The 144,179-nt window shown below is 37.7% G+C and overlaps 3 protein-coding genes and 1 long non-coding RNA gene across 16 annotated transcripts; 2 read left to right on the plus strand and 2 right to left on the minus strand.

Moving 5' to 3' along the window:
* The first annotated feature begins 37,572 nt into the window (after positions 1–37,572).
* On the plus strand, positions 37,573–40,161 carry LOC131164808 (cytochrome P450 86A2). Its single transcript, XM_058122281.1, has one exon. It carries the CDS (start codon positions 38,198–38,200, stop codon positions 39,815–39,817), a length of 1,620 nt encoding a protein of 539 aa, XP_057978264.1. The 5' UTR covers positions 37,573–38,197; the 3' UTR covers positions 39,818–40,161.
* Positions 40,162–50,610: 10,449 nt separating this feature from the next.
* Positions 50,611–51,960, minus strand: LOC131164809 (uncharacterized). Its single transcript, XR_009139351.1, has 2 exons — positions 51,163–51,960; positions 50,611–51,078 (listed from the first exon to the last, which is right to left on the minus strand). It is a non-coding gene; the product is annotated as an uncharacterized LOC131164809 (long non-coding RNA).
* Positions 51,961–58,265: 6,305 nt separating this feature from the next.
* LOC131164810 (mitogen-activated protein kinase kinase kinase YODA) lies at positions 58,266–103,100 on the plus strand. 12 transcript variants are annotated; one of them, XM_058122286.1, is made up of 12 exons: positions 58,266–58,669; positions 60,197–60,987; positions 61,153–61,893; positions 62,107–62,194; positions 62,271–62,333; positions 62,483–62,643; positions 62,745–62,820; positions 63,171–63,230; positions 63,316–63,423; positions 63,527–63,766; positions 64,404–64,483; positions 65,035–65,389. In XM_058122286.1, the coding sequence occupies exons 2-12, from the start codon at positions 60,455–60,457 to the stop codon at positions 65,147–65,149; spliced, it is 2,265 nt and encodes a 754-aa protein (XP_057978269.1). In that variant the 5' UTR covers positions 58,266–58,669; positions 60,197–60,454; the 3' UTR covers positions 65,150–65,389. The 12 variants fall into 12 exon arrangements, with proteins under 12 accessions (XP_057978269.1, XP_057978266.1, XP_057978268.1 ...); XM_058122283.1 differs by having other exon boundaries at positions 58,269–58,669; positions 60,165–60,987; positions 64,392–64,483; XM_058122285.1 differs by having other exon boundaries at positions 58,269–58,669; positions 60,165–60,987.
* On the minus strand, positions 91,872–102,001 carry LOC131164812 (short-chain dehydrogenase TIC 32, chloroplastic-like). 2 transcript variants are annotated; one of them, XM_058122296.1, is made up of 8 exons: positions 101,827–102,001; positions 94,865–95,096; positions 94,661–94,740; positions 93,974–94,127; positions 93,743–93,821; positions 93,141–93,225; positions 92,312–92,358; positions 91,872–92,225 (listed from the first exon to the last, which is right to left on the minus strand). In XM_058122296.1, exons 1-8 carry the CDS (start codon positions 101,930–101,932, stop codon positions 92,061–92,063), a joined length of 948 nt encoding a protein of 315 aa, XP_057978279.1. In that variant the 5' UTR covers positions 101,933–102,001; the 3' UTR covers positions 91,872–92,060. The 2 variants fall into 2 exon arrangements, with proteins under 2 accessions (XP_057978279.1, XP_057978278.1); XM_058122295.1 differs by having other exon boundaries at positions 93,141–93,273.
* Positions 103,101–144,179: the final 41,079 nt, after the last annotated feature.

A 144,179-nucleotide genomic window follows, 5' to 3' on the forward strand; every position in this document is an offset into this window, starting at 1 on the left:
TTTGAAAAATATTTTTCGTGGAAGACAATGTGTGATGGAGTCGCCACTAACCTTTTGAAGTATGGTTAGAACACTTGATCGCTACCTTGTAAGGGGTAGAATCGATCTGCATCACCAGAGTCGGACTCGGGAGTACGGTTACGTGAGAGGAAGGTATTAGCACCCCCTACGCTCCCGTTCTTATGAACGGTACCAGATTAATAAAAAATTATCCCAAAAATAAACTTAATAAGCCTATCAAAACTACTCCCTTTCAAAAATCAAAAGAATGAAAATGCTATATAAGTATTCCCTCAGAACCGGGGCAATCCACCACTCTGAAGAGTCCATGCCCTTGGTTGCAATCATCGAGAAGGAAAATAAAAAATAGGACACAAAGTACGCTCCCAAGGGTTTTGAAATCTGTAGGTTTTTCTAAGTAAGAAAATACTATTCCGGGAGGTTTTTGAAGTTTGTACGAGATGAAGATGATTTTCTGGGCTTAAAAATATTTTGGTGATTTTTCAAGTGTGAAAACATTTTTTTGTGATTTTCTGTGATTTTTCCCGAACTTCAAAATATCACAAATAAAAACCATGGAAATCAAAGTATGAAAATATATTCTTTGGGATATTCTGAAAATTTTGTGATTTTTTTGTGAATTTTCAGGATAATAATATACAAGTAAAATGGAGAAAACTGGCATGAGCTGGTTCCAAAAATGATGAACCGGTCAAATGTTGACTGGTCCGGGGGAAAAACCAGTTTAAGGTCTTGGTCAAGACCATGAGTCAACACGCGTTACCTTATGCGTGGGTTGTGTGTTCAAGTGTATGTCAGAGCGCATGAATGATGCATGATGCACGTGTAAGCATGAATGCATGACCATGTGTAGACATGGATGAGCACGTGCATGAATGCGCGCACATGCATGAATGTGCGCACATGCATGAATGAGCATGTGCACGAATGTGCGTGCATGCATGAATGGGCACATGCATGAATGTGTGCATGCATGATTTGGTACATGCATGAATGTGTGTGCGTGCAGGGATGTGCATGTGTATGAATGAGTACGTTCATGAATGTGTGTGCATGCATGAATGAGCACGTGCACGAATGTGTGGGATGTGCATGACGCGCATATGTATGAATGTGTACATGCATGAATGATGTGCACGTGTATTAATGAGTATGCCTGCATAAATGAGCACGTGCACGAATGTGTGTGTGTGCTTGATGCGCATGTGTATGCATGTGTATATGCATGAATGATGTGCACATTTATGAATGAGTATGCCTGCATGAATGAGCACGTGCACGAATGTGTGTGTGTGCATGATGCGCACGTGTATGAATGTGTACATGCATGAATGACATGCACGTGTATGAATGAGTATGCCTGCATGAATGAGCACGTGCATGAATGTGTGTGCGTGAATGATGTGCATGTGTATGATTGTGTACATGCATAAATGATGTGCCCGTGCATGAATGAGTACGTGTAAGAATGAGCATGTGCACGTGCCTACATGCATGAATGAACAATGACACCGACGCATAAATATGTGTATGCATGTGAGGCACGAGTGAGCATACATGTGCGTGGTGTGTGAACAAATATGCACATGCGTGCATGCTTGCATGAGTAATGACCTAGATGATGACATGACGCATGAACATATGTATTCATGGATAAGAAGGAACGCACATGCATGGTGTGTGAATGAGCATGCGTATGCATGCATAAACGAACAACGACACATACGATGTGTGAATGAGCATACACATGCATACTGGCATGGATGGACAATAACCTAGATGATAGTGTCATGGGTGATTTTAAATTGGTGTGTAATGTGTGTGTAAGCGGGTGTGTCAGTGTGTGTGTGTGGGTAGGTGTGAGAGCGGTGGGTATTTTTTATTTTGTGTGTAATGTGTGTGTAAGTGGGTGTGTCAGTGTGTGCTACTACATGCTTCAGCAACAACAATTCTACTAGCTTCTCCAACAAGTTTATTTCCTTGGCCTATAAGGACTGCACGTCGATACCCTGCTGTTGCTTTGTTCAGAGTATTTAGATCACATAATGTGTATGGCCCGTCGGTTAATCTACCAGCCCTGATTATAGTAAATGGAACACTAGAATTGCGGACCAAATCCTCTCTCATTCTCTTGTACTTGAGAACACCAAACAAGTTCATTATGCTCCATGGGAGTTCATTGGACTGATGAAAAAAGAACAATTCTTCTCATTGATGGAGACACTGCAGAGACAAGGTTTTACAGCCTAAAGAACCAATGATTTTGCTTTGGAACTTTAAATGTTCTTGGAGAAGCCATCACACCCAGGAAGAGAACTTAGTGGCGGGAATCATTCTCATTATCAGTGTTGGGATTGTTGGTGTGGAACCGTCGACAGCCGCACCAGCCCAGCCGCCAACTTTGACGTTGAAGAATGGCGGCCACTTGCTCTGCAGACTTTGCTGAAATTGCAGCCACCGTCTTTGATTTTTACTCCCCCCCTTGTGTATATATATGTATGTAGTGAGGTGTGTTGCATAGAGAACTGAGTGCAGAGTGTGTTGTGCAGAGAGTTGAAGTGTGATAGAGAGAGAGAGTAGAGTTGAGCAGTGTGGCTCCTCCTCTTTATATTTATTCTCCAGTTTATAGTGCAGTGGTGTGTGCTCCCGTGGACGTAGGTCAGTTTGGACCGAACCACGTAAATCCAGTATTCCATTGTGGATGTGCTTGAATTTTTCTTCGTGTGTGATTATTGCTCCAGGTTTATTCCCCAACAATTGGTATTAGAGCCTTGGTTTGAGTAAAATTGCCAAATCAAGAAAAATTCTGGATTTTGACCCTCTGTCTAGTAGCTCGAAATTTGATTTTGAGGCTATCATCGAACTCCTCTCGACGAGACGAAGCTAACAGAGGTAACAGGAGCTCGAACGGAGCTCGGAACACACTACACGTGCCCACACGCGCCACCAGTGACAAGGGGACGTTTTCACGCCCCTGCATGCACCCACACGCGCCAGCAAACACACCGCCAGTCCTTGCACGCGCGTCCACTCTCCGGTGACTTAGCGGAAGGAAGAAGACGGTCCACGTCAGCGGACCGGGCCCAGTCAGCACGCCACGTCATCGCCAAATAAGCGGCTAGCCAGCTGCCGCGTCACCGCCACTTCAGCAGCTGAGAGAGCTGCCACGTCAGCCGGGCCCCACGCGCACGTCAGCGCCACATTATCAAGTGGGCCCACAGTTACTCGTAGGTGGGCCATAGTGCCACATCAGCAGACGGAGTAGATAACGGCATCACTAACGCCGTTAGGGAATATTCCGTCCAGGAAAGGAATATTTCGTTAAGTTGACCGAAAGTTTGACTTGATTTTTCGAAGCCATTTCGGGTCTGTTTTTCGAATGACTTAAGCCATTTCTAGGGTTTTTGGCCATTCCGGATCCAACCGTGCTGTCCAATTGACCTAAATCCATCTCTAGGTCAGAGAATCGAGATGTCAAACCAAAAGAGCTCTCATATCGAGATGTTTGACGGCATGAACTTCGGTTTATGAAAAATGCTGATCGAGGACTTCTTATTTGGTAAGGAGCTGCACTTACCATTGATGGAGAAGCCAGAATCCATGAAGGAGAGCGAGTGGGAGTTGCTTGACCGAAAAGCCCTTAGAGTCGTAAGGATGACGTTGGCAAAGTCTGTTGCCTTCAACATCAAACACTTGACAACCACCAAGTCCCTTATAGATGCGCTATCTAACATGTATGAGCAGTCATCAGCCGCGAACAAGGTACATCTTATGAAAAGACTGTTTACAATGAGCATGTCTGCAGGTGAGAGTTTCAGCAGGCATTTGAATAATTTCAACAAACTGTCGGATCAACTCGCCTTGGTCGGGATTAGCTTTGATAGTGAGATCCGTGCCCTATTAATTCTCAGTTAACTGCCTGAGAGTTGGAAAGGTATTGTCACTGCGATCAGTAGCTCTACAGGAAAATCGAAACTAAAATACGACGAGGTTATCAGCATGATTTTGACAGAGGAGATCAGAATGTAGTCAAACAATGACTCCACTTCAAGTTCAACTTTGAATGTGGAAAACCGAGGAAAGGGAAGCGGGCATAGACGATCTAATAATCGTGGCAGATCCAGGACTAGGTGGTCCAAATCTAGAGATCCCAGGGGTTCCCAGGGCACAAAGAATGTTGAGTGCTGGAACTGTGGAAAGACCGGACATTTTAGAAACCAATGTAAAGGTTCGAGAAAGGAATCTGAGGCGAAGACAGAAGCAAATATTGCTTCCGAGAATGATGAGATGTTGATATGCTCTTTGGAAAGCAAACAGAAGTCTTGGGTCTTAGACTCTGGAGCCTCATTTTATGCCACTTGCTGTAGAGATTGCCTAGAGGAGTACACACCGGGTGATTTCGATAAGGTGTACCTTGGCAACGATCAACCTTGCGACGTAACCGGCAAGGGAATTGTGAAGATCAATATAAACGAGTTAGTATGAAAGCTGAAGGATGTCAGACATATTCCAGACCTGAGAAAGAATTTGATCTCAGTTGGTCAGCTGGCAGATGAGGGATACACGACGAAATTCATTGGCGATGAATGGAAAGTCTCAAAAGGTGTACTAACGATTGCACGAGATAAGAAAAGCGAGACACTTTTTCTAACCTCCAATGCCTCTATGTCTATTTCAATTGCTGCAGGAAATGACGACAACAACATCTGGCACCAACGACTTGGTCACATGAGCGAGAAGGAACTCAGGGTGATGCACTCAAAGGGAAAATTGAGTGGTCTACAATCAGTGCAGATTGACATGTGTGAGGATTGTATAGTCAGGAAACAGAAGAGGGTCAGTTTCCAGATAAACACCTGTGCCCCAAAGAAGTGTGTCGGGACACAACAGTAGAATGCCGAGAATCTTCAGGCGAAGGAACCAGCGGAGCAGATCGTCGCACCACCATCTCCTACTCCAGCACCGGAGCTTAGGAGATCTACTCGGCCTCATATACCAGACGGAAGGTATATATATTACTTACTTACTGCAGATGGAGGAGAGCCCGAATGCTGTGATGAAGCATGTCAGGCAGGAGATGCGAGCAAGTGGGAGCTTGCAATGAAAGACGAGATGAAGTCCCTCACCTCCAACAGAACGTGGAAGTTGCCCAAAGGTAAGAAGATCTTTCACAACAAGTGGGTGTACATAATTGAAGAGGAGCATGACGGCTCCAGAAGGTACAAACCTCAGTTGGTAGTTAAAGGATTCAAACAAAAAGAAGGGATTGGCTACACTAGCATTTTTACACCAGTTGTGAAGATGACAGTCATCAGATTAGTCCGCAGAAATCTAGCAGACAGGAAGGTGGTGACTAGAGAGAAACTGAAGTTGTGCTTAACTTCAGTTGGTCTTCATGTTTGAAGACAGACATGAGCACATCATTCGCCTATCCACTGGTTGAGATGTTGTCTCCGTCTCTAAGTGGGAGATTGTTGGGATTGCTGGTGTGGAACCGTCGGCAGCCGCACCAACCCAGCCACCGACTTTGACGTTGAAGAATGGCGGCCACCTGCTTAGCATACTTTGCTGAAATTGCAGCCACCGTCTTTGATTTTTACTCCCCCCCTTGTGTATATATATGTATGTAGTGAGGTGTGTTGCAGAGAGAACTGAGTGCAGAGTGTGCTGTGCAGAGAGTTGAAGTGTGATAGAGAGAGAGAGTAGAGTTGAGCAGTGTGACTCCTCCTCGTTGTATTTATTCTCCAGTTTATAGTGCAGTGGTGTGTGCTCCCGTGGACGTAGGTCAGTTTGGACCGAACCACGTAAATCCAGTGTTCCATTGTGGATGTGCTTGAATTTTTCTTCGTGTGTAATTATTACTCCAGGTTTATTCCCCAACAATCAGTTCAGATTCTTGGTGAGGATTCAGACAAAGTTCTGCGGGTTTTGATGAATTTTTCAAAAGTACTAGGAGATAATCTGGTTGTGGGTTTGGACGATTCAAACTTAACAGTCATTCCTTTTCTTACAGTATGGCGGGAAAGACCAGCAAAGGAAGCTTCATGCTGCAGCTCTCTCTCTCTCTCTCCATATATATATATATATATATATATATATATATATATGTATGCATGTATTTACAAAAAGGAGAGCTGGTGGCATGGTCCCGTGAGAGCTGGTCGTGAACAGTGTTCATGGCTATGTGGAGGGTGGTGGTGCTGGAATGGAGAAGGTGGATATGGAGATGCTGCTAGGAGAGGGAGACGGAGGATGCTCAGGTTGTGGGACAACTCTGCGAACAGCCGGGAAGTGCGGGTTCTGCGTGTGTGCGTTGGAGTGGGTCGGAAACTCCCAGCAGGGGGTGATGCCGGTGTTCGCAGGTGGGTGAAGCTAAGGGTGCGTGGGTCGGGGAGATGCTGTGTCAACAGTGTATGTAAATGTGTGGTTCATTACGTGTAAATATGTGAGTGTTCTGAGAGGATAGAGGGCTCACAGTGGGGTTGCCGGGGCTGTTATGGGAGAACTGCAGGATGGCTGGTCTGGTACAACGACACCTGGGCTGGTGTAACGACGACGTGATGGCGTTGACGAAGACAACGTTGTGTTGTGTTGTGTTGTCCGGGTTGCATTTGCTTCTCGTGCCGGTGTTAGGTACAGAGAGGAGAGGCCGGGCGAAGTGGGGTTTGCCAATTGGGGACAAGGACGGAGTCGACGACGATGGGCTCAGCCGCGATGGAGGAGACGTGGCGGAGGCTTTGGCGGGAGGAGAAGTTCTCTTGGATGGCGTAGTTGAACTTCTGGGAGGGCTTATTGTTGTCGTTGTTGAGAATGAGAAACAGTGGAGAGTTGGCATGGAGCTGTTAATGACCGTGGGGATTCGCTGGTGTGGGCATGGTGGTTGTTTGAGAGGTTCTGAAACTGTAGAACTGTATTTTTTATTACTGAAACTTTAGAATAGAAACTGAGATATGAGAGTAACAGAGAAGGGGAGAATGGCGGCGAGCGAACGGGGAGACATGGGCAAGCGTGAGAGTTGAGAGTGAGGGAAGGCGGAGAGATGAGCAAGATGGGAGAGAAACAGGAAGAAAAACGAATAGTGAAAATACCCCCGTCCCCCCTGTAGGTCTGCGCAGGAGACACTTAATATAGGAGTCTGGAGGTGGAGAAATTTGGCGCCTTCCTTCCAGTTTGTTCCTTTATTCCCGCGAGGGAATATACAACCACCCACACATGCCAATTTTGTTGAGGCATGTGACTTAAGTTTTTGATATTTGTTTTCTGCTTCTTCTTTTTTTTCTTTTTTCTTTTTTATTTTTGTCTTTTATGTATTCCTCTTTTTCAAGTGTTTAAGAAAACTTGATATACGAACACTGAGGGACCTGAACCCGATGCAAAAATATCGGGACTCTGTTAAAATGCCAAGACTTGATTAAGATTCGCTAGGATACAATTATGATGTCGGGGCTCGATTAAAATTCAACGGGACACAATTAAAATTCATCGGGGTTCACTCGAAATACCGGGACTCCATTAAAAATATCAGGACTTGATTAAAATTCACCAGGGCTCAAAAATTCACCAAGATTCAAGATTTCACTGGGATTCTATCTAATCCTCCCATGCTCAGGATTCAAGTTAATTCTTATTGCACTGGGTCTGCTCCAGGGTAGTCTGGTTAAAATTGGGGTGTCTACAGCTGCTCATCTTTGTAGGTTTTGTTGCTATGACGTAATAGTGAGAACTCTCTTACGTTATTTGTAGCAACAAGATTGCAAAGATAAAAGACACATATTTTAACCAGGATGCAGTTTTGATCAATTGGGCATTGTTTCTGCCAATCTGGGGGTGGAAGAAGAGCAACCAAGGCAAAATGGGAATGTTGCACAATTCTCTGAGAAGTTGTTTGTTGGTTTGTGGTTAGCTAATTAGTGAGAGGAAATGGGAGTGTCGCACAGCTCTCTGGAAAGTATGAAGTTAGTAGTTTTTGGTTAGAAGTTAGCAGATGTGAGTAGTCAGTGGTTAATGTGGAATCAAAAGTAATTGGAGATAACTTGCCTTGGGGATGACTCATGCCAGGTAGGGGGATGATCAATCGGGAGCCAGATCCTGAGATCCTTTGGAAAATGCCCTCCGGTGCAGGGTTCTAAGTCCTTGAAAGTTGCTCTACTAGGGATGATCAATCAAGTGTAGGATCCTAAGATCCTTTGGAAGATGAGTATTAGGTGTACGATCCTGGAATTCTAGAAAAGGGTTGCATCACTAGTGATGATCAATCGAGTGTAAGATCCTGAGATCCTTTGGAAGATGAGTATTAGGTATACGATCCTGGAATTCTGGAAAAGGGTTGCTTCACTAGGGATGATCAATCGGATATAAGGTCCCGAGATCTTTTGGGAAAATGAGCGTTTAGGTGTAGAGTCTTGAGTTCCTAAAAAATGGTTGCTCCATTAGGGATGATCAACCAGGTGTAGGGTCCCGAGATCTTTTATGGAAATGAGCATTCAGGTGTAGAGTCCTAAATTCCTAAAAAGAGGTTGCTCCACTGGGGATGATCGATCGGGTGTAAGATCCCGAGATCTTTTGGAAGACAAGTGCTTAGGTGTAAGATCCTGAGAGTTTTTAGGAAGATAATTGTCTGTCTGAGGATGGGTGTAGGGTCCCACAAGTTAGGTAAGACACTATTTTAGATACAAATACTCAGGTGTAGGATTCCGAAGTGTAGGATCATGAGGGTTGAATGATGATTTTGGTGTATGATCACGAAGACTACTCACGTGAAGCATCATGAGAGTCGAATGAAGATTCAGATGTATGATCCCAAAGACTACTCAAGTGTAGAATGATGAGAGTCGAATGAAGATTTGGGTGTATGATCTCAAAGACTACTCAAGTGTAGAATGATGAGAGTCGGATGAAGATTCGGGTGTACGATCCTGAAGACTACTCGAGTGTAGAATCATGAGAGTCGGGTGAAGATTTGGGTGTATGATCCCAAAGACTACTCAAGTGTAGAATCATGAGAGTCGGGTGAAGATTCGGGTGTATGATCCCAAAGACTACTCAAGTGTAGAATCATGAGAGTCAGGTGAAGATTTGGGTGTATGATCTTAAAGACTACTCAAGTGTAGAATCATAAGAGTCGGATGAAGATTCGGGTGTATGATCCCAAAAACTACTTAAGTGTAGAATTATGAGAGTCAGGTGAAGATTTGAGTATATGATCCCGAAGACTACTCAAGTGTAGAATCATGAGAGCCAGGTGAAGATTCAGATGTATGATCCCAAAGACTACTCAAGTGTAGAATCATGAAAGTCAGATGAAAATTCAGGTGTATGATCCTGAAGACCACTCAAGCGTAGAATCTTGGGAGCTGGATGAAGATTCGGGAGTATGATCTCGAAGACTACTCAAGTGTAGAATCATGATAGTCAGATGAAAATTTGGGTGTATGATCCCGAAGACTACACAAGTGTAGAATCATGAGAGTCAAATGAAATTTGGGTGTATGATCCCGAAGACTACTCAAGTGTAAAATCATGAGTGTTGGATGAAAACTCAGGTGTATGATCTCGAAGACTACTCAAGTGTAGAATCTTGAGAGTTTACTGGCTGCTCGAGTATAGGATCTCGAGGATTCCTTTGATGTAGGATTTTTAGAGTTTGATGATTGCTTGAGTGTAAGGTCTCAAGTACTTCTCAAATGTAGGATTCTAAGAGTTTTCCGATTGCTCGAGTGTAAGATCTCGAGGGCTTCTCAGATATAGGATTCTAAGAGTCTGCTGATTGCTCGAGTGTAAGATCTCGAGAACTCTTCAGATGTAAGTTTCTGAGAGCCTGCTGATTGCTCGAGTGTAAGATCTCGAGAACTCTTCAGATGTAGGATTTTAAGAGTATGCTGATTGCTCGAGTGTAGGATCTCGAAGACTTTTTAGATGTAGGATTCTGAGGGTCTGCTGAACATTCGAGTGTGGGATCTCGAAAATATCAAGGATTGCACAGGTGTTAAAACAAAAGGGCTGATCTTCTCTTGGGTCAACTGCCCCAGTTTCAAAGCAGATGTCTCAATTTCTTCCTGGGTCCACCTGCCCCATTTTCAAAGTATATCACTCTGTGCTTGGGGTCAGCTGCCCTAGTTTCAAGAATTACTTAGTCAAGGATACAATAAGGATGTTCAAAGGCTTATAAGATAAGTGTGAATGAATTATGCTCTGTTGTTGTATGTACGCATGCAGCTACCTATGATTCTAGAATGTAAGGATATGTTGTTATATGTATACACATCGCTATCTATTACGCAAAATCATGCATGCATTTTTATTTTTTGTGTAATGAAATGCATGATGATATATGAAATTTCTTTTTCCAATGCGCTTGTAATCAGCAACCAAATTTCTGAGTTTGTCTGTGTGTTCGGACTCCAATCTGATGTGAATGCCTCTGAATCTGGCTCAAATGAGCCTCAATCCAAGATCTGCCACAGTTACATGTCACTAATCTTGGTCTTGTTTTCAAATTCTATTTTGATATGAAAAGCACAGGAACTAGCTTTACAACAACTCAACATGAAATCTGCCCTAGTTACATTTTGTTTGCAACTAATCTTGGCCACTGCTTTCAACAGGAATTCAATATGGAGTTGTTCCCTAGTTACATTCGTCTGTGGCTGATTTTTCCACTCGACATTCTTTCAATAGGGACTTTTTTGACGATTCCTTACAGGATACCTTCTTTGACTATCCATTCCACATTTTGGAGCTTTTGAAGAGTGAGAAAGGGAGTCTCTTTTTCGAAGGATGAAGGTTCATGCATTTAGGACATCAATTTTCTAAATCAAGAGATTAGATGCAGAAAATAGGTGTTTTATCATGTTCATGCTTCTTGAAAGGAAAAATTTTTATGCTAGTATTCAAGAGGTCTTGTGACACTAATGCTAGTCTATCAAGATGAATAACTGATTCTCTCCCTTTGTTGATTGCACATGTTTTATCGAGGGAAACTTCTCCTCTTCTTGCTTATTTTGCTGCTAACCCACTAGAAATCTCCTGTTTGATTGTTGCTCCTAGTTCAGCCAGTTCGACCAATGTTTTGATCTCGAGATGGTCTTTAAGACTCGGGACGAAACGTAGGCTTATGGATTTAGGCTCTTGGAAGAAAATGGAAACTAAGGCTCAAAAATCTTGTTCCCCAAATGATATCTCTTGTCCCAGTTTGTGGTGAGGCGTTTTTGCAAGAATTTGACCGAACTTGTCATTTTGAACAAGCTGCCTACGTACCTTTTCAAGATTAGGTCATTGTGTAATTCAGATTCAATCATTGAGTCTGACAAATCATTGTGAGACAATAACATGTGTACTAATCTGGTCAAGTCTTTCCTTTGGCCTGTAATATAGGCTTAAGGTATTGGTTAGAGAAGAAAAAAGGTATAGTACGATTCAAACTTTGCTGGATTTAAAAAGGGTAATCATTGGTCAAAGATCATATCTTGTCCCTTTTGATTTCCTTTCTTTTTCTGTTTTTTCTGCATTTTCTTCTTTTTTGCTTTCTTTTTTTCGGCGTATTTTTAGCATCATGTTCATTAGAAGCTCAATTGGGACTAATCTTTTTCAAACTGCCCCAATGTGGGGTGAGATCTTTTGATGGTTAATCAAGAATTGAATTCTTTTAGGCTCAAGAGGGCTTGCAAGGGTTTTTTCTTTTTTTTTTTTTCTTTTCTCGATAGCTGAAAAATGGCCTATCATCACTTTGGGTAACTCATTGCTATCTCATATGATCAGTCAGACGTTTGAAACCCCGAACCCAGTTAATTTTTTTGGAAAGTGACTTTTGAAGAAAATGGCTTAACATTTGAGCTCAAACGGGTTAGCAAATGATAAATCCACATTTGGTTTCATTTTAGGAGGACTGGTCGACCGAAGATGGCCATCTGTCATTTGATCAAAACGAGAGTAATGAACTCACATGAAATTGTTGGGAATGACGCAGTCATTTTGTCGAGTTCCTTTGAGAGTAAAATATTCCTTCATAACATTCAAATTCAATGGGGTAAGGACAATTATTCCATCCTCCTCTTCTTCTGCCTTTGGGTTAGATTTTCAAATTCAAATTCTCTTCCTAGCTCGTGAGTACTGGCAATGTTACTTTTCCTATTCCAACATAAAAAAACATGAGCAAACAAAATTTTGCAATTGAACTCATGATGCAAGTAATATACGAAAGTGCATAACTTCATTTCATTGATGAGGATGAAATTTTTTTGAGATTGAAATGTCACGGAATTACAAATGGAAATAAAGAAATATAGAAAACAAAAGCACCAAATAAAATGGATTGGATAATCAACAGTTTGTTAATTCTGTGTTTCTACTCTGATAGAAAAATGGTAAACCCCTCCATTTAGGCTATTTCTGGATCCATGGCTGATACTCTGGCTTCGGCTACTTCTGACAGGTTAATCATTTCCTTCCCTAACTATTTATCATTGAAAGTCAAAGAACTGGCGTCTCTCAGCGATTGTACCTTGTGCTTAAATGTCCAACATCGATCAATGGTGTGGCCTAATGAATTGGAATGATATGCGCAGCAAGCATCCGAGTCATACCACTGTGGTAGGGGATGTTGTACAGCTATTCCAGGGATGACCGAGATGAGCTTCCTTTCAAGCAATTGGGGAAACAGTTCCAAATAGGACATAGGAATTGGCTCAATCCTATTAGGACCGCTTCCCTGCATCTGAACATTTTGCTGAGTGAGCGTAGGTCTGGTGCCTGCATGCACTACCTGATTAATGGTGGGTTTGGCAGCAAAATTTCTCCTCAACCCCCTATTTCGGTTACCTTGGTAATAACGCCCCTGAATCATGTGGGCTTCTTCGTCTTTTTTCTTGTTAGTCCACTTCTTGCCCGAATTAGTTTCATTTTCACTGTCTTTGACTAGGCCTGCCCTGATATCAGCTTCAATCCTACTTCTCGCGGCCACGATGTCCATGAAGTCATGGGGAGTTGCTCCCCGGAGATGCCCGCGATAGGGTTCTCTCAATGTATTTATGAATAACATGATAGCTTCCCGGTCACCTACCGGGGGGTCCACTTGAATCATTGCACCCCTCCACCTATAGGCGTACTCCCTAAAGGTCTCTATGGGCTGCTTCTCCATTTCGAAGAGAGTCATTCTATCAGGAGCCATTTCCAGAAAATGGTGGTATTGTGCCTCAAAAGCATCTACCAAATTCCCCCACGTATGAATTCGAGCCCTATTTTGTTGGACATACCATCTAGCTGCTGCTCTCGTAAGACTGCTCCGAAAGCAATGCATCATCAATTTCTTATTGTCAGCATAAGCAGCCATTGACTAGAAAAACAGGCACATGTGGGTCCAGGGGCATGTAGTCCCATCAAACTTCTCAAAGTCGGGCATTTTAAATTTCGGATGGAGTACTACATTGGGCACTAAGCAATAATTCGAGGGTCTAGTGGTATTGGAGGTTTGGGCCCCTTCTATGGCTCTTAACCGCTCTTCAAGCTCGTCGCAACGGTACTCTGTCATAGTCTTTCTTGTTCCCACAACTATTGACGAAGGCATTCCTATTCCTGGAGTCATTGCTGTTGGAACAAAGGGGGGCACACTAGGCGGTGGTCTCTCCGAGGTGAATGGTGGTGGTCCTGATGATTGCCCATGAATTGGCGTGAAGCTTGGCAGATGGATAGGATCTGTTTCTTCTTCATGATCCTAATCCTAGATTGTCTTTCCTTTGTCTAACAGTAGGTCCAATATTCTTTTCATCTGATTGCTTAGTTCCTCTTGTCTTTGCTCTATGCCTAGGACCTAGTTTTCTATGTGTTCTGCCATGATTTTTGCTTTGCTTTTGGTGTTGTAAGGATAGGAAGAGGTGGACTCAATGCTGGAATTCTGAATTTTACTTCGGCCTGATAAGAAGTTGGAAAGTGAGTACCGGCTCATTGGAGGAGAAAATGCATGCATGTGAGCATGTAATGCAACCTAAATAATCATTTGGCCAAGATTTCGAGAAAAACCACACTTATTAGTGATCTCGGGAATAATCTGTTTTCCCCTTGGTAGGGTACTTTGGGAAATAAAATTTGACTTTCCACAAATGAATTGGGCTTTTTCCGGAAGATTGGCCAAGTGATACGAATGCCTAAAATGGATGTAGGATGTACACAACAAAGAGCATTTTTCAAAACATATGTACAATAGACATAGGTTATCATCTGTGGAGAAGGATGTGGCTCCTACCCTAACCCTGGGGTAAGTATGTACATAGGGTTCTCTAAGGCTCTACCCTAGGCAAGGGATTATGGACAATCATGTGTGGTTAAGTTCTAATCCCTATTGAAAAAGGTCCCCAGATTGAAACTTTATCCTCCCTCACAGAGGTCTGGACAAGGCTCGCACTGAGCGGAGCTGTTCGTGGGTCCTCATAGGTTATGCCACATGGGAAGTGGCACAATTACACTCCTTTGTAATCCTACCAAGGGAAAGTCTGGGTATAGAGCTGTGAAGGTGTGTGATTTTAGTAATTTTAGCCTACACCCTCTACCCCACATTTATCCATTATTTAGACTTAAACACATGCTCAACGAAACAACAAAGGAAATAAAGCATCATGTTTATTCAAGATACAACTAATCACATGCTTAGCTAAAATGATCAGAACTGATCACATGCTTATTCGAGTACCAAAGCAAGTAAGACATTCACAATTAATCTTATACACACAATTATTCACATATATGCAAGCAAGTTATCCATTTGTACAAAAATGAAAGGGAGTAATAAAAAAGACTTATTTAGGTTTGAGATCAGGATAATTCTTAATTAATCACTGGCTCGACTCTCTAGTGTCCCTAGTGGAGTCGCCAAGCTGTCACGAAGTGTTGGACCCTGCCCGGAAAACCAACTCTAGCAAAAAATGGGTACGACTGCGAACTGGGAAAAGATGGATGTGTGATTTTGAAAAAGTATTTTTCGTTAAAAACATTGTGTGATGGATTCACCACTAACCTTTTGAAGTATGGTTAGAACACTTGATCGCTACCCTGTTAGGGGTAGAATCGGTCTGCGTCACCAGATTCGGCTCAGGAGTATGGTTACGCGAGGAGAAGGTATTAGCACCCCCTATGCGCCCATTCTTACGAACTGTACCTGATTAATCAAAAATTATCCCAAAAATAAACTCAATAAGCCTATCAAAATTACCCACTTTCAAAATCAAAAGAATGAAAATACTATATAGGTATTCTCTCAGAACCGGGGCAATTTGACACTCCAAAGAGTCCATGCCCTTGGTTGCAATCATCAGGAAGGAAAATCAAAATAAGGATACAAAATACGCTCCCGAGAGTTTTGAAATCTGTAGGTTTTTCTAAGTAAGAAAATACTATTCCGAGAGGTTTTTGAAGTTTGTTCAGGATGAAAAAGATTTTCTGGGCTTAAAAATATTTTGGTGATTTTTCAAGTGTGAAAACATTTTTTGTGATTTTCTTTGATTTTTCCCGAACTTCAAAATATCACAAATAAAAACCATGGAAATCAAAGTATGAAAATATATTCTTTGGGATATTCTGAAAATTTTGTGATTTTTTTGTGAATTTTCTGGATAATAATATACAAGTAAAATGGAGAAAACCGACGTAAACCGGTTCCAGGAATGATGAACCGGTCAAACGTTGATCGGTCCGAGGTAAAACTAGTTTAAGGTCTTGGTCGAGACCATGAGTTAACGCACGTTACCTTACACGTGGGTTGTGTGTTCAAGTGTATGTCAGAGTGCATGAATGATGCATGATGCACGTGTGAGAATGAATGCATGACCATGTGTATACATGGATAAGCATGTGCATGAATGTGCGCGCATGCATGAATGAGCATGTGCACAAATGTGCGTGCATGCATGAATGGGCACGTGCATGAATGTGTGCATGCATGATTTGGTACGTGCATGAATGTGTGTGCGTGCAGGGATGTGCATGTGTATGAATGAGTACGTGCATGAATGTGCGTACATGCATGAATGAGCATGTGCATGAATGTGTGCATGCATGATTGGGTACGTGCATGAATGTGTGTGCGTGCAGGGATGTGCAGGTGTATGAATGAGTACGTGCATGAATATGTGTGCATGCATGAATGAGCACATGCACAAATGTGTATGTGTGCATGACACGCACGTGTATGAATGTGTACATGCATGAATGATGTGCACGTGTATGAATGAGTATGCCTGCATAAATGAGCATGTGCATGAATGTGTGTGTGTGCATGATGCGCACGTGTATGAATTTGTACATGTATGAATGATGTGCACGTTTATGAATGAGTATGCCTACATGAATGTGCACGTTGCCAAATGTGTGTGTGTGCATGATGCGCACGTGTATGAATGTGTGCATGCATGAATGATTTGCACGTGTATGAATGAGTATGCTTACATGAATGAGCACGTGCACCAATGTATGTGCGTGCATGATGCGCACATGTATGAGTGTGTATGTGCATGAATGATGTGCACGTGCGTGAATGAGTACGTGCAAGAATGAGCACGCATGCACACGTGCCTACATGCATAAATGAACAATGACACCGACGCATGAATATGCATCTACATGTGAGGGACGAGTGAGCATACATGTGCGTGGTGTGTGAACGGGTATGCACATGCGTGCATGAGTAATGACCTAGATGATGACATGACGCATGAACATATGTATTCATGGATAAGAAGGAATGCACATGCATGGCGTGTGAATGAGCATGTGTATGCATGCATGAACGAACAATGACACATACGATGTGTGAATGAGCATGCACATGCATACCGGCATAGATGGACAATAACCTAGATGATAGTGTAGTCATGGGTTATTTTAAATTGGTGGGTAATGTGTGTGTAAGCGAGTGTGTCAATGTGTGTGTGTGGGTAAGTGTGAGAGTGGTGGGTATTTTTTATTTTGTGTGTAATGTGTGTGTAAGTGGGTGTGTCAGTGTGTGCTACTACATGCTTCAGCAACAACAATTTTACTAGCTTCTCCAACAAGTTTATTTCCTTGGCCTATAAGGACTGCACGTTGATACCCTGCTGTTGCTTTGTTCAGAGTATTCAGATCACATGATGGGTATGGCCCGTTAGTTAATCTACCAGCTCTGATTATAGTAAATGGAACACCAGAATTGTAGACCAAATCGTCTCCCATTCTCTTGTACTTGAGAACACCAAACAGGTTCATTATGCTCCTTGGGAGTTCATTGGACTGACAAAAAAAGAACAATTCTTCTCACTGATGGAGACACTGTAGAGACAAGGTTTTACAGCCTAAAGAACCGATGATTTTGCTTTGGAACTTTAAATGTTCTTGGAGAAGCCATCACACCCAGGGAGAGAACTTAGTGGCGGGAATCGTTCTCATTATCAGTCCAGATTCTTGGTAAGGATTCGGAGAAAGTTTTGCTGGTTTTGATGAATTTTTCAAGAGTACTAGGAGATAATTTGGCTGTGGGTTTAGGCGATTCGAACTTAACAGTCATTCCTCTTCTTACAGTATGGCGGGAAAGACCAGCAAAGGAAGCTTCATGCTGCAACTGTCTCTCTCTCTCTCTCTCTCTCTCTCTCTCTCTCTCTCTCTCTCTCCATATATATATATATATATATATACATATATATCTCTACATGTATTTAAAGAGAGGAGAATTCAAATCCGGGTGGTGGCGTGGTCCCTTGAGAGTTGGTCGTGAACAGTGTTCACGACTGTGTGGAGTGTGGTGGCGCCGGAATGGAAAAGTTGGATATGGAGATGCAGCTAGGAGAGGGAGACAGAGGATGCTCTGGTCGTGGGACAGCTCTGTGAACAGCTGGGAAGTGTGGGTTCTATGTGTGTGCGTTGGAGTGGGTAGGAAACTCCCAGCAGGGGGTGATGCCTGTGTTCGCAAGTGGGTGCAGCTAAGAGTGCATGGGTCGGGGAGATGTTGTGTCAACAGTGTATGTAAATGTGTGGTTCATTGCGTGTAAATGTTTGAGTGTTCTGAGAGGACAAAGGACTCACAATGGGGTTGCCGGGGCTATTATGGGAGAACTGCAGGATGGCTGGTCTAGTACAACGACATCAGGGCTGGTGTAACGACGACGTAAGAGCGGTGATGAAGACAACGTTGTGCTGGGTTGTCCGAGTTGCTTCTGCTGCTCATGCCGATGTTAGGTACAGAGAGAAAGGCCGGGTGAAGTGGGATCTGCCAGTCGGGGACGAGGACGGAGTCGACGACGATGGACACAGCCGCGAAGGAGGAGACGTGGCGGAGGCTTCGGTGGAAGGAGAAGTCCTCTTGGATGGCGTAGCTGAACTTTTGGGAGGGCTTATTGTTGTTGTTGTTGTTGTTGAGAATGAGAAACAATGGAGAGTTGGCGCAGAGCTGCTAATGACCGTGGGGATTCGTTGGTGTGGGGATGGTGGTTGTGTGAGAGGTTCTGAAAGACAGAACTGTATTTTTTATTATTGAAACTTTAGAATAGAAACTAAGATACGAGAGTAACAGAGAAGGGGAGAATGCTGGTGAGCGAACGGAGAGATATGGGCGAGCACGAGTGTTGAGAGTGAGAGAAGGCGAAGAGATGAGTGAGCTGGGAGAGAAGCAGGAAGAAAAACGAATAGTGAAAGTACCACCCCCCCTTCCCCCCCCCCCCCCCCCCCCTCCCCCATGCAGGTCTGCACAGGAGACACTTTGTAGGAGTCTGTAGGTGGGTAAATTTTGTGCCTTCCTTCCAGTTTGTTCCTTTATTCTCACGAGGGAATATACAACCACCCGCACATGCCAATTTTGTTGAGGCATGTGACTCTAGTTTTTGATATTTGTTTTTATTTTTTTCTTTTTTTTTTTTTTTTTTTTGTCTTTTATGTATTCCTCTTTTTCAAGTATTTAAGAAAACTTGATTTCCAAACACCGGTGGACCCGAACCCGACGCAAAAATACCACGACTCTGTTAAAATGCCGAGCCTTGATTAAAATTCACCGGAATACAATTAAGATGTTGAGGCTCGATTAAAATTCAACGGGACACAATTAAAATTCACTGGGATTCACTCGAAATATTGGGACTCCATTAAAAATATCGGGACTCGATTAAAATTCAGTAGGACTCAAAAATTCACCAAGATTCAAAAATTCAACGGGATTCGATTAAATCCTCCCATTCTCAGGATTCAAGTTAATTCTTATTGCACCGGCTCTGCTCCAGGGTAGCCTAATTAAGATTAGTGTGTCTACAGTCAAAAGGGGAGAAGAATTTGACTAGAAAAAATGGGCAAAAGTGGTTAGCATAGTTAAATGTGTAAGAGAAGAATCAGGCTAGCAAAAATGGGCAAAAATAGCAAAACTAAATGTGTATAAGCATGAACATATTTCATTTGACATAAGCATATTTTACTTGCTGAATATTGGATGCATTATTTGAGGGGAAGCCTTGTTAGCATAGCCCATTTTATATTATTTTATATTTTTACTCGTGTATTTGTCATCATTAAATAGGAGGAGATTGTTGACTCTATGAGTCCAATCCTATTATGATAATGACAAATCACTTGGTATTTGATCTGTGCATTAAGATTATGAACAAGAACAATATTTAGCATGCACAAAAGGCTAGCAAGTCATGGAAGCCATGAAGACTAAGAATATACATCATGGCACAGTCCATGGAACTAAAAGAGTTGAAGAATGAAGATTCAAGCACCAAGTTCAAGATCGTCATAGGAATGTGTATTTAGAACTAATGTATTCACATATTTCATATGATTTAATTTGAGGCTCAAAATATACCCTACACTAACCTTAGGACTCATGCATCTCATGAACATCATTAGAGGATATTTATGGACTTAGAGATATTTTTAAAACCCTAAAAAATATTTTATAAAAGAACAAAAAAAAAAAAGCAAAGTAGATTTTTTAAACTAAAAAGAAAAAATCCAGAAAATGAACAGTTCAAAAGACCGAACTTCACATTCAGTTGTCTGAAGATTCAACTTCAAAAGACCGAAGTTAAGCTCAGACGTCTGAAGAATTTCTTTAGAAGACCGAAGATTAAGTTCAGTCGTATAAAGAATTAATGGTGAAATACAGAACTTGGCAAAAGCACATCAGAAGACTGAACTCAGACTTCAGTCATCTGAACTCGACACTTCAGAAGATTGAACCCCAACTTCAGTCATTTGACCTTGTGTCCAAGTTAATTTTTCGAAACTCTAAGGAACTTCTATCATCTGGGCTCTAACCCTCAATCATCTGAACCTGTGAGAAAGTTAAAAAATTTGATTCTTTAATGAAAGAACACGCGAGTTATTTTTTGATCCAATGGTTAAGATTCATTCTAATGGCAAGGCTACTTATATAATCAACATCTAAACCCTAGTGCCTGGTGTGAAAAATGAGAGAAAGAAGAGATTGAGCATGTTGTACAATTAGCACAACTTGGGAGAATACACTGATGAGTTCTTGATTGGGATTTCAATCAAATAATTCAAATCTAAGTTAAAGCTACGTTGATCTTCAAAAGAATTTCTTGTGATTGTTGTGCAATCAACTTGGTACTGAGGTTTGATAAATCAGTTTGTTTGTTAATATTCTTTTTCAAAGTGTTTTTCATCTCAAAGTATATTATTGCATATTATTGATCTTGAGTGTATTCATATACTTATAGATTGTTTTGACAAGATTACTATTTGAGAAAAGTTTTTTAGCCATTGGTTAAACGGTTTTAACTCAAGTGTGTATTCAGTTAAAGACTCAATATTTTTGATATTACAAAACCATTTGATTAAATATCCTTAGTGTTCAAAAATATATATATTATTGAGAGATATTTTCTGAAGAATATTATATTGGGTTTTGATCTTTGGAACACATATCATATATATATATATATATATATATATATATATATATATATATATATATATATTCATATTCATATTCATATATAAAGATCATATCATGTTTTGAATATTTGGAATAAAGCTTATTGATCTTGATCTTTATATTACTCAAGACAAATTTTTTTGATAAGATCACATTTGATATTCGTGCATCAAGTAAGCTGAACTAGAACCCTAATTTCTCTAAAGCTTCTACTTATATCATTATTTTGGGTGATTTGATAAAAAGGGAAATTGTGTGTTGAAGTATATCATTCATACAACGATTGTATCATTACATACATACTGAGCTTCAAGTTTCATCATATGGATATGTGTTAGGTTTCAATTGTACTCACTAGTTTTGTTAGAAGCGAATCTTGAGTTGTTTTTGCAGATTTGACATTATATATTGTAATCACGGTTCAGGTTGTGAACCGGGTGAGGAGGACGTTGTGCCTCTTGTAAGCAGCAGATGTAAGGGAAGCTCTGTCCCGGTTAAAGGAGTAGGGATATAGTAGAATCCTTGAGTGGGTTGTTCAAAGCGAGGATGTAGGTCGGGTTGGCTGAACCTCGTAAAAATTGTGTTTGTCTTCTCTCTTCCTTTACTCCTTTTATTTTCCGCAACGCATTTCAATATCTATCGTGCATGCATATGCTGAATAACCCCACACACACACAACAATTAATTGGGTAAAAAGGATTCATTGATATAATAATTTAAATCAATTTTAAATCTCTGCAGTTGATTTATTAAATTTAGAAATAGGGTTTAAGTGGTAAATAATCTAAAATATTTTAAAAATACCCAATTCACCCCCACTTGGGATTACACCTAAATTAACATTTGGTACTCACTAAAAGTGCTTGTATTAGTGACGGTTTGAAATTCGTCACTAAAAGTACTTTTTAGTGACGGTTCTAATCACCATCACTAATACGACACTTTTAGTGACGGATTTCAAATCGTCACTAATACTTTTGTCACTAATATGGCTTGAAACAAGCACCTAGGGCTTAGTATCAAGAATTAAGTACTTGTCTTCTTCAACTCGATTTTCAACAATCTAAATCTGATTCCTCTTTGTTTATCTATACCAGTGCTAATGTTACTCTCTATTTTTTGGTATATGTGGATGATCTCTTACTCACTAGGAGTAACTCTGATGCTATTTCTAAGGTTGTTCAATAGCTTGGTCATTGATTTTCATTAAAGGATCTTGGTCCCTTACATTATTTTCTTGGTGTTAAGGTTATTTTAGTTACCCGTGGGCTCTTCCTCTCCTAACAAAATTATTTTGGGAATCTTCCTTCTTGCACTGAGATGGATAATGCTAAGCCTGTGATGACTCCACTTGCCATAAGGGATCTTTTTTAGATTCAAGGTGGTTCTCCTCCTGCTGATCTGACTAAATATCGCCAAGTTAGAGGAGCTCTCCAATATCTCTCTCTAACTCGGCCCGACATTACCTTCCCGGTCAATAAGCTGGCTCAATTCATGCATAAACCATCTTAGTTCCATTGGACCGCTACCAAACGCGTTCTGCGATACTTGAAGTGTACTCTTCATCATGGTATCCTCCTCAAGCACACTGGGAATCACACTCTTTAAGGGTTTTCTGATGCTGATTGGTCTGGTGATAAGGATGCCAAATCCTCCACCTATACCTATCTTATTTTTATAGGTGATTGTCCCATTTCATGGAGCACTCACAAGCAGCGTGCTATGGCTCGTTCCTCCACTAAGGCGAAATATCGGGTCCTTGCTTCAGCCACCTCTGAGCTTATTTGGATTCGATCCTTATTTCAGGAACTCAGTATTCTGATTACTAAGCCCCCATATCTATTTTGTTGTAATGACCCGAAGAATAATGATATTTAAATGATAAAGAGGGAGGAAAATGGAAACAGAAACAGATGGAGCGTTCGTCGACGACTTTGCACTTTGGGAGTAATAACTGAGGAATTTAATCAAGGACTCGTCGACGAATACAGGGGATTCGTCGACGAGGATAACATAAGCTCTCGTCGACGAGGGTATGTTTCGTCTACGAGAAGATACCGAGAGAATATTTGGGGGGACTCTAAATTTCGTCGACAAAGAAGAGAGCTCGTCGTTGAATTTCCTATTGGTCTCGTCAACGAGGTGACGTGGCTCGTCGACGAGGTGACGTGGCTCGTCGACGAAGCTACTAGTATAAATTGTGTGAAATTCGAGTTTAAATGCAGAAATTGGAAAAAAAAAAATCACTCTCGCTCTCTCCTCTATGATTTCTCTCTCCTCTCTCTTCGATTTCGGCTCCGTCGTTCTCCAGATCGATGATCTGAGGCCACCACGATGCTCTTGGGGAAGTTCTCTCCAAATCTGCCGGAACAGATCGTTGGTGGAAGTAAGTTGAAATTCATCCCTGAGTTGAAGTAGGGCTTTTTATTCGAAATTTGGTCTTTCCACAGTTGAAGGAAATGATGTACTTGAATAAATACTGAAGTTTAGTTCTAGAAATTATCATTTTCAGGGTACTGCTCAGGATTTAATACAGGTGTAAGACCAGTATTATAGAGGGGCTTTTCAGTTGCCTAGTAAAGGGATAAATTAAAATAGTTATTTTTATTGAAATTACTATTATTTAATAGTAGAATAATTTTCAGAAAGCATGTGATTATATATGAGTGTAATTAAGAAAATGTAAGTTGGGAAAATACTGCAATTGTACAGGAAATGTGATTTCAGAATAGGATATATGGTTTCATTCAATTCATGTGGGGTGAATATTATTTCATATATATATATATATATATATATATATATATATATTATTCCATGTTAAGTTAGATTTATAAAATAAAGCATGTTTACAAATATTTTCAGGAATAACATGATAAACACAGTAAATTATGATTTCAGAATATATGATATGTTCGGCGCAAGGCTGTAATTGATGATCGGTGCAAGGCCGCAATTATTCATGTTATTCGGTGCAAGACCGCATTTATTCATGTTTTTCAGTGCGAGACCATAATTATTATGTTAATGTAAGATTCAAAAAATATTATTATTTGATTTATGATAAACAGTATATGTTTATGTACTATATGTTATCAGAACCTGGATGTTAGTTTAGTTTAGTTTCACGAGCACGATACCGTAACTTATAGATTAGATATCTATGTTCAAATTGGTTCTAACCACCCCACGAGGGGGTGGGAGATGAATAGTTGATGTGGCTTTCAGTGTAGAGTTGTTGACGTCCACTTGGCAGTCTGGACCAAGGTGTGGCGGACAGACATTTTTAACTCGACAATGGTCGACCAGCCTTTGTCGGGTCTTGCCTTTGGGCTGCACAACCCGTCATGGGAGGTAATACATGACATCAGCTAGCTATTCATCCTGGGTAGTTTTCAGTATTATAGATTATATCAGATCATACATGATTTGTATGATTACTTGGAAGTATGGAATTATATGCTTATCTAATCATATTATGATTTATGTTTTAGGGTATGTGAAATGTACGGTATATGTATTACAACATTAAATATTCATGTTACTACACAGCTGATTTTAATTTATCTACCCTTACTGAGAGGTGTCTCACCCTAACTTTAAACTATTTCAGGAAACCAGGAGAGACCGGCGGGTCAAGGCCGCCGCTGAGTGTGTTGAGCTTCCTTACTAGAAGGGTAAGTTTTGGTCTAAGATCAAGAGATTTTTGTTGTAAGATCCTAAGTTTATTTTGATGTTTTGGAGATTGTATATGGATACAGTGTCTTTGGGTATATAGTAGACTCTGGTATATACTATGTAATTTATGGTTGATGAATGTGATTTACATTTACCACTGCCTAGGTTTCCGCTGTGTATGACAGGTGTCCCCGCTACTCACGGGTTCGAGTTGACTATTTTATTTATTCTGCTTTTATTATATGAATATCTAAGCAGATCATTACATTTGTGATAATATTGGTGCTACCCAGTTAAGTCTTAATCCCGTTATGCATTCACGAATGAAGCATATTGCTATTGATCTTCATTGCGTTTGTGATCTGGTTGCCAAATGTTTGCTACAATTCTCTTATGTTAGCACCCACAATCAACTTGTTGACCTCTTAATTAAGGCTCTATCTCATCACAAATTTCACACTCTGTGCTCCAGGATTGGCATTGATGACACACCTATATTGAGGGGGCATATTAAGGAAATTGTGTAGTTTTCAAGCAAACCATTGACATTTTCAATATATCATTCGACAGTTGTTTCGATGGATTAAGATAGAATGTTTGTTGTGAGCAAACCGTCGACGGTTACTTCTGTTGCTAAATTGTCAAGAATCCTAACAATTAAATATTTGCTACTATACGATTGTATGCGGCAATCTGAGATTCTTCAGTCATATTACTTGAATAGTTGTTTGTATTTGATAGCGTACGATCTCTTTGATTTAATATTTAAATTCTTTCGAATGTGCAACAAATATATCTTGTGCAAGTCCTATATATAGGACATCTTTATATCAATGAAAGTGTTCTCCATTTTGTATAGTCTATTCCGATAAATTACCAGTGGTGCGTCAATGGACGGGCAATTTTCACCCCTCGAATTTGGTGTCGCACCATAGTGTTCAAAATGACATGATGGCAACTGGAGTCCCCGAATTATAAAAATAAAAAAAATAAAAAATAAATAAGAGATGATTTACCTCCCCATATGAATAACCGTCCAAACCTAATAAGCTTGCAGCCCTAATGCAAATTGAATAAACGACTTAATTATTTTTGTGGGGGACCGTTGCCTGTACATATGCATGTGAAGGAGGTTCAACATGTCCATGCATGGGCCCTGAAGAGCTCTGAAATGCGCGGTAGGCGTGTTAAGGAATGATATCCATCGAACGGTATATTGTACATCAATAGCTGTCATTGCAGGTTGGGCCATATATTCTCTCCGCCTCCTTTACTAGTCTTAACCAATTAAAAAACTCTTCCATACCCAATACTTCAATTCTGGATAATATTATTATGCTTTTTTAGGGTTTAGTTAATTGCATAAACCCTACTAACTGTTTTACTTATTTAATCCGTGCATTAATTTTGATTCTGGGTCAAAATATTAATTAATTTTTTGGAGAGATTTTTAGATTAAACTACTATCTTAATTACCGTAATCAAATTTGAATTAAACAACTTAACCTAATGTAGCTAATAATTTCTTTTTGACACATTTACTACATTTTAAACAAAAAATATACGAGCATAAGTGATCAAATTTGACCAAATCTGTAAAGTAGTGGATTCTAATTAATTATACATGCATTAAGATGGCATTTTGGATCATGAATTTCCAAGATTATGATACACATAACATTTTGTTCTCATTTTCATTTTTAAATTAAAAATATCATGCTTGTAATATCATATTATTTTAAGAATTTTATTGGGCAAACATGAGTGATATGCATCTCATGTTTACAAACAACTCAAGTCCTAAATATATGACTCTTTTTTTTTTTTTTTTTTAAATGGTAAATTTATTAAAGGAGCAACAAGCAAAAAGTTTAAATCCTGCCAGGATGAAGAAAAAGACAAAAGGGGGAGAGATGGACTTAATCACCATCCCAAATCAGAATAGATATACGAAAACTCTTCCCAGTCCAAATAAGACAAGAGGGAATTAGACCTAGTCCAAAGGTAAAAATTAGATAAACATTTATCATACACGTTCGCGGCTGTGGAGTAGTTTTCCTTGAAAATTCTTCCGTTCCTCTCTTTCAAAATTTCCCAACAAATGACTGCTGAAATAGTTGCTTTTATCCTTTTAAGAAACCTTTTGAGTTTTGATAAGTTCCATATTAGATTACCACTTTACCTAAAAGTTTCAGCTACTAGATTGTGGACCAAAAATATATATATCAAGCTTTAACATTCCATACTAAAAACATTGATTTCAAAGTAATCGACATGACCACGTTTCAGGATATCTTGCATTTTACAAACCAAATAATAACACCCAAAAGATAACTTCTTAGTTAAACATTCATGTACAATTTCATAAAAGCATATTAAAAATATCTAAAACTTATTAAATTTATTAGTAGTTAATTAAGCTAGCTAGGCTCGCAGTTATAACAAGCTCATAATTAATCTTATGGGGCGACTGGGATCATCAAGAGCCAATCCTCATATATAATCAGGAGTTATAAGAAACCTTTGAAGAAAATCTATTTTCAAACATTAATATATTTTAATTGTGTGAAAAAAACAGTTATATATATATATATATATATATATAGAGAGAGAGAGAGAGAGAGAGAGAGAGAGAGAGAGAGAGAGAGAGAGAGAGAGAGAGGGGGGGTTGGCTTTCCCATTAAAATGGTACAGTGGAAGTTACAAATACAGATGTGAAATTGCAGCAAAATTTAGGTGGGGATGCATATTATCACAGGGACGTACGTACCTAGCTAGGTAGGTACCTACCCCCATGAAAGATAAATTAGATATCAAGAGTTTGAGACGGAATTGCAGACCACTTCAATTCCTGCATGCATGTAATTATTCATTCCTTTCATTCTTGTGTATATTTATAGTTTTACGCAAATCTCTCTCTCTCTCTCTCTCTCTCTCTCTCACACACACACACACACACACACACACTTGCATGGCTTCCATCAGCAATCTGTTAATGTATACAGATGTTCTTAATTAGTTGTGATAAAATTAATTACATACGGAATTTTATTCCCTCCCCATCTAACTAGGTAGCTGGCTAGCTATAGGTTCAAAATGAAATGTCATGTGTTTGGTTTGAATACACAAATATTGGTATATTATCTTCTCACATATTACAGGAATTTATATTGCTATATAAAGAATGTAAATAGAGGAGTTTGTTACAAGAGATTGTGAGTAAATACACTAGATTACAACAAAATATTTAAATACAAAAGATTGTTGAGATATTTCATTATTTGAATTTAAGAGGTTGTTGAGATATTTTCATTATTTGAACTTAAGTTGTTGTTGTCATCAGTTCTGGGATCCTTGGAGATAGTTTCAACATAATCCTTAACACCTCCTTTCAAGTGCAATGGGGAGGCACGTACGTTGAGCTTGGAATAGAGTATTTGAAATTGCGAGGATACTATTGGTTTCGTTAGAACATCGGCTAGCTGGTCCTGGGTGGAGATGAACGAGACTGTCAATTTTTTAGCAACTCTGTCACAAACAAAGTGAAAATCTATCTCAACATGTTTGGTGCGGGCATGAAATACTGGATTGGTTGACATGTAAGTTGCGCGTATGTGGTCACACCAAAGAGTTGGAGCACGTGGAAGTGTAACTCGCAGATCATGAAGAAGGTACTAGATCCATTGTAATTTGGTAGCGATGTTGGCAAGAGCCTTGTATTCTGCCTCGATGCTTGAGCGAGACAATGTTGGATGTTTGTGAGAACTCCAGGAAATTGAGTTCTTGCCAAGAAAAATACAATACGCACTTGTAAAACGACGACCATCGGGGCAACCTGCCTAATCCGCATCGGAAAATGCTTCAAGGTATTGAGTGGATGACTTAGTGATAAGAAATCCATGAGATAATGTACGCTTGATATATCGGAGTATGCGCTTCACGGCCTGCCAATGTAGCTTAGTTGGACGATGCATAAATTGGCACACACGGTTAACAGCAAATGCCAAGTTGGGACGAGTGAGTAATAAATATTGTAGTGACCCAACAGTGCTTCGAAAAAGAGTTATATCAAGAAAGGGATCACTGTCATGTGCTGATAGGGAGTGAGTCGATGCCACAGGGGATGAGATCGACTTAGCTTTAAGCACTTTTGTGGCCTTTTGTAAATCAAGGATAAACCGTTGTTAAGATAAAAGAAGGCCCTCTGGTAGTCTTTGCACCTCAACACCGAGAAAGAAGTTGAGATCACTGAGATCTTTAACATCAAAACATTTCCTCAATGGTGCAAGAAGCTCATCAATGGTAGATGGAATTGAAGAGGTGATGATGATATCATTAACATAAATGAGAATAAAAATGGTTGTGGATCCTGCATGAAAAATAAATAAGAAGGAGTCGGCTTTGGATGCACGAAAACCAAGTTGAATTAAACAAGAGCTCAATCATGAAAACCAAGCCCTCGAGGCTTGTTTGAGGCCATAAATCACTTTGTTGAGGCGACAAACATGAGATGGATATAATGGATGTGAGAAACCAAGTGGTTGAGTCATATATACCTCCTCAGAGAGTGTCTCATGGAGAAATGCATTTTAAATATCAATTTGGTGCATGACTCAACTCGCAGAGTAAGCTAGTGAGAGAACAGTTCGTATAATGGTTGGCTTAACCACAAGATTGTATGTAGGGGTAAGCAAAAGGTCGGTTTGGCCAAATTCAGGTAATTAACCAAATTAACCAAAAATTTTGGATAAATGATGTTGTTAACTGAACCAACCGAACAGATGAATCACACTAAACCGAACTCGACCAAATTACCTTTTCAGGTAATTCGATTAACCGAATTTAACCAAATGTAATCGAAATTATTTGGAATTAATTGCTAAAAACATAATACAATTATAAATTTTTTTTTACCAAATCTAGCTTAATTAAACACCTTATCTATAAATTTTATTAATAAAAATGATATTTTACTAGTGAACTATAAAAATAAAATTTACACTGTTACAGTGTTACGTTACCCAACATCAGCTCAATTAAGAAACTCTTAATTCTGAAGAAAAAAAAAAATCTATGATGAAACCATCAAAGGCCCAAATTTGGCCAGTTATGTGTCTTATACTTGCTTAGATAAAATCTAATCAATGTAAAAATAGAACCCTGCTTAGATAAAATCTAATCAATGTAAAAATAAAATCGTCTGCATACCAAACATGAAATTCTAATCAATCTAATCCTGAAAATTCTTCCTAAAATAATCTAGAAAATCTTCCTAAAAAAATATAATCACAGACCAAACATGAATTTTAAAGGTCTGCAATGTCTACTTGACTTTGAGTTCAAGAGTTCAAAGTCTCTAATATTATATTACAGACGAATTTAAACAGTTTGTGCAAAATAAAAATAAAAAACGAACATGAAATATAAATTGTTTCTGAAAAAATTAAAACAAAGACTGGGACTTCAATGCTTCATACATCAGCTGACAGCTATAATTTCATGGCTTCTTATATTAGAAACTCCCACTCTTCAGCTTCTTATATTACAAACTACCACTGGAATGACCACACAAAATGGATCTTTCCCTGCACTTATTTCACCCGCAACAAACCAAAATAATGATAATTAATAGCATGTAATTTATATGACTTCCACCAAAACCCAACCCATTCATTTACTGCAAGCCCTTCTTACCATCACACAACAAGTTGTAACCTATAAATATATGAAAATGACAAACCATTAAAATTCTAAGTTTTCAACAATTTATCAAAGCAATAAATTATATATTGTCAATAATGATAATTGATAGCATGTAATTTATATGACAAAACACTTAAGCATAATCTCAATATGAAACTAATCCTTTGTCTTTCTTTGTTTGGCTTATTTACCAATTGTGGACTCCAATGCAACCTTTGACAGCTCTAAAAAGTTGTATAGAAGCACTTGTAAGTTGTAATAATTAATCATTCAATGAACAAATGAAAATTTTGACAATATATAAATATAATATTACCTTTTTTCTAGATTTTCAAAGTCATCTATGTCTTCTTCAACCTTAATTGGAGTATATGAACCCCGGATCCAATCTTGTTTATAGATAAAAGCTTGAACAATTTTAGGAATCAAAGAACTCCTAAAGGCATCGAGAACATGCCCCCTTGTGCTAAAAGCAAACTCTGAAACAACTGTAAAGATGGGTATTACTAAAACATCACGAACCATATGTGAAAGGACGGGAAACCTTTAAATATTTAACCTCCGCCACTCCAAAATATCAAAGCCCTCCACGTCCTTTTCCTAATCCTCCCCCAAATACCTATCCAACTCTGATTTATTATCTCCACCTCCAATTTGAGTCTTGTACTTTTGATACAAAACTTTGAACTTTTATTGTGCTGCTTCACCTTGACCAGTTGAGCTTGAAGTTTCAATTCTGTTTGATTCTTCATTTTTAGATTGTGACAACTTCTTATACTTAGCAAACAATTCAAATGTTGTATCCTGAACCTTTTTCCCCACCAATAAATCTTTGTCACCTTCATACATTGTAGAAAGAGCATATTGCACAAATCCCGACTTACGTCTAGGGTCAAGAACAGATGCAACAAAAATCAACATATTCATTTTGTCAATGTTTCCCCAGTACTTGTTGTATTTATCCTTCATTTTCATGCTCATTAAACTCAACTCCAGGTCATCATTATTTTCCCACTCTTTTAGAAGACAATCAATCCCACTAATTTCATCAAAAAATGTATTACTTGTAACATACGAAGAATCTGAAACTTGTATAGTGAGTTCATAGAAGTGTTCCAAAAACATCACAAATTTTCTGACTTTTTCCCAATCAAAACTACTTGGTATGCCATCCCTAGTCTCAAGTTCAATTCTAAATAAAAGATCTTCATCCCTAAACCTATCAAAAGTCATTTTATATCTTTGAGCTGTGTCTAGCATCAGATAAGTAGAATTCCATCAAGTGCTAACATCTAGGCATAACATTCTTTTGCATTCTACTTTTTCTACTTCTACACAACGCTTGAATTTTTTCAACCTAATAGGTGAATGCCTAACATATCTGATTGCGTCTCTAACACGAGCAACTAAATCCCCCATTTCTTTCAAACCATCTTGCACAACTAGCTTGATTATATGTGCAAAGCATCTCATGTGCAAGAATTTGCCCCCTAGAATGTCTTTTCTCCAATTTGAAACTTTTCTTTTTATGTAGGCAATTGTAACGTCATTTGAACTTGCATTATCTACAGTCATTGTAAACACATTATCAACTCTCCAGTCAACCAAACACCTCTCAATGGTCATACCTATCTCTGCACCTTTATGACTATAAATTGGACAAAAGTTAAGGATCTTTTTGTTCAATTTCCAATCATTATCTATAAAGTGTGCAGTCAAACACATATAATTGACCTTTTGCAAAGAAGTCCATGTATTAGTTGTGAAACTAACCTTTTGAGAAGAGGTTTTCAAAAACTTTTTCAACTTTAACCTCTCTTCCCTGTAAAGGTTATGACAATTCCTAAAAATTGTCCATCTTGATGGAATTCAATAATGAGGGCATGCAACTTTCATAAGATGTTTGAATATCATATTCTCTACAAATTAAAAAGGCAATTCATCAATAGTAAGCATGTAAGAGATAATGTCTTTCGAATTGCCTCTTGTTCAAATTTCCAATTTGTAAGAGTTGCCTCTGAGCCCTCTACATTTTTTTAGGCTGATTGATAATTTAGTTGTGTCTATTTTGTTTCTTCAACATGTGGATTTTGTGTACATCTAACCATATGATATCTAAGTGTGCCCGTACCATTCTTTTTAGGATCAACACAATAATCAATATGACAATAATGACACTTACCCTTAATTTCACCAAACTCCATCACAAATTTAGTGAAGTGATCCCACACTTCAGATGTTGGTCTCATTCTCTTCCTCATTTTTTGATTAGATTGAGTAGGAGGATTAGTAGTACTCTCACTTGTCATGCTGGGATTTGAAGGCCCATGTTGGGAATTAGCCTGCATCATTATTGCATCCTCCAAGTTTGGCACCTCCACCTCCATAGGCAAGTCATTGCTCATTTTCCCTTTAATATCTGAAAAAAGAAAAAAAAAAAAAAAAAAGGTAAAATCAATCATAGAAGAGCACCATTATGGGTCATAATGGGCCAAAATAAGAGCACCATGCCACCATCTAAAATACAAGATCTAAAATGATAACAATATTACAAATTTAAATTTATTTTCAAGATCTAAAATGCAGCACTTAATTATTTTGAAAAGGTTGAAGTTTAAGAGTTTTACAGAATTTTTTCGTATAAAAATATTAAAGTTTTCTAACTAGTTCAAACTTTAGATTTACACATGAGTCGTAACTTAAAAAGTGCAAAAGGTATTCTTTTTTGTAGAAATGTGTAAGCTTTAGTGTGTAATAGATCGGCTTTCTGAGATTTTTAGTTTAGACTAATTCTCAAGGCATTTTATACTTTTAAGCTAAGATCAAAATTAGAAGAAAAAATTTGACCCTTGCACATAATGAGATTATATTCTCACAAATTAAATGTTATGGTTAGGAATAGGAACAATTATTTTGCTTTACTCTTTTTTTTTTTTGGGAAGATTACTCTTATCTTAGAGAGACATCATAAGCAAGAAGGATGTGAGTTATCACAAAACATAAAATATTAGATAAATCATGTGTATGTACTAAACTTAATATGATTTCGCCATATATATATATTACAGTTTTTTTTACACATTATAAAATTTTTGCTTCCCTAAATTACCCATAAAAGTTTAATTTTTTTTTTCAAGGATGTGCCAAAACTTTGCCTACTAAAAAAATAAAATATACAATCTCATATTTAATTATAGAAAAAAGTAAACCATATGAGATAATATATATTAATAATCATGATTATACATTCACATTAATAAATTTGGATTGTAAAGCTAAAAACCATATGAGATACAGAGATAATATATACACCCAAAGAAAACATGAGCAAAGAAAAAAGTATAGAATGGACCTTCTTTGATCTTTCGATTGTCTACTCTCCCCTCCCCTAGCTCCCCAGTCTACCCCCATCTTTTCCCAATTTCCCATACATGTTTTGGGAAATTTTTGGTTCACCAAAAATAAGCAATTGTGGTCTGTGGGGTCATGGACAGAGAAGAGGGGAAGGTTGTCAAAGGTATCTGAGTGGCTGAGTCACTGAGTGAAGAGCTGTCGCCATGCCCACCCGAGGGAAGAGCCGAGGAGGGACTCACAAAACCAGGAGAGCCAAAGAGGGGATTCGTCATTCACGAAGAAATGAGGGTGAGAACTGAGGTCTGAGACTGAGAGTGAGAACTGAGAAGTGAGAAGTGGAGAATGGAGAAGGAGATGGTCCGATGGAGAGGCAGGAGAACTACGGCGTAGAGGAATGGTGAACAAGAACAAACGAAACCCTAGCCCTAAGCCCTCCACAGTCCAGTGAGTCTGAGTGACTATCGTGATATTCCCTCCACCCTTTTTCCCCCCAAGCCGAGCCCCATATCCGGATAAATATCCCACAATTATAAGTTTATAACATATCATAATTTATATTTAAAATTTAATTAACTAATAAATCTGTTAATCGGTTAACCGAATTATTCTTTTATGTTAACCAAACCGAAACTGATTCACCAATTTTTTTGTAGATCCCAATCGAACCAACCGAACCGGGTTTTTTACCCCGAATCGAATCGACCAATTTTGGCTGGTTAATTCGGTTAATTCGATATTTCCCGAATAAGCCCACCCCTAATTGTATGTTTCTCCATAATCCAAGCCGGCTAATTGATGAAATCCTTTAGCCACTAACCGCGCTTTGTAGTGCTCAAGAGATCCATCATTTTTAGTTTGAACACCTGTTTCCATCCTACTAAATTCTTAGTAGCATGAGATGGAACAAGGGACTAGGTATTGCTCCGAAGCAGAGCATTAAGTTCTTGCATTGTAGCTCGCCACTATGGTATTTTGACTGCATTAGTGAAGCAGGTTGGTTCAATTGTTGTAGCCGTTTAAGTAAGTAACACTCAGGGAATGGGATACCGAATTGTGCCATCTGTATGTTGCCGAGGTTTGAACACGTTGGCTTAAGACGGAGTGACCATTGAGTTCGTGTAGGCGCTGGTGCTGGAGATATCTCCGTGACAGGAGGAGCATGGGACAAAGTTGTAGGTGACTGAGGTGATGCCATTTTAGGTGATGAAGCAGCTTGTGAATTAATCACATTTGAGCCTGTCGGTGAAGCAAGTAATGGTAATGGCCAAATGGCATGAGTTGGTGATGAAGGTTGAGACGTGGACCTGCAAATGGGAGAAGAAAACGGAAAATAGGATTCATCGAAGATAACATCACAAGAGATGTAAATTCGATTGGTGTTAGGATTTAAATATTTGTAACCCTTATGATGCATCCTATATCCGATAAACACACATGGAGAGGAACGAGGCTGCAATTTATTGCTGCTATAAGGTCGAAGATGTGGATAGCATGCACACCCAAAAATTTTGAGAAGATTATAATCTGGATTGCACCTGTATAATTTTTCATAAGGTGATAAATTATTGAGCACAACAATAGGCATGCGATTGATAAGAAAACATGCGGTTTGACAAGCTTCATCCCAAAATTTCTGTGGTAAGGAGCTATCGGTGAGAAGAGCAATTGATGTTTCAATGACAAGTCTATGTTTTCGTTTAGCATGTCCATTTTGGGCATGAGTATGTGGGCATGACAAACGATGATGAATGACTTGAGTTTGGAGATGAGTATGAAGAGACTAATACTCACCACCCCAATCGAACTGGAAGCACTTTATTTTAGTATCAAATTGTCTTTCAACAAGTGCTTGGAAGGTTAGAAATGTGGGATAAATATCGGATTTGCATTGAATCGAATATAGCCAAGTAAATCGAGAAAATGCATCAATAAAAGAAACATAATATTTATTTCCAAAATGTGAAACAACTAGTGATGGACCTCGGACATCACTAAATATTAACTCTAAAGGAGATGAAAAGACGTGTGTAGAAGAAGAAAATGATAATTGATGGCTTTTAGCTTGCAAACATGCAAAGCATGGAGCAGCAGTTTTATTGGAAGAGACCAGATGCTGAAACTTGGAGATGACACGCTGGACAGTTTGAAAAGCAAGATACCCCAAGCAATGATGTCAGTTGACATTTTTTTTTGCATTCACCGACCAGATCTTGTTTTATTAGACTGGAAGAAAGCTGATAGAGACCATTCTTAAGACGCCCTTGAAATATTATTTTCTTTGTACTGAATCCTTAATTACAAAGTGAGACGCATGAAATTCAAAAAAGACGGAATTATCATGAGCAAATTTACCGACTAAAAGAAGATTTTTTGTGATATTGTGAGGAACATAAAGGAGATGTTTTAAAACAAAGGAACGATCGGAAGTGCAAAGAATAGAGGAGCCGATGTGATCAATAGACAAACTTGAGCCATCACCAACATGCATTTGATTAGGGCCATTGTAAGGTTTTGCAAACAGGTTAAGATTGGAGAGATCACTAGTTAGATGATGGGTTGTGCCGGTATCAGGGTACTAATTTTCATCATGTGCATTTGGTTGAGAAGTATAATATGCTTGATGGGACCGAGATGGGGCTTGTTGAACAACATGATCAAACTTGTAGTGACAATTAAGAGCAATGTGACCCATCTTGTTGCAAACCTAGCATGTAGAGCGATGGCCATTGGAAAAGGTACCCGTTGATGGAGAATGGTGACCCCTACTGTGACCACATCCACCATAGTTATGTCAGCCCCCAGAGTTGTTATGGATGGGCCGCTGATTCTTGCCTTGATTTTTATGATTGTGAGAGGCCATATTGGCATAGGACATGGCAAGATCGGTGGGAATCTGATGTTGCTCAATGTGTTGTTCATGCGCTAGAAGATGTCTATACAATTCATCAAAAGGAAGGGTATCCACACGAGTTGTCACAAACGTGGCAAAGGGATCATATTCGGTCCCTAAACCTACAAGCAAATAGGAGACAGTTTCATAATTATTTAAAAGTTGTCCGGCAACAGTAAGAGTATCAATGAGAACTTTCATTTTTTGAAAGTACTCCGATATGTAGAGGATCCTTTCTTCATGGTGGCAAGTTGATAATGAGTGCGATTGATACGAGCTTGAGATTGAGAGGCAAACATTCTTTCAAGTGAAAGCCAGAGATCACAGGAAGTGGTGCAGCCCATGACATGCGAGAGAATACTTACAGATAGGGAAGATATGAGGTACTGAGAATGATTTGGTCTTGCTGGCTCCATAGCTGGAATGCTGGATTTGGAATGGTGACAACCGAAGTTGAGGTAGATGTTGGATTGGGTGTGGTGGAAGGGGGAGGAGGATTGGTGTCATCAACAAAGTCATAGACATGTTGGCCTCGTAGATAGGGAGTGACCTGAGCATGCCGGAGGAGGAAATTTTCGTGGGTTAATTTGATGGTGAGCAGATGATGAATATTGGTGAGGCTAGCTATAGGAACAAAGGTAGAATTTGGAGATGGCTATAGGTGGGTTTCAGTAGAAGATGGTGGTGAGGATACAGGGCTATCCATTGGAGCAAAAGAGAGACGTAAGTCTTGCTGGCTCTGATACCATGTTTAAATACACAAATATTAGTATATTATCTCCTTACATATTGTAAGAGTTTACATTACTATATATAAAATGTAAACAGAGGAATTTGTTATAAGAGATTGTGAGTAAATATATTAGATTATAATAGAATATTTAAATACAAAACATTGTTGAAATATTTTTATTATTTAAATTTAAAAGATTGTTGGGACATTTTCATTATTTGAACTTAATATGCTATTGTTTCAACAAATCCTTAATAGGTTTAATATCTCTCAGCCGCTTAATTAATTTTCAGTGTAATTCCCATTCCTATGATAATATTTCCAATGATCACACTGCCTGCCTGTGACGGCATTTAATGCTGCCTTTTTCAGCTAATTTGTGCCTGCCCAATTTATCGCGCCCTCCCACAAACGTAACACATGCATGCATATCTCTCTCTCTCTCTCTCATAATCTACGTTCAAAATTTCAACACGGCCCTGCCGCCCCCCGCCTCAATTAAATGCTTCTCTCCGCTCATCATCATCATCATCTTCTTCTTCCTTCTTCTTCTTCTACTTCTTCTATAAAAATCGCTTTCCTTCACCCAATTTTTTCCTCCACCACCCACACAACTATACACACACACACACGCACACCTCTCTCTCTCTCTGAAAATATATTTCCCCTTCCATTTTCGCTCACTTTCTCGGCATTATATATTCCATCCATCCGCATATATATATATATATATATATATATATATATATATATATATATAGTAATCCAATCAACTGTCATCCTATATTTCCAGAATTGTAACAGCTGCGTGTAGTTGCAAATTGGCGCCTGCTTTTGCTTTTCCGACGGAAAATTAGTTATCCCCTGCAACTCTGATTTGTGTTCTTACGTTGGGGTGGGGTCCGCCGTTAACATGGATACACTAACGGCGTTAATGATCTTCGCCTCCATCGCCGCTTACTTCTTGTGGTTCAGATCCATCTCGCGGTCGCTCCGTGGTCCACGTGTCTGGCCCTTACTGGGCAGCCTCCCCGGCCTCATCCAAAACTCCTCCCGCCTCCACGACTGGATCGCCGACAACCTCCGCGCCTGCGGCGGCACCTACAAGACCTGCACATGCGCCGTCCCCTTCCTGGCCCGAAAGCACGGCCTCGTGACGGTCACGTGCGAGCCCAAAAACCTCGAGCACATCCTCAAGTCTCGGTTCGACAATTATCCCAAGGGCCCCACCTGGCAATCCGCCTTCCACGACCTCCTCGGCGACGGCATCTTCAACTCCGACGGCGACACATGGCTGTTCCAGCGCAAGACCGCCGCACTGGAATTCACCACCCGGACCCTTCGCCAGGCCATGGCTCGCTGGGTGAACCGGGCGATCCAGCTCCGGTTCTGTCCCATTTTGAGAACGGCTCAGCTCAATGCCGAACCGGTCGATCTCCAAGACCTCCTGCTCCGACTCACCTTCGACAACATCTGCGGTTTGGCTTTTGGGAAGGACCCGCAGACGCTCTCCCCGGGCCTCCCCGAGAACGGTTTTGCTTCTGCTTTCGACCGGGCGACGGAAGCTACCCTGAAGCGGTTCATACTGCCCGAAGTAGCGTGGAAGCTAAAGAAATGGCTCCGCCTCGGTTTGGAAAGCACCATGACCCAGAGCCTGAAACACATGGACGAGTACCTCTCCCACATCATCAACACACGCAAGCTTGAGCTGTTGAGTCAGCAGGAAAGTGGGACCCTCCACGACGACCTCGTTTCGCGGTTCATGAAGAAAAACGAGTCCTATTCCAACGCCTTCCTCCAACACGTGGCTCTCAACTTCATCCTCGCTGGCCGGGACACGTCATCGGTTGCCCTGTGCTGGTTCTTCTGGCTGGTTAGCTTAAATCCAAGAGTGGAGAACAAGATCATCGCCGAGCTGTGCGCCGTTCTAATGGAGACACGTGGCAAGGACTGCTCCAAGTGGCTCCAGGATCCGCTTGGGTTCGAGGAGGTGGACCGCCTGATCTACCTGAAAGCTGCGCTTTCGGAGACGCTCCGGCTGTACCCGTCGGTGCCCCAGGACTCGAAATACGTGGTCGCCGACGACATTTTGCCTGACGGGACTACAGTGCCGGCGGGGTCGAGGGTGACGTACTCGATATACGCGATAGGGAGGATGAAAGGGATATGGGGGGAGGACTGCCTGGAGTTCCGGCCAGAGAGGTGGCTGTCGCCGAACGGAAAACTGCTCGACGGGAAGGACTCGTACAGGTTCGTGGCATTCAACGCCGGCCCGAGAATTTGTTTGGGGAAGGACTTGGCGTATCTGCAGATGAAGTCGATAGCGGCGGCGGTGCTGCTGCGGCACCGTCTGGCCGTGGTGCCGGGGCACCGGGTGGAGCAGAAGATGTCGCTGACGCTCTTCATGAAGAACGGGCTGAAGGTTAACGTGCACGGGAGGGACTGGGCGCCCACATTGGCCAATTTGACGTCGAACGGTAATTGCAGGAATGGTGTAGGTTGCGTGGTTGACGGTGAAATGGTAATAAGCTGAGCTGCAAACCTAAAGAGGCTCGATTTGGTTGTGGGTTGGCCCATGCATGTTTTACTCATATATACTAGTGCATGCTTGGGAGATATTTAAGACGTGGTGAACTTACGACGACCACAAGTGTGGAGGTGTGGAGGGAATGGCTAAGATTTGTTGAAGTGGCACTGTCATGCGCGCCCCCGCCTATATATATATATAACTACATATATTGAAGAGGGAAGGGGTTTGGTATAACAACATTTTTAATTTTCTTGGCCTATATATGTAAGCGTTCTACTTTGTGTCAATCAAATTGAAACCTGATTAATTACAGCATAATTTTCAGAGCAAATTTGATTGGAAATTAATGATAAAATGTATAATGTGGGCTCTTTTCGTGTTTAGGTGATAAGTGATTTGAGTTTGTCTTTTCTTGAAGAAATTATACATTAGTCCTTGTATGTGTTCAAATGTCTGTTTTTAATATGTGAATCATATCACGACAATCTTCACATTTATTAACAATTTAATATTAGATGTATAAGCTGTATAATTCATTTATCATGTGCTCTATATTTAAAAAATTGATCCATAAATACCACAGAAAGGTAAGTTTCCTATAAAATTTCTTGTGTTAGATGGTTCAATTTAAGCATTATACAAACTTCACTTGTCTAAATCCTTTGTTAATTTTCTTTTATATCCAATAATATTCAATTTTTTTTGTAGCCTAATATATATATATATATATATATGTTTTTTTTAGCATGTTCTTTGCATGAATACAAAATATATGTAATGATATTGAGCAATAGAAATTATATTGCATATGAAAATTGTAAATTACATGGTGGGCAATTAAACCCCCTAGCTGGCTTTCAATTATTTTCCTTTTCCTCATGTTTGCATGCATAGCCGTGCTCGTGAGACCTTCATTTACACTTTCCAGTTGTTCGAAAATAAAACTAATTTCAATTAGATTTTAAATCTAATTTTAAGTTAATTACATAACTTTTTAACATGACATCAAAGCATCCTTGACTTAAAGGATTGAAGTTTTATAAATAAAGTAGCACTAATAAAACTACCTAATATTTCACACCAAGTATACATATATCAGTACAAAAAAAATTAATTTTTAGTGACGAAAGTATTAGTGACGGTTTGAATTTCGTCACTAAAAGTGTGTATTAGTGACAGTTGTTAAAACTGTCACTAATACGACATTTTCAGTGACAAATTTCAAACCGTCACTAATACTTTCGTCACTAAAAACCAGTTTTCCTGCTTAAACTATCGCGGGAAATTACTTTTCGCATTAAAATTATCTTGAAAAAATATTAGCGCCGTTTCTTGGGGTATTAGTGATGATTTATGACGTCACTAAAAGGCACTTATTAGTGACGACTAATTAATCGTCACTAATAGTCTTGTATTAGTAACGGTTCTCAAAACCGTTACTAATAATGCACGTTGACTGGGAAAAAGTCAACAATATTAGTGATGGGTCCTAGAAACCGTCACTAATAATGCATTAATAGTAACGGTTCTTCTAAAGCGACACTAATAGTCTTGAATTAGTAACGGTTTATAGAACCGTCATTAATAATACATTTTTTTATTAGGAAAAAAATCAACAATATTAGTGACGGTTTATGAGAATCGTCACTAATAGTCTATTATTAGTGATGGTTTATGAGAACCGTCACTAATAGTCTATTATTAGTGACGGCTTATGAAAAATGTCACTAATAGTCTTGTATTAGTAAGGGTTTATAGAATCGTCACTAATAATGTATTTGCTAACCAAAAAAATGTCAACAATATTAGTGACGGTTTATGAGAACCATTATCAATAGCCTATTATTAGTGACGATTTTTCTGAACCGTCACTAATAGTTTATCATTAGCGATGATTTTTTTAAACCATCACTTATAGTATTGTATTAGTCTTGTATCTGTGGTGAAGTTCTGTAATGATTGGACTAATTTTTTAAATGTAATAGAGTTTGAGAAATATTTTGAAGTTATTCATCACAGTAAAAAGGAATTTGATGGCCAAAAAAGATATAGCAGGCTTAAGCTTGGTTCTATGAGTGGGTTGCTCGTGAAGATGATTACAATTTTGAAGGGTTGGCCAGTCAGAGACTAGCTTCGTAGTAGTGGACAGATAAAAAAAAGTTGCTGATATTGTCCAGGAATAAAAATATAATAGAAATAATGTTGTGGCCACTAACGTAGCTAGTCTGACTGACATCACATAACCGTTGATCACTAAAAATTAATGCATTTGCATGTTAATTGACAGGCCGAGAAACTGACCTAGCTGATGAGTCGGACCAAACACATTGCCCTATTGAACCAGCACCCATATCTAAAACTCCAGAGCAGAATGATATATATGTCTGGCCATGGATTGGAATTGTTCTTAACATAGTGGACGAAAAAGATGGATTAGAGCTGTCATTGATAATGAATATTATTGATTGAAAAGATTCTCTAAATTTAAACCACTTGAAGTTTATACCTTTTCGAATGAACGTGTACAGACCAAGGGAGCTGCATGTGGTGAAGTTCAACAATGATTGGACTAGTATGCAGTAGAGTTTGAGAGATCTTCTGAAGCTGCTCATCATAGTAAAAAGGAATCGGATGCACCAAAGAAATAGCTTAGTTCCAATATCTATGCATGGGTGGGTTGCTCGTGAATTAAGATGATTACAATTTAGGAGGGCCAGTAGGTTAGGAGGCTATCTTCGTAGTAGTGGACATATAAAAACTATTGCTGACCTAGTTAGTGTGCTTGAGACCAAAACAAGAATCTGGATGATCGAGTTAAACATAAAATACAACGTGAAGAGCAATCACGTTGCCCTATTGAAAAGATTCTCTAAATTAAAACTTGTTGAAGTTCATATATACCTTTTCGAATGACTGTGTAACACCCCAACCCTTTATACGGCCCCAGAGTGCTACTATACATACATAACCTATACAATCAAATTGTGACAACCCGAATAAAATGGAATTTAGATAATAAAGAGGAAGGAAAATGAAACCAGTAATAGAAGGACGAAGTCAACTTCGTCGATGAGGGCTTAAGAGAATTCGTCGACGAAGACTGAATTTCGTCGATAAAGAAATACCGAGAGGCGTTTTGAGCCGACTGAATTTCGTTGACGATGACGGAATTTCGTCAACGAAATTATTGAAGGATTCATCGACGAATCCAGTTCTATAAATAGAAAAATATGGATTTTAACTTCATTGTTAAGCAAACTTTTCCCCCTCTCTCTCTCCCCTTTGGCCCTCTCTCTCTCTCTCTCTCTCATCAATTTTGGGCCAGATTTATGCCGAATCGACAATCCGAAGTCACCACGACGCTCCTGGGGAAGTTCACTCCAAATCTGCTGGAGCGGATCGTTGGTGAAAGCAAGTTGGAAATCATCCCTAAGTTGAGGTAAGGCTTTTTAAGCCAAATTTGACCTTACGGTAGTTATAGGAAATGATGTACACGTATAAATACTGAAGTTTAATACTGAGAGTTTTCAATTTTAGAGTATTGATTAGGAAATCCTACGGGTGTGAGACCAGAGTTTTTAGGGACTTTCTCAGTAGTCGGGTAAGGGAATAAACTAAAGCAGTTACTTTTTACGCAAATTAATATTACATATAAGTAAATTGTTTTCCTAAAAATATTTACGATATTTGAATATTATGGATTAAATGCATGTTTGGGAAAAAATACTGCTATTACGTTGAAACGTGTATATATGTGTGAGATGTTAGAAAATTATAATTTTAGAATTAGAAGTATGATTTTATACAGCACATGTGTGGCATGAATATTATTTTACATGAAATGTAATATGATATGAAATATTTTTCGAGCAAAGCATGTTTTCAGGTATTATGAAAAGATGTGTTATGTTATGATGATTCTGACGAATATATATGATAATTGATTTATTTTCAGAATGTATATACCTGAAATGATTTCGACGTGAGGCCGTATTTATGAAAATGATCGACATGAGGCCGCTATTATATCATGTATTATATGTTATCACAATCCGGATGTTAGTTTAGTTCAGTTTTAGGAACTCGGTACCGTAGCTATATGTAGATTAGATATCTACGTTCAGATTAGTGCTAACCATCCCACAAGAGGATAGGAGATGGATAGTCAATGTGGCTTTTAGTAGAGTGTAGACGTCCACCTAGCAGTTCGGACCAGGGTCTGACGGACTCATCGTACTTACATACATATTTGACTCGGTAGTGGTCAGCAAGCCATTGTCGGGTCCCGCCTTCGGGATGCACAACTCGTCATGAAGGCTAATACATGACACCAGCTAGCTATTCATCCTAGGTATATTTTCGGTATTACAGTTATAGCAGATGTTTTATGTATGTTATGATTTATTAACAAATATGAAAGTATATGATTATCTAGTATGATATGATGAATATTTATAGAGTTATGAAATGTACTGTATATGTATAAGTGCCTTAAATATTCATGTTGCCATACAGCTGTATTTAGTTTATTTTTCCTTACTAAGAAGTGTCTCACCCTTGAACATTAAATGATTTTTAGGAAATTCAGAGGGATCGGCGGGTCAAAGCCACCGTTGAGTGGGTTTAGCTTCCCTACTAGAAGGGTAAGCGTTGAACTAGGATCAGGAGATTTTTGTTGTATGATCCTAGTGTTATTTTAACTTTTTGAAAGAATGTAAATAAATACAGTATTTTGGGAATGTAGATAACTCTGGTATTATGCTTTATGGATGGATGTTTGAGATTTTATTTTTACTGTTGTTTAGATTTCCGCTGTGATTGACGGGTGTCCCCGTTACCCACGGGTTCGGGTTGACCATTTTATTTATTATGTTATATCTTATTTGGGGTCATTACATAGATAACATACATCAAATATCTGCCCTAAATAGGGACATACGGGTATATCATACTAATCTGTACTTCCATATATTGCGGAAAAACATAAACATTTATATGGATTCTAATAGACGTACCAAAGTATCTAACTGTTCCTTACATATATTCACTCGTACGTAAAACATAAACTGTATTACATTCCAAAAAAAAAAAAACACATCTTGGCTAAAAACATAGAACTCATACAAAACTTACGTCAACTAAGTAGACTCTACGCTCTAAAGTTTTTCAAGAAGATTAGGACCAGATGCTAAGTCCAGCCTTCGGGCGGCATAACCCTTCATGGGGGGAAGCATGTCGTTAGTCCAATAACCCAAGAGGTTGGTTCTTCTATGCATATATTTGTGAGTTTATGATAAATGGGCTATATTGAGCCGAATTATGTTATGAAGGAAAGGTATATGTATTTTTAATTATACAGGTAAATATAGTTTTCAAATGTCATTTTCTGTTCACTTAATAAATGGAAATATTATTTTCACACAAAAACTCGTGTTAGCCACACACTGATGATAATCTGATCCACCTTACTGAGAAGTGTCTTACCCCAATACCCATCTCATATTTTAGGTCCTACAAGGAACCGAGTCTAGCGTACTACGAGGCTGGGATTATTCTGCCAGTAGTGGTTGTTAGTGTCACGACCTGCTCATTTTTTCACATATTTTTTTTTATATAATATCAATATCACATATCCCATATTCCAAGTCAGCAGGTCACAATCCACCTGGGCCCGTGGGCACTAAGGATATATCAAAGCATAAAGCAGAAGCCCTAGCAGCAGAAAATATACAAACATGTACATCTCAATACCATATACCACAATATATCAGAGTTACTACAATCACTGTATTTTCATATATACATCCCAAAAATTAAACTTAGGGACATTTCCCACAAAATCTAACTGTCCCTACAAAACCTACCCTTCAAAAAGGGCAGATAGACTGTACTATATTAGCGGGGTTTTTCCTGCTCTCCTATCTAGGGCTCCTAAAAAGTTAATAAGATTTAGGGGTGAGACAACTCTCAGTAAGGGAAATAAACTAATACTAGTGTGTAACAACATGAGTATCTCGTGTTCTACATATACCATACATATCATATTCAATATTGTTTATCAAATCTAGGAAAACATATGCATATCAAAACATGGCAGAACATACTGCATTTTCATAAACATTTCTCATCTCATATCATAATAATAATAACATAAAAACAATCCTGGTAGGTTAGTTGGCTGTTGTCATGTATTACCCCCACATGACTGGGTTGTGTGGCCCGAAAGCGGGACCTGACAATGGTTGCCCCACCACTACCAAGTCAAACAGTAGTCTGTAGGTCCCATGGGTCTACCCAAACTGGTCCATACACCAGGGGTGATAACAGCACACTTCTTGAAAATAACCACATCAACCATCCAATCTCACACCACTCCGAACAGCAGCGTTAACACAGATATTATGATCACGAGGACCATGGACACATAGCAACAGTACCGTGCAAGTGCTAGCTTAGACCAAGCCAACCAGATTCTGATATCATATACATATACTAAAATCGTGATACATGGATATCTCATATCAATAATTATCAAATCAATCATATCATTTTTCAAATATACATATTTCATGAAAATCATCGGTCCGTACACCGGAATTACACATTTTATCATAGCTTGGTCCGTATGCCGGCAAATCACATAGCATAACCCATACACTGGCAAATCACATAGCAGCGCCTGTACGCTGGAAAATAACATAGCTCGGCCCGTACGCCGACAAATCATATAGCACAGCCCGTATGCTGGCAAATCTCATCCACATAGCACGGTCCATAAGCCGGCAAATCACATATACATATAAAAATATTTCAGCCCATACGCCGGTTTTCCCATCATAAAAACTCGTGCCATAATCACATTCCCAGAAAACAATTTTTCATACATTTTATACTCATACCACACTGAACAAATTTTCCACATATTCAACATATCATCATTTAAACAGTATTTTTCAAATATAAATCATATATATAAATATATTTATTTTTCCTGAAACCAGATGTTACATATATATACATGCATTTTCTCAAAACAAAATTAGCTTTGTTTATCCCCTTACCTAATTCCTGAAAAGCCCCTAAGAAAACCTTCCCCGTACCCACATGGTTCTCAACTCAATATTCTGAAAATGAAAACTCGCAGAATTAAAGTTCAGTATTTTCGTACGTACAACATTTTCTATAACTACCACAAAGTTAAATTTGGTTTAAAAAACCTTACCTCAACTTAGGGATGATTCCTAACGTTCCCAATCAATACCCTTGAAAACGAAAACTCTCAATATTAAACTTTAATATTTCAACGCGTATAACACTTTTCTCAACTGTCACAATTTCAAATTTGACTTAAAAAGTTTTACCTCAACTTAGGGATGATTTCCAAATTGCTTTCTCCAACGATCCACTCTAACAGATTTGTAGAGAACTTCGTCAGGAGCGTCGTGGTGACTTCGATTTGTCGATCCGACGTAAAATTGGCCCGGAATCGAAGAGAGAGAGTTGTAGGAGAGAGAGAGAGAGAGAGAGCACTTCCAAAATAATCTAAGCAAGCTTCTTAAAGAGGCTTGCACACTATTATGTATATATATATATATATATATATATATATATATATATATTCCTTACCATACTATTCATTTTACTTGTTAATTTAATTAATTTATTTTATTTTATTATTTTATTATTTTATTATTATTTTTTAATTTTATTTTTCCCGTTTACTACAGTTAGAGCTGGTGAGACACCAGTTGTCGTGTTTTGTTATTTTGGGTTGTAATATAATGACAGGGAGTTTTGTATGTGTGTTTGGGACAATTAGAACTCTAGTCATATGTTTTGAGGAGGTTTTTCTTCCATTGCATGTTTATGTTTTCAGTTATGGACAGGCACACCCGGGATCCCAGTTTGGGGGCAAGTTGTGTATTTATGGTATCAGAAACTATTACAAGGATTTATGTAGGTTTTCCTACGTGGCACTATGGGCCCCACGTGGCGGGTTCGGGAGGTTACAAACATCGGATTGTGTATTTATGGTATTAGAGACTATTATAGGGATTTATGCAGGTTTTCCTACGCAGCACTCCGGGCCCCACGTGGCGGGAACTTTCATGAGTTATTTGATAATTGTAAAGATAACTTTTTTGACAAAAAAAATTGGATGAACTTTCATGAAGTTTGGCCATACTATTAGACAATTTTTTTTTATTTACTTACAATTAGTGAAATATCTCTAGCTAATAGAAAACTCAACATCGATTTTAATAAGAAAATAAACAAATTTGTGGTGTTCAATACCATGTCTTGAAAATCCTTTATGTGTTTCAATTCAAGTGATCAATGATGCGAATAATCCAAAAAAAAATTTCACGTAAAAATGTAATTAGCTATGGTTAGATTTTGATACGCCAGAATAACTTAGATACCCTATTCCATAATATACCTATTTCATATCGATTAGATAAAATGCATTGAGCATTTTTTTTTTTTTATTGAGCCTTTGAACACTCTAAAAGTTGTATAAAAATAAATAAATTAGAATATGATTAATTTTCATTTAAAATTATTATTCATTAGGATAAAAAAATTTGATGATGAAATGGTGGGAGAGAGATTCAGAGATGCATGACAAAAGCGAATATAGCCATATGAGTAGGCTTGAGAAGTGGAAAGGGAAATATTTTGGAAGGAAAATTAAAGTTCATGGAAAGAATAAAGAAACATATGAGAAAGAAGCTGGAGAATTTGAGGAGAGTTTTATATTTATTTAAGAATTGTAAAAAGACTATCAAACTTCACTATTATACATTAATTAGGTGTCTTTTGAAAAAACTAATATTTTATAAATGAGAAATATTATGTAAAATTTTTTGACTTTTAAGAGTAGTTTAATATGTATTTGTGCATGTATTTTTGATAATTTGGAATTTTAATCAAGATGAATCCTTCAGATCCTCCCAAATTAGGGGAGGATATATTTGGTTAATTTTTAATTTTTTTTATTCATTCCATCTTTTCCACACTCAATCTTAACATTGCTAAGAATTTAATAAATTTGCACTCATTTAGTCAACTGAAATGTTTTACCTTATGATTAAGTCTCGGTAAGGTAACGACATATCAACATTCTTAGAAAATTAATAGTAAATTTGAGCAAAAAATCTACAAAATTAATGGCTAAGTGAAACTTAACTAAAATGAAAAACTGTCAAAAAACTAAGGGTTAAAATAATATTCCTTCACTTCTTCCTTGATTTTGTCTCTTCCTTACCAATCCTCACATTACTAAAAATTTAATGAATTTGTGCTCATTTATCCTATTAAAAAGCATTACCTTATGATTAAGTCTTGATAAGATAACAAAACATCAATATTCTTAAAAAAATAATAATGAATTTAGCAAAAAAATTTCCAAAATTAATGGTTAAGTAAAACTTAACTAAAATGAGAAATTATGAAAAGACTAAGATTTGAAATAACATTTCTTCATGTTTTCTTACTTGGATTTTGTAATAAAAATTTAATAAACTAGTCACTTATTTGACAAGTAAGATGTTCTATGTTACACAAGTATATACATGGAACTCAATAATAATTTTTAAATAACCATTGAACTTACTTTGTTTCAGCAATTCACATTTGGTTTTTATCAAAGAAGTTAAGGTTCAAAATCTAGCCAAAAAAAATATTGAAGAGGTTGGGATTTTTCAAAGAAGTTTCTAAACAACTTCATTTGAGAATATATATATATAAAATATACCCTAAATATATCACTTATCATAAATTCAGAGGAGACTAGAACCCAGTATTGACGAGGGCAGTTACCACCCAAGTCAACTGCTCGGCTAGAGCAATTGACTCCAGCACCATGATGACCAGAGCAATCTACGCCAGCGCTGTAACAATCAGAGCGATTCACACTCGCGCCATAATTCACCAATAAATGACATATCACCCTTGGGTCAAACTCTAAAAGAGGTTAAGATATCTCATTCTAACTCTACTTTACTATTACATAAAAAACCTCTCAAGTCAATCCCTAACTTAGGCATTGGAGAGATCCCCTAGAGTACACCCTAGGTCCTCCAAGTCTTGCTTATTTATCTCTTTTCAGGTGGTCGTGATCAGGGATCGTAAAGGTCGTTCAATTTTTTACTGCAACAGTTGGCGTCGTTTGTGGGAACTTCTTGAGAGGTTTTTTCTTTGAATCCTTGATCATGACTACATGAAATAATTCAAAATTGATGCATTGGCTCGATCGAGATCATCCTAAACGCCATCGTCTGACACCTAGACATACTTGACGCTGTCCGATCTATCGCCGATTGGGACCCTACCCAGCACAAGCTCCCCATTCGCAGCCTCAGATGGGAAAAATAAAGGGTATGGGTTTGTCACGTTCAAGCATGCCGATGGCCCCTTGCTCACGTTGAAGAAGCCAAGTAAGAAAATTGACAGATGAATAATCGAAGACCCAGCTTGCAGTATTGGAAATTTTTGGGTCTAATGTGAATCCGACCACAATTGATGTTTCAAAGTTCAAGATTTATGTAGCTAATGTGCCTAAATCTTAAGGTATGGTTTTTCTCCATTATACAATAATAGTTCCAAAAAAAAAAAACCAAATGGATGCCACAGTTTGAGTGCTTGAAAAGGTCCACCTTGATGGCTAATAATAATTAATAGGATGTTTTATAAGTCATTTAATTGATCGAACAAGGGTCAAGTTTAAGTACCAAGAAAGAAAACAACCACACCCAATCAAGGTTGCATCCAACCCAGTAATTGCACAAATCCAAAAAGGTGCACATCTGCACAAATCCAATCTGATTTTGGTTCTCAAGACCCATCATGGTTGACAACTTTAATAAATAAATAAAAAAGTTGTTGATAGGAGGTACAATGACCCATACACTCCAGCTAAGCAGCTCACACAATGGGAAGCTTCAAGACAAATTTGAAATCAAAATGGTTGGAAGAACTGTTGACACGAATGAACACTACCAAACAGACATTATTACGCTCCAAAACACTATTACGGAAAACGACATTACATGAACGTTAGACCATTGCCAACTCTCTGAACTGTGATGGAATCAATAGAAACACCAATCGAAATCAGAGGAATTCCGACCAAAATCTGAGAAACCATAAAATGGTGCATCAACCAATACCGAGAAAAAGGAACTGAACATCTACAAAATCCTTTGCCGCAAATGGTCGAACACTTGGTGTACACACATCCAAACCATTTAAGACAAATCCACCTGAACCAAATTCCAATCCCAACTAGATTCGAATAAACTCATACGCACAAATTTAATCCCAATGAAATAAAAAATTGTAAATACCTCTCGGATTGAACAACTGAGGACAACTCACACATCTTCATCTTCATCATAAATTGGAACTGGAACTCATCATAAAATCATCCACCCCCGTCGAACTATGAAACATCAGATTAAAAGTTGTTGCTCGTTCAATTCGAACTGGCCTCATAGTATGACATGGAGAGCTTCCAACACCATCGAACTCAGAATCTTCAATTTTGAAATCGATGGATCACTCGATTTGTGGTATGAGTGGGTGGAAAATCTTCTTCGTCACCAACAGCAACCTCAACCTTGATAGATCTGGTACAAGGGGATGATTCCGTTGGAGGAATTGAGAATTAAAAGGGGAAATTTGCTGTATTTGTTGTCGTTTTGGCTGGCATCACAGCGGAATTTAATTAAGGAAATTAAGGTGAGCGTGGACCGAACACGCAACCTTCAAATCTTTAGTATGACACTCTCTCAACTGCGAGAATGCCAACCTTCCTTTTAAGGTGTTCCTTATCGAATGAATGGAGTCGACAACAGCACTCAAGTCCTCACCGCCTCCACTGCCTCAAATATCGATAGTTAAGACTCTGTCTTCGCCGCCCATCAGTCCTAAGAACTCAACCAATTCGAGCAAGAGCGTCGTAATCGTAAGCAAAGCGAGATCGAGACAAAGAAAGGGAAGACCAATCTCGAGCGTTTGATCCATGACTAGAAGTGTTACGCCCCGAACCCGCCAAGTGGGGCTTGAGGGTTACGTGTTTCATTTGTCTGTTTCTGATATCATACACCACAATCATGCAGCGGAATTAAAATATATAACCTCAATTTAAATACCAGAGTCTATATATATATCCCATAAACAAGTAGCACCATTTGTTTATATTACATACCAGTATTTAAAAATATAAACTATACATAAGCTGTTTTTACAAACTCCCCAAAATTACCAAAACGCTACCTTGCCGGAGCCCTAAGCTCGATCTCCTGATGGACCTAAAAATAAAATCATCCACTAGGGTGAGACACATTTCAGTAAGGAAGAATAAATCATAACAATGGGTGGTAGAAAGTTTAAATAAATACAGAATATATATCCATTTATGTTTCACTATCCACAGTAGCTGAGAAAACGCATCATTAACAATAAAACTATCATCTGATATCATACACATTCATAAATATTTTTACCAATAATAATAATACCCGAGAATAGGGAAGATTACCCGCCCATACAAGTAGCTTCCCTCTACTCTAATACTAATATCAGGGCATTCACCTTACTCAGTAAGCCCTCGGGTTATGTATATAAGCAAAGTCTCCAAGAAATGGAAAGATTACCCGCCCATACAAGTAGCTTCCCTCTGCTCTGGTACCAAACTGAGAATTATCAAGGGACTCGCCTTTCTCAGCAAGCTCTTGGCAGAAAGCTTTACCTTGCCATAAATATACATATAATTAAATTAACATATCGCTTATTTTTTTTACTATCACATTTTATACAAACTATCCACATAGGAGAACACTGTTCACACAAGACTCTTATTCATACAAAACACACGGTCTACACATGTCTCACACTCTCACAGGATACACGGTCCACACAGGACTGGTCCACACATGACTAACATTACATAGATTACACGGTCCACACAGGGCCAACATCTTCACAGAATACACGGTTCGCACAAGACTAACATCACACAGATTACACAGTCCACACAGGACTGGTCCACACATAACTGATCCACATAGGACTAACATCTTCACATAAATATATCATGGCCCACACAGGAACTACCAACCATCAGTACCAATCCCCATGACCTACCCGTAGTATATTAGTAGAACAACCTCCCCGAGCTTGCCAATGCTCTACCCCAATATATAATGACAATATACGAACTCCTTAGGCCTGCCAACGTATATCGTGATTACATCTAGGCAATATAATGAATTCCTCAGGCTTTTCAATGTTATATTGTGATACACACGAATAACCACACAAAATGACTCATATACGCACATCGCATTATTTGTCACGCAGCAATCTCAAGCAACCAGTATTCACAAACAATCATTATTCACCAATAAACTGTACTCACAGCTAACCAATGTTCACAATCCAACAGTGTATTCCATCATTCGGTACTCACAACGATCAATTAAAATTATGAAAGTTGTATTCCTACCACACAATTTCTTTGTCCATATATATAGCAAAAGTCAATATTTTTTCCAATTGCCTAACTGTTTAGATAAATCATACCAAAATATATATATATATATATATATATATACATAGTATACTCAAATTAGCCAGTTTAAAATTAATAAAAACCTACTATAATTAATTCCCCTTACCTATTTTCTTAAATTACACCCGTGAAAACCCTGAAACAACACCTATGGCGCTCACCCGAATCCTAATTCAAAAAAACCCGAGTTTATTAACCCAAATCTCAATAAAATGCTATTTTATCATTTCCTATGTCTTATATACTCTGTATTTATAATAAAACTTAAAATACCCTACTTACCCTGATTTTGGGATGTGCCCCGGAATCCCTAAACTAGAAATTTGCTCCACCTAAGATGCAGAGAATCTTCCCAGGAATCCCGTGGTGGTTCCTGATCGTCAATTTGACCTTTATCAGAGTGAAAATTAAAGAAAAATGGAGGAAGGGTATAGGGTTTTTAGTGAGAGAGAGTGTGTGGTTATTTTTTTTATGTTTACAATTGAACTATCGGTTTCCTTTTATAACTTTCAGTATTGCCGAGAAAATCATGGCCAGTTTTCTCTATCTCTTAGAAAATCGTCACCGGTTTTCTATTTAACCGGCCAAGATTACCGTTTACTCGTTATTGACCCACGGTAAAACCCCAAAACCGTTGCTGATTTTTCTACCTCTCAAGAAAATCGTCACCCATTTTTCTATTAATTGGCTTCCTTTCCAAAACCGTTGCCGATTTTCTATTCCCTCCAGAAAACCGTCGCCAGTTTTCTCCCCTTCTAGCCAAAAACCTCTTTTCTAAATTATTATTATTATTATTATTTAATTTGTCCAGGTCTCTACAAAAAGGTTGCGAGCGAAATCAAGCGGATTCTAGAGGACGAGTGGAAAGATTGCGGGGATGACTACAAGAGGCCATTCAACGAGTGTTGTTTGGTGAATTCTGAGCCTTTCGGGTTATACTTCAAGCACTCAGTTAGTGAAGAGAGGGGCAAGAATTCCAAGGTGTGCTCACAGGATTAGCGTGGCCGTTTGGGATCCAAAAAGGTAATCCAATAATTGAGCTTGAGAAGCCGCTGGTGGGGAATGGGCTGAGCTGGTAATGCATGAAGCTAAAGGCATTGATTGAAGGGCTCAATGCGGTGCTTGCTCTTGATCTAAAACATGTCACTAAAGCAGCGTAAGATTTCAACTTTAGTCCATCAAGTCTCTCTTCTTCGAATAAAATTTAATTACTGCAGCTCATCTCTTATGACACGAAATGATATTAAGCATGCATTCAAACTAGCAAGAAATGCAATTGTTTCTCAAATCACCAAGCTTGCAGAATCTAGTAGTACTAGGAATTTGAGTGAGACTTGCGTAATTTATTTAGAAGATACCAATGTTGGTCAGATGTTTGCAGTTGATAGTTGCTTGCACATATATTGTCGTTTTTGTATGAAACAACATATGGAAGTGAAGTTGCTTCATGGCATGGTGCCTCTTGACCCACATAAGGACTGCAAGTCTAAACTGAATGTTGAGAGCCGCAGAAAATTACTGACTCCTAAATTAATTGATATTATGAAACAACGGATAAGGGAGGCCTCAATTCTGCGTCATAGTAGTTTCCGCTCAAACAAAGCCTTTGCATAGCCCATTCAGCTAGCGTGCAAGGTTGTATTGAAGTGCTGCAGTGTTGCGCTAGTCATCCTTGCCTGACTCTCAAGGTATGGACTTCAAGCTAGATTCTTTAAGCAAGAACTTAATTTTTTACCCTAGACTTGCATACAATTAAATTCATGATGAAATAAATATTATAATGAAAACGACACTATGGAACCCATAACTGGCTGTTTGGTGTCATAATTTATTTTGATTAAATAATGAAATAATGAGAGCAACTTGGCCTATCATTTGAAAATCATAGTAAGGTTCTCTAGTAGATAAATTACCAAAGAAGAACAAATCCAGCTGACGAGCAACACTCGTGAGGCTCAAAAATTGCCCAAAAGATGAGTACAACTTATTAGACAAAGAAGAACTGACCCAACTAACGAGCAACGCTCGTGAGACCCGAAAATTGCCCAAAAGATGAGCATAGATCATTAAGTAAAGAAGAACCAGTCCAATTGATGAGCAACACTTGTGAGGCCTGAAGATTGCCCAAAAAATGAGTAAAACTCATTAGGCAAAGAAGAAACAACCCAACTGACGAGCAACGCTCATGTGGCTCGAAGACTACCCAAAATATGAGCACAACTCATTAGGTAAAGAAGAATTGACCTAATTAACGAGCAACACTCGTGAGGCCTAAAGACTGCCCAAAAGATGAGCATAACTCATTAGGCAAATAAAAACTAACCTAACTAACGAGCAAAGCTAGTGAGGCCCAAAGACTGCCCAAAAAATGAGCACAACTCATTAGGCAAAGAAGAACCGACCCAACTGACGAGCAACGCTCGTGAGGCTTGAAGACTGTCTAAAAAATGAGCACAACTCATTAGACAATGAAGAACCGGCCCAACTGACGAGCGATGCTCGTGAGGCCTAAAAACTGCTTAAAAGATGAGCACAACTCATTAAGTAAAGAACAACCGGCCCAACTGACGAGCAATGCTCGTGAGGCCCGAAGACTGCCCAAAAGATGATCATAACTCATTAGGCAAAGAAGAACCGGCCCAACTGACGAGCAATGCTCGTAAGGCCCAAACACTGCCCAAAAGATGAGCACAACTCATTAGGCAAAGAAGAACCGGCCCAACTGATGAGAAATGCTTGTGAGGCCCAAACATTGTCCAAAAGATGAGCATAACTTATTAGGCAAAGAAGAGCTGACCCAATTGACGAGTAACGCTCGTGAGGCCTAAAAACGACCCAAAATATGAGCACAGCTTGTTAGGCCAAAAATGACATAAAAGATGAACACAACTCATTAAGTTAGAAATAGCCTAAAAAGCCTTTCAAATAGCTACTCGGCATAAAAGCCTTGCAAAACGCTGCTCGGTAAAAAATGCTCTCAAAGAGCTGCTTGGCACAAAAATGAGCATAACTCAAAAGATGAGCACAATTCATTAGGCAAAGAAAAACCAGCCCAAATGACGAGCAAAAATTCATGAAGGTGAGGTAAAATTGGTTCGAAAGCTGCTCGGCACAAAAAGCCTTGTAATGAGCCGCTCAGCACAAAAAGCATCGCAAATAGCTGCTTAGCACAAAATGCCCTTGAAGAGTTGCTCAGCATGAAATAACCCTTGAAAAACGGTTCGACACAAAATACCCAGGAACAATCGGCTTAGAAAAGCCAACTCTGCTCTAATCAACTTGGGAAGCCACATACACAGAAAAGTCAGCTCGAATAAGCCGACGTTGCCATGGTCTCAGCTTGGAAGCAGCATATTCATCAATAACCAGTTCGGATAAGTCGACATTGCAACGGTCTCAACTCAGAAGCAACATACTCGGCAATAACCGGCTCGGTAAAAGTCGACATTGCTTCAATCTTGGCTTGGATAAGCCGACTACGCACTAACATTGGCTCGGCAAGCCGCGTAACAAGCAATCGATTAGCTTGGTTGAGCCGAAATTACAACAAGACCAGCTTGGATAAGCCGACTACCCACCAACATCGGCTCGATAAGCCCTTTGGCTCGGGAAGCCAAATATAGGGAGACAACTTGCAAAAAAAAAAAAAAAAGGCAGGGCAACTTTCGAACTTTGGAAATAAATTTCAAAAATTTGAAATTGAGGGGGGGGGGGGAACTGATATACCTCAAATATATCACTTATTATAAGTTCATAGGAGACTAGAGCCTAGCATTGATAAGGACAATTACCACCCAAGTCAACTGCTCGGTCATAGCAATTGATGTCAGCGCCATGATGACCAGAGCAATTTACGCCAACATTGTAACAACCGGAGCGATTCACGCTCGCGCCATAATTCGCCAATAAATGACATATCACCCTTGAATCAAATTCTATCACTATAAATGAGGATTTAAAAAAGAGATTAAAACATCTCATTCTAAACTCTATTTTATTGTTGCATAAAAAACCTCTCAAGCCAATCCCTGATTTAGGCATAAGAGAGATCCCCCAAAGTACATCCCGGGTCCTCCAAGCTTTACTTATTTATCTCTTTTCAGATGGTTGTGATTAGGGATCGTGAAAGTCGTTCAATTTTTGGCTGCAACAATATATATACTATTTTCATCTAGTCCTACCCGATAATCATGATGTTGGTTCTTGCATAATGAAAAGAGTGAATATGTCATACTTTAAAAAAATTAAAGGTAAAAGATAGTAACTTCTCATGAGATTTGATAAAAAAACACTGACATTCAGTGAAATTTTAAAAATTTCAGAAATCTGTCGAACCTTACTTAAGGTTTGTTAAAAAGATAAAACGTTCCCTTATATTTTGCAAAAAAATAAGTTTTTAAGGGAGATTTGTGTTTTTTTTGTAAACCTCATAGGAGGTTTATTGCATTTTTGAAATCGTAGGTGAGGTTTGCGATATTTTTAAAATTTTAAGGAAGTTTCTATCTTTTTGTCAAATTTTAAGAGGGGTGAGTTTCTTTCGTCTGAAACTTAAATAAAAAGTAGAAGGGAAAAAAAAAAAAAACACAGAGAAAGGAAACCTCATCCGGATCAATGGAATTCTACGGCCGAATGATTCAAAAATTTATTTGGGGAAGGAAGGATATTTTTAAAGTCATGTGGAGTAAATGGTGGAAATATATGAACTTGCAAATGCAAAATTTTAAAAATCAAAATGCCTAAAAATAATGATCCCCCTGCTCCGCAGCACCAGCGCAGAGCACCCCCGTCCGTTGAATGACGGTACGGACAGTCACTCAGGTAGTACGTTATTTTCGATTCCGGTTATTTATTTATTTATTTATTATTATTGCAATTAACGCTCGGACAGCTTTTTCTCACTAACAACGTAATCTCTCTCTCTCCCTCTCTCTGTCGCTCGCTTTCGCTCTCTTTCTGCGCATTTTCTCTCTCCTTTTTCTACTCTCTCTGCATTTTCTCCCATCCCTTTCTCCTCTCTTTTCTGCTTCTCTTCGCGGAGACGAGCTGCTGGGAAATCTTGTTGGGAGCGGTGGGTTTTGGGCGCTGTGAAAAATTAGGGTTTTTCTTTGCTGTTTAGAGCTCTATTTGCGCTGCAGAAGTCGATCAATTTGAGCGATTTGGCAACTGTTTTGTTGGGTTTTGGGACTCGGGAAATGTTGGGGCTTTGTTCGAAGAACGTTCTCCCGCCGGTGGGTTCTTCAGTTCAGTGACGTTTGGGTGTTGCAAGTGCTGATTTACAGGTGAAGTTGGAATGGTAGCTTAATTCTGGGAAATACTTTCATTCTGGATATTTTTTGAGATTTAGTTTACTTCTATTATTAAAATAGCATTTTTCAGATCTGTGTTGAGGAGTGTTTTTTGGGTTCTTCAGCTTAGCAGTGTGATGGGAAAGTGGTTATCGGGGACTGGGTCTGATTCAGTTTAAGTGTTCGGGTGTTGCGGTCTGTTATGCGTTTAGATATTATGTTGCAAGTAGGGAATTATTATAGAAGATACGAAATTGGTGATCGCAGTAACGTGAGAATTTCACAAGGCTGTGCTGGGTTGTGTTTGCTTGGCATGGATTGCAGGGTAGTAGAACAGTGAACTTGGGAGAGTGGGTGGGTGGTGAAATTTCGCCTTTAAATTATAGCAGGCATGACATATTTTACATAAATTTAATGCCTGTGGGAATGATATTTATGTGAGGAGAAGGGGTATTGTTGGCATGTGGCAGAGAGCTTTATGACAAAAATGTGGGTTTGGTTGCCAAATACGGAGGGGAAGATTTTCTGCTCATGCTCTGGTGTTTAGTGTCTAAACATGTTGTACCTTTGTGCTCTGAATTCAATTGAATAATTGGTGCTTTGCAAATACTCTGCTTCTTATTGTGTCTAAACATTTTGTACCTTGTTGTTTTGAAATCAATTGATAATTTGTATATGCATGAAGCTACTTTGTCTTTTTTTGGCTCATTTGGCTCTGGAAATTTGCTTTCACGAGCACTGATTTTGGAGCATAATTAATTTTTATGAAAGAAAATCGTTTAGATGGGCATAGGTTGGGATGCAATCACAATTTTTATTTATTTGTTGGCTTTATAAAGGTTACTAGACATATTGTTTGGAAATGCCTAGATCTTCAAGGTGCTTGTCCGATAATGGAAGATTTGGTATATGAAACTTTCAGCTCTGTTGATTTCTTTATCTGTGTTGATCTCTGTTATTCTCCTCTAGAAAGGGGATTGTGCATTAGAATGTTATTTTTGTAAAGAAGTTGCTAGGATGCTGTTCGGATGCTGAGGAAAGTTGGTAGATTCTTCAACAGGGATTTTGATAGCTCAAATCTCTAAATATTCTGTGCTGCTTCCCAGCATGATATTGTTCCAGTCAAAACAATTTGTTTGAGTAGGCAATTCTAATTCCATGTTTCATGAATCATTCCAAATATTTGATTTGTATAAAACGCAAACTTTTGTTCTTCCAAATAGCTATTAAAATTTGGTTTTTTCTTTTATGAATGGAAAATAATTCCTTTCAAATTCATTCTGAATTTTTTTTTATTTTTTAACTTAGCTTCCTTGTAATGATCTTGTAAATGGAATTTGTTTGTTGCTAAAAATTTGCTGTCTCCCAAGTTATGTCATTTCCAAATTCTTTGTCATAGCCTCTTATCATCCTTTAATTTGTTTATGTTGTGTGTCATTAATTTTTTTTTAATGTGCCTGTCTGTACTGTGCCATAATTTCTTGTTCAGGGTAGAAGTTACTGGTGGAATGCTTAATGCAGGTTCGTCTCTTGCATATCCTTTTGAACCACTGACTAATCTGGCGGAGATTCCAAAATCGAGTTGTGGCCATCTGATTGAGCTTTTTTTTTCCTTTGAAGACTCTGGGAAAAGGCCATTGGACAAAATCTCTTTGTCCTGAGTGTACTGAGTGGCAAATATATTCAATGATTTTGCGTTCACACTATTTTAAATACCGTTAAACATTGATTGTGTCAAGTAGTGGGTTTTAGTTATTTTCATATATTTGTTACACTAGCATGCCTTCTTGGTGGGGGAAGTCTTCATCCAAAGAAGTAAATAAGAAAGCAAATAAGGAAAGTTTTATTGATACAATACATCGAAAATTTAAGATTGCATCTGAAGAAAAGTGCAACGGTAAATCTAGAGGGTCTTGGAGACATCGTAGTGATGCTGTTTCAGAAAAGGTATCTCATTCTCGAGTGCCATCAAGGTCAGCATCGCCCTCTGCGCATGTATCGCGTTGTCAAAGTTTTGTTGAGAGCCCTCATGCCCAGCCCCTTCCACTACCTGGGCGTACTGGTGCTGAAACGAAACCTGTAAAGCCAGGATTTGACAAAACTTCCCAACCATTACCTTTTTTACCACTTCCAAGACCTGGAAATGTTCCAAACAGAGCAGACCTGACTGATACTGTGGGAGATTTGGCCACTGCTTCAGTTTCTAGTGATAGCTCCATTGATAGTGATGATCCATCTGAGTCACGTCTTCTTAGCCCCCAAGCATTTGACTATGAAATTGGGAACAGATCTACAGTGAACAGCCCTTCCAGGTGAGTGTAAATGCAAGTCTTTAAAATTTAAATACCATGTTCTTTCCTCTAAGGCTATGATGATTGAAACATCATGGGTTCTTCATGATGACTTTTGTCTTGTATTTGTTTAATGTGTGTGCTATTGTCCATCCCTTACAAATTTTACTTCTACCTTTGCTATAGCATAATGCTCAAGGATCCATCCCCTGTTGTCACCCAAAAGATATCAAGAGAGTCATTGAAGCCAGCTAATCTTTTGTTCAATAACCAAATTCTCAACGCATCTCCAAGACGTGGTCGTTTAAAAGCTCCCATGCTGAATTTGCAGATTCCTCACCATGGCACTTTCTTTAGTGCTCCAGACAGCTCAATGTCAAGTCCTTCTAGAAGTCCATTGAGAGGATTTGGCCCAGACCAAGTTTCCAACGCTTGTTTCTGGGCAGGAAAACCTTATTCAGATGTAGCTTTGCTTGGATCTGGTCAATGCTCTAGTCCAGGCTCTGGTCACAATTCTGGGCATAACTCAGTTGGGGGAGATATGTCAGGGCAGCTATTTTGGCAGCACAGCAGGTGTAGCCCCGAGTGTTCTCCAATACCTAGCCCCAGAATGACAAGCGCTGGTCCCAGCTCTAGAACACAAAGTGGTGCTGTCACCCCACTGCACCCACGAGCTGGAGGGTCTGCCATAGAGTCACCTAGTAGCCGGCAAGATGATGGGAAACAGCAAAGCCACCGGTTGCCCCTTCCCCCAATAACAATTTCTAATTCTTGTCCTTTTTCTCCACCATATTCTACAGCAACAACTCCATCAGTCCCAAGAAGTCCGGGCAGGGCAGAAAATCCAATTAGCCCAGGTTCCCGCTGGAAGAAGGGACGTCTGCTAGGGACAGGCACATTTGGACATGTGTATCTTGGTTTCAATAGGTCAGCAACCAAGCTTACTTGTTTTTTGGTGTTATCATTATCATCTTATGTGCTTATTCTCATTATTGCATTTTTTTTACTTGCATCAATAGTTTGGAATTCAAGATGTATGGGTTCCTTTTAAAGAAGAAATTTTTTTGTGAAATTTCACTTTCCATCATATATATATATTTTGATTTTGTGCATGTGGGATTTCTCTTGCTTGCTTCTTAGTGAAAGCGGTGAAATGTGTGCAATGAAAGAGGTCACACTGTTTTCAGATGATGCGAAGTCAAAAGAAAGTGCGCAGCAGCTTGGGCAAGTAGGTTCGGTCTATTTTTTCTATGCAACAGTGTCACTTTCTGGAAAGAAGTGTTCTTAGCAGTGATGTTTGGCAGGAAATTGTTCTATTAAGTCGTTTGCGGCATCCGAATATAGTGCAGTATTATGGATCTGGGATGGTAAATACTGTTTACCCTGTGGCACAGTTCTCTACTTTGCTTTACTTATTTTTTCAGTTCTGAGATACTATCCGTCATGGTACTTTTGGTGCTCCAATTATTTTGTCTTTGCAAGATTATGTCAACCTTTTTGGTTGTTTATTTGACAGGTAGATGACAAACTGTATATATATTTGGAGTATGTATCTGGTGGTTCCATCTATAAACTCCTTCAAGAATATGGACAATTTGGCGAAATAGCTATTCGTAGCTACACACAACAAATTTTGTCAGGGCTTGCTTATTTGCATGCAAAAAAAACCGTCCACAGGTAATTCAACATATTCTTAATTGTCAATAGAATTGTGATACTTGTCTAATTTGTGTTTTAACATCGTCTGTGCTTATAGTTTACATTTATCTCCTGTTTAGGGATATCAAAGGAGCAAATATACTGGTAGACCCCAATGGCCGTGTGAAATTGGTTGATTTTGGGATGGCAAAGCATGTAAGAATATTCATCTGTCTCTATCTTATGCATAAGATAACCAAAATAGCATGAATTTGTGCATGCGATTCTAGGAATGTGGCATACTTTGTCAAGCATTAATTAATACTTTGCCTTTTTCTAATCCAGGTAGTTTTAACCAGACACTATTACTGGTGTTAAGTGTAATTGGTGAAAAGCTGTTAGATTTTAACTTGTTAAATTTTAGCAAGCGATAACATGAACAGTAAAAGTTTGTTGTAACTTTCCCTGTGGAGCAGTAGGCTTTTGTTTTAACTTTTAATTGAGTCTATTTGATAATTCTATGTGCACATTGAAATTGAAGTTTTGTGCTCTGAATGATTTTGCAGATTACTGGGCAGTCTTGTCCTTTATCTTTCAAGGGAAGTCCTTACTGGATGGCACCTGAGGTCAGCATTGTTTTGTTTTCGTTGCTTTAGCTTGCTCAAAAATATTTCCTGAAGTAATCTTTCACAATTGCACTGTTTTGCTTAGGTTATAAAAAATTCAAATGGTTGCAATCTTGCTGTTGATATATGGAGCCTTGGATGCACGCTTTTGGAAATGAGTACGGCAAAGCCTCCTTGGAGCCAGTATGAATGGGTTGGTAGAAATGAAACATTACTCTTGTCTAAATATGCAGTATCAATGACAGCTCTTTGCTTGATGTCTCAATCTTATGTTATTATTTGTTCTTTTTTGAAAGGTTGCTGCAATGTTTAAGATTGGAAACAGCAAGGATCTTCCCACAATCCCTGATCATCTCTCAGATATTGGCAAAGATTTTGTGCGGCAGTGCTTGCAACGCAACCCATTACATCGTCCTACAGCTGCTAAACTTTTGGAGCACCCTTTTGTGAAAAACGCTGCGCCACTGGAAAGACCCATTTTGAGTTCTGAGCCTTCAGATTTACTGCCTATGGGAACAAATGTTGTGAAATCCCAGGTATGAGCACATTTCTCTTCTGATAACAACTGTTATTCCCTTCTTAATAGATCTTCCTTGGTGATCATTTCAAGAGGAAGGCAGATTTTTGAAATTTTTATCTTTTAAGTTTTCAAGAAGGGGTTTAAGGGACAGAACAAAATGCATGCTACTTTTCTTGTCTGGTGAACATTTAATGGCAAAAAGATGATCCTTGAAATTCTGGTATTAGGCATCTTTTCTACTGGAAGGGACATACAGGAACTGATGAACATGGTAGACTATTTCTAAGGCTGTAACAAATTATATTTACTGTTCCTTTGCCATCCAGTTTTTCCTTATCAGGTTATCAAGATCCTAGAAAATTTTTTTATGGAATAACATCTATGTAAGACTTTTTAAAATCCTTTTAAACAATTGAGCATTGTATGAATCTTTTCTGGGCTTTGATAACCAGTGGTGCTGTTTAGGCTCATATTTTCGCATGTTTTCCCATTTTCCAATGTAAAATTTAAATTGTATTTTCCACATAGAGCTAGAAAAGGGGCCTCTGTAATGGGGCAAATCATTGCATGTATTTTTCCTGTCTGTGATGCTTCATGTGAATCTTATTAAATAGCCTTTCCATTATTGGATTTACTTTTAGAGCATTGGACAGGCAAAAAATATTTCCTGCTTGGAATCAGAAGGAGTGGCTGTGCATCAATCTAGGGGGTCAAAAATTGGTTCTGGGTCCAGGTCTGTCTCTCTCTCTCTCTGCAGACTCAAGTTTGTGTGCGCACATGCGAATTTATTACAAGGTTTTATTCTGATTGGACATGTGGATGTGTAACATTTTGTGGTCGATTTGTCCATCCAACTGATGATTCTTGAATAATGAATTTTAAAGTTTTGCATGCGGGGACTTTGAAATGCATATTTTATTCATTACAAAATTTTATCTTTTAGTTAGCATAATATTTGGGGATGAGCCTTGGATCAACCATAAGGTTGCTCTTTTGTGACCGGTTGGTTATGGGTTTTAAGTCCAAGGAAACAACCTCTTTATATAAAAGTAGTGGTAGGGCTACGTATACTATGATGACCGTCCCCCTACCCTCTCTTTGGGCAGCCTTGTGGCTTGAAGACGTCCTTTTGACTCAGCCAGTAATGTACTTAATGTTCTAATATTTTCACATACAGTTAGTGTTGGGTTATTTCCTTCCATGTGGATGAAAGCCCAAGTGGGCTTTATTAAAAGCCCAAAGCCCAACCCTTTAGTGTGATAACCTAAAGGAAGTTATAAAAAGACAGGGGAGGAGCCGTCACTTCTCAAAAGAAAGAGAGAAAAATGTGATTTTTCTCATGCTGCCCAGATTTCATCAAGACTCTGATCCTGCTTTGTCCGTGGTCCAATCGAGCTGAAATTTGGAGGAGAGGTTCACGACTCAAGGAGTTACAATCTGAACGGTGGAGATCGGATTTTGAGCTCAGGAGTTGGGATTTGTGCCGTGAACAGTAATCGCGATTTTGGTATATTCTCTCCAATTCTCTTTGTATTTGCCAAGATTGATAATATCTTGATTAGATATATTTGTGGTCTCTAATTGCGATTAGAGAAGACTTTGTGTACCCCATTATTTAGTTGATAGTAGAGATTTCAACTGGACTAAGTCCCGTGATTTTTCTTCCTCAAACTGGAGAAGTTTTTCACGTAAAAAATTGCTTGTGTTCTTGCGGCTTGGTGTGATTGATCATTTTTCCTATTATTTTCAGCACGTATAAAAGTAGAGATACATTATATTTGCTTGCATATAGGGGGAAGAATTATTCTGCTTTGGTTGTTTGTTGATATCTCTTCCAACAAAGTGGCATCAGAGCCAAGTTGACATATTGCTAGGTTAGCAGTTTGAGTTACGGAAGCAAATACGAGTAGAATGATTAATTTCAATGGCTCAAATTACCACATACGGAAAGGAAAAATGGAGGATCTTTTTTATGTGAAAGATTATTATCTATTGGTGTTTAGTGTTGAAAAGCCAGGAAAAAAAGTCTGATGTGGAATAGACTTTGTTATATCGACAGATGTGTGGGTATATTAGTCTGTGGGTAGATGATAATGTTTTGAACCATATTAGTGGAGAGACAAATGCACGTTCTCTATGGAGTAAGCTTGAACAACTATATGCTAGAAAGACTGGAAATAATAAGTTGTTTTTGATTAAACAAATAATGACTTTGAGGTACCAGGACATGACTCCTTTTATCTGATCACTTGAACACATTCCAAAGAATTATTAATCAGTTGACTGGAATGAGTATTAAGTTTCATGATGAGATACAAGGGTTATGGTTGTTTGGTTCATTATCGGACTCGTGGGAGACGCTAAGAACTTCATTGTCTAACTCTGCTCCAGAAGGTGTAATCACAATGGATATAGTTAAGAGTTGTTTGCTAAATGAAGAGATGAGAAGAAAAACACAGGGATCCTCTTCACAGTCAGAGATCTTGGTTACAGAAAAGAGGGGAAGAAGTAAGAGCAGAGGTTCGAAGAATAGAGATAACAGCAGAAACAAGTCCAACAAGTTTGCAAATGTTGAGTGTCATCACTACGGGAAAAAGGGACACATAAAAAAATATTGCAGGCAATTGAAGAAAGAAAACAAGAATAAGAAAGGGAAGGAAACGAAGAATGAAGATGACAAAGATGGCGATGATAGAGTTACTACCACCACTCCTGCAGACTTCCTCATTGTTTATGATGATGAGATGATATATGTTGCATACCATGAGACCAGTTGGGTGATTGACAGTGGTATCTCCATTCATCCTAAATCTCGGAAGGATCTCTTTACATCCTATAGATCTGGTGACTTTGGAAATGTAAAGATGAGCAATGATGGCTTGGTTAAAGTCATTGGAATTGGAGATGTGTATCTGAAGACAAATAATGGCACGAGTTTAGTTTTCAGAGATGTGAAGCATATTCCTGACATTTGTTTGAATTTGATTTGTGTAGGTAAACTTGATGATGAAGGGTACTGTAGCACTTTCAGTGATGGCTAGTGGAAGCTCACTAGGGGTGCTATAGTTGTGGCTCGAGGCATGAGGCACTTTGCATTGTACGTTTTGCAAGCAAAGATCTCCAACGACATTGTTAATGCGATGGAGGATAATGGTACAACAGTGTTGTGGCACAAGAGACTGGCTTACATGAGTGAGAAATGATTAGCTCTACTGGGGAAGAAAAATCTACTATGTGAACTAAAAAGTATACTTCTGAAAAGGTGTACTCATTGTTTGTCAAGGAAGCAGAGCAGAGTTTCCTTCAAGAATTTCCCTCATTCGAGAAAGTTAGAGATACTGGATTTGGTACATTTGGATGTGTGTGGCCCTATGAAGACGAGAACACTTGGTGACTCTAGATACTTTGTGAGCTTCATAGATGATCATTCAAGGAAGTTGTGGGTATATATCTTGAATTCAAAAGACCAAGTGTTGGCTGAGTTCAAGAAATTTCAAGCCCTAGTTGAGAGACATACTGGGAAGAAACTAAGGTGCATTCGGACTGATAATGGTGGAGAGTATTTTGGTCTATTTGATGAGTATTGCAGACAACAAGGTACTCGGCATAAAAAGACACCTCCGAAAACTCCTCAGTTGAATGGCGTAGCAGAAAGGAAGAACAGAACACTGGTTGAGAGAGTGAGATGTTTGCTTTCACAAGTCCAGTTGCCAAAATCCTTTTGGGGGGAGGCATTGAGCACTGTTGTTCATGTGTTGAATCTTACACCCTGTGTTTCTCTACAGTTTGATATGTCAAACCGAGTTTGGACAGGTAAGGATGTTTCCTATAATCACTTGCGTGTTTTTGGGTGCAAAGCATTTGTGCATGCTCCAAAAGATGAAAAGTCCAAGCTTGATGAGAAAATGCGACTACGGTCAAGATGAGTTTGGATACAAGTTTTATGATCCAGTTGAGAAGAAAATTGTAAGAAGCTGAGATGTCGTGTTTGTTGAAGATCATACAATTTAGGATATTGAGAAGGAAGAGAAATCTATGTCTCAACAGGGTGATAGTTTGACTGATGTGAATCCAATTCCTTTGAAGAATTTTTCATCTCAGGTTGAGAATGATGTTCATAATGACTATCAGTGTAGTGGTGATGTGGATGTTCCCTTAATGATTCAAAGAAATGTTGATACTGATGAATAGTTGACAATGCCAGAAATTCCACCAGAGATTCCATCCAGGAGGCAGCTAGAGATCGACATCCTTCCACTCGGTATTCAGCAGAACAGTATGTGTTATTGACTGACGGGGGAGAGCCCGTGTTTTGTAGAAGCCATGGAAGATGAACATAAGATAAAGTGGGTTGAGGCCATGCAAGATGAGATGCAGTCTTCGCATGATAACCACACCTTTGAGTTAGTGAAGCTACCTAAAGGAAAAAGAGCTTTGGAAAACAAGTGGATTTACAAGAAGAAGCCAAATGAGTTCTCTTCATGGCCACGGTACAAAGCTAGATTGATTGTAAAAGAGTTTGGTCAGAGAAAATATATTGACTTTGATGAAATCTTCTCTCCAATTGCAAAGATGTCATCGATCCGTACAGTACTCGGCTTAGTAGCTAGTCTTGACTTGGAAGTTGAGCAGATGGATGTGAAAACTGCATTCCTTCATGGTGATTTGGAGGAAGAGATTTATATGAAGTAGTCAGAGGGTTTTAGAGTAAAAGGGAAAGAGGATTAAGTGTGCAAGCTGAAGAAATACTTATATGGTTTGAAACAAGCACCAAGACAGTGGTACAATAAGTTTGAGTTTATTATGGGGGAGCAAGACTACAAGAAGACAACTTCAAATCACTGTGTATTTGTTCAAAAATTCTTTAATGATGATTTTATTTTCTTATTGCTTTATGTGGATGACATGCTGATTGTTGGCAGGAATGCTTCAAGGATTGACTAGTTGAAGAAGCAATTGAGTAAGTCATTTGCTATGAAGGATTTAGGGCCAGCAAAGAAAATTCTTGGCATAAGAATCAGTTGTGATAGGAGTGCCAAGAAGTTATATTTGTCACAGGAGGAGTACATTGAGAAATTGCTTCAGAGGTTCAATATGGACAAAAGTAAAGTGGTTAGCTCTCTTCTTGCTACCCACTTCATACTATGTACAAAGGAATGTCCTTCTACAGATAAGGAAAAGGAAGACATGGAAAGAGTTCCTTACGCCTCAGCAGTAGGAAGTTTGATGTATGCAATGGTTTGCACAAGACCAGATATAGCCTATGCAGTTGGTGTAGTTAGCCGATTCTTGACAAATTTGGGAAGAGAGCATTGGAATGCAATGAAGTGAATCATGAGGTATCTTCGAGGCACTTCCATTTTGAGATTTGGTTTGGGAAATGGACAACCATTGTTAGTTGGCTACATAGATGCAAATATGGCAAGGGATGTGGATACTTGTAAGTCTACTTCGAGCTATTTGATAAGTTTTGCAGGTGGGGCTATAGCTTGGCAATCGAGACTTCAGAAGTGTATTGCTCTTTCTACGACACAGGCAGAGTTCATTGCAGCAATGGAAGCGACTAAAAAGTTGCTATAGGCAAAGATGTTCTTAAGAGAACTTGGTTTCTAGCAGCTGAAGTATGTGTTGTTTTGTGATAGGCAGAGTGCTATTCATCTTACTAAGAATTCCAGTTTCCATGCAAGATCGAAGCACATTGATGTACGATACCATTGGATTAGAGATGCGTGACGATAAGTTATTGGAACTTAAGAAGGTTAACACTGATGAGAATAGTTTTGATATGTTGACAAAGATACTACCAAGGGAGAAACTTGAAGTTTGTTGTTTGATTGCTGGGATGACGATTCCCTCCACATAGTCAGAAAGGGAGAGATTTGTTGGGTTATTTCCTTTCATGTGGAGGAAAGCCCAAGTGGGCTTTATGAAAAGCTCAAAGCTCATTCCTTTAGTGTAATAGCCCAAAGGAAGGTATAAAAAGATAGGGGAGAGGGGAGGAGCCGTCACTTCTCAAAAGAAATAGAGAAAAATGTGATTTTTCTCATGCCGCCCAAATTATATCAAGACTCTAATCCCGCTTCGTCCATGGTCTGATCGAGCTGAAATTTGGAGGAGAGGTTTACGACTCAAGGAGCTGCAATCTGAACGGTGGAGATCAGATTTTGAGCTCGGGAGTTGGGATTTGTGCTTGTGAATAGTAACTGCAATTTTAGTATATTCTCTCCAATTCTCTTTGTATTATATTTGTAGCCTCTAATTGCGATTAGAGAAGACTTTGTGTACCTATTATTTGGTTGATAGTGGAGATTTCAACTAGACTAGGTCCCGTGGTTTTTCTTCCTCACACTGTGGAAATTTTTCACGTAAAAAATTGCTTGTGTTCTTGTGGCTTGGTGTGATTGATCATTTTTCTTATTATTTTCAGTACGTATAAAAGTAGAGATACACTATATTTGCTTGCATATAGGGAGAAAAATTATTCCGCTGTGGTTGTTTGTTGATATCTCTCCCAGCAGTCGGTCCCAAACCCAAATAAAGGAGGAGAGTTGTGTTAAGTAGCTGAAAGCCAGCGTAAAACTTGTTAGATCATGATGATATGAATCCTTACCGATTATTCGTTGGAGATGATATCGTCTTGGTTAAGGAAGAAGACACAAGAAGGATGACGAAATTACTTTAGTAAGTTATTTAATGAAAAGCAAGTAGAAGGCTTAAACTTCGAATTGACAAATGGCGGAAAATGCTAAAAATATGAAATTTATTCATAAAATTAGAGTTAACGAAGTTAAGTTTACACTAAAAAAGATGAAAAGTGAAAAAGTTATTGGGCTAGATAACATTCTAATTGAAGTTTGGAAATACTTGTGATAACAGAATTATATGGTTGACTAATTTATTTAACACAATTATGAAAGCTAAGAAAATGTTAGATGAATAGAGGGTAAACACTTTTATACCTATATACAAAAATAAAAGGGATCTTTAAAATTGCAACAACTATCGTGGGAATTAATCTTATGAGTCATACAATGAAACTATAGGAAAGTGTAATTAAACAAAAATTAAGACTAGAAACGAAGGTCTCAGAAAATCAATTTGGTTTAATGTTTGGGAGATCTACTACATGTCGCAACGTCTCGGAGAAAGGTTCAGAATGGCGAGGGATAATTCAAAACTAATTTATGGCTCGACTCTCTATATTCCCAGTGAAGTCGTCAAGCTGTCGCAACGTCCCAGAGAAAGAGTCCAGAATGACGAGGGATAAATGATATTGAAATTTGAATGGAGTCACCACTAACCTATTCTTTACCTTGGTGGTCACTTAGTTTGTCTGTTTTATCAGAATCAGGATCGGAAGTTAGGTTATGTGAGGGGAAAGTACTAACACCCCCTACACACCCGTTCTATGAACGGTACCTAATTAATTATGAATTATCCCTAAATTGAATTTGATGGTCTTTAATTAATTCCTTTAAAATAAACAAATAAATAAATAGACAAATAAACAAAATAAATAAATAAATAACATAATTTTAAAAAGGAAAATGAAAATTAAAGTGTAATTTAGAAATGTCTAATAAGACTTCCAAATGAGGGTATCTTGTTAGATAAACCTCCTTCAGATCTAATACAAGTAAGGTATGAAATACCTCTTTATCCTTTTTTAAATCATTGGGATGCTCCTACACAAAAATCAAGAAAATCATAAAAAATCATCTTTTGAAAACATTGCTAGATTTTTTAAAATCCTTGTAAATTTTTTTTGGAATTTCTCAACATTTTTCTTGGATTTGTAAAGATTTTTATTTTTATTTTTTGGTATTTTATTTTTTTGTAATTTTATGCTATTTTCTCTATTTTTTTTAAAATTTAAATGAATTAAAAATATTAAATAAAATAATATATAAAAAATAAATAAATAAAATAGTGAATTGGGTCATTTATTAATTTATTTTATTTTATATATTTTTTATTCATTTAAATTTTAAAAAAATGGAGAAAATTAGCAGAAAATTACAAAAAAAATAAAATGCCAAAAAATAAAGAAAAATCTTTACAAATCCCAAAAAATTTTAAAAAAATATTGAAAAATTTCAAAAAAATTTTACAAAGATTTTGAAAAAAATATAGGAATGTTTTTAAAGATGATTTTTTGATGATTTTACTTGATATTAATTTATCTTATATAATTAGTTTGAGTTTTAAATAAATGGAGAAAAATAGCAAAAAATTACAAAAAAAATAAAATGCCCAAAAATAAAGAAAAATCTTTACAAATCCTAGAAAATTTTAGAAAAATATTGAGAAATTTCAAAAAAATTTTACAAAGGTTTTAAAAAAAATGTGGGAATGTTTTTAAAATGCTTTTTGATGATTTTACTTGATTTTTAGGTGGGTGCGTCTCGATGGTTTCAAAAAAAGATAAAGAGGTATTTCAGACCTCACCTGTATCAGTTATAAGGGGGGGGGGGGGTTTATCTAATAAGATCCCCTTGTTTGGAGGTCTTATTAGATATTCCTAATCGCACTGTAATTTTTTATTTTTATTTTTAATTAATTAATTAATTTTTTTTTTACTTTTTAAGGAGTTAATTAAAGACCATAAAAATTCAATTTTAGGGATGATTTATAACTAATTAGGTACCGTTTGTAAAACGGGTGTGTAGGGGGTGTTAGTACCTTCTCCTCGCATAACCGAACGCCCGATCCCGATTCTGGTAAAGTAGATTAACACTACTGGTTCCTTAGCCTAGGAATAGTCTAGAGACCAATCAATGAGTAGTAAATAGGTGTTCTACCCGCACCAAGGTAAATAATAGGTTAGTGGCAACTCTATTTCAAAATTCAAAATCTATAATCTCTCGCAATTTCGGACCCTTCTCCGGGACATTGCGATAGTAGAAACAATAAAATTTCCATTCATATCTTTAAGGAGTACGCTTACCGTTGGAGAGAAATGATAGCATAGGTTCATCCTCCGGTTGGAGATAGAGATGCAGTTTCTTTATTTGTCAACACTCTCAAAGAGCCATATTTTGGCCATCTTATCATAAGTTCTTCTCAGAATTTTACCGATTTGGTAATTACTGGAGAGCGAATTGAAGGGGCGTTTAAGATGGGAAAAATGAGCAATTCCAGTATTGGGCAGGGAACTGTGAAGGAAGAAAAGGACTTCCTTATAAAGGAGGTAATGCCAGAAAGAAAAGGATGCTCCTCTAATAGACTTCCATGCTGGGTTGGAGGATTGACTGGTTATCAACTTCAAAGGTGAATCAACATGACACATAAGTGATGGTGGAAAACTGGACATGTGCTCGAGTACTTAGTGGTGATAGAATTAGCGAAACCTTCATTCTTGTCAATAAAAGGACAACACCCATGAACTTTTTTGTTGGATTATTTTGAATTTAAATGAAATAAAATGCATTTCAGTCTCATATCATCACATCCTCCTTTGACTATCACCTTTTGTCAAATTTTGTTTGTTTTTACTTGTGTTTCGTGCAGTGATATAGGAAATAGTTTTGCCGGTACAAAGGACTTGGAGCCAATAATTGGCTTTGGGAATCTATTCAATGGGATGAAAAAAAAAAATGGAAAGAAAATGAAAAAAAAAAAAGGATGAAAAGTAAAAAATGAAAAAATGAAAAAATGAAAAAAATGAAAAAAATAAAGAAAAGGCCTCAAGACTAAAAAAGGATGAAAAGTAAAAAATGAAAAAATGAAAAAAATGAAAAAATAAAGAAAAAGCCTCAAGACTGGTGCTTAGTAAGGACCTCACCTCAACAATGTGTCCTTAGTCGTTTTAAAGAGATTTAAGTAGTCTAGAAGAAGATGTTATCAATGCATAAGGAGTTTTGTGGGAAATGAATTTCAAATTATGAGGAGTTTTATCTGAAGAAGTAGATGGAGACAACTTATCAAACTCTATCGTACTTTGCTTGTGTACCCCGTGGCAATCAATGAACAAAGTTTCTCAACTTTTTATCTAGATTATGATTTGTGTCTAAGGGTATAATGATTGTGCTCTGATAAAATGAAGGGTGACCATCTTTGGTCGTCTAGTATTCTCAAAAGAACCAAATATTGATCCACCATTTGTTAACCTATTTGAGCATGCATTTTAAACCATTTTTTTTGTTAAAAGTTAGTTTATGTGAAATTTAACATGGGTTTGAGTCTCCTAACGTTTGACAAGTCATTTGAGGCAATAGTTACGACCAAAAGGATGACATATAATTTTTCTGCTACTCCAAAAAGGAAGGTCCAAGAAGAAATCCCTTGCTAGCCCTTTTGAGCCTGAAAAATTTATTTCTTGAATAACCCGTCAAAGGATCACATTTCATACTGGGGTAGTTTCAAAAAGATTAGTTCCAAGTGGATCCCAAATAAAAGGGGAACTAAGATTCCTTCACACAAAAAAAAAAAAAAAGAAAAAAAGAAAAAAAAAAAGAACAATAATGGACATACTTCATAGGTGATCCTTGACTAATGTTATCTTTGATAAAATTGATAATTTTAAGCCTCATCAAATCTTTTTCTCCTTTAGCCAATACCCTCAACCTACATTAGAGTCCAAAATGAAAGTCCTGACCGATTGATATGTACCAATACTTCAAATGAATTGTTAAACTCATTAAGAATTTGAACTACGTTATGACTTGATCCTAACAAGGTACGTAGGCCGCTTGTTCAAAGAGCAAGTTCGGTCAACTTTTGTCAACACTAGAGGCATGAATGTCATTTTGGGGAGGGGTTCTTAAGCCTTAAGTTTCCTTGTTCTTGTTGAAACCTAAAATCCTTAACCTATGTTTCGTCTCGTGTCTTAAAGTCCACCATGAGATTGGAATATTAATCAAAACACCTAATGAGATACTAATTATAATTCAAGATAGAATGTTCGAAATGAGTCATGGAATACAAATCAAGAAGGTATCCTTGAGTGGTGATGTAGTGGAGGAGTTATTTTTATTGCCAAGGAGATTGATTAGAAGTGAAAAAGAAGGAAAAAGCAGTGGCGCTTGCCTATTGATGTGATTTTCTAAATTAGCAACAAAGTTACACCAGAATCAAAGTACTGGTAGAGTTGTTTCCTGTTATACAATCATAGAAAATCAAGTTAAAGCAAACAAGTTTGAGCATTCCATTCATACCCTTAATTAGATTGTGTTATCCAATTGCATATTGATTCATTTAAATTTCAAGTTGATTTTAAAACATTAAGATTACAATTCCAAGAAAATATTTGTTGAGAAAGTCCTGGAAAATATTTTCAAATCTCAAGATAAACATGATCAGTCATAAGTAAACTGGGGAAGTTAGAGGTTGTGATTGATATCTTCTACTCAGGAATATTGCGGCATCATTGATAAAACATGAGATTAATGGAGGCACGCCTAGGCTAAATTTCAAAGTCTTGTTTGTTGATTGGATAAGGCATTGGCATATTTGAAGAGGGAGGTTCATGCATTTTCATGCATTACATGCATTGCATCCATGCATCTGCACTTTGTAAAAATCATGGCATGAGTAGAGTTAGGAAGGGTCCTTATATCATGCATCATAATGTTCATATCATACAAGTTTTTGTGTGTAAATTTTGTTCAATCCGATTCTTCTCATCCAATTCATTTGTCTTTCATAAATTAGAACGGTTTGTGTTTTACTAAGGGCATGAGACATCCCAAATCCAGATGGTCACTTCCAAATTGTTTAGTCCATTTCACGAATACTTGGGGCATTAGTCTCCAAATCCAAACAGTCATCTTCGAAGAAAAATTCTTTGGCTATCTTGGAGGTTAGGTATCCGAATAGTCTGGCTATTTCGGAGGTTAAGTATCCGAATAGTCATCTTCAAATGTTTTGGCTATCTTGGAGGTTAAGTATCCAAATTGTCTGGCTATATCGAAGGTTAAGTATCCGAATAGTCATCTTCAAATGCTATGCCTATCTTGGAAGTTAGGTATCCGAATAGTCTGGCTATTTCGGAGGTTAAGTATCCGAATAGTCATCTTCAAATGCTTTGACTATCTTGGAGGTTAAGTATCCAAATAGTCTGGCTATATTGGAGGTTAAGTGTCCGAATAGTCATCTTCAAATGCTTTGCCTATCTTGGAGGTTAAGTGTCCAAATAATATGACTATCTTGGAAGTTAAGTATCTGAATAGTCATCTTTAAATGTTTTGGCTATCTTGGAGGTTAAGTATCCAAATAGTTTGGCTATTTTGGAGATTAAGTATCCGAATAGTCATCTTCAAAAGTTTTGGCTATCTTGGAGTTTAAGTATCCAAATAGTCTGACTATCTCGGAGGTTAAGTATCCGAATAGTCATCTTCAAAAGCTTTGGCTATCTCTGAGGTTGAGTATCTGAATAGTTTGGTTATCTTGGAGGTTAAGAGGTCAAGTATTCGAATAGTCATCTTTAAAATCTTTGGCTATTTCGGAGGTTAAGTATCCAAATAGTCATCTTCAAAAGTTTTGGCTATCATGGAGGTTAAGTATCCAAATAGTCTGGCTATCTTGGAGGTTAAGTATCGGAATAGTCATCTTCAAAAGCTTTGGCTATCTAAGAGGTTAAGTATCCAAATAGTCTGACTGTCTCAGACGTTAAGTATCCGAATAGTCATCTTCAAAAGCTTTGACTATCTTGGAGGTTAAGTATCCAAGTAGTTTGGCTATCTCAGAGGTTAAGTATCCGAATAGTCATTTTCAAAAGCTTTGGCTATCTCGGAGGTTAAGTATCCGAATAGTTTGGCTATTTCAGAGGTTAAGTATCCAAATAGTCATCTTCAAAAGCTTTGGCTATCTCGGAGGTTAAGTATCCGAATAGGCATCTTTAAAAGCTTTGGCTTTCTTAGAGGTTAAGTATCCAAATAGTCTGGCTATGTCGGATGTTAAGTATCCGAATAGTCATCTTCAAAAGCTTTGGTATCTTGGAGGTTAAGCATCCAAATAGTATGGCTATCTCGGAGGTTAAGTATCTGAATAGTTATCTTCAAAAGATTTGGCTATCTTGGAGGTTAAGTATCCAAATAGTCTGACTATCTCGGAGGTTAAGTATTTGAATAGTTATCTTTAAAAGCTTTAGCTATCTTTAGCTATCTTGGAGGTTAAGTATTGAAATAGTAGTATCCAAATAGTCTGGCTATTTCAGAGGTTAAGTATCCGAATAGTCATTTTCAAAAGTTTTGGCTATCTTGGAGGTTAAATATCTGAATAGTCATCTTCAAAAGCTTTGGCTATCTTGGAGGTTAAGAATCCAAATAGTCTTGACTATCTCAGAGGTTAAGTATCCGAATAATCATCTTCAAAAGCTTTGGCTATCTTGGAGGTTAAGTATCTGAATAGTCTGACTATCTTGGAAGTTAAGTATCCGAATAGTCATCTTAAGTGCTTTGGCTATCTCGAAGGTTAAGTATCTGAATAGTCATCTTCGAAGAAAAATGCTCTAGCTATCTCAGAGGTTAAGTATCCAAATAGTCTAGCTATCTCGGAGGTTAAGTATTCAAATAGTCATCTTCAAATAGTCTGGCTATCTCGGAGGTTAAGTATCCGAATATTCATCTTCGGTTTATTCTGGCCATTTCAGACGATTGTAGCGATTACAATTCCCAAAGTCTGAATAAATGATCTGGCTATCTCGGAGGTTAAATATCCGAATAGTCATCTTCAATTTGTTTTGATCATTTTAGATTTTTGCGGTGATTACAGTTCCCAAAGTTTGAATGGTCCCATTCAAAATGCTCTGGCTATATCGGAGGTTTGTGGCAATTCCCAAATTTGAATAATCATCTTCAAGTTGTACTAACCACTGACTCATTCAAATTGTTTTGCTTATCTTAGAGGGTTTTGGCGTTTATAGTTCCCGAATATGAGAAGTCTCATCCAAGTTGTTTTGATTGTTTCAAAGATACGTGACATTAGTTGAAACGCCCCGACCTGTCATGTGGGGCCCGGGATGCTACTTTAGTGATGTCTGTGTTCCTGATGCCATATTCATTATATAAATGCAACAGAAATAAATGATACATTCTCCAAAGTACATTAACAGAGTTCTAAACTACCTTTATACACAAAGGTCTCCAAATATCCATATTACTGATCATAAAACAATACAAAAATCAACTCAGTCCATACAACCATAATACACATCCGGGGACATCAGACATAATGGAAACACATTAGAGTTCTTGCAGACACTCACAAAAACTGAAACTAGCTATCACCCCGCCCTGGAGCTCACTAAGCTCAATCTCGAGATGGTTCTGAAAAGATAATTTGTATATTGTGGTGAGATACCTCTCAATAAGGAAGATTAAGTTAATATCAGTGTGTGACCAACCTGAGTTTTAGTGTATACAAAATATCATCAGTTGTTAATTAACTACAATTATAAAATTGTTCTCAGACCATACTTACACACACACAATTATTTATAAGCAAAAGTTCCCGAGGATAGGGGAGATTACACGCCGATATATGTAGCTCTCCTCTGCTTTAATACGTTATGCAACCTAGTATGACTACAACTAATACCTATCAAGGTACTCGCCTTTCTCAGTAAGCCCTTGGGTGGAGAGTTTACTTTGCTATAAACATTCACGCATTTTAATTCACATACGAGTACTCACACCTTTACAGTTGAAAAATATGCATTTGCTTCCTTGGTATAAACCAGTTTAATAAATAATAACACCATTTACATAAATTAACAAATTTGCGTGAAAGACACTCCTTGGGACTAACATTCCATTTACTTCCCCTATGATATGGGTTGTGCGGATCGAAGGCTGGACTTATGCCTTGGGGGTTCAACCCAGACATAGTCAAAGTAACCATTTGCAAGTGCATCTGCAGGCATCCACAACCTAGTTGCAGGTCCGATTGCTTTACCACTTCCTAATTTGGAACCCAGGAAAGGTATTTCATCCTTACGCAGGCTAATCGGCCGAAGACACCCTACACCTCTCAGTATAGTGTGGGCCCACATGGCCAAATAGAAATTCCCTAGCAACAGTACCGTGCTCACAATACAACTGGTCCTCAAGGTTCTTAAATAATATCATGCAATTTCGGTAATAAAAATTGTATTATAAACTCATTTTGTATAAAACCTGCCATTTAATAAAATCCAGCCCCCAACCGTTAAATAAAACCTGGCTCACAGCGGTTTAATAAAACTCGGCTTACAATTGTTAAATAAAACAGGCTCCTGGCCGTCATATCAAATCCTAGTATTTTGCAAAGGCAGTTCCAGTATGTTTCACAAACAGTTCAGTATTTTCATAACTGTACCCAAATTTCGTTACACGATAACCATACCGATTATTCACCTGCCACACGATTTTCAGTATTTTGAACATAGCCATTTAAACAATCAAGAAAGCACAGTATATGAAGTTCGTACGATAAAACCAAGCTTTCCACCGTTCATTTTATTCAAAATACCGTATCATGTATCCTATGTTTGTAAAGTTCATTTTGAACGGTTGGTTTTCGAAATAACCTTTGAATTCACAAGTATACATATATATAAAGCAGTTTGATCGGTTCAAATTTAATAAAAACTTGACTTAATTTAATCCCCTTACCTGTTTCTGAAAAAGAAACCGATTCCGTTCAAAAAACGAAAAATCCTAGCTTTTCGATCTTGCCGCCGAAAACGAACCGGCAAGCTGAGAGAGAAGGGAAAGATAATCGGAGAGTGATCACGGGATCTGGGTGAGCCTACGGGAGAGAGAGAGCCACGAGAGAATGAGAGTAGAGAGAGAGAGTCCAAAAGCCCTAAGAGAGAGAGAGTGAATTTTGAAGTTATGAGAAAATATACCTTGCTTAGCCCTTAAGTAAGCAAACTCGTAGGAAAACCGTCGACGGTTTGGCAGTTGACCCTCCCTTGTTGATTGAAACTGGAGACGGTTTTTCCCAAGCTCTATAAAACCGTTGACGGTTTGGGTCCTGCCAAACCAATCTCCTTCATTTTCCTTTCTCTCCCTTGATTTCTCTTTTCCTTATTTATTTTCTTTTATTTTTCGGGTTTGTGTTTCTACAATCTCCCCCCTCGTAAAATTTCGTCCTCGAAATTTGCTAACTGTTACCGATCACGATCCATCTCTACAGAAAAGTCGGTAGCCACCTATACAACGGCCCTGTCCCAAGTTTATTAAATACCTTCACTTATGGCGGAGGAATACCGTAGTTACACACAATGTCTCAGGAGATAATAGTACCATACAAAACTCTCCCAAAGACAATCCATATACGAAAACCGTAAACAAACTAATAAAATAATACAACCCTACCTTACCTAACCTGCATACAAATCAACGCTTACCTATGCCACTGTACTGATCTGTCTAATGCTGAGTCTCTCTGAAAAGCTGTGGGTACTTCTGACGTATTTCCGTTTCTAATTTCCAATAAGCCTCCTCAACTGCATGATTACGCTACAACACCTTCGCTAACGGTATATTCTTAGTACGCAGTTCCTATATTTCCCGATTTAGAATCTGAACTGGTACCTCTTCGTATGCCAAAGCATTTCCGATCTCCAAAGGCTCATAACTTATCACGTGCGAAGGACTTGACACATATTTCCTCAATATCGACACGTGCAAAACATCATGAATCCTAGACATCGTTGGGGGTAACGCCACTCGATAGGCAACTGGACCAATCCTTTCCAAGATCTCAAATGACCTAATGTGCCTAGGACTTAACTTTCCTTTCTTTCCAAACCTCATCACCCTTTCATCGGAGCAATCCTAAAAAATAACATATCACCAATCTCAAACTCTAACTCTTGTTGACGAGTATTCATATAACTCTTTTGCCCACTCTGTGTTGTTTTAATCCTCTCCCTGACAAGTTCAACCTTTGTAGAGGTCTGTTGAACAAGTTCCGGCCCCAAAATCTGTCGCTCGCCTACCTTATCCCAATACAATGAAGATTGGCACCAGCGACCATACAAAGCCTTATATGGTGTCATCTCGATACTGGCCTGATAATTGTTATTATATGCAAACTCAACGAGCAGTAGATAGCGAATCCAACTATCCCCAAAATTCTGCACACACGTCCGCGGCATATCCTCTAGAATCTGAATGGTCCTCTCGGACTGCCCATTCGTCAGCGGGTGAAACGCAATATTGAAAGTGAGTTGAGATCCCAAGGCGTCCAGCAAACTCTTCAAGAACCGAGAGGTGAACTGTGGATCTCAGTCTGAAACAATGGAAATCGGGACACCATGAAGTTGTACAATCTCCTGTATGTAAAGCTCTGTCAGTCTATTCATAGAATAACTGACTCTGATCGGAACGAAGTGTGCAATCTTCATCAGCCGATCCACTATAACCTAGATAGTATTCTGTCCATGCACCGCTGAAGACAACCCCGATACGAAGTCTATTGAGATATGCTCCCACTTCCACTTAGGGATATCAAATGGTTGAAGTGGTCCTACTAGTCTCTGGTGTTTTGCTTTTACCCGGTGACATGTCAAACACTGTTCTACAAATCTGACAATCTCCCTCTTCATGTTACTCTACCAGAAAGATTCTCGCAGATCTCTATACATTTTCGTACTTCTCGGATGAGCAGTATAAAGAGAGCGATGAGCCTCCTCCAGAATCATCTTTTTTAATCTCTGCGCCGTTAGGCACACACAATCTTGCGTGAAATCTGATAACTCCATCCTCAGAAACATTGAAGTTTGATTGCTACTCACTTCGTACTTTCTCCACAATTTTCATCAACTTTGTGTCTCTTTTTGAGCGGCTTTAATTTTCTCCTGCAAAGTTGGCTGAATAATCAAACCGACAATGAACGCCTGTGAATTCCCTTCTACTAACTCTACACTCAACCTTTCTAGGTCTATCCTAATCTGATGCTGTACAAAAACCACTGAAACTGACGCACCCACCGACTTCTGACTCAAAGCATCCGCTATCACATTAGCTTTTCTTGGGTGGTAACTAATGGAACAGTCGTAGTCCTTAATCAACTCAAGTCATCTCCGCTGCCTTATGTTCAATTCTTTCCGGGTGAAAAAGTATATAAGGCTCTTATGATCAGTAAAGATCTCGCACTTTTCACCGTATAGGTAGTGCCTTCAGATCTTTAACGCATAAACTACTGCTGCCAGCTCCAAGTCATGCGTAGGATAGTTCTTCTTGTACTCCTTGAGTTGGCGAGAAGCATACACAATAACCTTTTCTTACTGTGTTAAGACACACTCGAGTCATTTATGGGATGCATCATTGTAGATCACAAATCCTCCATCTCCTGAGGGAATGGTCAACACTAGGGCAATGACTAGTCGTTGCTTCAATTCTTGAAAACTCTGTTCGCACTCACTAGTCCACTCAAACTTCATATTCTTCCTCGTAAGCTGCGTCAGAGGACCTGATAGCCTCGAAACCCTCTCAACGAACCAGTGATAGTATCCTGCCATACTCAAGAAACTTCTAACCTCGTGCATGTTCTTCGGTCTTGCCCAATCAACTACTGCCTCCACTTTGCTCAGGTCCACTGAAATTCCCTCCCTGGACACTACATGTCCCAGAAATGCAACTTGTTCCAGCCAGAACTCACATTTTTTAAATTTAGAAAATAGTTTCTTTTCCTTAAGTACCTGAAGTACTAGTCTCAAATGAGCTTCATGCTCCACCAGACTCCTCGAATAAACCAGGATGTCGTCGATGAACATAATCACAAACTAATATAAGTACTTGTGGAACACCCTATTCATTAGGTCCATGAATGCCGCAAGAGCATTGGTCAAACCGAACGACATAACTAAAAACTCGTAATGACCATACCTTGTACGGAAAGCCGTTTTTGGTACATCCTCTGATTTAACCTTCACCTGATGATACCCGGATCACAGATTGATCTTAGAGAAAACCTATGTGCCCTTTAGCTAGTCAACCCGATCGTCAATATGGGGTAACGGGTACTTGTTCTTCACTGTCACTTTATTAATTTCTTGATAGTCGATGCACATCCTCATCGAGGGGCAGTTGCAGACATCCTAATTTGTTTAGGTGTCTTATATTACAAAAACAATGGGAAAGGAAATTTTATTATTTCCCCAAATTTAAATACAAGAAAAAAAAAACAAATACAAAAAAAGAGAGAGAGAGGGTGAATGGATGTTCTTCATGTTGGCACCTACACACACACACAATTCAAATTCAAATTAGAAAAATCATAATTTAAAACTAATTTAGCTACTTAATTTTGATTGAATAAATTTAAATTTGGTTAATCAAATTTAAGTTAGCAAATTAGATTTAATTTTGATTTGTTGATTTGAATTAGATTACTCCTTGAGTCCAATAAATTGGAGCTTAAGACAAGCAACAAAAGAAAAAAAAAAAAAAAAAGGAGAGGGGACACTGAAAAAATTCAATACAAGAATAGAGGAGAAGGAAATTCGTGTTAAAAAAGAAAGATAGAGAAAAAGTGTTTTTTCCTGAAAATTTAGGATTGGGGGTGCCTACGCAGTTAGCTTGCCCTACACTATCGGAGGGTGATTTCTCGTCCGATTGAGCTGATATTATAACAGGTGGTGCCGTACTCATCCTTCTTCACTCTAGACGGTCCAATTGTCATTTGTAGCTTGGAAAACTTCGGTTTTCTGACTTGGACAACAGTCTCATCGCAGCAGCAGGGGTGTCTACACAGTCAGCCTGATTTAGACGATCAGGTGGTGATTTCTAATCCGATTGAGCTAAAATATTTACAGGTTTTATATGACTCACCCTTCTTAATTCTGATTGGTTAGATTGTTATTTAGAGCTTTTAAACTGTGGTTTTGTACCTTGGATATTAGCCTCATGGCAGCAACAGCTTTAGGATTGCAGGTGCCTGCGCAGTCAGCTTGATCTAAACAATTGGATGGTGATTTCTCTTTCGATTAAGCTGAAATATTTACAGATGGTGCATGACTCATCCCTCTTAATTTTGATCGGTTAAATTGTTATTTAGAGCCTTGAAACTTTTAATTTGTGGTTCGAACAACAGTTTCGTTGTTGCAACAGCTTCAGGATTGGAGGTACTTGCACAGTCAGCTTGATCTAGACGATCGGATTGTGATTTCTCGTCCGATTGAACGTAAATTCTTATAGGTTGTTCAAGACTCATTCTTCCTAATTTTGATCGGTTAACTTGTTATTTGGAGTTTTATAACTTTGATTTTCTGACTCGGACAACAGTCCCATTGCAACAACAGCTTCAGGTGAGAAAAAGTCTTATAAATTATTTAGAATAAATTTTAAAGAATAAAAAAGGAAAGGCCTTGGAGAGTAACACGTGTCATGGTGACACATATCAAGGTGATGTCATGCTAACATCACACTGCTACAGTACTTTTACAAATAAAAATAAAAATAAAAAAGAACAAAAATGCCACGTGTCACCTTTGTGAGTGGACACGTGGCATAGTGATGAATATCCCCATTAACTTATCTATCTAATCCTTAATATTCCGAATATCTTGACGGATCTCCTCATGACTCTGGTCAAGTCCCTTTAGGCGGTTTTCCAAATGCTCACCCATGATTTGTTCTACTCAATGTTGAAACCTCGGATCTTAGTTCTACCTCCCTAAAACACTGTGTTTGTTGGCAACTCTGGAACATGTGCAAGGACCTATTAACTATGACTATGGTTGGTATTTTTGGTTATATTATGATGTATGCGTAAATGCCTAACCATAAAATAATTGCCTGCTTGAGCATCATATTAAAGTTTCTTTTTCAGTAAGCATCACCCCCAGCACCTTTTGCAAGCATCAAAGGGGGAATATTTTTTGTTTTGTTTTGTGTGCTTAATTACTGTATTTTTCAAACAGTTTTAAAATTTTATATGCCCAAATGTTATATCAAAAAGGGGGAGTGTTTTAAAGGAGGAGAATTCTTTTAAGAAAAATGAAAAATATTTTAGAAATGGGGAGTGCAATCTTAAGCTAAGACTTCTTTTAAAATAATCAAATATTTTTTCTTAACTTAACCCTTTTGCTGATGACAAAAGCGGGAGATGTTTTATGATAAGCAAGATTAGTCCTTTCTCCCTAAACTTTTGTTACTCAAAATGATAACTACACTTAAATGCACATCTTGAAAAATTCTGAAGTCTTTATCCTTGTATATGAACTTTATTGAATATCATTTTTCTATCTATGCATATTGTTAGGGGGAGGCTTGTCAGACAAATCCAAAATTTTGCTCCTATGTTTGTCATCATAAAAAAGGAGGAGATTGTTGACTTTTTGAGTTCGATTCCTGTTTTTATTATGACAAATCACAGTATTTTATTTGTGTACTAAGTATATAAATAGGTTCATTTTTCTAAGCACGAATGACAGATAAGAAATGGAAGTCGAGAAATACTTAAACGTGCACACCATTTGACGCAATCCATGAAATTACAAAGGAGCAAAACGTGAAGATTTTTGTCTATTCTTTTAAGTTGTATTGTAATAGTACTAAGTTTTATGGTTTGTAATATTTGCATCTCATGCATGATTAGGAATTTATGCTCAAAGCCCATAGATTGACCATTATGTTCCACAACCCTTTAATTAAAATGTCATAACTTATTCACACAGGGTTGGAAAAGCTTAAAGGCAAAGTAAGGCCAAAATTAATATCACAAAGACTTCGGTCGACTTTCAGTCAATCGACGTTACATTTTTAGGCTCAATTAAAGAGCCTCGGTCGACCGACCTTGCATGCTCAAATTGCCTCGGTCGACCGAACCCAAATTGGCCAATTTATTTAAGACTCGGCAGATCGTCCATTCATGTTTTAATTTGCCTCAGCCAACCGAACTTGGCCTCTTGACAAACTGGCCTTCACCTACAGTTGATCGAACCAATGAAGGTTCGAGAAATCGCCATGGCCAACCAATCGACCATCTTCCATAGCCAACCGGACCAGAAATTCAATTCAAAATATTTGTGTCTGTTCAGACGATTGGCCAAATCCCTCGGTTGATCGAACCTCTCGGGTTCACAATTTTCTTACTGCGATAATTAGGGTTAATTTTTAATTAATATTTTTCAAAATGACTATCGTGTCCCTAAGGATAATATTTTTAGGGGGCTCTATATATATATTCCACCATTTGCCGTGATTAGTAAGAGATTAACAATTTAATTAGCAAAAACTTTGAAGTGTTTTTCTTACATCTTTCAATCAGAAAGTATACTATACATTCTCTTTTGCATTCATTCTTGCTAAATTCTTTTTCAAGAAGAGAGAATCATTTTTGCAGAGAGCTTGATTATATTGATGTAAGCACATTCATATATCATCTTCAAGCTTACTACTCTCTCATACTTACATTGGTTGATCTTGATTTTTTTCCCATCATATTTTATTGATAAATATTGTTTGGGAAGAACTCATCTTTGCTGGAGAACTTGCATCCTTATTGCAAGGTTCAAAAGCTTGCATATTATTTTTGATAAAAGTTTTTGGCAAGCTTAAACCCTAAATATCAGTTGTGCTTAATATATATATATATAACTGAGATATTTGCTTAGGGTTTCTTAAAGTTCCTTTGATTATTCATTTATTGAATATATTATATTGAATCAAAGGTTTCACTCTCATATATATATATATATATATATATATATATATATATACATATATTCTTGAGAGCTATCATACAGCCTGAAAAGGTCTCACTTGAGCATAAATTTATATCATTTGTGAGTGCATTGATTATATTGGTGTATTTATCTACTTGTTGTAAAAGCATTGTATTTGTACACAAATATTTGATTATTGTTGTATTCCCGACGTGTGATCGTCGAAAGAGGATTGCACTAGCCTGCAACGTGCATCGGATTGCTTAGACCCGATTAAGAAAGCACTAGATAGTTCAGACCCGGTTAGGAGGACTTGTTGCACCGTAAAGTGTAGTTGTAAAGGTTGGGGCCAGTCCTGTGAATGTGACCTAGGGTATTCCCTTGTCCAGTAAAGAAAGGGTAGTGTAATCGGTGTCGCTCCACCCGTTAAGAGAGTATTTAGTGAAACCTCTTGCGTGTGAGCTTGAGGTGGGGACATAGGCAAGTTTGGCCGAACCGCGATAACATTTCTTACGCTTGATTTTAATTTTCGCAATTTAATTCCTGCACTTGAATGATTATGTTTTATCATTGTGTATGATTGTGAATTACTGATCCTGCTATATATGCTTTCAATATTTGCTTAGTTAATTGCTTGGGGAATTGAGACTGTTTTAGAAAGACCTTATGTTGTATATTATTGACTGCAATTTGCACCTAACCTAGGAAGGATAATTTTTAAATACCCAATTCACCCCTCCTCTTGGGAATATACCAATGACAACAGTTACATCTACAACTGAATCGGGGTTCATGGTAGAAGCCGAAGCTGTCACAGACAATTTCAAGCATTGTTTGGACTTGATTTTCGTCTCCAGTTGCTAGACGGGAGGCGGTCCCAACCTAATGTCCCAAGATCAAGGTGGAGCAGCGGGTTCATATTTTCAGTTTCTTCTAAGGGGCATATGTTTGCCAAGGTGGAGCTTGTTGTGATATGCGGCTCACATACAGAGTGGAAAGCATGCACAAAGGGAAAATATGAAGGAAATCAAGGTGAGGTAGGGGAAACCATTGACGGTAGCTCTCTAACCTTAGATGGTTTGGGGTAGTGTCAGATAATTTACATTATGTCTGAAACCGTTGATGGTTTGACTCAGGATACCCAGCGCAGAAGTTGGGGTTTGGAGGGAAAACCTCTGAGAACATTTTATATATGTTGTCTCAGATGTATTTGTAGGTTGGTTGTACATGGTTTATGTATTGTTTATGTCCTTTGGACAAAAAGATAGTGAATTGTTGTTGTTTGCTCCTATGGATATAGGTATTGCTGAATCACGTAATTCCTTGTGTCTTGTGTTGTTATTGCTTTCATATATTTGTTGTGTATTGTTTCTGTATATTCGTCATTAAGTGTTGCGTGTGTTTGATCCTATATATTCCGTTGTGCAATTCGTTTTTCGCAACATGCATATACCTGTTCAGCATACTAACAACTTGTGAAATATCATGTCTTGTACAAACCATTGCATACATGAGACTACCAAATGCACTTGCATAAATAAATTGTGACTTATACTTACATTCCTCATCTAAATTAGGGGATAAAGATGCACTAAGTTTGAAGTGAGGAGTAAGCGGAGTGCTAACTAGTGTTGACTGCTCAGACATGTCAAAACTTTGTACTCTCTTTTTCAAATACTGTTTCTGAGTCAAACTAGTTCTTCCTCTCATTTTGTCTCTGTATATCTCCATGCCAAGTATCTTCTTTGCTTCACCAAGACCTTTCATCTCAAACTCTTGATTTAACTGACTTTTTAGTTTGTTGATTTCTTCCCTGTTTTTTGAAGCTATCAACATATCATCAACATACAGGAGTAAAATATAAAAGATCATTTTTGTAGTTTGCGAAAATAAACACAATGATCATATTTATTTCTAATATACTTGTGACCAATCATAAACTAATGAAATCATTTGTGCATTGTCTTGGAGACTGTTTTAAATCATACAACGATTTTCCTAGTTTGCATACCCAATTTTATTTTTTAGCAACCTTAAATCCATTTGGTTGAGTCATATATATTTCCTCTTCCAAATCACCATATAAAAATGCAATTTTTACATCGAGCTGAACTAGTGTAAGATCAAATTGTGCTACCAAAGCCAACAAAATTTGAATGGAAGAATATTTAACAACTGGAGAAAATATCTTAGTATAATCAATATCTTCCTTCTGTGCATAGCCCTTGGCTACCAATATAGCTTTGAAGCGAACATTATTTGCATATGGAAATCCTTCTTTCTTTACATAAGCTCATTTGCAACCAATTGCTTTCTTAGCTTTGGGTAGTTGAACTAGCTCCCAAGTATGATTATGATGAAGAAACTGCAATTCTTCATTCATTGCTCTTTTCCATTTGTCTGATTCAGAGTTTCTCATTACTTCTTTGAAAGTGCAAGGAACATCATCATCTATAATTAGAAGTGCATAGGCCACCTATCAGCAAACTGAGTAGGTTTTTGAATTTCACTCCTTGGCCTCTGAGAAACAATTGATTCTTGTTACCGTAAAGATTCTTGGATTGAAATCTCCTCTTCTTGTACACCATTTCCCATTGTAACTGGAGAGTTACATCATGTAGCCTCATTTCTCATTGGATTTTCCAAAATTGTCTCAACTTGTTGAGTACCACTGGTCTTTTCTTCAACTAATGACTCCTTATGCATTATTTTCTTTATCATCACAAGTTCATCAAAAGTCACATCCCTACTTAGAATCATTTTTTTTGTCTCCAAACACAAAAGACGATATCCTTTGACTTTTGCACTAATCCCAAAAATATTGCTTTCTTAGCTCTAGGATCTAACTTAGATTCTTTAACATGATAACAAGCAACAATACCAAATACATGCAAGGAATCATAATCATTAGAGGGTTTTCCAGACCATACATCATAGGGTGGTTTTCCCCTAATAGCAGATGATGGTAGGTAGTTGATGAAATGAAACGCATACCTAACAACCTCAGCCCAAAACCTTTTGTTCAACCCAACATTAGACAACATACATCAAACTTTCTCTAGCAAAGTCTGATTCATGCGCTCTACTTCCCTATTATGTTGTGGTGCATTTCTAACTATAAAGTGTTGAGCAATACCTTCATTTTGACATACCTTCACAAATGGATCACTCATGCATTCACCACCATTATTTGATCTGAGCCGTTTGATCCTTCTGCTAGTTTGAGTTTCAACCAATTTTTTCCACTTAAGGAAAATATCACACACTTCATTTTTATTCTTCACAGCATACATCCAAACTCTTTTGGAAAAATCATCAACAAAAGTGACAAAATAATGCGTACTACCCAATCAAATAGTTTTGGTAGGCCCCCATACTTCTGTGTGGATGTAGTTTAAAATACTTTTAATCCAGTGAGTTGCAGTGTCAAATTTCACTCTTTACTGTTTTTTCAGAGTACAATGTTCACAAAATTCAAGCTTACATACCTTTGCACCCTTCAACAAACCTCGCTTAACCAATTGTTGCTGAGATATTTCACCTGCATGTGCCAATCACATATGTCATAACCTAGTTGTATATGAACCTACATCTTTCTTAGAAACAATAGTCACTGAACCAATAACTGTACTACCTTAAAAATAATACAAGTTATTTTTCCTAGTCACTTTTATCACCACAAGCGCACCTGATTTAACCTTTAAGGTTCTATCTTTTAAAGTAAAAGTGAACCCTTTAGATTCTAAGGCAGCCAATAAGATCAGATTTTTCTTTAGGCTTGGAACATATCTAAGGTCAGTCAAGCTTTTAACAGTTCCATCTTGAACTTTTAACTGTATTGAACCTATTCCAGTCATTTTACAGGTATTATCATTTCCTATAAAAACAACCCCATCATCTAATTTTTCAAAATTAGAAAATCATTCTTCATTGGGACACATGTGATAGGAACAACCAAAATCCAAAATCCACTCACCACAGTAATGTGTCGAAGATGTTCTAATAAGAGAAAAATCTGACTCACTTCCATCACGTTAGGCTATATTGGCACTAGGATGTGCTTTGCCTTTGTTCTTTTGTTGCAATTTAGGGCAATCTTTCTTCAAATGTCCTTTCTCATGATAAAAGGCGCATTCATCTTTAGCCTATCTCCCTCGAGATTTATTCCTTCTTCCAGGTTTACAGCTCTAAGAACGTCCCCTTATTATCAGTGCTTCTGCTATTTTGATCATTTTTTTTTTTCTGCATTCAGTATTAATCAAAGCAGTACAAACAACATCAAAAGTAACTTTATCCTTCCCATATAATAAAGTGGAGGTGAGATGCTCATAATCATTAGTGAGAGAATTCAGTAACAATAAGGCCTTGTTCTCATCTTTGACCTTTTCATCCAAATTCAACAAATCAATCAAATTTTTATTAAAAGCATTTATGTGGTCATTTATAGAAATTCATGGTTGATAATGGAAGCAAACCAATTTCTTTTTCAAATAGAGCTGATTTTTTAGACTTTTGGTCATAAATGTATCTTCCAATGTCTTTCACAATTTCTTTGTAGATGTCTCCCTCATAACACAATATTTTTTATTTTTAGCGAGACACAAATGAATTGTACCACATGTATGACAATTGATCTTTTCGCAATATCTAATTCTTGTTGGTACATGATGTCCATCACCTCACATTGCCACATACCAAAATTATTGGTATCATCAAATTTCTCCACCTCAAACCGAGCATTAGCTATCGTCTTTGAAGATGATGACGAAGCTGTTGGGGTTGTAATTTCAAACTTTCAGCCATCTTCCAAAACTATATATCCAATAACAAACCAACAGAATAGAAGGTGTCGGATGAATAGTATCGCACTTATCCCAACTGTGTCTACTCTATATATCACATAAACATGGGTGAGCACCAACTTGACCCAAAAGTTTAAGTCTATTGGCTCTTGGGCCCAACCATATATATAAGCACCCATTATCCAGTCAATTTTTCCAATGTGAGACAAACTCATAAGTGGATTTCTCAACAATTAGCAAACTCGTTGATTTGGAGAATAAAATAGGATGAAATTTTTAAATAAAAATGTAAAAATTAAATGATAATTCTATTTATTCCTCATGTACTATAATTATATGTTATGTAGAAATGGAATGAAATCGAGAACTGAATGATAATTCTATTTATTCCTTATGTACTTGATTCCTTCGTGCTTTTTACTCAATTTTTCATTCCACTCATACTTGATTTCTTCATGCTTCCTATTAAAATTTTCATTCCATTTCTTTCCTAAGTCCATTCCTTTCACAAACCAAAAATAATGTCGACATTCTTTAATGTTTTAAAAGTATTTTTCTTGACTAACTTTAAGATTCCAACTATACCATTCAATTAGAAAACAAGAATAGTTGGTTGACCATCTAATATCTATCAACAGCCACATCCACAGCCAGCAAAGCAGTGCTAATGGGGAAAACTTATTGCAAAAGCTGATCTTTTTATTTAACAAAACAAGAAATGATCCCCAAACAAAGTTCCACATACAAATTTTTTTATTGTTTTAAAGCACACAACACTGAACTCTAATGCATTATTCTTTTTCAATGTCACACAAATATGGTTTTTACATCTAAAACATCAAACACAAGAGCAAGCAATTCACAACCCTTTAGTATGGCTGAGCAAAAGCCCTAAAACCCCAAACTAGCTAGTTGGGGTTGGCCAAGGTAATGCTGAAATCCCACAGCCTCTTCGCCAGTTCTGCATCTCTCGCCCGGGGGCTCGGTTCAGCTATGTTGCTGTCTACAAAGTATTTGCCACTTATCCCCTCGACTTGTGGATTCAGAGCCAAATAACATGTAGTTGCTGCTCCCTAAACACCATGTCAAATCATGTTACATTATTTTTAAAGAGAAATAGTTGGTGCTGTGTGAAAACAATTGAAGAATAAGAACATACCTGCTGTACATTTTTAAGAACATAAGCAAATAACATTTTTCCCATGTCTGCATTGAGATAAAAAAGGAACCAAAGCTCAAAACATTTATGGAACATCACTATTAGACATATTCTTTTTCCTCCCACAGTTGTCAAGCCGAGGTTTGAATCATGAATCAAAAATATCTTAATTTTGCATATCAAGAAAGAAATTAATTAAGATTCAATGCGCGTTTTTAAAATTGGTTGCAAATAACATGCACATATGTAAAACAAACAAGACACTACAAGCATATATGACAAACATTCTATGGTCGTGATGTCTAATAGATGCCCATATCTACTTGCATCCATGTTATCTGGAGCAAAAAGAACAAGCTGACCGGTTTAGGATTTTCATTCTTTTTTTTCCCCCTTTTTTATGTTGAACTGTTGAGGAAGGGAGCTGGTTTACTAAACAGCGCCTAAAGAAGTCAAATCAACCTAAGGTTGCGGACTATGGAAAGGAGTTATAAGCATGAAGCGGGATTTGTTTAAATTTATTGGCTTTGTTGCTGTAATGGACAGTGAGCTAGACTCGGTTGATGTTTGATGCGGGGATAATACCTTAAAATGATTCTTACTAGGCTGTTTTTAACATTATGAGGAACAAAATGGAAACTGTGGCAAGTGTCCTATCCTTAAGGGAGAATGTAGAGCATTTAAAAGATACACTGCTGCATTCTATTTTTTGCTGGAGTTACGTATAATAGTGTACAGGGGAAGCACCCCTTGGCACCCTTCAATAATACTCACTTCTCAGTTGTAAAAAACCATATCTGTAAAACACAGACAAACAAATAAGATTTACCATAAAATATGCCATAACGATGGAGAAGATTAGTGGCAATCACTCCAGGATGAAGAGAATTAGCTGTAATGTCCACACCTTCTTCCTGTTTAATTTTCAAGGGAAAGGATGCCCATTGCTGATTAGATTCCGCCTAAAATGATAATGTGAGTTGTGGTATGAATTGCAGGCACAGATAATGGTTGGTTTCAAGTTGTCATCTTGAAAGATAACTATCATTCTTACCTTATAGGAACTAATCATGATGCGTATAGAGCATTTTGTTAATAAATAGAAACTGAGAACGCTGTTGTGTAATCAAATTAATAGCAACTTGCAAAAATGTTAAAGAGTAAAAATTCAAACAGATCTTTAAAAAAAAAAAAAGAAGTCTACAAGGCTTATGTGAGGTCAAGACTCGCGTAGTGATAAAAGGGTACAGCCAGACCCAGATGTCTCAAATCAGAAACCTCCTCTTCATACGCAGCATAAGGCTGCATATATCATGCTCTCCCCAGGCCCTCAATGTGGCGTAGGAGCGGGAGCCTCGTGCACTAGGTGTTCATTGTTTTTATTTCTTTCAAGTTTACTTGGTTGTGTCAACTATGTAGCATGCATGTTACCTTCAGGCGCCTTGCAAGCTCGTTAGAATGCAATATGTTTGCAAGCTTTGATTGCCCATAAGCGAATATGTTGTTGTGTCTGTATAACCACCACGGACCCACTCAGAACAAGATTGAATCTTGAAAAACTTCAGCAAATTATTAAGAATCTTTAAACCACCACAACAAAAATAACAAGATGAATTTGACAGCATTAAGCAATAATATCCATGAGGTGCAGTCAGACTTTACTCTGCCTTATCATTGATCCTGTCAAAACAAATTCCTGCATTATAGGAAAACCAATGAGCCTCAGAGGAAACATTTACGATCCTTCCTTTCTTGCCGCTTCCACGTGCTGTCTTTTTCATGGTCTCCAACAAAAGATTTGTCAAAAGAAAATGACCTGTTAAAAAGTAATATAATTACATTTGCTTTGATTATAGTTGCTATTCTTATGTGAAGAGTACTACCATATTGATGTGGCAATTCTAAGAGTATTTCTAGAGAACGAAGTGTACATTGCACAAATTTTCATAGTTGCTACTTTAAGATGGCTTCAAAGTATTACTGGTTGGCATCCAATCTAATGCATGTACTTGTGTATTGGAGCATTCATTTCAAGAATCTTGGATTTGGATTTGTCTAACCAAATATAGGGTTACAGTCTTTTTTCATCTTTATTTCTTTACGTTATTTTTGTTCTTTTGCATGCATAGTTTTTACTTGGACAACATATCATTTAATCTATAGCATATAGGAATTGAAATCAAATTTATTTGACCCACTGCTGCCAATATGCTGGAGCAATAACAAAAATGAAAACTCTTAGTTTTTAAAAGAGAATTATGAATTGTCACCCATTGTGTGCTATCTTCTTTCACCACAAGCCTATATACTTGAATTACAAGGACATTAAACAACTGATAACCGACATACCTAAATGGTTAGTTGCAAATTGCAGTTCTATGCCATCTTGAGAAAGCGTGAAACATGTCCCAAAAGCCCCTGCATTATTACTTCCAAAAGAAAAATGACAGCATTTCATTCTCTAAGTTTCAAACAAGGCATAGGTGTGTGTGCGCGCGCGCGCATATTACATGAGCGCATATTACTTGACTACTGTGGGCATAAATTTCTTACATGAGGAGGTTTAGGGGAAGACCCAAGGAAATATATTCTGATGCAAATTTCCTTACTGAAGCCATCGAACTGAGATCTACCTCCATAACATCAACTCTAGCTACAGGGATTTGCTTGAGTATTGCTTCTTTGACACGCCTACCAGCATCCAAATTCCTTACTGCCATAATGACATGGATGCCTCGTAAAGCGAGGACACGTGCTGTCTCTGTGCCAATGCCACTTGATGCTCCTGAAATTAAACGGAAAATAAGTGCTGAGATATAAGAAAGGTGCAGATTCCACCTTTGCTGAAGTCAAGAACAGGGAAAGGTAGATAATTTGGATCATGTCAGCATGTGAAATCTTCACCAACACATAGTTACAATGTCATCACAAGAGGCAAATACAATAACCGGAAAAAAAAAGAGCCTAAAATCTTTCTTGTGGTCAATCAAATGACTTTTTTTTTTTTGCCACCATTTGGTCCGAGCAATACCTTCATAAAGTTCAAGAGTTGTTGAATCATTACTTATTATCTCCGTCCAAGTTGCTCTAAATTTATTCAGTTAGCCATCAACCTTTAATTGTTGGGGGATTTAGGAACAATAATCACACACAAGTAAAAATGGAACACTAGATTTAAAGTGGATCGGTCGAATCTAACCTACGTCTATAGAGTATACTGATCTCACTATAAACTGAGAGAATAAATACGAGGGGGAGGAGGCACCGCTCAACTCAACTCTCTCTCTCTCTCTCTCTCTCTCTCTCTCTCATGCACAATTTCACTCTGTTCCTCACGCTTCTTCCACTCTGTTCTTACAACACAATTACGCACACACATCTCCTATATATAGTCATGGATGGGGGGTGGAATTCAAAAGGTAGTTGGCTTAATTTCAACCATGATGGGCAGGGTTGGTGGAGGTGACTGCTAGTCTCCATTTACTACAACTCAATATTTCAACGGAAGCGGCTGGGGTTGGTGCTACCGACGTCTCCACCTACTTTAACTCAACAATCTCCCATTTGAAGACGGAGACACCATCTTAACAATTGTATAGGTAAATGATGTGCTTACATGTGTCTTCAAGTATGAAGACCAATTGAAATTGAGCACAACTTCTACTTCTCTGTAATCACCACCTTTGTCAACATGTCTGCTGGATTCCCGGTACCTTAAATTTTTTCAAGTGCTAGCACTCCATCCTTTAATAGAAATCTGATGAAGTGATTACAAAGTCCAATGTATTTGGCTCTAAAATGAAATGCAGAGTTTTTTGCCAGATGTATCCCACTCTGATTGTCACTGTGCAAAGCGTTCATCACCTGCTTTATTCCATGCTCTGTCAATAAACCTTGAAGCCAAACCATCTCTTTGTTGGCTTCTGTCACTGCTACGTACTCAGCTTTTATAGTGGATAGGACAACAATCTTTTGTATCTGTGACATCCAACTACGAGCTGTTGTGCCAACAGTGAACACATATTCGGTGGTGCTTCTACAGTGATCAACTTCACAAGAAAAATCGGCATCTATATACCCTTTAATTTTCAAGTCTCCTTTGCCAAAACATAAGCACTTATCAATAGTAGTACTTAGGTACCTCAAGATCCACTTCACTGCATCCTAGTGAGTCTTCCTTGGATTTGACATGAACCTGCTGACAGCTCCCATTGCTTGGCCAATGTCTAGTCTGGTACAAACCATGGCGTACACGAGACTTCCAATGGCTGAGGCATAAGGTACCTTAACCATGAAATCCTTTTCTTCATCTGTCTGGGGAGCCTAATCCTTAGAGAGGCGAAAGTGTTCGGCCAATGGTGTATTTATCGCTTTGGTGCTATTTATGTTTGGTCTCTGTAAACACGATTAATGTACTCCAACTGAGATAACCATAATGTTTCCTATTGTTGGAGCTCCGCATTCCAAGTATCTGCTTCGTTGAATCCAAGTCCTTCATGTCAAACTCTTTTGACAATTGCTGCTTCAATTTTCTAATTTCTTCTATATCCGGTCCTACGATTAGTATGTCATCGACGTATAGCAACAGAATGATATAGGTAGACTGATACCTCTTGAAGTAGCAACAGTGGTCGGCATTGCACTTTTGAAAATCTTTCCTGTGCATAAAACCGTCAAATTTTTTGTACCATTGCCTAGGAGCTTGTTTAAGACCATACAAGCTCTTATTCAACCTGCACACAAGATTCTCTTTACCTTTCACTGAGAATCCTCCTGGCTAGTGCATGTAAATCTCCTCATCTAGATCACTGTGAAGAAATGTCGTCTTCACATCCAACTGCTCGAGATGTAGACCCTCTGAGGCAATAATGCTCAAGACTAACTGATGGTTGTAAGTTTCACAACTGGTGCAAAATGTCAGTGTAGTCGATTCATTCCTTCTGCTCAAAGCCTTTGACTACCAATCGAGCCTTGTACCTCTTGGAGCCATCATGCTCCTCTTTGATCCTGTAAGTCCACCTGTTGTGAAGAGTCTTCTTACCTTTGAGCAACTTAGCTAGTTCCCACATTTTGTTGGAGGTGGGGGACTTCATCTCGTCCATCATCGCAAGCTCCCACTTGCTCGAATATCCCATCTGACATGTTTTCTCATAACATTCAGACTCTCCTCTGTTTGTAAGAAGTAAATAATCCATATACCTTTTATTTGGTACATGGGGTCAAGAAGATCTCCTAAGCTCCCGAGCTGGAGTAGAAGGTGGTGGTGCAATGATCTGCTTCATAGGTTCCTCCGCCTAAGGATTCTCAGCATTTTGTTGCTGTGTCCTGAAACCTTCTGGGACATCATCCATGCCTACATAAGTTGTTTTATTCTGAACTGCATCTATGGGTTTTGTTGTGTGTTTGTCTTTGTACATCACTTTTTTCGTTGAAGATCACGTGTCTGCTTCTAATCATCTTGTTTTCATCATCCCAAATGTGATATCCGTACTCATCTTCACCATAGCCGACAAAAGTGCATTTCCACTCCATACTTCTTCTGGTAGACAGTGGTCTAATGGTATTGATTGACTACTGTTAATCAAGTATGCTACTATGTTGACTGCTTCTACCCAGAATTGCTTTAGTAACCTTGACTGTATACGCATGCTTCTACCTCTTTTAGTTAACGATTGGTTCATCCGCTTGGCTACGCCGTTGTGCTAGGGTGTACCTGTCATAGTTCTTTCCATCCTGATACCATGCTCATAATAGAATTTCTTGAACCTGGTGTTTTCATACTCACCATCGTTGTCAGTTCTCAGCTTTTTGTTTTTTAAGCCAATTTCATCTTCAACCATTGCTTTCCAAATCTTAAAAGCATAAAAAACATCTGATTTATGTTTTAGAAAGTAAACTTATACCTTCCGAGAATGATCGTTAATAAATGTGACAAAGTAATTCCTTCTGCCCGTGGATGAGACAGTCGTTGATCCCCATATATCTAAGTGGACTAGTTCTAGTCTCTCCTACTTTGGGATATGGGTGCATGTTTGGAAACTGACCCTCTTTTATTTCTTGAGTATGCAATCCTTACACATGTCAATCTCTACTAACCGTAGATCACTCAACTTTTCCTTTGACTACATCACCCTAAGTCCCTTCTTGCTTATGTGACCGAGTCATTGGTGCCAAATGTTGTTATCGTCATTTCCTATAGCAATTGAAATAGACATGTAGACATTGGATGTCAGATAAAGTGTTTCACTTTTCTTACCTCGTGCAATCGTCAGTGCACCCTTTGATATCTTTCATTCATTGTCAATGAATGTTGTAGTGTATCTCTTATCTACCAGTTGACCAACTGAGATCAAGTTCTTTCTCAAGTCTAGAATATATCTGACATCCTTCAGCTTCCATATGGACTTGTTTATCTTGATCTTCACAATTTTCTTGCTGTCTATGTCGCAAGGTTGATCATTGCCAAGGTATACCTTACCGAAATTACCTCGTGTATACTCCTTTAGGCAATCTTTATTGCAAAAGACATGAAATGAGGCTCTAGAGTCTAGGACCTAAGAATCATGTTTGCTCTCCAAAGAGCATATCAGTGCATCTCCTTCTCTTGAAGAAGAGGCGAGATTTGCTTCGGTCTTATTTTCTAACTCTTTCTGAGATCGTCATTGATTTTTATAGTGGCCAATCTTGCCACAATTCCAACACTCCATTTGCCTTTTGCTCTGAGAGTCGTTGAAATTTCCTAGAGCTATTGATTTGGACCATCTGGCACTAGATCTGCCGCGATTGTTTGATCGCCCATGTTCGCTTCCTTTCCCTTGACTTTCCACGTTCAATGTTGAACTTGAAGTGGAAGCATTGTTTGATTGCATCATGATCTCTTCCGTCAAAATCATGTTGATGACTTCTTCATACTTCAACTTTGATTTTCTTGTGAAGCTATTGATCGCAGTAACAATACCTATCCAACTCTCAGACAACTGACTAAGAATCAGTAAGGCATGGATTTCACTATCAAACGAAATTCTAATTGAGGCGAGTTGATTTGAAATTATTCAGATGTCTACTGAAACTTTCACTTGCGGACATGTTCATGGTAAATAATCTTTTTATTAAGCGTACCTTATTGGCGGCTGATGGCTGCTCGTACATGTTGGAGAGTGTATCCATAAGAGACTTGGCAGTTGTCATGTGCTTGATATTGAAGGCAATAAACTTTGCCAGCGTTATCCTGATAGCTTCGAGAGCTTTTCGGTCAAGCAACTCCCACTCGCCCTTCTTCATGGATTATGGTTTTCCCTTTAATGGTAATTGTAACTCCTTACCAAACAAGTAGTCCTTAATCTGTATCTTTTAGAAACTACAATTGGTACCGTCAAACATCTCGATATTTGAGCTCTTTTCGATCGACATCTCGATTCAGCTATTTAGATATGGAATCATCTCAAATGGACAACACAACTGGATCCAGAATAGTCGAAAACCGTAGAAATGGTTGAAGCCGTTCGAAAAACGGACCTGAGATGGCTTTGAAAACCTGGTTAAATTTTCTAGTCAAATTGGTCAACTTTCCGTTAAACTTAACAGAATATTTTCCTCTTTAACGGAATACGATGACACCATTAGCCATTATTGACGTCCTTTGCTAACGTGGCAGTGTGGGGCCCACCTGCTGACGTGGCAAACACATGGCAAATGTGGGTCCTAGTGCTTACGTGGCACTAGGTCCTAGTGCTGATGTGGCAGTGGGTCCCAAGCTGCTAACTCGGACGTTGACTGGGATACTGATGAGGTGTTGACTTTTTACGAGATTATGACATCACATTAACATAAGCTTTCTTCAACCTTTAGCTCTCGTCGTGAGTTCGTCGGCGTGTGAGGGTACTCGTTGGTTGTTGGGTGGTGCATGGGAGTGCGTGGCAACGACGGCAAACCGCTATAGGCATGTGTGGGCGCGTCGGGCAGCTGGAACCTTCGTTCGAGGTTCGGTTTGCACTGTTGGCTTCATCTCATCGAGAAGAACACATTGGTGGGCTCAAAACTTAGTTTTGAGATACTAGGCAGAGGCTCCAATCTGGATTTTTTGTTCCGATCTGGTGATTTTGCTCCGATCTAGCTCTGATACCAATTGTTGAGGGATCTATGAACAACAATCACACACAAGCAAAAATGGAACACCAGATTTAACATGGTTCGATTCAATCTGTCCTACGTCCACGGAGTACGCCAATCTCACTATAAATTAGGAGAATAAATACAAGGAGAAAGAGGCACCACTCAACTCAACTCTCTCTCTCTCTCTCTCTCTCTCTCACGCACAATTTCACTATGTTCCTCACACTTCTTCCACTCTGTTCTTACCACACAATTACACACACACACACACACACACACACACACATACACACATATTTCCTATATATAGTCATGGATGGGGGTTGAATCCAAAAGGTACTTGACTTAATTTCAATCATGGTGGGCAGGGTTGGTGGATGTGGCCGTTGGTCTCCATTTACTGCAGCTCAATATTTCAACGGAAGCGGCTGGAGTTGATGCTGCCGATGTCTCCACCTACTACAGCACAACACTAGCATCCACTAACCATTTTTTCTTACTAGATCAATGTTTAGTTTACATTGCAAGTACCAACCATTTTACTGCAACTTTAACAAAGTGAAAGGCATAGACTACACAAATCAAGATAAATGATCTATTATCCAAACACCTTCAGCCTATCCAAGATTTGAAACTACAACCTCGAACGGGGAGTTTTCAAACTTTAAGCATATACATAAGAAGCACTCAAATTTTAAATGGGTTTACATAATGAAATGGCTAGTAATGGAATAGAATAAAAAATTTAATGGAGAATATATAGAAATCAGAGTAACAAATTTTATTTTATTCCATTCCATTCCATTTATTCCATTCTTTGTGATCAATATTTCTAGTGAAAATGAAGACCATATGGAAGTCCTGAAAGAAGCTGAAAAGGCCACGTAATAGGCACTAGCCATCTTCGTACATAATCCATATTCTCCCCATTGGTATGTAAAAACAAAATGGAATGAGTTTACTACTTAAATTTTATTTCATTCCATTTTGTTCCTCTTGCATTCAATTGGAGAAAGTAAACAGCTTCAGGTCCACCAACCAGATGTCAGAAGCTTCAACATGGATTCAGTTCATATTAACACGTCACATAGTGGTATTTCAGGCAATCTAAAGTAAGTCGATCGATAAAAAAAAATGAATACAAAAAATCCCATTCATAAATTCCTCTGAAACTTTATTCTTTCACCCTGAGGTGATAAATTAATCTTGCCACAAACCAAACTGAAGTTGATACAGAACCCGATGATGATTACAAAGCTCGCACACAACTCATACGCATCACACTCTTCTCTCTCTCTCTTTTGAAAACATATAAAAGAACAATACATAGCCACGAGCAAGGACGCCAGGAAATTGAAAAGTAGGATTAATAAATTAATCTTGAGTTGAAAGCTTGAACACACCTGTAACTATGGCAGTAAGGCCACTTCCATCGAGCCCTTCGGTAACTTCCTCGGCCGTCGATCGGGCAGAGAACCCAGATGCTCCTTTCACCCCAAAAATCCACATTTTCGCAGATGCCTTGCTCCCCAAGGAGGCCCCAACGCTGTCACTCCCGCTGACGGCGCTCTTATATATATATATATATATATATATATATATATAGTGTTAAGTGAGCAATAGGGAGTCGACGCCTGGTGGGTTGTGGATATGGCCAAATGATTGCTGCTGCTCTACGACTTTTACTTCTAGATTGTCTTTCCTCGAGATTTTTGCAAAATTATTAATTTTTTATTCTTCGATATTTTACAGTTTTGGCTTGCTGTGCACGGCCTTTCCATATGTGGAGACAATATTTTATTGCAAAAAATACACGTACACCTTTTAAATTATATCAATCTATTAAGATGTTTCCTTAAATTTGGTGACAGTTGTGTCCGTTAATTATTATCATAACTGGAAAAAATACTTGTATTAATAAAAAAAATTAAATCTAACATATATTGTAATGTATATGTACATTATAAGTATATGCCCCACATGAATAATATATGTCCTATATGATAAGGATAATGAATGGACATATTTATGGATTAACTAAAGAGATTGACTTTTAAATGTCGTGAGAGTTAATGGTGGGAAGTTGAAAGGTTTTTATATATAGCTACTGTTATGGGGAGTAGCTGAATAGTAATCTTATAGTAATTGAATAAAAGAAATATAAGAATTGTCTTCTTTCTACCTTTATTCTCTTATCATCAGCCCTACTCTCATAAAATCTGATAAAGTACAGAAAGAGATCGGGGTGAAGTGAGAGAAACGATTTCTTCGAGTGTTCTTCTCGATTGATATATATTATGAATGATCCCGCTATGTGAATTTATGGTTTCTTTTATTTTTTCACATCAAAGGTAATATATATATATATATATGTATGTCTGTGTGTGTGTGAAGATCATGATAATTAAACATCCTCTTTATTTCAATAAATTAGAACAGAATATTAGATTAAATTCTTACATGTTGGTATTCAAGCAATGGCTGAAATTATCATGATTTTCCTTTCAATATAAAGATCGTTTCCATTTACCTGTTCGATCTCGTTATTGTTTCACATGTAAAGTTTGTGTTCATGATAGTTTTTCGGAATCAAACGAAAAATTTATATGATATTTGCTGGATTTATTAGGATTATATTGGTTTGGAATATCATGGTTATGAAATCGTGATCTCGTTGCCTGAACAAAACCATCAACGATTTTTCTGAAACCATCGACAAAATAAAATACTGAGAGCAGATTTCTGAGTTTCAGAAAAATCGTCGACGGATTTTCTAAAACCGTCGACGGTTTCCCAGGATGTAAATTCTGAATTGAGCCTTTAAATGTAATGCATGCAAACCATTTTATTGTTTGATTATGTATAGTGCACTCACATGTTTTATAATAGTAAATTGATAATGGTGGCAATGTTATGGACCCATTTGTATTGGGTGAATAATTGTATTTATGCATGCATGGGCGGTCAGATTTTACATAAAAGTTAATTCAAGTAAAATTCTCATTATGGGAAGTTGGTTATCTATTTTGAACTTTGAGAAATTTTTGCTAAGTAAGGTATCAATCAATGTTTATATTATGGTTAGCACGTTGTCACCAAAGTGATCTTGTTAAGAAAAGTTATAAATATTGAATTCAAAAATGAAAGATCAAGCAAGCATCATTTTTCTGGTTAATTATTTATGAGCATTCCAAAAAGAATATAACTAGAAAGATTAACCATATGGATCATAAATATAGACAATTTAAATGCAAGATCATATGAAAAATTTTGAACTTTTTGGCAGAGTAAAATATTTTCATTTAAGATTTATAGAAAAATTATCAAACTTTAATGCACATACCACAACACAGCGCAATGCATATCTAAGCATAAAAATATTGATGAGCATAACAAGATAGGAAATAATTTTCAAATGCTCCCCCTATGAGTTTGAATACTTGCTTAGATGAAATGAAATGTTTATTCTTATCAAGGATTAATTTCACTGATAATTTCAAGTCGTATAAGCAATAATTTAAAAAATCTTAGACCAACTATTGCGATACCATGATACATATGAGTTATTTATGCATTTTCCCTAGGAATGGAGCTTAGCTCCCCTAAATATTTTCAAGCATGCATTATCGAATAAGAATAAGGATAAAATTTTCATTTTGCATTCACTCATTCTTTCAAAAATATTTTAACATTTATTCTATCATAATCATATTGCCACATGGTTTTATTTTGGAAAGATTGAACGAAATTACAGTAGCATGCTGTATGTAAATTGAGTTTTTTCCATAAAAAACATGTACCTAAAATCTGATTGTTTTCAACAAGTAATTTATCTCAAGCATGCAACAACCTAAAATATCTACCAGCATGCAGCTTTCATCACTGCATCAGCCATGCAGGTGGCATTCCAGATTAAGCATACAATCAGGTAGCTCAACTAACAAATCATAAACTATAAACTATCTATTAAAGAAAATTAATCATATAGTATAATATGGGTAGTAATTTGCAATGTTGTTTTCATAAAGACATATGGGCATAAAGAAAAATTATGAGAGCATAGAGTCGTGAATTTAAAAAGAAATGCCCCCCTAAGTTATGCACTATTGCTTTCTTATGCCTTTACTATTTTTCAAGATCATAGTTTTAAGATTTTCAATGATTTGATCTTGGCGTTAAATGTTTTACCTTAGAGGATCAAAAAGTCATAAGCAATTCTTCTTCATGGTCATAAGCTTATATTGTCTCTTTTCTTATGGATCTCAATGCATAGGTTTATTAGATATTTGCATTTTTATATATATTGAAATCTTTTGCAAATAATTTAATCATTTGGCATATTCAAAAGCTTCTAATAAATTTGACTTGAAGTTTGAGAGCTTGTGAAGTGAGATTTGAAAAACACTCTCAGTACCCAAGGGTAGGTTGTAATGTTCTGGATATGTCAAAGGTTCCTCATGATTGTGCAATGGGGTGTTTTAGCAGGAAACATAGTGATCTATCAGTTGTTAGTTTTGTTGAAGACTATGCAGGGGGCTTTAATGATATAAGACTTGCAGTAACATTTGTATTTACTATTGTGGGAAGGTCTTGTTGGAAGCCTAGGGTGAAGTCTCCGAGTGTTACGTCTACAACTGTATCAGGGTTGATGGTAGAAGTCGAAACTGCCATCGGCATGTTCAAGCAGCGTTGCTTGGATTTTGTGCATGTCTCCAAGTGCTAGAAAGGAGACGGCCCCAACCGAACGTTCTAAGGTCAAGGTGGAGAAATCAGATATGTTTTTCAAGTTCTCCTAAGGGGCATATAATTGGAAAGGTGGAGATTGTTGTGTTTGTGGCTTTTATAGTTGGTGGGGCTCATAAACAAAAGAAGAAAAACTTATGTGTTGAAGTTTTGGTGCTATGCAGTCAACGAGTGTGTCTCGTTGGTCGATGAGTGGAGATACAGAGAGCAGATAAAAATCTTATACATGAATTCCTAAGAGTCTTGACCAGGAGCTCGACCAGGCTCGACCAAGTCGACTAATCCAATAAAAATCTCAAACTTGAATTCCTAAAAGTTTCGACCACGAGCTCAACCAAGCTCGACTAGGTCAATGGCTGCGAGAAAATTTTTTAATTTTGAATTGGAATGTTGGAACGATTGGGTATATGAAGGGATGCCTCCGAGGGGTTGTTACATATGTCATTTTGGGCATATTGTGAGTAGTGAGAGGGTAAGAGAAAGAGAGAAGATCATTATCATCCATTGTATTGTGTATCTTTGATCTTCATAGGGAAACTCTTACTGATTGCTCTCGTGAATGTAGGTTTTGCTGAACCATGTAATTCCTAGTGTCGTTGCTCTTGTCTTTATTTTCCTTATATTGCTATGGTTATCGAAATATTTTGTATTCACCATTTAGATTTGTTGGCCTAACAAGACGGCTTACGACTCTTATTTTGATGATAACAAATCAAGGTAATTTGATATGTTTTCAAGTTGAAACGTTTCAAGAATCAAACGGTAGAAAGCTCAAGTTCAAGAAAATGAAATAAACAAGTGATTCAAAGCTAAGCTCAAAGGATGTTAAAGTTCAAAGATTGACATAATCTATGAAAGCTTAAAGTTTGACAAAATATTATGAAGCTCAAAGTATGTTTAAAGCTCAAAGAAAGGACTCAAATCAAGGACATGCATGAAGACTCTAAGAGTTGAAGAATATAGAGTCTTAAGGAAGTTTTCATGTAAGTACTTCAAGTAAAACTCAATATAAAAAGCATTTAAATTAAAATCTTAAGAAACCATTTTTAAAGACCTTGAAATATGATTTCCAAAGTTATAAATAATGAAGGTCTCAAATGAAAAGAGTTTTCAAAGTCAAATCTTAAAAAACAAATGTTTTTGAAAGCTCAGGCGCCTGCCCAACATTCCAAGGCAATTAACCATTTTTTTTGTTTTTTAAGAATTGGCAAACAGAAAGGTTTCAGGCTCCTGATGGTAGCCTGACAAGTGCATGCCTTGTCATATGAGGCGCCTGCCTATGTTTTGACAGGTGACTGTCAGTATTCTGACTTTGAAAAATAACTGAGACAGGCACCTGACTAGTTGTGCCAGGCGACTGCCACTCGAGGGAATTTTAAAAATTGGCAACAGGAAAATTTTTTAAATTGGTTTCTTGGGCTCCAATCTTTTTGTAAACTTGACCAACACTCCAAGTAAACTTGGGGAGTAAGAAATTAACTTTTAAACTCTATAAATAGCCCCCAAGACAAGAATTTTAATAACCAAGAAATATTTTCAACAATCTAATACTCTCAAGTGCTTTCAACTCTCAATGGCTTTGTTGCACACATCTTGCTGCTTACTCAACTTAGTTCTTGCTGATCATCTCATACGAAATTGTGCTTTAAATTCTAAATTTTTCGATCAAAGGAAGATTAATCTGGTGATAGAATTTCATTGAGTTTCAATTTCTTTCTATTGAATTTACATTGAAGTATATTGTGCTGATTGTTGTACTAACCTACTCTATCTGAGAGTGTCTCTTGTACACAAGTTCTCTTCTACTTGTTTCTTGTTTCTTGACGGTTCAGGGCTATTGGATCGTTGTAACTAAACATGGGTTATTGCTTGGAGAGGGATCTCTGCCTGTAAAAGAGGGAATTGTACAAGGTTTGCTCCACCCGAAAAGGAGTGTTCTAGTGGAATCTTTTGGTGGTATTGGCCAAAGGTGAGGATGTAGGCTGGGGATAAGTCAAACCTCGTAAAAATCTCGGTGTTCTTCTTTCTCTATTCTTTATTTTCAGCACCTATATATATTGTGTTGTGTATGCTAAGTGCAAGTTGCAGAGAATAAAACTAAAATTAGAAAGAAAACTTTTAATAAAAAAAAAGTACGTTTTGATTAACAGTTTGCGGAAACCCAAAAGGGAGTACGCTGGTTAATCGTTTGCGAAAATCTTAATTAAGAGAGAGCAAATAAATACAGGGCTTGTAATTACTCATAGGCCTGCTAACAAAGCAAAAATTCTCAAAAGCTGAAATTTCGCAAGTACTGCAAATTGTGGTTGATTGGGTATTTTTGATTGGTTAATTTGAGTTATTAATTGATTGATTGTTTGGTTAAGTTTTTTTTTTTACTTGTGGTGTGTTTAGTTTTGGTTTTTGAATTGATTGATTTAAGAAAGTTGTGTGTTTGATAAAACAAGTAATTCAAGAATCCATAAGAGGAACTAAAATTTTAATAACTCAATTCACCCCCCTCTCTTGGGATAACTACTTCACTTTCAATTGGTATCAGAGACAGGTTATAGCAAAATCTTAATTATAAGCTATAAAGATCTAAATGGCACACACAGGAGTAACTCACTTTGGAGAGGGTCAATCCTCAACTAGACCACCCATCTTTTGTGGACTCAACTACACATTTTGGAAACGACGTATGAGAATCTACCTTCAAACAATGGATTGGAAGGCATGGAAGGTTGTCACACATGGTGACTTAATCCTTAATAAACTAGTGTATGGAAAAGAGGTACCTAAGGAAGAAAAAGAGATGAATGAATTTGATCATAAAATGCTGCAAGTAAACTCAAGTGCAATAAATGCATTGTATTGCACCCTTGACATAAATGAGTTCAATAGAGTCATGGCTTGTAAAACAGCAAAAGAAATATGGGACAAACTTGAAGTAACTTATGAATGCACCATTGATGTAAGAGATAATAGAATTAACATGCTCACTAGTGAATATGAAGCCTTTAGAATGAACCTGGATGAGTCTATCACAAGTATGTATACCAGATTCACTCACATCATAAACTCTCTAAATGTCTTAGGAAAAAGGTACTCAACTTATGAAATGATATGCAAAATTCTAAGAGGACTTCCACACGTTTGGGAACCTAAAGTCACAGCCATAACAGAAGGTAGAAACCTCGAAACAACCTCACTAGATGAACTCATAGGATCACTTCTAACCTATGAAATGACTATGAAAGAAAAAAACATTGAAAATAAAAATAAGAAATTCATAGCTCTTAAAGCCTCTAAACAAAGTTCAAGTAAAGAAGATAATGAAACCAGTGAATTAGATGATAAAGAATTAGCATTTATAACTAAAAGACTTGGAAAATTCTTCAAAAGAAATAAGAAATTCACTAGAAAATTCAAAGGTTCAAAAACTGAAAAAGGTGAAACTAGTAAAAAGGAAAACAAAAGTAAGAATGAACCACCCACTTGTTATTGTAAAAAGGTCGGAGACATCAAGCCGGACTGACTCAGCTCAAGAAAGAAAAGAAGAAGAAGAAGCCAGCAATGAAAGCAACATGGGACGACACAAGTTCAAGTGAATCGGAGAGCGAATCCAGCGAGCAAGAGATGGAAAACATGTGCTTCATGATACACAACGAAGAGGTAAACTCTTGCTACTCCTCGGAAGATTCTAGTAATGAATCATGTAATGATTCATGTGAGAGTATGCCCTCCTACAAAGAACTCCAAGCTAAATTGTTTGCTCTTCACAATAGGTTTATTAAAGTATCAAAAAGGAACATAGCTTTGAAACAAAAAAATGAGAATCTTAAAAAACAGCTAGAATCCTCACAAATTGCTGAAAAAGAGAAAGAATCTCATATTGACAAACTAATGGAAAAAATAGACACTATGTCCCAAGAATTAAACAAATTACAAGAAAATGATCAAAGCAAGAAAGAGTTGGAAAAAAATGACCTCAAAAGTCAAATTGAAGATAAAGAAAAGATTATTTACAACTTTAGTAAAGGTAAAGAAAACTTTGAGAAAATGGTAGGACAACAAAGAATGGTTAACAATAAAGAGGAAATAGGATACAATGGAGTTACAAACAAAAGAAAAAAAATTTATTCATGGGATACTTTGTAAAACAAGCTAGACACTACGCAAGTACTTCATCCGCAAACGTACATGAACATACTACTTGCTACTTGTGCAAAAATAAGGAACATATAATGTTTAATTGTCCACTTAAAAAGAAATATGTCAAAGTAAAGAATGAATGGAAGATAAACACTTAAACTAGACAAGACTTAAAAAGAATTAAAAAAGTTTGGGTTTCAAAAGTAACAACATAAATCCTTTCTTATAGATTTGCTTTAGGTCAACTCCATCAAAAGAAAAATGGTACATGGACAACGAGTGTTCAAGACATATGATGGGAGATAGATCAAAGTTCACCCCCCCTCACTCAAAAGGATGGAGGATATGTAATCTTCGGTGACAACGCAAAAGGAAAAATTGTTGGAATTGGTAAGATAGGTAAAGAATCCTCACTCACCATTGATAATTTTTTACTAGTAGATGGTCTAAAGCATAATCCCTTAAGTATTAGTCAATTTAGTAATAAAGGGTTTGACATAATCTTTAAAAAAGACAAATGCATAATACAAAATCCTAAGAATCATGAAATTCTATTCACAGGACATAGAATGAACAATATGTATTGCATAAATTTTGATAGTTTAATATCTCAAGATGTGGCTTTGGCATAGAAGATTAGGACATGCAAGCATGGACTTTCTATCTAAACTATCTAAGAAGAATTTAGTAAAAGGCTTACCTAATACAAAGTTTATTAAAGATAAGATTTGTGATGCTTGCCAACTTGGAAGACAAATCAAGACAAGTTTTAAAAAGAAGAAACATAGATCGACTAGTAGGCCCTTAGAACTCATACATTTAGATTTATTTGGTCCTACTAGAACTCAAAGTTTAGGAGAAAAACAATATGCCTTCGTGATTGTTGATGACTTCTCTAGATACACATGGGTATTGTTTCTAGCTAACAAAGATGAAGTTTGTGATATGTTAATAAATCTATCTATGAAACTTCAAAATGAGAAAGGTTACAATGTTTCAAACATAAGAAGTGACCAAGGAAGAGAATTTAAAAATAAAGATATTGAAAAACTTTGTAATGATGATTGTTGACCTTATAGGTCACTCCCGGTTTTGATAATGACAAATACTTAGTGTATTTGAAGCATGTTTGAGGTTATATGCAGATATACTCTTGGCAGGTCAAAATGATGGCACAAAGAGTAATAGTTGAAGGCCCAAAAGATCCTATTGATGTTGTATTTAAATTTTTTAATCTTTATGGGTCTGTAATAGTAAATAGGTTCTTGGGCTGTAATAATTATATGCATCATCTGCATGGTACGATAGGTAAGCTCAAACGAAAAAAACCTAGAATGACCCTAGGACACTCACACATGCACATATATGTATGACTAAATGAATAGAGTGATTATATAAGTGAAAAGAACTGAAATGCACTTAAGTTACATTTTCGTTCGACCGTACTTGAAAGTATAAAAACCTCCCGGTCGACTAAATCGGGACCAGGTCAACTATTTGACCACAACTCGGTCAACCGAGCCATGGCCAGTATATTCCTCCCAGTCGACCGAACTCCATATAAGTCAACACTTTGACCACCCGGTTGACCAAGCTCAAATTGTAAACCAACTACCTGGTCGACCGAGTTCCCACGTGTGGAACTCAACGATCCAGTCAACTAAACTACATAATTCAAATCCTCCTAGTCAACCAAACCACACTAAAAAGGAAAATCGCCCTGAAACCTTCATGTCCGGTCGACTGAACTTGTAGTTCAATTTATACCCGGTCGACCGAACTCTGCACAAGTTGGTCAATCGAAACTGCTTCGGTCCACTGGTGCTCTTGAGTTGCCCCATTATTTTTACAGTGGTTAAAATATTTAAATGGGGTTAATTTGGTTAAATTGCATTAAAACTTTTATAATAATGCCTTATGTGTCCTGGACGGCTATAATCAAGGGGAACTCTATATATACCCCTTCATTTGAAAAAATTAGCATCAGATTAGCAAAACAATTAGCAAATTTTCTCTGATTTTCAAAAGCTCTATTTCTCACATCCAAGCTTAATTTCTTCATTCTTACTCATCCTCATTGCAAACCCTGTTAAGTAAGAGTGCTATTGTGAGTATCTAGTTAAGCTTACACTCTCATTAGTTCTAGTTGATTGATATATATTTTTATCCGAGAGTAAGCTTGAAGTTTTTCTAGGAGACCTCATTAATAAGTCTTGCGTAGAAAAACTTCGTAGAGCTTGAAAGTTTTGCATCACCATTGCAATACTCAAGAGTTCAAATTGCTTTTTGTTTGTGAAATAAATTTTTACAAACCGTTTTTAAATATCCAGTGTACTTATTTTTTAGAAATACTTTTGGGATATCTGCTTGTAAAGATCTTTGTTATTGTTCCTTTTGATTGATATTATCATTTTAATACAAAGATCAAATAATTTTTACAAACCGATTTCAAATATCTCGTGTGGTTCATTTTGAGAGAAATTTTTTAAGAGATATTTGTTTATGTTTGAAAGATCTTTGTTGCAATATTCCTTAAGCAATATTATTTGTTGAACACAAATATCAAATCCTTTTTGCAAACAAAATCTATACATCGCTTGAGCTTTATATATTGAGAAAAACTATTCGTTGAGATATCTGACATGTTGCTAATATCTTTGTTTGAGCATTGTGATTGAATATATTGTTTGATACAAAGATCGTATTATTTGCATTCTCACGCACTGATTACAATGCTTGTATAAATATTTAAGAGTAGACACCTAAGACCACATTGAGCTTACTTCATTATATCATTTGGTGGTATATCTGATTTCTTAGATTGGGTACATATCTGCTTTACATGAAAGCATAATTACTGTACCATTTGATTAAGAAATTATAGTTGTATTTTCAGGCGTGGCTTGAGGGGGTGGTAATCTTGCCTGAAAGGAATGAGGTTAAGGCCAGTCCTGTGTTAATTGACCCGGTTGTAAAGGTTGAGGTCAACTCTGTGCTAATTGACCTGGTTGTTTAGGTGCTGCTCCACCTGTTAAGTGAGCCTATAGTGGTAATCCTTATACTTGTTAGCTAAGGGGGGGAAGTAGGCACTTTGGTTGAACCTCGATAACATATCGCGTGTATCGTTTACTTTTTTCGCACTTTATATTACTGCACATGTGTGTTTATTTATTGATTGCATAGATTGACCCTAGGTTGTATAATACTATTGTTAAACCGATTGACTTAGGTGATAATTTTTAAATTCCCAATTCACCTCCCCTCTTAGGGTTGCACCAAAGCTAACAATTGGTATCAGAGCCTTGTAACTTAGACTTAAATGTCATTTAGTAAAAGATCATGATGGCTTATGTTAGTGCATCCCCCTCATGTGAGGGAATATTGGTCACACGCCCACTAGTATTATGTGGTGATAACTATGTTGTATGGAAATTTAGAGTGACTATTTATATGAAAGCTTTAAATTGAAAATTTTGGAATGTCATTTATTTGGGTGATAATATGCTTGTTAAATCCATTGGTTGTACTGATGTTCCTAAATCTGAGTGTGAATTGAATGATCATGATAGGAACTTAGTGTAGGTAAATTTTGATGTCATGAATACCTTACTGCATGCTTTAGATTCTAATGTTTTGTGTGAGGTTATGGCGTGTAGTAATGCTAAGCAGATCTGGGATGAACTTGAGGATATGGAGCATCCATGCAAAAGGAAGTCATCTCTCCATGCGACTCGTGCTCCACTGATCTTAAGGGAGGTAACCAGTGCTTTGTTGCCTTAACTGATAATGAGGTTATCTCTGTTCCTTCTACTTTAGTAGATAAATCTGGTAATGATTCATGTGATGAATTGAATGATGCATCTGATACTGGATCATATGATAGCACTGATAGTGAGAGCATGCCTACTTATGAGGAATTGCAAGTTGAATATGTTAGAACTCATAAGTCTCTTGTTAAACACTTGAACACTACAATGTTTTGAAAAATAAGAATGAGACATCATTGAAAGAACTTGAATCACAAATTCTTGTTAATAAAGAAAAGGATTTGAAAATCACAAATTTGGAAAACAAGAATGTCATGCTGCAAAAAGAGCTTAAAGACGTAAGATCCCAACTTACAATTGAAAATGAAAAGGATCTTCATATTCTTGATCTTGAAAATAAAGCAAACAATATGACTAAAGAATTTATGAAACTTCAGAATGTTTGCAAAGGTCTAGAAAACTTAAAAATTCAAGATTTAGAAAAGAAAATTGAAGACCAGACTAAGATCATCTACACGTTTACTATAGGTAAAGAAAATTTTGACAAACTCTTAGGTTCACAAAAGATGACCTTAGATAAGGAAGGTATAAATTTTAATGGAATTGAAAATAAGAAAAGGAAAAACCTATACATGGGGTACTTTGTAAAAGAATCCAAACATTATGCTAGTACTTCTTCTAATTCATACACTCACACCACATGTGTCTTATGTAAAAAGAAGGGGCACGTAAAATTTGATTGACCATTTAAAAGAAAAGGTGTGAAACCCAAACAAGTATGGAAAGTCAAAAAATCACCAACTCCTAACCCATCAAGAATAAAAGATAGAAAAATGGTATGGGTTGTTAAAAAAACAAATCCCTTGAAATTCAAGGAAGAATTTACTCAAATAGAAATTACATGATCACGTAATTCTTCCTTAGCATTTAGGATTGGCTATAGGGGGTAGTGTTGAATAAAGGCTTAGGAAGTGGTTCAGGCTGAAAATGTAAAATCTTAGTATATGTCCTCTACTCAAAATTTTGCATACTAAGGATCTTGAAAAATTAAGCCAATACGAAAATTCAAGCAAAATAACCAATCTGAAATTAATGCATTCATTGGTTGAAATATGAAATTATTGGTTGCTTGCACAAAAATCCACTTCCAAATGGACATGATATGTTTGCCTTGTATTTTAATTTCAAATTTCTTAACTCATGTTTAAAAATGAATATATAAAGTTAAGCATACTCTATCCATTGCACAAGTTTGAGTTTTAAAAAATGAAGTTAAAATTCTTGTCCTAAACTTATCTTGAAGGCCTAAAATGCCTAATAAAAGGTTTAGTCATCACTCTAGGCTTGAAGCTCTATTGAACATAAATTCCAAATATTTCTGGTGCTTATTAAAAGACATCCTTCCATAATCAAAATTAGAGGCAACCACTAAGGGATTCTAGTTTCACTGATTAATCAAAATATTTCCTTTTGTGCTTAAAATATAAAAATCTTCTAATTTTGGTTCACTGTATCCTCTATAGGGAATCTTTACCAACCACGATCACATCAGGTAAAGATTCACCCTCTCATTGGTTCGTATCCTTGCTCCAAAATTGTGATCTTATTTAAAGGATAATTTCCAATCACCAAAGAGCCATAGTCTAAATTCATATACTTTGGAGCTCTTTGCTAAAACAGTTAGGATAATAACTTTAGACTTTCTATCCTGAAAAATGTCCTGCCTATCTCAATTACTCTTCCAAACATAATAGATATTAAAACTTTAAGAGTATTTATTTAATTCGCTTCATAAGCTCTCAAACTTTAAATCAAATAATTTAGAGCTTCTTCCTCATGAATTAAGCTAAATGGCTAATATGATTGTTATAGGTTTCAACATATATGAAAATGCAATAATTGAGAAACCTATGCATGAATGATAAGAAAGACAAGTCATTTGAATTTAGGCCTCTCACATATTGTAAATCATAAGAAAAGAGGCAAAATATAGGCTTAGTTCAATTAAAGAAATATCTAGTGTGACCTTTTGGTCTTCTAAGTTGAAAGCATTTAAAGCCAAGGTATATATCATTGAAAAGCTTAAAACACTGGGCTAAAGAACCTGAATAATCAGAAAATGGCATAAAATGAGTTGAGCGCATAATTCAGGGGGAGCATCTTTCTTTGATTGTTATATTAACTAAATGCCCTCATAATCATACTACATGATTGAATGCCTTAATGAATAACTATTTGTGCTAAACTCAAATCTATCCTCTGCTTTTTACGATTTATATTCATTGATGAATGAATTATACTTTGTTAAGTTGTTGATTACTACCTGATTGCATGCTTAGTCTAGAATGTCTCCTGTATAACGGATGCAGTGGATGTGATTTGCATGCTGGTAGTGGATATAGGTTCTTGTGTGCCTTGAACTGAATTATAAATTATCTATTTGAACCTATTAGGTATAAGTTTTATGGGAAAATGTCCTATATACAAACGGTATGCTGTTGAAATTTTGCCAGGATTTTCCCATATAAAACCTTGTATTAATGATGATTATGATAAAATTAACGTTAAAATATTTTTGAAATGATGAGTGAAAACTAATTACAAATTAAGTTTCATCCTTGCGTAATCATCAGGTAGTTAGGAGAGCTGAGCATCTCTCCTATAGAAAGAACTTATAGGACTCATATGCATCATGCCTTACTTATTGAATATTGAGGCTCTTTTAAGAATCCTGAACATCATATCCCACTTCTAAAGCTCTATGTTTTGATATGGATTGTTCTCAGTTATGTGCTTTATTTCATGCCTTAATGTATGTCTTATGATGCATGTGTGATCTATAGAGATGATTATGCTGATTGAATGGTAAATGAATAAATTTTAATTCAGTATATTCATTTTAAAAGACTTAAAAATGATGACTTATACTACTAGGCATAATGAAGTAATTCTCCATTTAGTATAAGCAACTTATTATATCTAAGCTAGGATTCCAAACGATAGGGGGAGCATCTAAAATGAACATTCTATCTTGTTATGCTCACCAACACCTTTTAGCTTAGATCCATCTTGAATTCTCTGTGGCTTTTGCAATCAAATGTGAAAATTTTATTGAAAATCATAATCTGAAATATGTTGATTAGCCAGCCACAATCATTTTCTTTACCATATGATCTAGCATGTGATTGTTAAATCTTTAGGATCATTATGGCTGTGTTTTTCTGGTCATGTTTAATTTTGTACTTAAATGAAACACAAAAAAGTAGTGCTTGCATTGTTTTTAAAGCTTTTTTTTCAGCAAGCACACCCCCAACACTATTTTGCAAACATAAAAAAGGGGATGTATATTATAATTATATACATATATATATTTATTTTACTTTTGGCAAGATCAAATTTCAAAACAAACTCTTTTTCCTCTTGCCTCAATATTATCATTTACATATATGTTTTTCAAAATTGCATAACTGGTTCAGTAACTTCATATGAAAATGCATGCGAACTGGTTAGACTATTTTTTATGCTCAAACCCTCTTTTTGTTATCATATGTCGTGTGCTTTTAAATCAAATCTTTCACGAGTCTTATGATATGTGTCAATTGAAATGGTTTGAGCATATCTATGGTCTAATTCTGTTTCTCATGTCATTTAAACCATTTAAATAACTAGTTATATTGTTTGTAATGCACAATTCTCATACCTACTGCCAAATAATGCTTGCATTCATGTTTTACATTTTGATCATACTGGAATTGTTTAAGTAGTTGTGGATAAATTGTTAGGTCTTATAAACTCAAAACAGGTCATTTTTATACAAGATTTGTTTTGGAAAGTCTTATTTTCAAATGACATTTTACTGAAATTTTTCCAAAATTTTCCAAACGTATTGTGTATAAAAATGAGTTTTACCCATTGCCTAGAGCTGTAATTTTTTTTTTTATTGCTCTTTTGCTGTCGCCAAAAGGGGGAAATGAAGAGAGGCAAAAAATTGGGTTGAAAATGGGTAGCACTTAATGCATATTGTTAAGGGGAGCCTTCTAGGACTATACCCATATTTTTTACATGATGTATTTGTCATCATCAAAAGGGGGAGAATGTTGACCTTATAGGTCACTCCCGATTTTAATAATGACAAATACTTGGTGTATTTGATGCCTGTTTGAGGTTATGTGTAGGTATACTGTTGGCAGGTCAAAATGATGGCACAAGGAGTAAAAGTTGAAGGCCCTGAAGATCCTATTGATGTTGTAGTTAAATTCTTTATTCTTTATGGGTCTGTAATAGTAAATAGGTTCTTGGGCTGTAATAATTATATGCATCATTTGCATGGTACGATAGGTAAGCTCAAACAAAAAAAGGCCTAGAATGACCCTAGGACACTCACACATGCACATATATGTATAGTTAAATGAATAGAGTGATTATATAAGTGGAAAGAACTGAAATGCACTTAAGTTGCATGTTCGGTCGATCATACTTGAAAGTACAAAAACCTCCAAGTCGACCGAACCAGAACGGAGTCAACTGTTTGACCACAGCCCAGTCGACCGAGCCATGGCCAGTATATTCCTCCCGGTCGACCGAACTCCATATAAGTCAACGCTTTGACCACCTGGTCGACTGAACTCAAATTGTAAACCAACTACCTGGTCGACCGAGTTCCCACATGTGGAACTCAACGATCCGGTCGACCAAACTACATAGTTCAAATCCTCTCGATCAATAGAACCACGCTAAAAAGGAAAATCGCCCTGGAACCTCCATGTTCAGTCGATCGAACTTGTAGTTCAATTTATACCCAGTCGACCGAACTCTACACAACTCGATTAAACAAACCAGCGCTGGTCCCACAAACTTCCTATTCAATGCATCAGCTACCACGTTTGCTTTTCCTAGGTGGTAACTGATAGTACAATTAAAATCTTTAATAAGCTCCAACCACCTTCTCTGCCTTATGTTCAATTCCTTTTGAGTGAAAAGTACTTAAAACTCTTATGGTCGGAGAAGATTTTGCTCCCTTTGCCATATAGGTAATGCCTCCAAATCTTCAATGCATGTACTACTGCATCCAATTCAAGATCATGGGTAGGGTAGTTATTTTCATACTCTTTCAATTGTCTGGAAGCATACGCTACCACCCTACCATACTGCATCAATATATAGTCAAGTCCCTTCAAGGACACATCATTGTAGACAACATAACCTTTACCCCCTGACGGGATGATCAATACTGGTGCCGTGACAAGCCTTTGCTTTAATTCCTAGAAGTTCTGCTCACAGTTGTCGTCCCATTCAAACCTAACGTTCTTCCTAATCAATCGCATCAGAGACCCTAATAACGTTGAGAATCCCTCAATAAAACGACGGTAATACCCAACTAGCCCCAAGAAACTTCTGATCTCCTGGATGTTCCTGGGTCTAGCCCAATTCACTATCGCATCAATTTTATTATGATTCACAGAAATTCCATCCCCTGAGATGACATGCCCCAAAAACATAATCTTCTCGAGCCAAAATTCACATTTGTTGAACTTGGAATACAACTTCTTTTCTCTGAGCATCTATAAGACCTACCTCAAATGTGTCTCATGCTCCTCATAACTCCTCAAATAGACCAGTTCATCATCAATAAAAACAACAACAAACTAATCTAAATATTGGTGGAAAATTCTATTCATCAAATCCATGAATATTGGAGGAACATTCGTTAGACCAAAGGGCATAACGAGGAATTCATAATGCCCATAAGTCTTGAAAGCTATCTTCGACATGTCTTCTACTTTTACTTTTACTTGATGGTAGCCTAATCTGAGGCCAATCTTAGAATACACCCGTGTACCCTAAAGCTGGTCAAATAAATCATCTATGCGGGGTAGAGGATGTTAGACCAAGTTGTTAAGGGTCTTTCATTCCTACCTTGTTTTGATGACAACAACCCATTAGCAGTTCTTAAGGCTACTAACGTTTCTCTCTAAGTCATGTTTCAGCTATACAGAATGGCATCTGAACCAACAAACAGTCAAAGCAACTCATTCCATGACCAAAGGCACAAGCCTCTCAAAGCATTCATGAACGATACACAATCTACAAAGTCACCTGAAGGATGAATGTGAGAATGAGAGAGAGACCATCTTGTAAATATCTTGTATATAAAATAAAACTCAAAACTAAGAGCAAGAAATGGAAGTATCACGCATGCACAACAAAATACAAGTAAAGTTATTTAAAAGTGTGAAAAGAAACCCCCAAATGGACAAGGACCTTCTTTGTAGTTAAAAGAACAAATCATTAGAAGGAACTCGTTGACGAACACAGGGCTTCGTCGACGAGTGTAACACAAGCTTTGTCGACGAACACAGGGTTTTCGTCGACGAAGAGATACCGAGAGCCATCTGAATTCAGAGCCACAACACGTCGACGAACATAGGGCGTCGTCGACGAATGTAATGAAGATCTCGTTGACAAACACAAGGTTCTCGTCGACGAAAATATACCGAGAGGTACCTGAATTCAGAACCAGTAACTTGTCGACAAACACAGGGCTTCGTTGACGAATTGACTAAAGATCTCGTCGACAAACTTCAGGCTTTGTCGACGAACGTTGGGCAGTAGCGAACATTAAATGATGCAGAACGGCTAGTTTGACCATTGTCTCATATTCATTAATGCCCAACGGCTCTCCAGCTTTGCCCTCGCCCATTTGATGTTTAAATAGGAGTAAATAGCATTTATTCACTACCCAAGAAAGTTTATATTGTAAGAAAATCATTCATTGGTGTTGTCATCTTCTAGGGTTTGGTTATACACTCACTTGCCCTCTTCTTGCTGCTCTTAATCTTACTTCTACTCTATTAACAAGAGGACATTGAGTAAGGTTTTTATTGTTATAATCAGTTCAAAGGGAGTATTCAAGTTTACATTTATTTCTCATCTATTTCTTGTAAAGAAAGACTCTTTGCGAGCTATTGTTGGGTGTCTCTAAGTGAGCACCTTGTTGAAAGCTTTTTGTGAGCTGCTATGTATTGGCTTTTCCGCCCGAAGGAGGGTTATAGTTGATTTTGGAAATCCTTGAATTGGTCTCAAGGCGTGGACGTAGGCAGGGTGCCGAACCACGTAAACATCTTTGTGTTCAGCTTCTCTTCTTTCATATCTTATTTATTACTATTATGATTTCCTGCATCTTTACATAGCAACTTTATACACTTGCTCTTTGTAAGATTTTTGTGGTTGTAGAAAGTTAGCACTTTCGAGAAGAAAGTTTATTCATCCCTTCTCTAGACATTCAACAGGGTCAACAAGTGGTATCAGAGCACTAGTCGCTGAAATTCAGAGTAACATCTAGGCGAAAAGATCAACATGGCAGACATATTTGCCCAAGGTCAATCCGTGGACTGCCCTGCCAAGTTTTGTGGAACTAACTACCCAGCATGGAAGGATCAAATGTCTATCTTTATCCAGGCTTATGACTACCGTATGTGGAATGTCATCACCGAAGGAGACTACACCTTCAAAAATGAAGACGGCGATGACATGCCCATTGGAAAACTTCCCGAGGCAGATGCAAGACTGGCACAGCTCAACTTTAAAACCAAGAATTTCCTATATTGTGTCGTAAGTGATGAAGAGTACAATCGGATATGCAGCTGCAACATGGCCAAGGAAATGTGGGAAAGACTTCAGGTAACGTATGAAGGCACTACGCAGGTAAAGAGATCTAAAATTTATATGCTTGTGAAAGAATATAAAATGTTCAAAATGGAAGAAGGTGAAACAATTACAGCTATGTTCACATGGTTCACACACATCACTAATGGACTAAAAGCTCTCGGTAGAGAGTACTCTATGGAAGATAATGTGCAGAAAGTTCTTCGATCTCTACCAACATCTTGGCACGCAAAGTCCACAGCAATTGAGGAAGCAAAGGACCTCTCAAAGGTCACACTTGACGAACTAATTGGATCTCTCATGACCTACGAGATCAAGAAGAAAAATGTTGCTGCTGAAGCTGAAGCTCCCAAGAAGGCTAACGGAATTGCTCTGAAAGCTAGAAAGCAAAGAGAGATCATAGAAGAAGAGGAGAATGATGATGACAATGAAGTTGTCCTACTAACTAGAAGATTCAGAAACTTTCTAATGAACAAACGAAATGACAAACAAAAGGAGAAAGGAGAATCGAGCATCAGATGCTACAATTGCAAAAAGATCGGGCCCCGCATGGCCGATTGCCCTCTCTTCAAAAACAAAAGCAACAATCAACAAGGAGACAAGAAAAGGTTCAAAGCAATGAATGCAATAGAATGGGATGAACTAGATGGAACCTCAATCGATGAAGAAGTCGAAGAAGAAGTCGCTCATTTCTGCCTTATGGCAGACGAACAAAATGACGTAAGTTCTAATGACGAATATCTCCCTTCATATGAAGAATTAGAGGAAAATTGTAGAAAACTCTATGTTGAGCTAAGAGCATCTAAAAAGAAACTTAAAATTTTAGAAGAAAATTATTCAAAATGCAAAAAAAAAACATATTTGCTCGTGTGACACCTTGAAAGCTGAAAATACATCTTCTCATCTTGAAAAAGAAAAGCTTTCTAAAGAATAATTAAACTACAAAGTCCTCTAAAAAGGAAATTGAAAGCTTAAAAAATCAAGTAATTGAATTCCTTCAAGAAAACTCCGCATTGAAAAAGAAAGTGGAGGATCAAAGCAATACTATATATAAATTTACAAATGGTAAGGAAAATTTCGATAGACTACTTGGAGCTCAAAGATTTGGAATTTTCAAATAAGGTTTAGGATATGACCTATCATCTTCATAATCGATAGAATTTGCAAACCTCTATACTAAAAGGAGTTCTGCATCAAAGAAAAGTCATGCACCTAAACTAAACCCCTCACACACAAATAAAGTTTGTCTATATTGTGAGAAAAAGGGTCACGTGCGATTTACTTGCCCCTTCAGGGGAAATAGAGGAAAAAATATGAACTACAGATGGGTGATTAAGAACACTAACCCAATAAGACCCAAGAAAATATGGGTACCAAAACAAATCACTTGATGTTGTGTGCAGGTATGCTTGAAGAGCGACTCCATAAGAATAAATGGTTTCTAGACAGTGGATGCTCAAGGCACATGACAGGAGACGCAAGCAAATTCCTCTCCCTCACCTACAAAAAGGAAGGGCTTGTCACGTTTGGAGATAATGCCAAGGGAAGAATCATCGGTAAAGGTAAAATAGGTAATTCATCCTTGGCTATTGAGAATGTTGCTCTAGTTGATACTCTCAAACATAATTGTTAAGTGTTAGTCAACTATGTGATAAAAAATTAAATATTATTTTCCAATCCACAAAATGCCTAATAAATGACTTAAATGGAAATACCATTCTCATAGGAAAACGTGAATCCAACATATACACAATTGAGTTTGATGACATCACAAATTGTAACATTAAGTGTTTAGCTATCACCAATGAAAATTGTTGGCTATGGCATAGGAGACTGGGTCATGCAAGTATGGATCTTCTTCATAAACTTTCATCCAAGGAACTAGTAAACGGCCTACCAAAGGATAATTATGTGAAAGACAAAATATGTGATGCATGTCAATATGGAAAACAAGTTAAGACCTCCTTCAAAACTAAGAATGTAATCTCTACATCAAGACCCTTAGAGTTAATCCATCTTGATCTTGGACCTAATGACATAGCTAGCATTAGTGGAAAGTTGTATGCATTTGTCATAGTTGATGACTACTCTAGATTTTCATGGGTAATTTTTCTTGCTAACAAAAGTGATACCTGTAATGCATTTATTCATTTTTGTGGAAAAATCCAAAACGATAAGGGAATGTCAATTATCCACATTAGGAGTGATAGAGAAAGAGAGTTTAGAAATAAAGAACTTGAGGATTTTTGCAATGAAACTGGATATTCACACAACTTCTCCGCACCAAAAACTCCACAACAAAATGGAGTAGTTGAAAGAAAAAATCGAACACTCCAAGAAATGGCAAGAACAATGCTCAACGAACATAATTTACCAAAATACTTTTGGGCAGAAGTCGTTAGCACAGCATGCTATGTTAGTAACCGAGTCATCATTAGATCCAAGATAGGAAAAACTCCATATGAAATTTGGAAGGGTAGAAAACCTAACATCTCGCATTATAAGGTTTTTGGATGTAAGTGTTTTATATTAAACGATAGGGATCATTTAGCCAAGTTTGATTCAAAGTCCGACGAAGGGATTTTCATAGGATATGCCATGAACAGTAAAGCATATAGGGTATTCAACAAAAGAATTTAAACTGTTCAAGAATCAACCCATGTCGTATTTGATGAAACAAATCCTCATGCATCCAAAACACCTGTTGAGATAGATGAAGAAAACCAAGTCACTACCTTTAGAATTGAAAGAGAATTAGAACAACTCAAGTTAAATAATGATCAAGACACAAATTGCCAAGATACAAATGTAGATCATCTAGGATCTTCTCCTCAAGAATCTAACCAACCAGAAGACAAAGAAGATCATGAATTACCCAAAGCCTAGAAGTTTGTAAAAAATCATCCAACTGATCTCATCATAGGAATTCCCTCTCAAGGAGTCAGCACCCGATCTCACCTTAGAAGTGGATGTAATCATATTGCTTTCATATCTCACCTAGAACCTAAAAATTTTGAAGAAGCTGAAAATGATGAAAATTTAATAAATGTCATGCAAGAAGAACTAGATCAATTTGAAAGAAACAAAGTATGGCACTTAGTTCCTAAGCCCAAAAATACCACAATAATTGGCACTAAATGGGTATTTAGAAACAAAAAAGATGAAGATGAAAACATTGTTAGAAATAAAGCTAGACTAGTAGCCCAAGGATACAACCAACAAGAGAGTATTGACTACAATGAAACTTATGCCTCTGTAGCTAGACTAGAAGCCATTAGAATGCTCCTTGCCGTTGCTTGTTACAAAAACTTCAAATTATTACAAATGGATGTTAAAAGCGCATTTTTAAATAGATACATAAATGAAGAAGAATTTGTCAAACAACCTCCTGGTTTTGAGAACCACGCTCTTCCCGATCACGTATATAAACTCTCAAAAGCCCTTTACGGACTTAAGCAAGCCCCAAGAGCTTGGTATGAGCGCTTAAGAAAATTTCTTCTTGAAAATGGGTTCACAAGAGGAAAATTCAATACCACTCTTTTCTTAAAACATAAAGATAATGATATGCTAGTTATACAAATTTATGTGGATGATATTATCTTCGGGGCCACAAATGAGACCTTGTGTCAAGATTTTGCTCAAACTATGTAGGAAACATTTGAGATGAGCATGATGGGTGAGTTAACCTTTTTCCTAGGATTACAAATCAAACAAATGAAACATGGAATCTTCATAAATCAGGCCAAATACGTTAGGGACATACTAAAGAAATTCAACCTTGAAATGGGTAAATCTAAGGTAACTCCTATGAGCATCACAACGAAGCTTGACGCTGATGAAAAAGGGAAAAACATTGACCAAAAACTCTACCGTGGGATGATAGGTAGCTTATTGTATCTCACTTCCAACAGGCCTGATATAATGTTCAGCGTTTGTCTATGCGCTAGATTTCAAGCTTGTCCTAAAGAATCCCATCTTCATGCGGTCAAACGAATCTTTAGATACTTAGCAGGCACTCATGACCTAGGACTTTTCTATCCTAAATATGCTCCTTTTAACCTCACATGCTATTTTGATGCAAACTACGGTGGTTGTAAAACCGATAGAAAAAACACTAGTGGAACATGCCATTTCCTTGGACACTCTCTTGTTTCCTGGTTCTGCAAAAAACAAACCTCCGTGGCTCTTTCCACCACCGAGGCTGAGTATATCGCAGCCTGTAGCTGTTGTGCTCAAGCATTATACATGAGACAACAACTTGAGGATTTCCGAATCTTAGTTAAAGGTACTCCAATTCATTGTGACAATACTAGTACCATTAACATATCAAAGTATCCGTGTCTCCATTCTAGAACCAAGCATATTGAAATTAGGCACCACTTCATTCGAGATCATGTCCAAAAAGGAGATGTTGAGTTGGTTTATGCTCCCACCGAAAACCAACTTGCCGAAATTCTAACTAAGCCTCTCAATGAAGAAAGATTCCACAAAATTCGACATGCCCTAGGAATGTGCACTCCTTCAGACGTACTATAGGATCCTCATGTCAGCTCCTACCCCCGGACTCACTCACCATTCTCTTACACTTAGTTTTTCTTCCTCCAGTTCTCGTCGACGAACACAGGGTATTCGTCACCAAGAAGACCGCATAATTCGTCGACGAACACAGGGGTATCGTAGAAACAAATTTTCCATAATTTCGTCGACGAGCACAGGGCTTCATCAATGAAAATCGTCAGGCTACTTATTTCTTCCCAATTAAAACAAACTAACCCTAGCCCTCTTCACACACCTCTCCTTTCTCTCGGCTCTGTGTCCTTCCTCAGACCACCCTGCGCCACCACCTTCCTCTCTCGCCACCCCCATGCTACTTGTGATACCCCATGGATGAAAGACTTAAAAAGATTAGATGTTACTACCCATATCAACAAGGTACACCTTTCTTTTTGAGAACCTTCTCATAAGAATTTCACAGTTAAGTGTGCTTGACTTGGAGCAATTTTGGGATAGGTGACCTCCTAGGAAGTTTTCTCAGGAAGTGTGTGAGTGAAGACAAAACACACTGAAAAGGACACGTGTTGGTTTATGGGGCCTGTCATTAGTCCAATAAGGCACGTCCCCCTGTTGTCTGGTCTAGGTGGAGGAGGAGAGACGCAGTGCTCCCTGGCAGACTTAGGTTAGGGCATTACAAATGGTATCAGAGCAAAGGGGTAGTTACCCCCAATCCTCAGGAACTCTCGCTCATGAATGATTGTGGCGAAATAAGACTCTCCGCTCAGGGGCTTGCTGAATTGAGGGATGGTGATACGTAATGCCTCAATCTCAGTAAGTGCTTTGATAGGTACCTGTTGTTGCCACAGGCGCAAGGCCCCTAAGGAAAAGTGACAACACCCAAAAAGGGGGTCATTACAGATGGTATCAGAGCAAAGGGGTAGTTACCCCCGATCCTCGGGAACTCTCGCTTATGAATTATTGTGGCGAAGTAAGACTCTCAGCCCAGGGGCTTGCTGAATTGAGGGACGGAGATACGTAAAGCCTCAATTTTAATGAGTGCTCTGATAGGCACCCGTTGTTGCCACCGGCGCAAGGTCCCTAAGGGAAAGTGACAATGCCCGAAAGGGGGGTCTTTACAGATGGTATCAGAGCAATGATTTTGGGATTTTGAGAATTTAAGAAATGATTTATACCAAAGTATAGGAATGAGTTATGAAAAAAAAAAATAGGAGATGGGTAGGTTAGTCATTGAGAAGTAGGTATGGTGTATGGAAGTATAGGATTTTGTCTTATAGCTTGGAGGCAAAAATCCCTTGGCGAACTTCTGTGATTTTCTTATTCAGTCGATGGTTTCAAAAAACCATGGTAAAACCATCGACGGTGATGTTTCCTAGCCGTGAGATTGGTCCTTATGTGGGGATCTTGGATTTATTAGATTTAATTTAATGATTATGTTGTTTGAAGTTATGATATGGAATTCTTATCTCTTCTCTGTCCTTTTTCAAGATGGATTCTAGAGAGGAAAATGTAGGGGTTGAAGAAAGGGAAGGTTCTAATACTTCCAGTGAAGAGGACATAGATACCTCTAAGGTGCTACGGGGTATAGTCTGCCAGGTTAGGGCAGAGATGAAGAAGGAACCTAAAGAACAGAACTGTCCACCTACAAGTCAGGGCTGCAGTATTAAAGAATTTATAAGGATGAACCCTCCAGCCTTTACAGGAAGACCCGATCCAGTGGTTGCGGAAAATTGGTTACAACAGATAGAGAAGATTATAGCTGTACTTGACTGCACGGACGAGCAGAAGATCCATTATGTTGCCTTTAAAATGATAGGAGAGGCAAAGCGTTGGTGGCATTCTGCGAAGCTGCTAGAGGATCAGAGGACCGTGAAGATGCCCTTACCAGGGAGAGATTCAAGGAGCTGTTCTTTGACAGGTATTTTCCTTTATCTGTTGGAGAGGAAAAGATTAAAGAGTTCACCAGTTTGACCCAGGGGGGATATGACAGTTGTAGATTATGCGGCTAAGTTTGTAGAACGGTCATGCTTTGCTCAATTTCTGATCCCAAATGAAGCAAGGAAAGCCAGGAAATTTGAGAAAGGCCTAAGGCGCAGGATTTATGAGCTAGTGGTGGGGTTTCAGGTTCAGAATTTTTCAAAATTAGTTGATAAGGCATCGGTGTTGGGGAAGAGTATTCAGGGCAGCACTGAGCCTTCAGAGCATAAGAAGAGACCTGCACCATCTGCTTTTCAGTCTGAGGCCAGTCAGGGACCAGTGAAGAAAGGGAAGGAAACGGTAGGCTCTATATGTCCGAAGTGTAATAAGAGACCTACACCATCGTCATCATCATTTTGACGTAAGTAATTTTTCAATTGAGATTTTCTAGGCCCTACTCCAAAGCGAGAGTGGGATTTGGAAAATTTGACAAATTAGTTAAATTTGCAGGTATAACTGTAAATTGAAAATTATGACCCTAGAAAATATTTCAACAGTATGTTATTTAGGAATAATTTAAATGAAATTATGATTTTTGATTCAGGCCTCGGGTAAGCATTGCGGATGTAATTTTGGCGCAGACATAATTTAGAAAATTAAGTGGGAGTGTTAAATATTAGTTTAAACGTTAATTTGAGGTGTGTGGAGCCTAGGGAAGGCTAGATGGATAGTATTTTGGGGAAATGAATTAATTAATTTGGAAAATTTGGTAATTTGGCTATATTTAAGGGTATATTTATTTATTTAGAATTTATGGGCCTAGAAAATATTAAAATAATATTTTATTCAGGATTAATTACATGGAACTAGAATTTTTGATTCAAGATCCGGGTGATCGCCGCAGGTATTTTTCCGGAGTCCCTGTCGGTGTAGTTCGAGATTCAGGTAAGGGAGAAATTTATATATTAAATTAGGTTTTTCATGAATTAAAAATGAATATGTGTTATTTATGTATATATATATATATATATATATATATATATATATATATATGTGTGTGTGTGTGTGTGTGTTTTTATGTGGGTTTAAAATACCAGCCATGAAATTTATGTTTTCTGAACCTAAGATTGTCGATGTAGTTATGTATATGTGAAAGTGAACGAATGAAAGTGAAAAGGATTTTCTGATGAATTAAATAAGAAATGAAATGTATTTTGAGCATGTAAATGTTAAATGTGAGTTAGTTTATTTTATGAGAAATATGTATGAATTTTATTATTAAATTGTGTGGCATGAGAATCTGTGCAAATTTTATGTTAAATGTATGAGATGCGGGTTAAGTAAGTAAAGCAATGAGAATAAAATATGATATGGACAATGTTGCCTATGTATGCTAAATGCAACCATGTAAAGGTACGACAGTTGAAAGCTAGGTTAGCAGATTCTAGCGCATTTCTATGTGGACTAACTGATGACAGTTAAAAGGAGCTGTGTTAGCATATTCTAATGCATTTCTATGTGGACTAACAAATGACAGCTAAAGAGTGGCTGTAGTACAAAGGAATGAAATGAAAATGTTATGAAATGAAATGACAAGGAATGACAATGCAATGAAATGAAATGTGAAATGTGAATGATACAAATGGGAAAGAGTCACTTAAAGTGAAACACAAGGAAATGTTAATTTATGAACATGAAAGAATGTGAATGATTGAATAATGATGGAAAGAATGATGTATTATGATATTAGAAGTATCTATGTATGTAAAACATGTTACGATTGAGCGAGGTATACTCTTCGCCTGAGGGCTTGCTGAGTAAGGCGAGTGCAGTAGTAGTTTCAAATGTGGTAGTAGCTGCAAAACGCACTAAGGCAGAGCGAACCTACTTGTATGGGCGGGTAGAATTCCCTATCCTTAGTGCCTTTACCGATAAACTATTGTTGAACTGTGTGAGTACGAGATTAATCTACCACTTGAGGGCTTACTGAGTAAGGTGAGTGCTCTGATATGTTTTAATTGTGACCTTAGGGTTACCTAAGTATCAGAACAGAGGGGTGCTACTTGTATGAGCGGGTAATCAATCCTAGCCTTGGGTAATCTTGTAAGTTAAATATTTGCATGTGATTGTTTAGGTTCAGAAAACGATTTCAATGTTATATGATGATTTGCAAATGAAATAAAAATGATATCTATTCATCTCATGTTTGTCACAAGCTGTTTTAATATGTATGTTTCTTCCCTTACTGAGATGTGTCTTACCTGAATATGATTATTTCTTTTCAGGACATCCTCGAGGTTGGGCTTAGAGAGCTCGAGGGTTGTTAGCCTTCTGAGGATTGTATAAAGAGAAAGGGTATATTTTTATATACTTTGGGGGAATGTAAATATTTATGTTTTAAGTTTTTATGTTTTAAGTCTGTTGAGAATGGAATGGTTGTGAAAATACTGAAATGCTTTTGGAGATGTATGTATACATGGAAATGCAAGTGTTGGATGGATACTTGGGATTATAGATAGAAATTAATAAACTTTGGTATTATATTATATTATGGAGATTTTTTTTATGTTTTCCACTGCATATGATATGGATTATGGATTATCAAGGATTTTAGCAGGTATAACGCACCGAACCCGGGTTTAAGGGTTCAGGTCGTTACACCACCAGCTCCTTCTCTCGACCACCCTCGTTTGTCCCCTTCCCTCAAGCTTCCTCCTCCTCTCGGCCACCCTCGTTTGTCCCCTTCCCTCAAGCTCCCTCCTCCTTTTGGCCTTACCAGTTCTCTCCGCTCCTTCATGGCTCCCCGCCCCAAATGCCGAAATCTTCAAACAGAAGCCGGCGAAGGATCCTCTCGCCCTGCCTCCGATCCCCCTACACCTGCTCCGGCCAACCCCGACCCCCGCTTTGTCTCCCCTGAAGCCGCCTCCCATTACCATGACGACATCCTCAAGCGGCATATCATCTATGACAAAATCGTACCCTCCGATTTTCTCCAGCTTCATTTCCCCACCCTTCTCACCAAGATTAAAGCCCTCGGGTGGGATGCCCTCTTCAATCTTGATGAGCTCGTTTATGAAAACCTTGTTCGCGAGTTCTACGGGAATTTTTTTCCCTCATATCGCGACATTGCCGCTTACTCCACTGTTCGAGGCACCGTTATTCAGTTTTCCATTGATACGTTCTCCGCGGTACTCGACTGCACCTCTTATCCTCTTCGTGGCATCCCCAAGTCCTCTTGGCAGACACGATTCAACTGGTACGACTCCCACACCACTCTCAAGCTGATTACCGGTAATCCTCATATTCTCGCGATGGCTTGCCCGAAATCCAAGGACCTCACCATGGAATTTTGGGTCCTCCACCATATCATAACATATAACTTGTGCCCTCGCACTGGCGGCCTGGATTGGGTCACCCTCGAAGACATTTTCTGCATGTACTGTCTATGGATTGGTCGAGGTGTCTATCTTCCCTCTATTATTGTTCAAAACATGGAAGAAGACCTCAAATGACAACGCAGTTGTCTCTCGTACGGTCGTCTCCTCACGACCTTGTTTGATCACTACGACCTCATTCACGCCGGCCTGCCTTGCATTTGTCCCGCGCCAGAAGATGTTTACACTGAGGCAACTCTTCATCACATGCACTTTGAAAAGGATGAAGCAACCAACACGTGGGTCAAAGCCCACGAGCAGGGCAATATTCCCATCGATGAGGTTAAGGCCGCTCTAGAGGCCGAGGAAGAAGCAGAAGAAGGCAAGCATATGGACACCGTGTATGGCCACATACTAGAGCGCTTGGATGAGCTTCAGCACACTATGACACAATCAGAGCTTCGCCACAGCCACCGTTTTGACTCCATAGATGCGTCTCTTTCTAGGAAAGAGGACGCTAACCGCACCCGTTTTGACTCTCTCGACCCATCTTTCACTGCGCTCTTTGATCGATTGGGTCACCCGCGCGAGTAGCGCACTCCCTCCGCTACCCTCAATTTTGATTATGGAAAAGGGGGAGAGATTATTTAGGCCTCTTTTCAATTGTATTTGGATGTAGTTAGAATAAAATATATTAACCTTAAACACTGTTTGTGAACACGACACATATTCAATAATGAAACATTTGCAAGCATTGCATCTTTTAAATATAAATTTTCTATTTATGTACTTGAATGATTGATATACTAGACTATCATGGTTTATGCAGGAATAAATGGAAAATATCTTACTTATAAACAACATGCTGCCAAACTGTAATAAAATGCTCTTTCATAAAATGCAAACATTAAGGGGGAGAATTTTATTCAAACTCTAAACTATTCCTTTTAGTAAGGGGGAGCATTTATCTTTCAAAGAGAACACTAATCGATTGTCATCATCAAAAAGGGGGAGAATGTTAAACCAAGTTGTTAAGGGTCTTTCATTCCTACAGTGTTTTGATGACAACAACCCATTAGCAGTTCTTAAGGCTACTAACGTTTCTCTCTAAGTCATGTTTCAGCTATACAGAACGGCATCTGAACCAACAAACAGTCAAAGCAACTCATACCATGACCAAAGGCACAAGCCTCTCAACGCATTCATGAACGATACACAATATACAAAGTCACCTGAAGGATGAATGTGAGAATGAGAGAGAGACCATCTTGTAAATATCTTGTATATAAAGTAAAACTCAAAACGAAGAGCAAGAAATGGGCGTATCACACACGCACAACAAAATACAAGTAAAGTTATTTAAAAGTGTGAAAAGAAACCCTCAAATGGACAAGGACCTTCTTTGTAGTTAAAAGAACAAATCATAAGAAGGAACTCGTCAACGAACATAGGGCTTCATCGACGAAGAGATACCGAGAGCCATATGAATTCAGAGCCACAACTCGTCGACGAACACAGGGCGTCGTCGACGAATGTAATGAAGATCTCGTCGACGAACACAGGGTTCTCGTCGACGGAAATATACCGAGAGGTACCTGAATTCAGAACTAGCAACTCGTTGATGAACAAAGGGCTTCGTCAACGAATTGACTAAAGATCTCTTCGACGAACTTCAGGCTTCGTCAACGAACGTCGGGCAGCAGCAAACATTAAATACTACAGAACGGCTAGTTTGACCCTTGTCTCATATTCATAAATTCCCAATGGCTCTCCAGCTTTGCCCTCGCCCATTTGATGTTTAAATAGGAGTAAATAGCATTTATCCACTACCCAAGAAAGTTTATATTGTAAGAAAATTATTCATTGGTGTTGTCATCTTCTAGGGTTTGGTTATACACTCACTTGCCCTTTTCTTGCTGCTCTTAGTCTTGCTTCTACTCTATTAACAAAAGGACATTGAGTAAGGTTTTTATTGTTGTAATCAGCTCAAAGGGAGTATTCAAGTTTACATTTATTTCTCATCTACTTCTTGTAAAGAAAGGCTCTTTGTGAGCTATTGTTGGGTGTCTCTAAGTGAGCACCTTGTTGAAAGCTCTTTATGAGCTGCTGTGTATTGGCTTCTTCGCCCAAAGGAGGATTATAGTGGATTTTGGGAATCCTTGAGTTGGTCTCAAGGCATGGACGTAGGTGGGTTGCCGAACCACGTAAACATCTTTGTGTTCAGCTTCTCTTCTTTCATATCTTATTTATTATTATTGCGATTTCCTGCGTCTTTACACAGCAACTTTATACACTTGCTCTTTGTAAGATTTTTGTGGTTGTAGAAAGTTAGCACTTTCAAGAAGAGAGTCTATTCACCCCCCCCCCCCTCTAGACATTCAACCGGGCCAACAGAGGATACTTGTTCTTGATTGTCACCTTATTAATTCCCTATAATCTATACACACTCTCATGGACCCATATTTCTTCTTCACAAATAACACTGGAGCTCCCCACGGAGATACACTAGGCCGTGTAAAATCCTTATCAAGCAAATCTTGCAACTGATTCTTTAATTCTGCCAACTCTTCTGCCGCCATTCGGTAAAGTGCTTTAGAGATCGACGCCGTACCTAGAAGCACATTAATAGGAAAATCCACCTCACGATCAGGTGGCAAGCCTGGTAACTCATCTAGAAAAACATTTATAAACTCTCTTACTACTGGCGTACTAGTGAGCTTCAATTTATTCCCTGACATTTCCTTCACAAAGGCCACAAATCCTTGATAACCTCTCAAGAGCAGTCTCCTCACCTGAAAAGTTGAAACTAACTGAGGCGGGGATTACACTCGCGACCCTATAAATCTAAATTCTGATCCTCCTGGAGGTCTAAATATTACTTCTTTCAAACGATAGTCTATGCTGGCGTAATTGGTTACCAACTAGTCTATACCAAAAATTACATCGAACCCGTGCATGTCTAATACTATCAAATTAGCTGGCAAGACTTTCCCCTGAATATCAACTGGACAACCTTGGAGCACTCTGCTACACCTTACAACAGACCTTGTCAGTGTAGTAACTAACAGTTCGGTGTCTAACAACTGTGTTTCTAGCCCACATAATCTAATACACTCCATAGACACGCACGAATGTGTGGCTCCTGAATCAAATAATACAATAACTTTAAATGAAAATATGTTAATCATACCTATCACCACATCACCGGCTGTCTCAGCATCCCCAGGTGTTAAGGCATAGACCCTCGCTAGAGCTACATTCCTCTGTTGGCCACTACAGGGCGCCTGATAGCCACCCTAGTACGGTCTAGGAGCAGGAGTGGTATCTGGTGGTGTAGAGCAATCTCACACCAGATGTCCCTATCTACCGCAGCGATGGCAGACAGCTCTCCCTACTCGGCACTCTCCTAAGTGTCTCTTCCCACAAGTCTAACAGACAGGAAAATTCTGCACCGCCTGAATCTCACGACCTTCAGTCTCCTGTCTCTGTCCTCTGCCATAGTTTTCTCTCCTCCACTATCCCTATCTAAATCCCTACTGAAAGCCTGAAGGCGCAGATCTCTTCTTCTGTCCCTGCTCCTCTGCATCCGCTCACTAGCCTCGGCCAAGGCTGCTTTGTTGACTAACTCAATAAAGTATTGTATCTTCAGCACTACCACCTGCTTGTATATGCCTCACCTCAAACCTCTTTCAAACGGTCTTGCCTTCTTTACTTCATCAAAAATAATATACGAAGCGAAGCGAGAAAGCTCTATAAATCGCGCTGCATACTGTTGGACCAACTGCTGTCCCTGCTTTAGATTCAGGAACTCTTCCACTTTAACTTCCCTGATAGTGGCGGGAAAGTACCTGTCAAAGAACAATTCTATAAATCGCTCCCATGTCATAGCTATCGGTGTCGTCCTTTGCTGCTCCAAAAGTTTCACCACATTCCACCACCTCTTAGCCTCCCCTATCAGTTTATAGGTGGCGAAGAGAACCCTTCGCTCCTCCATACACTGTAATACCACCAAAACTTTCTTGATCTCCTGCATCCAATTATCGGTCGTTGTAGGATCAACTCCTCCTGAAAAAGCCAGAGGATTCATTTTAGTAAATTTCTCTTTCGTGTACCCATGACCTACAGACGGGCCTCCCTACTTTCTAAAGCTCCTAGCAATCTCAGCCATAACCTGCTAAGCCACACTGCGTAATACCGCATCAGAATTAGCCCCACTTGCCCTCGAGGGCCTTGCTCCATCACCACCACTCGCATGGGCACTACCTCCTCCTGGGTCCATCCTGAAAAGCAATGAACGTGATTTAGAGACTCTATCCTTATAATTTATGCGCCTAACATAGTCCCTTATCTTGACATCCCCATCTTATTTCTAGATCCAGTCCTACATTCTAGGAACACAACCCTACAATAGTTTACTACGGTTTTCTCGAAATCGTCACCCCAGGAAAAACACAGAAACCACTACGGAAGTCCTACCTCTAGACTGTAGAATAAAACCTTAAATTCTTTTCCTATACTCTGGTATCATTTCTGCTACACTCTAAAGTCTATAGAACCTAACAACCTAAGCTCTGATACCAAACTATAACGACCTTCTTATTTTATCCAAATTTTTTTTCCCATAATAATATCCCATATAATAATCCTGGCATATCATAATCAACTTGGATCCATAGGTACCAAGGATATACTTGAAATACAACACAGATTGTAGTGACCTGAAGAATAATGGTATTTAAATAATAACAAGAGAGAGAAATGGAAACAATAACAGAAGGAGGCAACTGACTTTCCATAGGGCCTCGTCAACGAACACAGGGAGTTCGTCTACGAGTGCATAAGGGGATCTCGTCGATGAAGCTACGACTCGTCGATAAGAAGATACCAAGAGAAGGATTTGGGCTACTCTGAATTTTGTCGATGAAGGGTAAGGTTTGTCGACGAAATTACTTAAGGACTCGTCAATGAGATGACGTGGCTCGTCAACAAAGCCAGCAGTATAAATAGCTTTAAACTGATTTTAATCACAAAAATTTGCCGCAGTCTCTCTCTCTCTTTACCCCTACGGCTCCTCCCTTTTCTTCCTTCGATTTTGGCCCCGTCAGTCACCGGATTGACAATCTGAGGCCACCACGACACTCCTAGCAGAGTTCTCTGCTAGTTTGTCGGAGCGGATCGTCGGTGGGACGAAGTTGGAATTCATCCCAAATCGAAGGTAAGGTCTTTCATTCGGAATTTGGATTTCCAGTAGTTGTGAGAAATGTAATAGATGTAGAAATAGTAATGTTTTGTTCTGGGATTTATGATTTTTAGGGTGTTAAGTGGAGAACCCTGCGAGTGTAGGACCCGTTACAGTATGAGGGTTTTAGCAGAAATCAGGTAAGAGAAATATGCTATGCTAGGCAATTTTTACTATGTTTCAGTATAAACTATACGTTTTTATCAGATGATTATTCATGATATAAATTTATATGGTTTTTAATTTATGTATAATATGTTTAAAATTTCTGTGTGGCTTGAGAATATGGGTATAGTAAAGAAACATGTTTTACGGTATTTTCAGGATATGATTTATAGAATATACAGTCAGTGGTTATGTTTTATAATAATTATAGAATACCATGATTATACAGTTTTCAGTACCATGATTATACAGTTTATAGTATCATGATTATACAATTTTCAATATCATGACTTATAGATTACAGTTTAGTTCAGAAATACATATGATACAATTACAAGTTATTACAGTGTCATGGTTAATACACTTATTTCAGAATGATGGTAAATCAGATAGTTGTATATAGAGATGTATTATATAGTATCAGACTCTATTGGACCATACAGTTAGAGAGCACGATACTGTAGTTACATACAGTTTACAAAGTGCAACCACCTATTCAGATAATACGTGGTAGTAGGTCGATCGTATAGTGCCCTAACGTGGACAAACTCCCCATCAAATATGGGTTGAGGATGGCAAATTAGATCGAGGGATTATAGTGGTTTACCCTGGTCTGCCAGCCAGGGTAGATCCCGCCTACGGGTTGCATAACCCTGTCATGAGGGGTTAAATCATGACACACAGTTATCCACATAAAAGTTTTCAGTTATTACTATGTATATACAGATTTACAGAGACGGAGAATATACTTATGTACATTAGAAGTATTTTAAATAGTAATCTAAAATACTGATATGTTAAACAACATGGAAATGGTGGTGGTTTCTATTACTTGTACTATATTTACAGATCCAGTTATACTTGATTTTATAGAAACAGATTTTCATAATATTGTAACTCATCTGCCACACACTAGCAATAACATATTTCGTCTTACTAAGTGTTGGCTCATCCCAATTACTTTAACATTTTTCATGTGATCCAGGTAGGCGAGCAGATCAGGCTCACAGATAGAGCGGCCTCAATATTGCCCTGATATTAGAGTGAGTATTTTTGAAAATATTTTTGTATAGCCCTAGCCAGTTAAGGATATTTCAGGGGAACTGTTATATATGTATATTTTGGGAAACAATTTAGCACTCTGGTATTGTATATAATCACATATGGTTATGTTTATTTGATTTCTACTTTTCGCTGCTTAGGTGGATGATTGGGTTTAATCCAGTATGGTATCAGAGCATGTTAAATGTCATAGTATATTAAAAAAAAAAAAACTCATTTAAATAGCAGGTCGTTACATAGATGCCTAAACAACGGGAAACGTAAAATCATATACATATCAAACTATCCATCCAACACAATACCAGAGTTTACTACATCCATCATATGAATACACACAACCCAAAATAACCAAAAAGAGTCCTAGGGTCACCACCCAAAAATCCATCTGACCATAGCAAAATGACTTACCCTTTTGGTAGAGTAGGACTATAGAACTCTAGCGCTATGGAGCTTTATCTGCTAGTCTGTCTGGGGCTCCTGAAATGTATATATAGCTTGGGTGAAACACCTCTCAGTAAGGGAAATAAACAAATACCAGTGTGTGGCAACATGAGTATTTTCGTGTTATACATATAACAGTACAAAAATTATACTTGATAAAACTATCTGTATCATATCTGGAAAAATATATTTTATCATAACATGATATAACATACTAAATTTATATACATGTAATTCATCTCATATAACTGTACATAGAAAACATCTTGGGTGGATAGTTGGCTGGTGTCATGTCTTACCCCAACATTATTGGGTTGTGCGACCCAAAGGCGGGACCTAGCAATGGTTGGTCGACCATACTAGATCAACATAAGTCTATAAGTACGATGTGTCTGCCCCTCCTAGTCTGAACACTAGAGGGACGCCTGCGTTATAATAAACCACATTGACTGCCGATCTTCTACTGCCCTTTACGGCAAGTGGTAACACTAACATAAACATGATCGTGATCATATAACTACGATACCGTACTTCGTGAAAGCCTAAACCAAGTCAACCAGGTTATGATAACATATAACATATTCCCAAATAATGATACATAACTATTTCATAATAATATCTGTCATGTTAATATCTTCATACAACTTTACATAACATATCATATAAAATTTACGGCCCTTACACCGGCATTTTGTATTTTGTAAATCACGGCCCTTACGCCGATATTGCATATCATAAAAACCTTCGGCCCTTACGCCGGTATTTCATATAACATATTCGCCCTTACACCGACATATCGTATAAAATCCTAGACCCTTACGCTGACATAACATATAAATTCCTTAGTTTGAAAAACTCCTATATCACTTCATCATTTTCCTAAAAGTAGTAATAATATACTTATTTTGTAAACATAATATTTCCTTATCATAATTTCCATAGTAAATATTACTCATGCCACACTGAAGAGATAATAATCTTATTTCTGATATTATACATAAAATTCATATTTCTGATTAACAACATTATTTCCAACATAATTCTATCATATACATATTTATCTGAAATTAAATGTTGTAAAATAATAAATACATTTTCATGAAATTCTAGCTTAATTTATCCCCTTAACTGACTTCTGGAAAGCTCCTAAAATGACTAGTCCTACACCCGCAGGGTTCCCCGTTCAATGCCCTGAAAACAACATCGCCCTGAACAATACTTCAGTATTTCTTCAAGTACTACATTTTATTCAACTGTAGGAAAACCAAATACTAAATAAAAAGTCTTACCCTGAATTTGGGATGAAGTCCAAATTAACCCCACCAACGATCTACTCCAGTAGACTTGGAGAGAACTTCCCCAGGAGTAGCGTGGCAGCTTCGGATCGTCAATCCGGCAAAGAATGGGCCCAGAATCTTAGAGAGAAAGGAGAGGGGACAAACAGGAGAGAGAGAGAGAGAGAGAGAGAGAGAGAGAGAGAGAGAGAGAGAAAGAGAGAGAGAGAGAGAGATTCTTCGAATAATTTCTGCAGAAAAATCAAGTTTAGGCTATTTATACACCTGCACTCGTCGACGAGTCACGTCACTTCATCAAAGAGGTCACGAAGGGAGTTCGTCGACGAACGCTTATTCCTCGTTGATGAAATTTAGAACCGAAAATTGTCTCTCAATATCTTCTCGTCGACAAGGCATGTGTCCCCGTCGACGATCCCATCAATCGTGTTTGTCGATGAGATCCTGTTTGAATTCCAAATTCAGTTTCTTTTTTTCTCCTCCTTCTCTTATTTAATTATTATAATTTCTTCAGGTCTCTACAGCTAATGCTACTAAATTCCCTACCAGCGTCTCACACGTATGAAAACTTGGTTATGACTCTGACATGGGATAAAGAGATCCTAAATTTGGAAGAGATAACAAATGCATTGCTAAGCTTTCATCAAAGAAAGAAGGACAGCGATGAAATTTCATACAATGAAGGGCTTATGGTAAAAGCTAATCATGAACGTGAGAGAGGAAAATTCAAAAATGGTTTGAATCAAAATAAGTCTCGATCTCAGTCCAAAAATAAAAAAAGATATCCGATGTTTTAAGTGCGTAAAAAGGGGCACATAAAATCGGAGTGTCCAGAATGGAAGATAGGGAATGCTAGAAAGCAAGAAGGCACTTCAAAATCAGCAAATGTAGTTGAAGAAGAAAATTCAAAATGCAGTGATGGTGACTGAAATTAGGAATAGCTTCCCAAGAGGGGGGGTGAATTGGTTTTTAAAAAAAATTGTTCCTTTAGAATTAGTTCTTTTAAGTTGTAAATCTTAGAAACAATCACAATCAACATAGCAAGATCAAATTTTCAATTTATGTAACAATATATGTGAAAATTTGTTGCATTCAGTATAAGCTCGGTATCACAATTATTCTTCTTCCCAATGTTTAGTTTTTTAATAAACTTTTAGTTTAATAGGTCAAGGAGTAGCACCCTTCGATGAAGGCCAATCCTAAGTGCTCAAAAATTCTTCTTTGCTCTGAACTTTCTTTATTGCTAGTCTCTGATCTCTCAGAATAATCTGATCTTTCATCTCTTTTAAATCCTCTTGATATTTCTTCATTAACTCAAACTTTGAGCTCTCATGTTGATCTTCTTTAATCATCATGCTCTTCCATACTTTGATCCATACTATCAAACTTTGATCCATGCTACATGAGTACTTTCAATATGGATTCCTGAGAAAACACAACACTCAACTAAAGCATGTTAAGTCCTACTTGTTTGTTAGCATCAAAATGGAGTATTAAACCTTGTAAGGCCAACAGTGACATACTTTCAGTTTTTTTGGGGTCATATCGCCTCGCGAACTCTTCGATCCTAGACTTGACGTGTTCTTACCACATGACTCCAAACAAGGAGTGGTTTAACACTTAGATGTTGGCTAATTTAGGTTTAATCCTTATGGGCAATGATGTTTCATGTAAAATCATTGGAATAGGGAATAAAAGAATTAAGATGTTTGATGATGTTGTATGAATCCTATGTGATGTAAAACACATTTCGGACCTACGGAACATTCTAATTTCATTAGGCACTTTGGATTGTAACGGATTCAGTCACAAATCTAAAAGTGTAATTATGAAGGTGTGTAAAGGCGCTTTAACGGTGATGAAAGGGCAAAATTCAGATGGGAACATTTATGCATTGATGGGCATTACAGTTGTAGGTGGAGTTGCAACCGTAGATTCTGAATTTGATGACACCATTTTGTGGCATATGCAGCTAGGGCATATGGGTGAGCATGGTATGAAAGAACTTAATAAAGGAAACTCTTGAAGGGTATAAAAATATGTAAGCTGAACTTCTGCAAGTTTTGTGTCCTTAGAAAGTAGAATAGGGTGCAACTCAAAACAGTTATTTATAAGACGAAACGTATTCTTAATTACATACATTCTGATGTTTGGGGTTGGTGAGAGTACCATCGCGGGGAGGACATGTGTATTTTGTGAGTTTTATTGACGACTAATCACTTAAGGTCTGGGAGTACTTCATGCATCACAACTCAGATACATTTTCTAGGTTTAAGTTGTGGAAAACCACACTAGGAGGAGAATTAAATGCCTCAGGTTAGACAATGGTATCGAGTACGCTGATTCGAGGTTCATGGAATTTTGTGAGCAACAGGGCATTAGGAGATATTTCACTGTTCATCAGACACCTCAACAAAATAGTGTGGCTGAAAGGATGAACTGAACTCTAGTTCAGAGAGCTCGGTGTCTCGAGTTAAATGCAAAACTAGCAAAGAACTTTTGGGCCAGGGCAGTTAGCATGGCTTGTTTCTTGGTAAACAGATCGCCAAGGGCATCACTAAAGGATAAAGTGGTAGTTGAGGCATGGACAAGTAATGCGGTAGACTACTTCGGTTTGAGGGTATTCAGTTGTCCAGCCTATGTACACATATCTAGTAAAGAGAGATCGAAACTTGGCGCACAGTCTAGACGCTACATTTTTCTCAGGTATAAAAAAGGTGCGAAAGGGTTCAAGTTGTGGGATCCAATGGCAAACAAGGTGGTGATAAGTAGAGATGTAGTTTTCGATGAGAATGCTATGGTTAAGTGTACTCAAGAAGATAATAAAGAGAAACAAGAGCCAAAAAATTAAAGCAGAGATTAATGTGTTGTGTAGGTGGAGTTAGAAACTTAGGGCAATGATCTTGGTCCCCTGATTGCAGCGAGTTCTAGTTTGGGAAACCAGCACGTTGATAGTGTTCCTATATGGAGATCCAAACGCACTATCAGACCACTGCCTAGGTATGGAATTGATGATCTAGTATATTATGCTTTCATTACTAGTTGCAAAGATCCAACTACTTTTCAAGAGGTAGTGCACAACCAAGAGAAAAGTAGGTGAATGGGTGCTATGATTGAGAAAATGGAGTCATTGCATGAGAATCATCCTTGGGATTTGGTGGAGCTTCCAAATGGGAAGAGGACGATAGGCTGCAAATGGGTATATAAGAAGAAGGAAACAATTTCAGAAAAGGAATGAGAGAAATTCAAGGCACAGTTAGTCACAAAGAACTCACAAAAAAAGGGAGTAGATTATGATGAAATCTTCTCACCTGTGGTTCGACACACTTCCATTAGAGTAGTGTTAGGATTAGTGGCTCATTATGACTTGCATTTGGAACAAATGGACATGAAGACAACATTTCTCCATGGTGACTTGAAGGAATATGGTACAACCAAAGGGATTCAGTCAATCTGGGCAAGAGCACTTAGTTTACAAACTGAAGAAGTCTCTTTATAGGCTAAAACAATCTCCGAGGCAATGGTACAAACAATTTGATTCCTATATGATCCGGATAGGCTATAGGAAATGTGAGTATGATTGTTGCGTGTATGTGAAAGATTTTGATGATGGTTCTCTCATTTTCTTATTATTGTATGTTAATGACATGTTAATAGTTGCTAAGGACATAACTGAGGTAAATTAGTTGAAAATTATGTTGCATAAAGAGTTTGACATGAAGGATCTTGGTGCAACCAAGAAGATACTTGGGATGGAGATTCACCAGGATAGAGTTGCAGGGAGGTTGTGGTTATCTTAGGGCAGTTATGTGGAGAAGGTGTTGGAAAGGTTTAGCATGGCTGATGTAAAATCGGTATGTACACCTTTAGTGAATCACTTTAAATTTTCTACCGCAGAATGCCCAAGGACGAATGATGAAATATGTGATAGATCAAAGGTCTCTTATGCTAGTGTTGTGGGGATTTAATGTATGTCATGGTGTGTGCAAGACCAGACTTAGCACATGCAGTAAGTGTTGTGAGTAAATTTTTTTCTAACCCAAGTAGACAGCATTGGGAAGCCGTTAAATGAATTTTCAGATACTTACGGGGTCCTTCTAATTATGACATCATATTTGGCAAACAACAAAGTAGTCTATCAGTTGTGGGGTTTGTTGATGCTGATTATGCAGGAGATATGGATGACATAAGGTCTACAACAGGGTATGTGTTCACCCTTGTGGGAGGACCTATTTGTTGGAGGTCCAAGGTACAATCCCTAATGGCATTTTCTATAGTTGAGTCTGAATACATGGCAATCGCCGGAGCTACAAAGGAAGCATAATGGCTTACTAGTTTAGTCAGGGAGTTAGGTATATAGTAAGGTGGTGTTGTGCTGCATTGTGATATTCAAATTGTCATCTATTTGGCGAAGAATCAAGCGCATCATGCTAGAACCAAACATATAGATGTAAGGTTCTATAGTGAGAAGTAAGGTGTACTCCTAAAAGGTGGGGTGAAATGGGTTTTTAAAAATTTCTTTATAAATCCTTTATAAGTCTTTCCCAACTCTTTTATATTTAGCAATCACACAAGTATAATTGATTTGTAATGACCAACACTCAATCCAATCAATAAGGTAAGTTTGATTTCACAACATGAAACAAAATAGAAACCTCAACAAACTTCCAAAATTTAGACTTTGATATCAAACAAGTTACTTGAGTTTAAGTATGTTTAATGAACTTTTGGTATTTATCAACGTATTTCCTTTAATCAAGGTTTCCATAATCAACATACTTCCTTTAATCAAGGTTTTTGCAATTCCCAATAACTATTTAATTTTCAGTAATTAAGTAAACATCCATGCAATTTATATATGTAGAAAATTAAAGAGATTTAGGAAAGAGAAAGACGTCGAGATTTTATGAGGTTCGGCTATACCCACCTACGTCCTCGCCTTAGGCAAACCACCCAAGAATTTCACTATACCGCTCCCTTAACTGGGTGGAGCAAACCGTTTACACACTTCTTCAAGTAGGATGGAGCCCTCCTCTCCAAGCGATACCGCACACTCAACAATCCTGAACCGTAAAAAAAAACAAGAAGAACAAGAACAATTCTTGTGTACAAAAAGCACTCTCAATAAGAGCATATTAGTATAAGTTAAAACCAATATACTTCAATCAAATAATAATATAGAAATATGAAGATCAAGAATTTATCACTGGGGTTCTTTCTTAAATTGAGAAACTTAGTAGAAACGCAAAGAACCGTAGGCTTTAATCAGCAAATTCTTAGTATGTAATGACTCGAATAATAATGGGATTTAAATAATAAAGAGGAAAGGAAATGGAACAGTGACAGAAGGAGAAAGTCGATGACACTGCACTTTGGAAGGAATCATCGAGGGGAATCATCAGAACTTTATCGATGAATTCCTTGTATTCGTTGACGAGGACTTCA

The sequence above is a fragment of the Malania oleifera genome, chromosome 9 (genome assembly GCF_029873635.1).
Source record: "Malania oleifera isolate guangnan ecotype guangnan chromosome 9, ASM2987363v1, whole genome shotgun sequence".
In the NCBI taxonomy this organism is placed as follows: Eukaryota; Viridiplantae; Streptophyta; class Magnoliopsida; order Santalales; family Ximeniaceae; genus Malania; species Malania oleifera.

Coding starts and splice junctions, on each gene's coding strand:
- LOC131164810 (XM_058122283.1), top strand. CDS start 60,455: ATGCCTTCTTGGTGGGGGAAGTCTTCATCCAAAGAAGTAAATAAGAAA. Junction 62,821..63,170: donor ATTTTGGGATGGCAAAGCAT/GTAAGAATATTC, acceptor ATGATTTTGCAG/ATTACTGGGCAGTCTTGTCC. Junction 63,424..63,526: donor CTTGGAGCCAGTATGAATGG/GTTGGTAGAAAT, acceptor CTTTTTTGAAAG/GTTGCTGCAATGTTTAAGAT.
- LOC131164812 (XM_058122295.1), bottom strand. CDS start 101,932: ATGTGGATTTTTGGGGTGAAAGGAGCATCTGGGTTCTCTGCCCGATCG. Junction 95,097..101,826: donor CCTTACTGCCATAGTTACAG/GTGTGTTCAAGC, acceptor GTTTAATTTCAG/GAGCATCAAGTGGCATTGGC. Junction 94,128..94,660: donor ATTTGCAACTAACCATTTAG/GTATGTCGGTTA, acceptor ACTTTTTAACAG/GTCATTTTCTTTTGACAAAT.
- LOC131164808 (XM_058122281.1), top strand. CDS start 38,198: ATGGATACACTAACGGCGTTAATGATCTTCGCCTCCATCGCCGCTTAC.